Genomic DNA, 144,179 nt, shown 5'->3' on the forward strand with positions numbered 1-144,179 from the left:
GAAAAAGCACCTCCAGTGCCCCAACAAGGAGCACCCCAACCACTAGAACAACACATACGTTGAGACCACCACAGCCAAGGTGTGGAAGCGACACCCCCACAAAGGGTACAGGGGTCCCCCAACACACAATGGCAAAGCACAGTTGACCAAATGACAAAAATAAACATGTGAGTGTGGGGTCCACCTCCACAGAAACAAACTAATGAGGTAAACTACACTCAACAGCATTTCTCCAGCCACAACCATGAACGCAAATGGCACGGGCACATAATACCTCCCCAAAGTGCTGTGGTGTACCATGTCCTGGCAGCTAGCAGCCCAGGTGGCTTGCACTACCCTGCCACACAAAACACAAACAAAACTGTCTAACCCCACAAGGGGGTTTGCTAGGCCACCCAGTGAGCACAACACACAACACATACACAAGTAACCCCACGTAAGTCCATGCCCTATTCTCACGTCCATATTCTGACAGACCTGTGGAGGCAAAAGTTAAATCAACATGCAAGAACAAACCAAATTTCAACTTCCTTCAACTAACAGAGGCAACATCTTTACCAAAATACACCAGACATGTCCTAGATCCACCACAATCCACAACGTACCAATGGACAACTTATATCCAAACAGGTTTCACTTCACATAACACTGTTGATCAATGTTCACGGTTCCCGCATGGACAGCTCCCTGAAAAATGACATAAAGTCTTGATCTAGCTCGTGGAAAACTGCCATATATTGACTTCTTGGATCACCCAGGTCAGACCCACAACCAAAGCAAAAACCCCAGAGCCCTTCCCAGTGAACAGTCAATTCCTGCTTCCCAGAGATGCATTCCGGATACAGCATAGTGCCATCCACACCATACCCGGAGCAGCTGTCAAGCTGGTACCTGTGACCCCGACCCCAACACACGCTGGGACCAACCTCTATCACTGCCAACTTGACTGGTTCAGGTACCAGCTGTTCACGGAGCTGACTGTGCCCACATGGCTCCCCAAACACAACACCCAGTTCACTATTCTGACAGCACACACACAGCCCTCCTGAAACAACTCCCAGCTATGGCTCGGATAGCATTCCATGCTGGACGCCCACTTTTGCTTTTCAGCAGCATTACAATCAGGACACATATCCTCTTATGAGACTCACTTCAAACCCTTAGAGGCGTGCAACGGCAAACCGTTGTACAGTGTGTGATGCTGTCCATGCCCCTCAATGGCACATCATTCGACATCCTCAGCCATTAGCCACGTCACAACATCCTTTATGATCGACCACTGAAGCCTCAATGCCATCATTCGAGCCCCGGCCTCCAAACTGCAAGGAGCTCTCAAACACTCTCTGAACATTCCAGAGGCATGCATTCTACAAGCATTCCACACCACCCAGGCTCACAACACAGGAACAGGCGAGAAAGCAAGACATAGCATATTACACAGAGAAAACAATGAAACAGCTTTCTTCATGATGCACAGTTATGTTTCTCCTAGGAAAAGATGATGTGTCTGATTTGTAAGGGCCTCTTCTTAGGCATTCATGCTTCCTTGTTTGCATGAAATGTGTTCATAAGCTGCTGAGCCACCTTGAAGACCTTTTATGATCCTTGCTGTGTCACATACGAGGCTGGGCACTGTCCACTTGAAGACCTTTTTCCAACCAAGTAGTGAAAAGGCAGGGTGGTCCTACATTTGCCAAAGTTGCTGCAGCAGAGCTTTTCTATAAAAAATGTTCTGGTCATCATGAATCAATCCATTGTTGCACTCTTATGCTCAAGGCTTGCAGAGAGAAGAAACAACATAAATCTGACCTGTATCTAAAGTAAAGATGATCAGCACAGACAAAACGAAGCTGCAACATTTAAGTGAAGAAGAAACATGTGAAATGTTACCACTTCCTGAAACAAGGATATGGAAGTGATAAAGGAAAACCTGACTATGAACACAACTAAACAGTTACTGCTCCCTCTAGTGTTGAGTAAGGTGTAGTCACCCTCAAGTAATATTTTTAAATATATCGGGCCTCATTACGACCCTGGCGCTAAGGGATTACCGGTACTGGTAAGGGTACCGGTAATCCCTTAGCGCCTGATTACGAGGTCCCTTTGTGGGTTCCCACCTTAACGGCTGGTTTTACCAGCCGTTAAGGAATGGACCCGCAAAGGGACCTTGGTGCTAATTACGGTACCGTAATTTGCGGTACCGTAATTACCGCCTTCCCCATTCCCATTATGCCCTATGGGGCAAAAATGGGAATGGGGAAGGGCCATGGTGAAATGGGGAAGTACCGCCCCGCCAACCTTGGAATGGGGTGGTACTTCCTCATTTCACCATGGCGGACTCGTTACAATACCGGCAGCAACCATGGTGCTAATAGCTCCATGGTTTAGCGCCAGTGTTGTAATGAGGCCCATCATTTCCCTTCATTTCAATCAAATCAAAAGTGTTACAATTCTACCTTTATATGACTAGAGTATATTTAGGGAGATGAGGATTTTCTAGTACAATATAGATGTCATCACAAAGTCCCTCTGTGAGTTTACTTATTAGCTGCCTTTTTACTGCAGAAGATTTTGGGCAGTAATGGGTTAATGACAGCACATTTTTCAACCTTCCCCATTTCCAAAATGTTCTTCATGTGTGTTTGCATCATTTTCAGGTGAGTTTTGCTGCCCGTTCCGGCCTGTTCCACATTTTAAACCGTTCCTTTGACATGTAAATGAAAAGCACACACTTCAAAGGATATATAAGGGAATGGTGCGCACTGCAATAAAAAAAAACTAAGATATTACAGCTTTTAAAACACACGCAGTCATTTTAAAACTAAATATCCACACATCAGCGCTTGTAATCTCACCAGTGCAGCGACCGTCCCCCTTTGACCTAAAGAGGCAGAGCAGGGAAGTCAGCTGACCCGTAGAGAGAGAAAAGATACTGCCAACCACTGGCAGAAGTTGAATAGATTAAACACGTGTTGCCATGTAATGAAAAAATCACACATTAAAGGATATTAAAGGGATAGGAGCACACTGCAATTAAAAAAAGTTGTTACAGCTTTTAAAACACAGGCAGTCACTTTAAAACGAAAATATCCACACATCAGCATTTCCATCTCACCAGATAGGGTGATAGCGATTCGCACCAAAGGGTTTGCTTGGGGTGCAGTGAGTTTTATTAATTTTTTTATGGTTGATGGGCTCTAAGCATATTGCGCAAGCCCACTCTTGTGTAAAAAAAAAAACAAGATGCCCACTGCCATAGTAAAGGGGATGTAGTCCCTTTTCTATTTCCATGGCAGCGTCGGGCGTGAGGAGCACCAGCATCAGAGCACACAGCTCTGGATCAGCAAGGAAGTGGGGATAGAGGAAGGAGTATGGGGAAGTGTGGAGAAAGAGTGTGCATGTATTTGGGGGTGCTGTTTATTGTGAGGATGTGAGGAGGCAACAGGAAGAGGCTCCCGGTTGCATCCCCACAATCAAGATGGCACCACCCAGGGAAGGGCTTTGGGTGGCTGGAAAAAGCGGGCAGTACGCAGTGTATTCTCACCCACCTTTCCAGCCACATGATTGGCTGAGCGCACTTCCCTGGGTTTGAAAATACTTGAAGAGCTCTGAACAGATATGAGTCACAAAATAAGTATCCCACTTGTATACAGGCGCATTATAAATGACATATCATATCCAAGTGCCCCCCCCCCCACGGTGGCAGGTGGGATGCCACAGTAAATCATTTCCATTTCCTGTACTGAATAAAGGGCTCTTTCCACAACCATGTCTGCATTATATGCCCCAGAATGGAAAAGCTCAAACTCAGCATGAGCGTGTCGATTCTAAAATAGGTGTAGACATTTATAAAATGCATTGCCAGTTACAAGCACTCTAGAAACACTAAGAGGGCTTGTTTGCCAGATACTTATACTCACGTCTTGAGTCATCTATTGCACACATGTATAAATAATCAACAATGACGCATACAGAGAAAATTACATCGTGGTCACATTATTAATATAATATGCCCACTGATACAAATCAATGATGACAAGACCTGTTAGGGTGAGTGCATCTGCGTGTGTAAGTGAGATACATTTAAAAGAATGTGTGCATATTGACTGGAATTCCAGTGCTAAATGTCTGGTTGGTACCCCATCCTCCATCCAAGAATGCTTACCCCTCTGTATGGTGGAAGGACAGCCTCTGCAAGATGAGTGATCACATTTTATATAGCGCTGATGCCGGATTCCTTCTGGTTATAAGCAATGTAATAATATGGCCTTATAGACTGATGGGGGAGGGGTCATTGTCGTGGGATAATAGCCCACCACCAAGTTATGGCCGAAGCAAAGGCAAGGTCCATAAGATGGGGAAGGGTAATTATCCAAAGCGATAATGAACCCACCTGCAGCCTATAAGGCTAATAGCACATAGTGGTGGTAACAATTCATGTTTTGGAGTTTTGGTGAAGTAAACGTGTTACTTTAATAGCGAACAAAGTAAATAGACAAACTCAGTAAAGTAAATGTAGTTTCATTTTATACTGTTTAAATAACAAGGTTGTCGTCATAAGTTAAGTATTTTAATCACAAATCTAGTTAAAATGGAGTGGGCTTAACCGGAGCAAGCACTAGGTGTCATGTAAGAATAGACTGTTTATCTACAAGAAAGTGAAAACACATTCCCATGTGTTAGCCTTCACTCTGGTGTGTTAAATAGTATGATGCAGTGAAAGAAAAGGTCCTTGTGATGTTGGAAATACTTTGGAGGGGCAGGGCCACCTCGCCTTGTCCCACTACTTCCCTGTATGTGTTTAATTCTATGATTTCTGCCACAGGAGTCCAATCTGGACCTCTGGAAGTGCAGCTTCATTTTTATTGTTGGTGAACAATACCAATGGACTTCCCCTATGGCACCCATGGGTAGGGGTACACCATGGTACCTACCCTAGTGCTTGTTTTTGGGTGCCTGTGTGTTGCCCACAGAGTATAGGTTAGTTGCAGCTACAGACTGACTTGGCAGTGGCTCTGGGTCTCCCCCATTTTGCGACACCCAGGCTCTGCTGTAGGAATCAATGGATTCCTGAACAAAGGCAAGATGGCCACTGAAAGCCTCATCGCTTCCTGTCTTTCCCTTCCTGTTTCTCAATGTCCTGACAAGCCCTGGCTCTGTCTCCCTTCCCCTGATTGGATGTTGGTTGGAAGGAACATATATGGCTCTGGGGCTGCCCCTTCTACACTGGTATGAGCCATCTGAAAGACTGTTTTTTTTGGGTACACCCTAGGGGTGGGACCTGAATGAATGTAAAGGGGAGTCAATTCACATTGTGTGTTGTGGGTGTCTGGTTTTGGTTGTGTGTCACAATGCCTGTGGTTTGCCTGAGCCGGCCTTGTCTGAAACTGGAGAGAATGCAGTGTGTGCTCTGAACGTCTGGGAGTTGCCCCCAATACACATCCACTGTTTTGAGTGTCTGGTTTCGGTGAATGGCCTGAATGCTTGGAAGCCTGATTGGGTCCTGCATGATGATATGAAATGATATGATAGTTTATTTATATAGCGCCTATACACAATGGGCCTCATTACATGTTGTGCGGTAAGGGATTAATGTTACCGGTAAGGGAATACCGGTAACGTTAAATCCCCATGCCAATTACGACCCGGATTACCGCTATTAGCAGCACCGCTAAATACGGTGCCACTAATAGCGGTCAGTTCGCGTGCGCGCGACCCTACATCCCGTAAATAGCGCCATGCCGCTAATAGCCCACCATCACAAGCCATGCGGACATGCTAATAGCATCATGGTAAAGCCCCAAAAAACCCTTACCGGCATGGCGCTAATACCGGCATTGCGAACCACCCGTTAAAAGAACAGAGCAGTGTTCCCACCTGCCACAGGTGAACACAATCAGCACAGATGGAGGCAATGGAGACTGTGGCAGCACAAAAGGAGAACACCACACCCCTTCCCACACCAGGATGGTTCCAATACTAGCAGCATTACATGGGCTGGAGGACATGATTGCAGTGCAGCAGCAGCAACAACAACATGCAGCACAGAGGAGACGCAGGAGGAGGATGAGGAGGGCAAGACAGGCGCAGAAAGCACCACCAAGGCACCTAGTCATACGACAGAGGCAGCCACCAATCCCCAGGATCAGAGCCAGTCCATTTAACCTAACTCCTGAGCAGATACACACCCTGTACAGTCTGGACCGGGATACCATCACCAGCATTGTGGACATGAAACATGACGACATAGTGAGCCTCATAGACATCAGAACTGCCATCCCCCCTCTACTGAAGGTGGTGACTGTGCTCCACTTCCTGGCCACAGGCAACTACCAGCATACAGTGGGGCAGATGCATGGCATCTCACAACCAGTATTCTCACGCACGCTGAGCCAGGTACTGGATGCCCTCCTGAAGCATGCACGTGAACACATATTCCTGCCCGGACTGCCCAGGAGATTGCAAACACCAAAGTTGGCTTCTATTCACTGGCAGGCATCCCAAGTTGCATCGGGGCCATCGACTGCACCCATGTGGAATTGGTGGTCCCACATCACAATGAAGTAGTCTACCGAAATAGGAAGCAATTCCACTCCATCAATGTCCAAATGGTATGTGACGCTAACAAGATAATCACACATTGTTGTGCCCGATTTCCCGGATCAACCCATGATTCCATGGTCCTGCAGAACTCAACCATACCACGCTACATGGAGCGACAAGCTGGACAACGTTCGTGGCTACTCAGTGAGTAGCCGGCCAAGCACATGGCAGTGTGATTTGGGGGGTGAGAGATACATACTCCAACTGGGTTTGTTTAGGGGGGGGGAGATACGTACTCCAAATGGGTGTTGACTGTCGTCCGTAGGAGAAATGGACATACAGATGTACCCCAATGTCCATCAGTGAAGGCCGCAATGTACTTGACAATAACCCACATGCAATGATAAGCTGCACAACATAGAGAACAATCCATGTCAACGAATGCTACACATCCATCCACATCCACATTGCACACCATGCCACACCACATAATACACAAATCAGCAACATGGCTGCAAGATGGTAATACAGAATTAGCGCAGCACAACATCAATACAGAAATGTGCCCTTGAATGCATGCAAAGGGATCACCCCTAGCCATAGCATTGAACCACACACCTATAGCACCGGTGAAGTGATTCTACACAGCATTGCAACATCGATGTCGGAATGCCACCACACTAGCAGTGTGGTATCAAATTTGCCTGGGCCTAGGGACACCTAAGACCTGGCCTCACCCAGGACATGTCAATTGGTGTTGGAGCCATGATTTGGGCATGTCCACTTGCAGGGTCAACTCACCTTTGCACATTGCAGTCACACAGATTGTCTGCATGCATGCTGCTAGTGGTGGATATTAATCACAATGCAAAGTCGATTTGTCTGATATGTACAGGCCACTCCAGAGGTGATCAGTAACAGGTCCCCATTCTTCCCCCCATAAACGTGATGCCGGCTATCCCCTGAAGAGGTGGATCCTTACCCCTGTACGGAACCCACAGAACCGGCACGAAGAGGACTACAATCGTGCACATAACCATACCCGCGTTGTGATAGAGCAGACATTTGGCCTTTTGAAGACACGGTTTAGGTGCATTAGCAGGTCTGGTGGCGTTCTCCTGTACGGCCATGAGAAGGTGGCCAAGATCACCATGGCATGTGTCATGCTGCACAATATGTGTATCAGACGGAATGTGCCACTGCCCCCTGACGTTAAAATACAAGCACCCGATGAGGATGATGATGGTGATGAGGACGGACGTGACGGGGATGCAGTTCATGCAAGAGGCGATGGCCAGGAGGGACGTGATGTGAGACAGCATCTGATCAACCAAATATTCTGAGTAACATGATTTCACTCTGTAGGATGGATATGGGTAGTAATGCACTGGTGTCTGTGTTGAAGCGCACAATGGACCCTGTCATCAATAAAGTACACATACACAATGAAGACGTCCAAGCCTGTATTTTGAGTAATCACCAGTGTATTAAGGAATATTAAGATGTAAAAGTGCATGTCCCCAACTATTCCACCACCCTTCACCCCTCCCCCCACAACAGTCCTGAAACACCCCTCCCCCCTCGCCCCACAACAGTCCCGAAACACCCTTCCCCCTTCCCCCACAACAGTCCCGAAACACCCTTCCTCCCTCCCCCCACAACAGTCCTGAAACACCCTTTACCCCCTCCCCCGACAACAACCCCTTATGTGTCTTGCACAATGTTGTTGTCCTGCTGCACACATGGAAGGTTGACCCTGCAGTCCCTATTCCCCATTGCCACCACCAGCATTAGGGGGTTGGGTTGACGTCTGCCTCGTGGTGCGCGTGGAGCGGCGGAGGGGGCTTGTCTGCCTCGAACTAGCAGATGATGAGGTGGCTGTCTGTCCCTGTGGTGGTGGTGGTGGGAACTGGTGGTCCATCACGTCCGCTATACGCGTGAGGACCTGCCTGAGTTGGCCAATCTCCACGCACAGCCTGTTGGTACAGGCTTCAATCGCCTCCCTCGAGTGCCTGGCAGTCTCTGTTATCTCTCCCCTGAGACGGGCAGCCTCTTCCACATGCTGCCCAACCAGCACAGTAATGTCCTCCTGGCGCTGCCTGATGCTGGCCAGGTCAAGGGCACTGTGGCGTGCTCGTGGTGTGGCTGCTGCGCCTTCCTCTGCATCCAGGACATCTGGTGAAGCCACTGGTGGGCTACTCCACCCTCCCGTGTTGTCCTGGCCAGACTGGCCATGGACACTGGACCCTGGTGTTTGCTGTGGAGTTGCCTCTGGGGTTCCTGGGGGGGTTGGGGTGTGCATTTCCATGGAGAACTCTATCGGGTCCTCCACATCTGAGAGCGGCGCTGTGGCTGCCGCCTCACCTGTGGAACTTGTGGCAGCGGAGGGTGGGCCCTCCGTGGCTGGAATCTATGGTGGGGGTTTACATCTGAAGGTGTGGCAGTTGTTGCTGGTGTGGACTGCGGTTTGGTAGCAGTGGCGCTCCGATGATGTTTGGCACTCTGCATGGGAACACTTCCCCCTTTGCCCCTTGATGTAGTGGGGGTGTCCCCTGTGTCCTGTGGCCTGGGTTTTTTCTTGGCAGGGGGTGCCTGAGTGGCAGTGCCATGTTCTTCATTGTCTGTATGTGAGCCTGTGGGGGACAAAGAGGGGGATGGCATTGGTGATGGTTCAATGTACTTCATGCAGAATACGTTAATCATGCTGTTGTGTGCATTGGGACTTCATTGGTAGGGATGCAGGTGATGGGTCTGTTGAGTGGGTCATCCATGTATGGTTCTGTGTGGCACTTGTCTGTGGTGATGCGTGCATTTGTGTGTGTTTGGGTTTGACACTGAGATGGCCAGGGTTGTATGCATGTATGGACGTTGGCGCATCCATGAGGTGAATCTGGGCTCACATTTGGGGGCGACCTCAACATTCACAGTGCATAGTTTCATGTGTACACTCACCTCCATCTGATGTAGTGGCCACACCATGCTCCATGCTCCCGACTCCGTCGATTTATTCAATACCAATCGTGTTGGCGCAGGTCTCCACCCACTTCTTCAATTTGATTGGCGATTCGGCTCCACCTCCTGTGGACATGGCCATGTTGCGGTTCGCAGACAGTATGCTGCGGACCCGGAGGCGGAGATCGTCCCACCGCTTTCTGCACTCCCGGACAGTGCGGGTGGTGGTGCCCACCGCACTCACTTTCAGAGCAACCTCTGCCCAGATACCCTTCTTCTGGATCAGGGTCTCCCGCCGCATGTCGTTGGCAAATACCACGTCGGCATTCGCTGCAAGGGTCTCAGTGAGCATTGTTAGCTCCTCGTTGGTGAACTTCTCCTTGCGCTGACGGTCGGTTGCTTTTTTTATGGCCTTAGGCATGGCGAGGGAATCCTTGTGGCTTTGGAATGGCACAGTTCTCGAAACAGGTCCAGGGGGCAGAGGATGGCAATGGATTGTGTTTTTAAAGATGGCCGCCGTGCTCTTTCCCGTTCCTGTGCGATGACCGCTAATTGCGATGGCCGATATTAGCGGTGACTGCTGTTTGCATGTAGCGGGAGGTCGGAAGTGCTATCAGCGCTTTCATCGGTGCCGGTAAGGGTCTTTTTGGGGTCTTTAGCGGCATGGTGGTAGGGTCATTACCAGCATGGCGCTATGCTCGTGTCCGCGTACTCGTAATGGTATGCTATTAGCGGCCTCTTGCCAAGGCGGACAAGTTAATAGGCCATGCCGGTAAATGTCGATTTTTACCGCACAATGTGTAATGAGGCCCAATGTGTTTCAAAGTGCTTATGTGCCCCTGTGTGCCCTAGTGTGTGATTGGATGACTGAGTGTAGCTCAGTCTGAGTGAATGGTGGGGGGGTTTGTGTATATCAGCGGACCCCTCACTTACCTCTGTGTCAGAAGCTTGGAATTCTCCTGTGATAGAAGTCTGGAGTTTCAGGGAGGCTTATCCTGAATGTAGCTGGAGGAAGAAGTTCTGCTGCTGTGACACTTCACAAGATCCAAAGGCTGCTGTGCTGATTCAAGGACTGATCAAGAAATGGCCTGGACAGGCAACCTCTTCCCGTAGCTACGAGGGCACCTCGTGCAACTGCTGTTCTTCACCCAAAGTGTCCTGGAAGCCTGTCCTGAGTGCCTGCTGTCCTGCAGAGGTATGTTTGTGGGTCCAGAAGAAGAGTAACTGGACATCTTGAGCCCAATAAGTCCACCAGCATCGTTCAGTGTCTGGAGGATGTCCGTGACCAGAAGAAAGCCAGACTGCTGTGTATCGTCCAGAAGAGGGGGTACCCTGTCATTGAGCTGCTCGATGCCCAGTGCTTGCCATGTTCCAAACAACTGCAGATATCTTTAAATAACACTGCAACCACAGCATCTGTCCACTTTTACATGGCTGAGGAAGTCCAGTGTCGCTGCCTGCAGAGAAGTGCTCACCGGTGGGTTTCCAAGCCATTCCGAATTGAAGGACAAGTCCTGAGGGTCCAAACTTGGTGGTGGCCCAGAGAGAAGTCCAGTGTTTGAGTCCTAGTTGCCAGAAGCCATCCTGTCTTCTGTGCTGCAGCTGCAGCACCTAAGAAACGAATGGCGCCCAACTGTAAAATACCGAAACCTGATACCTACATCTGCCACTTCACTCGTCGCCCAAAGGCCATAAATGAAAAACAAAGGACTGATCCTCACCTCCCAAGCCTTGTTGAGGTCCACAGTGAGTTTCAGCTTAATGGGACATCCACAGCCGGCGCAGCAACTCAACCAAGGAGACTCCAGCAACAGACCTTGACTGCTACATTTCCAACACTACTTGGTTGCCTTCTCCTGCTTAACAGCAAAGACCCAGTGATGACTTCTTCTAGTGGGGTCCATCCTCAAAGGGCATTGTCTAGTAAAGCTGAGCGACTCCATCACTTCGACTTCCAAGGCACCCAAGCTACTAGGAAGAGGAGCTTCCTCCCCGAGAGTCCATCCAAGGGTCCCAGATTCATCTTGTTGCATCCAAGGTACTTTGGGGTGGTGGGATCTGTAGAAACAAAAGCAGACAACATATGAACACATAAAGACTGGTCATTAACACAAAAGCAAATTATAACTTACATTTTATTGCAGGTTGGCTAGGTGGGGAGATCTCCACAAAGAATTGCATTTTTACTCTGAAAAGTATTCTGCCAGTGTTCTAAAGTATTACCTGCATTTCTACATTCATGACAGTGGGGTTAAACAGTGTTCAGTAACTGTAATCCGTTTTAATAACTGTTACCAGTTGGTGCATTGTTGTTGGATTAAGTATAACTGTGGTACCACATAGAACTGTATATATTGTGTTAACTATTTGAGGAGAATTCCATAGTACAAAGTGAATCTTATTTATTTGTATATATCCACCTACTTTTTATCTTTTGATCAAATAACTGTAACAGCACATAACATAGTGTGTGGAAATTCCCTTGTGGGATATTGGGGATTCACTTTACCTGAGAACGAGCCTGCATCACCTGCCTTGAGTCTCAGATTTGGCTGCTCGCCCAGTGTTACCAATTGAGAGCCTTGGGTGGGGTGCCTCTGTGTCTCTAATACAATCATCTGTAATGGTACAGATACTCCCCTCCAGTCTTTACACTGGTGGCAGAGTGGGATCACTGTTTTAGGACTCATTTTTTGAACTTGATACTTACAAAATATCTACACTAGAAAGGTGTTGTGGTATATACTAAATGACATCACTAAAAACAATGGAACCTGTTGCTAATGGTAAACTAACCAGAATGAGCTTAGAAGCTCTACAGAGTGCTTCTGAGGAGAGAGATTTAGATTTTTAGGCTATGTCTGGGGTAGAGCCGATAGTGCCCGTGTGGATTACCAGGCAGATTCTGATAGTCTTGATAGGGTAGGCGGGGGAGATTCTAGTAGGACCTTACTTCCGAGATTACAAAAGATTGTACCAATGGGTTTGCCACCTCTCCTGTCACTTCTATAAAAAAAATGATGGGTGGATTGATGGTTACAAGGTGAAAGCTTTTGTTGATTTGTCTCACCTCTTGTTTTTTTAACACGAGCTGGCTGACAAATGGGTCTCCGACAGGGTGTCCTCTAAGGATTCTAGTGGGAGGGATAAGGACAATGACAAAGGGACTTCTCAGAAACCTGATGAGTCCAAAAAGCAGCCACAATTGAGTAAACCTAAACATCCCTCTTCTAAGATCCATACATCTAGTGGGGATAAGTACCATGGGGTAGGAGTAAGAGTAGTGGTCCTCCTGCTGTAAAGCAGACTCCTAGTGGTCCTAGCTCCGTTCCTCGCATCCCTGGTATTTGTTTGGTGTGTGGGGCCCATGACCACAGGAAGGGTGACCCCACATGTTAAAGTAAGGCACTTGGAGTCCAGGCTGTCAGCCTGACCTACCCTTGCTCTATACCTGAGGTGGAGGCCAGGGTCCTCACCTCCTTCTCCAGAGTGAGTTGATAGTCTCAGACAGGGGAACCAATTATATGTATAGCTATATGCAGGCAATATGGAAGGAACGTGGGGTGATCTGCAAGTTCTCTACAAATTACCACCGGCAGACCAATGGTCTGGTTGAGAGATTTAATAAAACTCTCAAAGGCATGCTGGGTGCTTTGAAAGAGCCCCTGAGGAATAAACGGGACCGCCTACTGCCATGCCTGCTGTTTTCTTAAAGAGAGATGCCTCAGCAGAGTGTTGGATTCAGCCCCTTGGAGCTCCTCTTTAGATCTCCAGTTAGGGGGCCCCTTGCTTTACTTACAGAAGGCTTGGAAGCCAGATCTGCAGGTCCGACTAAGCATGTGGGGAACATTGTGTTAGGCCTCAGGAGGAGGATGGCACAGATGAAAGGCCAGGCATCAGCAAATCCCAAGGCCCGAAAGGAGTGAATAAGTGCAGGCATGACCTCAAAGACTCACAGGCAAACTGCACTCCGGGCCAGGAGATCCTTGTTATGGAGTCACCAAAGCCCAGACCTTTGGCAGACAAGTAGACTGAACCCTACAGGATAATCTCCAAGATGGGCTAAGTCAACTACCTGCTTGACATGGGTACCCCTGGGGTAGCACTGCAGGTCTTCCATATCAACAGGCTCAAACTCTACCACCACAGAGAGGAAGTTTCATGTCTCCTGCTAGCTTCAGGGCAAGAGGAGGATGAAAGTGAGCCCCTTCCTGACTTGCTGTATAGCAACCCCCAGCATGGCTCAGTGGAGGGAGTTAATATGTCTCCCGATGTGACACCAAAGCAGTAGAGGGCCTGCAGGGCATTTCTCAGGCAGTATCCCCTCTGTTTTCCATGACACCAGGCCTCACCCCATGGTGCAGGCATGATATAGACAGTGGTGACAGTGTACCTGTTAAGAGCAGATGCTACAGGATTTCAGACACTGTAAAGAACAACATCCAGGCAGAGGTCACCAACATGTTGGACTTGGGTGTCATCGAACACTCAATCAGTCCATGGTCCAGCCCTATGGTCCTTTTTCTCAAGGCCTGTTCCCAGGCAGGTACCAAAGATTGGAGGTTCTGTGGGGACTACCAAGGAGTCAATGCAGTCACCAAGACTGATGCTCACCCTTTGTCCGGGTTGATGAGCTTGTGTACAAGATAGGTGCTGCCAAGTTTGTGAGCACCTTTGACCTCACATCAGGCTATTGGCACATAGTTCTGACTTACTAGGCCAAGGAGAAGACTGCTTTCTCCATGGCTGAGGGGCTCTACTAGTTTAGGATCACGCCTTTTGAGTTGAGGAATGCTCCTGCCACATTCCAAAGGTTGGTCAATCATTCACTCAGTGGACTGGATGCCTTCTGTGTGGCCAACCTGGACAGCCTTGCAGCCTACATTACCACCTGGTAAGAGCATTTGACCCATTTGGACAAGCTGTTTCAGGCCATGAAAAGGCCAACCTCAGAAGCGGAAGGGATGTGTCTTGTTGAAACAAACCCGTGCCTGTCTGCTTCTGAAGACAGAATGTTACAAATGCAGTCAATACCAGTAGTTATTGACTGCACTTGAAACATTCAGATTGGCTGAGAAGAGATCAATAACAAGTTCCATGTGCTAATAGTTGTTATTATTGCCAGATTTAATGGTACTCGATTTAGCAAAATAAGAAGGAGGAAGGGCTGGGTTAAGCATGTTCCTGTAAGTTGCTGCCATGTTCCTTTAAGTTGCAGAGACATGGCAGCACTTAACTCATTGAACCATCTTACCAACTTACAAACGGCAACCATCAGAAGTTAGTGATGGTCTGTTATTTTCCAAAACATCCCTCATAGGGAGTTCTGGGGAGATGTGGAGTCTATAGTGGTTGTAAGCACAATCTCTTTGCTTCCTGGACCCATGCAGAAAGCCACTGATTCAATAGAGATAGGAGTGTATGGCCCACAGCCATCCAGTAATGACTGTGCGGCATTCGGGCAGTGTGTGTTCTCTGCAGAGAGGTTTTTATGGGTGGCAAAAGGGACACATGCCCCAGGCCCCACCTCTGGAGGGGCCTCCACCTTTCTGCCTGATACAAGTAAGTCAGTACCCTTAAAAAGAGATGTCAGGGCACCCCTCTGCAAGAAAGAACACAGCATGATAACCTGTTCTGTGGGAATATACCCACTCAGAGTCCGCAGTCACATGTTTTAGCTCACTATACCTTTCCCAAAGAAGCAATATCCATTTGCATATCAGTTTTTGTCCCGCCCACTTGAGCAGTCCAGCACCGAAAAAAAATGCTATGGCAATCCTCCTTTGAAGAGACCCTCCAGTTTATAGCGATTTTGCGATCCCGCAAAATGCAGCGAAAAACGGACGATTTTGCAAAAAAACAACACAAAAATGTCTGTTTTTGAACAAATGTACAAAAACTCAAGGGGCCAAGGGGTTCAACTCTTATTTTCTGGACTCAAGAAATGAAAGGAGCAAGCACATTTCATCACTTGAGCAAAAAAAAATGAGCAGTCCCATCCACAAAGGGCATCTGAATGGACGCTTCTTATTTAGCCCATTCAGATTTCCTTTTTCACCCCTTTGCGCAAATCAGGGGGGTGTTTCTGTGCATTTAAAAGTGCATCCCAAATTGACAAGCAAGATGCACTTTTAAATGTGCAGAAATTGTAGACCACTTTATGTGCCCACTTTAAATATGTGCACAGGAGGGTCCCACTGCTTTACAGGGTCTTTACTGACCCTACTGACGTATGCAAAACTTAAAAAAAAAAACATTTTTAAGTGTGACAGCTGCTGTCTCACTTGCATTTCTGTTCCCCAAATGGGATAGGAATGTGTTTTTTTGGGTTGCATTTTAGAGTGGCAGGACCCTTAAGGGCCAGTCATGGTGAAATGCAGGGGGAGCCTGTAGAACATTGTCTGGAGAGCGTTTCCAACACAAACGTATTCAAGATGGCTGGCCAGTGCATCATTTGCGCTACAGTTCTGCCCCGTGGAAATGCACAGGTCACCTTTGAAATTAAGGTGGCCTGCTCATTTCCAAAAATGGCTTATTTAAAAACAGCACATCTTCTGCTCTATTTTTAGATGCCCCATTTTTTTAGGACAAAATCTACAGTTTTCTTCAAAAATTGAAAAATGGTCACAATATGTGAGAGAAAGGAGTGAGAGGGGAGTGATGGGTGAGCTGTGGCATGGTAGGCAAGAAAGCAAAGGGAGATCAGAAGGAGAGTGGTAGGTCAGAGGGGGAAGCAGTGGGCAAGAGAGCAGAGCGGATGCTTTGGGGCAGTGGGCCAGAAATCAGAGAGAGCGGAGATACAGAAAGTGGAAGGAACGTGGGCTCAGGGGTAGTAGTGGGCTGCATATTGGGAGAAAGGATGAGGGAGGAGTGTGATAGAATGAGAGAAAGGATGAAAGATGCAGGAGTAGCATGCAAGAATGAGGACTGTATACTGCGGGTGGAATTGGGGAGCGTACGGTGGGAGTTGGGAGTATGATTTGGAGTTTGGCAGGGACTAGAGAGCACAAATTGTGACTTGGCAGTGTGACAGATCATGTGAGTATGTGTATGACTGAGCGTGAGATTCAAAAATACAAGTTGAGATGGAGAATTGGTAAGACGTGAGGTGTGTTGGGTGATAGAGGTGTGTGGGTGTTTGCGGGATTGGGGAACAAAGAAGGGTAATATTTTCAGCATTACAACAGATAATGATTAATAACGTTAATAATATTAAATCGGCATGCACATTAAACCCAAAAAAAATAGACAAAACAAACACTGTTTTGCCAAGCTAGAGACATCTAGAACTCTTCCTACTTGATATAAAAGATACATATATTGACACCCTGGCTCTCTTGCAGCCATGCACACAGCCTCTTTCCTGCATTTTACCAATCTTGCACCCTCCAGTCAATAAAAATTGTGCTGCAAAAATGCTGCCATAAACAAAGTCCTGGAGGGTCTGTTTGAACAAGAGTACCAACAGCAGCCCCAGACACATGTTTCAGCCTAGATAACCCTAGTAACATAGGGTGACCAAGCCCAAGTTCCTTTTACATACAAAAAGAGGCCAGGGCACCCCTCTGCAAGAAAGAACACGCCATGATAACCTGTTCAGTCGGAATGTACCCAATAAGTGTCTGCAGCCTCATGTCATACCTCACTATACCTTTCACAAAGGAGGAATAAACATTTGCATATCAATCTTTGTCCCGTCCACTTGAGACGTCCAATACCGCTTGCATAGCACAAAAACCAGGAGCTCAGTCAATATTGATTGTCAGTGCTTTAATTCCCATTGCAATTTACAGCTCAGTGTAATATCAACTCACCACAAGACGCAGGACTGAAAACAAGCTCTTTAGTTCTATTTCATCTACTTTGCTGATTCCCTTTAACTTCAAAAATGGGACGGCAGAACGCTGACAATCACCAAAATTCACTGCCTCCTGCCTCACAGCCGATCAGCCAAATAGCAGGACACTAGGCAAAGACACTTGCCCAAAGCATGCGTGCACAAGGCGCGTGGCTCGCAGCTTTTGGAGTCGAGCAGGTAAGTGGGCGAGACTTGACTTTCTCAGTAGAAAGCAATGTTAATTGCAGCCAACAGCGGATCACAGCCAAAAAGCAGGACACTTGGCAAAGAAACTTGCCAAAAGTGTGTGAATCTGGGCATGTGTCTGTGCTTAATGATTTTCAAATTTGGGCATTTTTCTGTGCTTAATGATTTTCGAATTTGGGCATTTTTCTGTACTTAATGATTTTTTTGTTTGGGTATTTTACAGTGCTTTGGGTGTCAGTGACTGCTTTGTAACTAAAACCCTGGCACCCTTTTTACCTGCTGCCAGCAGCATACATCTGTTTATTTCCTGCTTCTTTTGAAATTCCAATTCTTGTACCTCTAACTCTGCTACCTCACTGGGATCTTGTTTATAGTATTGATTTCTTCTGTTCCTGTTTTGGCTGCTTCTGATGGCCTTCTGACGAGTTCTGTCATGCACTGTGCAGCTCTATTTCCTCCCCCTTCCCTGTTCACCTTTTTCTGATCCCCCCCACCCGACCCAATGGTGCTGTACATTTCTCCTATCTAATCTAACTGCTTCTCCAACACCTATCCTCCCTCTCTCTCGAAGCCTGGATGGAAGAAATTTAAGAAACCTTTCCTGGTCTCCATCCCTGATCTGCCCATAGCTGACACCTCCCTCAGTGCTTCCTCCAGGCAAACTATCACTGACATTCTCTTTGTTGTTCCTTCTCCTGACCTATGGACATATGGTTTTGGTTCACTCACCTTTCTCGTCCTCACCTATTAATGGTGGTACCAGATGGGATGTGTTCGTGGTACACTACACTTCTCATCATCCAGGTGCATCATCAATGTCTATTATATTGGCACTATCATGGCCCAGGGCTCTCAGCCCATTCTCCTCCTTCTTGACAGGCGTTTACCGTCTCTTTTCAACCTCCTTCCTTCTCCTGCCACCCCTCTGCCTTCCACCCCCTTTCTTCTTCCCCCTCCGTGGGTAATACCCCATTCCTGTACCCCTTCTTTGGAAAACCTTTAAAAGAGGAAACCAGCTTCACTTATCTACCCTCAACTCCTCGGACATCTGTCTCCCCCTTGAAGAACTTGACCTTGACGTCCTTGCTCTTACCAAGATTTGGTTCAAGGCCAGCTCTATCACTGCTTTTGACACTCTTCCCCCAAAGGCTACAAGATTCTCATGTCCAATCCCAGGCCCACCCGGTCTGGGGGCGGAGTTGCCCTGATTTTCCATGAGTGTGTTCCAGTCACCATCATTCCCGCCCAATCCTACTCCTCCTTTGAAAGCCTTGTCTGTAGGCTGTCTGTTTCTCCTAAACTCTACCTCACTCTTGACACTATCTACAGACGCCGTGGATCTACCACCCTTTTCCTCTCAGAATGTGCAGACCTCTCCTCCTCTCTCCTGGCCTTTCCCCAAACCTCTCTTCCATCTTGACTCTCCGGATTTGACCACTGTACTCTGCCATGACCTCTGTGACTCTCTTCCACTCACAATTCTTCCCTTCAGTTCAACCCACTCTGTCGGACACACCTTGGATGTGCTCATCTCAACAGACATCCCTCTTTGCAACCCTTTAAATACTTCTCTCTCCTGGTCTGACCACTCTCTCCTCTCCTGCTACCTTGAGCTCCCTGGCCCCCTAACAATGCCTCTGCCCGCACTGCCAGTCTCCTTCTCTGTCATTCGACCGATGAAGCATGTGTCAGTCGCTGCATTTGCCACCATCTTCACCCCTCCTCCCGCCCCCGCCTTTGACTCACCTACTGACTCTGCACTGGCAAACCTCCATCTCTCCATCTCTAACACTCTGGCCATCCTTGCCCCTGTCATGAGGATCTGTGTGAAGCCTGCCTCCAAGTGTAACTCTTGGTATGACTCCGCCTTGGCAGCTCGGAAATGCAAGTGAAAATCTGCATGAGCCGAAATGGCAGGACTCAAGTACACCCTCTGACAAACAGGCCTGCCACCTGCTTCAAAGGCAATATCGTCTTACCATCCACTCCAAGAAGAGGGCTCATGTCCAAGCCTGCATCACTTGGGCCACCAATAACACTGCTGAACTTTTCAAAATCTGCAAGGAACTTGCCAATCGTAATGTAGTCTCCTCCTCTCCTCTTCCCTCCCAGGCCCTCTGCACTGCACTGGCCTCCCACTTCTCCAGCAAAACTCAGGACATCCTGTCCTCACTGTCATCTACTCCCCTCACCACCCTCCCTCTCCTCTTGCCTTTCTTGGCCCCCCTGTACCCCAATACTCTCCTCCTTCTCTCCCATTCTACCATATGAGGTCTCTAGAGTATTCTGCTCTTTGAAAGTCTCCTCCCAACAGGTGCTCCCCTGCTCTTCCAGAACTATCAAGGACAACATATCATCTCTCGCCCCTTAATTTGTAACCATTCCTTTGCCACTGGCTCTTTCCCACAACCCGTCAAAACACTCACTTGTGCACCCTCTCCTAAAAAAGCTGCCTGCTGAACCTTCATGCCCGGCTACCTATCGCCCTATCTCTATGACCTCTTTCTTGGGCAAACTCATGGAGAGGTTGGCCATCCCCTAACTGACCCACCACACCGAATAGGCTGGCTGACTCCACAACTACCAGTCTGGCTTCAGAGCATCAAGAGGCACAGAAACTGCTCTATTGAACACCTGTGAAGACCTGCTCTTGAACCTGGATTCAAACTCTTCCTCTGTTCTTGTCCTGCTCGATCTTTCCTCTGCCTTTGACAAGGTCAATCATACCATCCTCATAAATTGTCTCTGTGATATCCTTGGCATCAAAGACCAGGCACTAGCATAGCTGACCTCCTTCCTTTCAAACCACCCCTCCCAAGTAAAACTGGGCTCTTTCCTCTCCTCCCCTCACTCTCTACCTGTGTTGTCCCTCAGGGCTCGATTCTATTGTCATGGCCCTTCAATATCTACCTTGTCCCTCTGGCCCACTTGATCACATTCTCTCCTCACTTCCAATGTTATGCTGATGACACACAGCTCTCCTTTAAGCTTCCTTTGTCTAACTCCTCTCCTTACTCTTTCATACCTGACTGCTATTTGGGCATGGTGCTCTGCTAACATTCTTTGCCTTAATACCAGTAAGACAGAGAACCTACTCATTGGGACACCTGCTCCCTGTTTCCCTCCCACTCTCTGGCCACCCTCCTTGGGTCCCCTCCCCTCACCCTCTTGTGAAGCTAAAAACCTTGGGGTCATCTTTGACTCCTCTCTCTCCGCACATCACGGACCTTGCCAAGAAGTCTAACTTTCAGATCCACCTCCTCAGAGGTGGTCTCCCTTTCCTTACCTTCCCCCCAGAAACTCAATGTCTCCAGAGCTCTGTCTCTCTCTAAGCTGGACTACCTCAAAAGCCTCTAAGTCAATCTGCCCCTTCCCTCCCTTCGCCCTCTTGAACTAATCCAGAATCGGGTTGCAAGACTTGGCCTCAAGCCCTTGCACCGCATTTCTCCAGCCCTTAAATCTGCCCACTAGCTCCCGGGGAGCACAAGAATCAAATTCAAGACCCTTTGCATCATCCACAAAGCTGTCGGGGGCCTGGGACCTTTCTACATCCAGATTTCTCTCCCTAATTACCTCCCTGCTAGAGTTCTTCAGTACTCTAGTTCCATCTCTCTACAGGTCAGACATTTCTCCAAGCAGAGAGCGGGAGGTAGATCTCTTTCTTCAGCAGGATCCTCCCTCTGGAATGGCCTTCCTGCTCCCCTCAGACTTCAGCCAGATCTTCTCAAGTTCCAGAAACTTCTCAAGACTTTCCCCTTCTCCTCCTCATTCCCTCTTCCGTGCTAATGTCCCCCTGACAACTTGTCTTGGGTATCAGGCAGGTAGTTGGGGCAAGCTGGGTGGAGGCTTGGCAGACCTGGCATAGGCACACAAAGAACCCATAACAAATCCCACCCTTCATTCCTTCCTAGTGTTTGTAGTAACTTCCTGGCTACCACTTCCTGTTGCCAAACAGGAAGTACATGATAACTCATGAGCTCTCTAGTGTTTGGGTGTGGCTGGCTATATAAGCCACACCCAAGATTCTTCCAGTGCTTTGTGTTGCTTACTGTGAGCTGTATCACAATAATAACAGATCATCGGAACTTGCAATGCTTACGCTCAGCAAAAGCTCAGTCTTCTAGGCAGCTCCGTTGGGCCCTATCCTTAATGGAAAATGACTTTTTAATCACCTACCACCCTGGATTTAAGAACGGGAAAGCGGATGGGTTATCCCGCATTGGCACAGGAGAGGAAGTCTACAATGCCCCTAACCTGGTGGAGATCATACACAGCCATAAAATTCTCAGCCTCTGCCCAGAGTATTTTACGGCCCATCTCCATTAAATAATCTGCAGGAAACAATAAAAGAAAAGATGTCTGAAGAAGGCCTACTTGCTTGGGACAGGAAGGGAGATTAGTTCACCATTCAAGACAAACTACCATACTACCTAAAACGCCTCTACGTTCCAACTAAGGATCTGCAACAAGCAATCATATCAGACTACCAGGACTCGCTGTTAGAAGCCCATCTGGGTATAGACAAAACCATGAATAAAGTAAGCAAATCTTATTGGTGGCCAACTTGGCGAGAAGATATTGCCACCTACATAGGCACCTGTGAGATATGTGCACAATACAAAACATCCTAGGAAAAAACCATCCGGCCTCCTTCAGCCAATCACCATTCCGCCAGCGCCCCGGCACACAGTATCAATGGACTTCATCACTGATCTACCCCCTAACTCAGGTTATAATACCATCCTCGTAGTAGTGGACCTCTTCTCCAAAATGGCCCATTTCATAGCTCTAAAGGGTATTCCCTCAGCTCAGACCCACGCGCAGGTTTTTCTAGACCGAATCGTCAAGTTACATGGATTCTCTGCCATAATCGTTTCTGACAGAGGTAGCCAATTTGTATCTCGTTTTTGGAAAAATGTTGTGCCCTGGCAAGAGTAGAAGTCCGTCTGTCTTCTAGTCACCACCCTCAAACGGTTGGACAAACAGAGCGCACGAACCAGACCATGGAACAGTATTTGCGCTGTCCATTACACCAAACAAGCCAAAGCTGGACAGAAATTCTATGGATGGCAGAGTATGCCTACAACAACTCAACACATTCATAAACCCAAGCAACACCCTTCGTTACTATATGTGGTCGAAACCCCAGAACGTCGGTCTACGATCCGCCAGAAAATATTCAAATGCCGCATTAAAGAGTCTACATGCCAGCATCATGAAAGCAGCCAGAGAAGCCAGCAGGAACCTACAGCAAGTCAAAGAAACACAGAAAAGAAACACTGATCGCCTTTGACGAAAAGCCCCAGATTATCAAGTGGAAGACTCGGTCTGGCTGGCAACTAGACACATTGCTTTAAAGGGTCCCAAGAAATTTCAGCCTAGATACATTGGCCCGTATACAATAGAAAAAGTAATTAATCCAGCAGCCATGATACTGGCGTTACCTCAAAATATGCGTATACATCCCGTATTTCACGTGTCACTATTAAAACCAGCACACCCAGGAACCCGAACTCCCACACCTCCCACACCCATACAAGTGGGTGAAGAAGCACCAGAATATGAAGTAAAGAACATATTAGATTCCAAACAAGTCCGAAAGACCCTGTATTATTTGATTGACTAAAAGGGGTACGGACCCCAGGAAAGATCATGGGAACCCAGCACGCACGTGCATGCCCCCCGATTGGTGCGGAAATTCCATCAGGACCATCCTGCGAAACCAAAGCTCTCATACACACCATTGGGAGGGGTCTTGAGGGGGAAGACGGTCATGGGTATCAGGCAGGTAGTTGGGGCAAGCTGGGTGGAGGCTTGGCAGGCCTAGCATAGGCACACAAAGAACCCATAAAAAATCCCTCCCTTCATTCCTTCCTAGTGTTTGTAGTAACTTCCTGGTTACCACTTCCTGTTGCCAAACAGAAAGTGCATGATAACTCATGAGCTCTCTAGTGTTTGGGTGTGGCTGGCTATTTAAGCCACACCCAGGATTCTTCCAGTGCTTCGTGTTGCTTACTGTGAGCTGTATCAGCAACACACTTGCCGTGCTCTGGATTAGCCAGCATCTGCTTACTTCCTCCGGATCATCCTGTTTCTGCTTACCTGCTCTGGATCATCCTGCTTCTGCTTACCTGCTCTAGATCATCCTGCTTCTGCTTACCTGCTCCGGATCATCCTACTCCTGGTTACCCGCTCTGGATCATTCAGCTTTAGCTTACCTGGTTCTTACTCCACGCTGTAGCTATCTCTAGTCAAGAGGGGACTTCTACACCGGCACCTGTAAGAACAAAGAAGAACAGCGTTACCACGCGGACATCAGTAACGCTGTGCATACTCACCGAATCTTCCCGCAATGCTGGAATCCAGGTTAGTTGCACGAGCGCACAAACCCCTGTAAGAAAGAAGAGACATTATTCATTGCGCTCGCTCCAATAACGCGGACACTTATTTCACTGCGCTCTCTCTCTCTACGCGGTGCATACCTACCAAAAGCCGCTGTGCAAACTTACCTTACCACCAAGTCTCCAGTAGCGCTGAACCCGGACTTGAGGAGCTAATACCACATAATTTCTCCTTCAAGGGAAAGGGAGAGACATTACCAGGCGCGCTCGAATTGAAGGCGCTGCACAAACCTACCAGCAGCTAGCTTTGACATGCAGCGCTGCTCACCCACAAAAATACCGGCAAACAAAGAAAATACAGACAATTTTGGACACTCAACATTCTCCGTGCAACGTTCACTTGTGGGAAGGACTTTCTAGCCAGTGAAGAAACTGGCGCCTTGAATTCTCGGCCTCGCTGTGAAGGCGTTTGGCATCTGAACTCAGCCTACAGACATTGGCACCAATCACATGAGTGAATTGCGCCCCTGCAAATGCAGGATGGAGTGCACATTCTACTAAAGATCAAGGTAAGCACAAAGGGGGACATCACAGCACACAGTAAAGAGAAGGGAAGGGTCCAGGGGAATTGGGTGAATTCAGGTCTGAGTGTACACCTTATATTTGACAGGTATTCCTCCGGGAGAAACAGGGGAAGGTGGGTTCAAGGGAGGCTCGCCCATCGCTCCTGCAGAGACACAGGTGAGTGTGACACAACTGGTGCCTGGTCCCTTATGAGCCTTACAGGGGCCATGCTCTCCTCGATGAGTCTCCCCCAGCATCCCTAATCAGCACTTGCTCTCAGGCACCCTTCCCGGAAAAGCCAGAATCTGGTCCACCCCGTCCATCACACTGCTTTCCCTTTCCCCTGTTTTCCCTTGGCACTTGCCCACCGGTGGCTCCCCCTCAGCACTTGCTCAGCCCCCTGGCCCTCCCCTCCTGCACTTCCCCATATTCCCCCTTCCCCATCCAATCCCTGGCCCCTTCCTCCACCCTCAACTGCAAATTTTGTCACTGCACCTGCACAATATGAATGTCACAAGGCCTAGTAAGACCGTAAATGCTGTTTTCTCTTTCCCTATGTTCCCCCCTCTTTTGTCTTGTGGTGCTTGGAAATACGTGTGTGTATAGGCGCCAAACAAATGTCCAATAGATTTTTTTTAAAGTCCCTTCCCAGCAGATTGATTGGAGTCAGACTAGAATACAACAAGGGGGCCAACAACCCTCTGCCCCCTATCTTAATGGGTCATTTATTTGTAAAAGGAACCGATTGCAAATCCCCCGAGAAGCTCTGCATTTCCATAACCTCACCTGATAAAGGAAATCCTCCCCCACTAATACATGATTTAGTCATACCTGTATCTACCATGAAAATGAATGGTTTATTTCCTATCTGCATTCCCACCAAGGGTTCCTCTTCTTGGTCGGCGGTGACCGATAGGACTGGACACACTAAGGCTCTCTGTTGGCTTTCCTAGTCTGGATACGTGTTCGTCCCAGGAAAATCGAATGGGTTTTCTCTGACCACGGTGGCCCCCTGATACTGTGTCACCTTACTACTTGTAACACAGTATTATTGTTCGGAATGTGGGGGCCCTGTTGTTGTCCTTGGTGTACAGCATACAGCGGCACATTACTGCAACCAGGGCTGGTAACTGTGAAAAGGCTGGTGAGGGAGCAGGTGGGGCTGCAGGCATTGGTGCACCATAACGGGCTGCCAGAGGTAACTGTCCATAGTGCTGAGGGTATGACACCGGACCTCACTGAGGGTAGGGATACATCTGTTGTTGGGGGTATGCATACTTTTGTCTGATCCTACATTCTTGTGAAAAATAGCCCATTCACCCACACGTCCAACATTGATCTGCTCCTCCTCCCTCCCTGTGGTACCATCCCTAAAAAACCTCCTTACTCTCCCTGAACACCTGAAAATCCCCCTCTTCCCCACTGAAACCCCCCTGTAAACTCTCTTTGGTATTGAGGCTTATACTAACGAGCCAAATTGTTTTCTTCTCCCCACGCAGATGCTGCATGCACGTCAGCCTGAATTGGCCTAAAGTCAGACGACCCTTCTGTCTGCACCATTGATGCAGCCCCTTCCAATGCGACCTTAGCTAACTTTTCTTTTTTTGAACCAGTTTTGCTTTGTCTGCTTGGGCTCGCTGCAGTTTTCTTCTCCTTTTCTTTCAACCGTTTACAGTGGTGAATAATAATACACTGAATTTCCACCCAGCCCCTCACCTCAGTTCCCACTATCTTGTCAAGCGTCTTCTGTACCTTTTTCCGAAGGCCTCTTTTGACCACAAAACAGAAAATCTGAATTGCTCGACCCCATGAATCTAACGTTTCTGCCCACCACATTTCTTGTATGCGCAATGTGTATTGGGCAGGATCCTCATCTTCACGCATTTTCCTTTGCATAATCAACTGGATGTCAGGCGTATGCGGCCCATACTTGGGACCTAATGTCATTGAAATGTGCTCTGTCATGGCTATCATCACCCGACTTCACCGCCGGATACCCTCCTTTAGCTCATATGTCGTTAACCTGATCTACCAGTATCGACACAAACATTTCAAATCCCATATGGCCAAAGTGGTGCCAGCTGTGTGTTTATTAAATGCATATATCCACTTGTCCGCTCCAGCTGTAAGGGAAGGGAGTGCCTTTATAAGATTATTTTTATCCATAGGTGCCCATGGTATGTATTGCGCTCTCCCCAGTCCCTTATGAAACATCAGAAACCGCATTCCCACCATCTTCCCAACTTTCTTCTTTCCCATCACTGATCTCTTAGCCACTGCCATCCGGAACTTATTCCTTAACCTAGGTCCCCATAAATGTTCTACTCATTGAGAAATCACGGGTGGCTGCTCGTCCCCTTCCAATTCATCTAACATGTTCCACTCCTCTTCTCCTCTGTGTGTATAGTCATATTCTTCTTCTGACCTTGCTGTGCCATAAACATACTCCCCTCTCGCCACCACTGGTCTTTTCTTTCGTTCTCTATATATGCACATCGTTGATAGACATGCTGTCTATCCAAAACATAATATCTCCTGCCCTCCATTTATCAGCTATACAAGAGCTGTAGTGTCCTCTTTTTATTGGCTGTGTGGGTGAGGACAGGTTAAGACAATATCCACAAAAGGCCCACAATGCAGCTTCCTTCCTTCACGTTTTGAGTTCATTAACAGGCTCACCCTGACACTATTGCCACTGCCTAACCCACAGCAATTCGGGTAGACCACCATGGATTTTTCAAAAAATATACATATTTTATTATTTATAAAACACAATTCAATTAATACATCAATCATTAAAAAACGAATATATTCATGATTTTACCCAATTTTAAACACAATGTATCTAAAATACACACATGAACTGACAATATCTTCCACTAGTGTGTCAACGTGACCAAAGAGAAACAAACGGTTGTTGGTATCTCTTTTGTCACCATACAAAACAGTAATTTGATTATATCTGTTTTAAAGCTATACATTAGACACTCCCCTCTTCCTATTAGGAGAGAAAAGACAGTGTGCCAACGCTATATGTGTTTCTAGCACCAATTTTAACTGATCGATGTGCAATCAAGTCAATGTTAATCACATCCCTTATTGGTGCTATCTTCAGGGCACTTGTAATTCTTATCACGTAGTGTTGTTCAACATGTAGTATCACAGGGACCTGTTGTCTTTCAACCAATCTACAAATTAAAAACAATTAAAACCTCATTAGTACCATGTGGGCTCTATTTTTCGTGTCAGATTTTTGTGAGTGCCCCATTACACTTTCACTCTCATTATTTTAAACGGAAAGAATATAATTTTTCACAACTTCAGGGATACTATTCCAATGATTTTTACCAATTTATTGGGACATTTGCAACCTAATCCCGCTCTTCTTTTCATTTCGTTTTAATCAATACAATCAATTGAACTCTCAAAATCATTGTCTTTATTCCTTCACAGGGAAAAAGAAGGACTAGTGAAGAAAGGATAATATCCCTATCTCCCCCAGTAGAAGCAAACGGGTAATTACATTGCTTTCAATATAGACAACAAAACGCAGTTAATCAAATGGTGAAATCCATACTTATCTATGAACGAATGGACGTTGATTTGTTTGAAACAGAGAGCCCAAGTAGATAACATGGGGCAATGGAACATGTGTGAAAAACGCTATTCCCTGATGACAGGGAGGTGTTTTTCGTCAAAAAGAGATTTATCAAACGATGGGGTAATGTGAAAAATAGAGACAATGATTTTGAGAGTTCAATTGATTGTATTGATTAAAACGAAATGAAAAGAAGAGCGGGATTAAGTTGCATATGTCCCAATAAATTGGTAAAAATCAGTGGAATAGTATCCCTGAAGTTGTGAAAAAGGATATTCTTTCCGTTTAAAATAATGAGAGTGAAAATGTAATGAGGCACTCACAAAAATATGACACGAAAAATAGAGCCCACATGGTACTAATGAGGTTTTAATTGTTTTTAATTTGTATATTGGTTGAAAGACAACAGGTCCCTGTGATACTACATGTTGAACAACACTATGTGATAAGAATTACAAGTGCCCTGAAGGCAGCACCAATAAGGGATGTGATTAACATTGACTTGATTGCACATCGATCAGTTAAAATTGGTGATAGAAACACATATATAGCGTTGGCACACTGTCTTTTCTCTCCTAATAGGAAGAGGAGAGGGTCTAATTTATAGCTTTAAAACAGATATAATCAAATTACTGTTTTGTATGATGACAAAAGAGATACCAACAACCGTTTGTTTCTCTTAGGTCACATTGACACACTAGTAGAAGATATTGTCAGTTCATGTGTGTATTTTAGATACATTGTGTTTAAAATTGGGTAAAATCATGAATATATTCGCTTTTTAATGATTGATGTATTAATTGAATTGTGTTTTATAAATAATAAAATATGTATGTTTTTTGAAAAATCCATGGTGGTCTACCCAAATTGATGTGGGTTAGGCAGTGGCAATAGTGTCAGGGTGAGCCCGTTAATGAACTCAAAACGTGAAGGAAGGAAGCTGTATTGTGGGCCTTTTGTGCATACTGCCCTCCACTCATCCACCCCTACAGACATCCGCTGTCCATCCGTCCTTTCTGGTTTTAATCGTGTGAACTCGCCCTCCACCTTCCTTAGTGCATTTACCAACCCTTTCTTTGGTTTTGTATCATCTCCCTCTGATCTTTTACCCCTCACAGCCACTGACGCTGTGGTGTTGGGGAGATTCTGATAATGAGCCGACGTGGGTGGTGGGGGAGCCATGGCAGGCCAAGAAACATACATAGGATTTGTGTAACCTGACAAAGCACATGTACGCTAACACTCCCTAATGGAGGGCACCAGTCTGCTTCAATGGGGACCACAGGGGAGCTCGGGATGGTAGCCACAGCAGTAATTTTACTACACAGAGTAACCACTTCACATATTGCATTAAGAGAATCTGTAGACCCATTGTCCACATTTTCCACCATTTTCCATAGTTTTAATACTTCCTTTCTATTTTTTAGTTGTCTTCCTTTGTATTTAGCTGTCAAGAATGTATACATTTGACTTAGTATCTCTCTATTATTTGTCCCCTGCTCCAGCCATGGATTGAACATCCTCCCCTTTATTTCCGTCCACCATTCCTTGTGATATTTGAGAATGTTGGCTTGATACAAAGGAAGGGCTTTACACACGTAATCCAACTGGGTTATTGGCTGCATAGCGCCACTCCTCCCCAAAGTTTTACTATATTATCACCACCCTTGTCCCGCCCTGACAAACCTCACCCCTCCTGATGCCCCCTTCTTATGTCCCACACTTGCCCCCTTCTATCCACATACAGTCTTCTCACACACTTCCTATATCACACCACAGTCGGCCTTAACTCAGCCACCATTAACCACACCACATAAATCTCCAACACTAAGATCACAAAATAATTCAACTTTTTGTTTCAACACTCTCGCTATATCTGGTGAGGAGATCCCAGGCCAACAAGGGTCTTTAACACAACTACTTATCATTCCCACACCCCCCCTTTATACTGGACGGAGAGATCCTAGAACTCACTAAATATACGGAGCCTCTATCCATATCCTTTTTTCTTCCATTGCACAGCAATGTCTTCTCACCTATTACCTCAGGAAAGGGTGCCATTACTCCACAATCCGGAATATAAAACACATTAAAAATATATACAATACCACATGGTCTTTTAACTTGTCAATCCACTCTCTTCTCAGCACACACATATACCCACTCTCCTTCATGCCTCTCAACACCCATACTCATCCGTCATACCTTACTTATTTTTCTCTGAAGATGTTGCACTTACATCTGCATGTTCACCCAAAGTCCACCGTCATGGGGTCCCATCAACGGCCTGCACAATGGGGAGACAGCGCCCCGCTCCAAAGAACAGACAGGAATTCTGATTACTTGGCTCCTGTAAACCTCTCAAAGATTGTGCAGAAGAGGGACAACTGCCCGGGGCCCTTCCGAATATGCAGCCAGGAATCCTCTGACTTTGCGGGCGTCACTGGGATCACATCGGGGTCACCAAAAATGTAGAGCAACTCCCCGGCGATCAGACCGAGAAAATACAACCCATTAGGGAAAAAGGCTAGGTGCACCCTTTTTCAAGAAAGACAAGAGCATTCAGTTTGTATACAAAAGGTAAAATTGACAGGGTATTATGAATTATCTTCCATAGAGCTCTCTGCTGTCCCTTTTACATGATTCGGGTTATAAGCACAAAAATCGTCACTCATGACGCATTCTATATACAGTTTTAATCCCCCACCCTCATTGGCTACCACCAATATGCATACTAATGATTACATATAATCCATTTTCCAATTGTTTCCTCTGTCTTCTCTCCTATCTTCACCACATGTGGGTAGCATCCACATCCATTTTAGGATACTGCAAAGCAATTGGTTAAATTCATCTGGCACCACCCTACCTTCGATCCTAACAACGTGATGTGCACCTGGTTATCAACATGAACTCAGCGGGCAACTTTGAGGTCAGCCTGGTTCTTAAGAACAAAGCAGCCCTTTTCTCATCGCAGACACGTCAGAGCCCCCATCATGCCCTCCACCGTATGGACATCAATTTGAGCTCTTCCTAGCACAAATCTAATAGATCATGTTGCTCTCCGCTTTTCCCCTTTATCAGTTCCCCTCCCCAAGGATAAACCTAGTGTCCCACTAATCAATCCATTTGCGATCGATTTAGCACCCTTTTCCCTGCACATCTGGTAGTTCAAATAGAATTACAGTTCTTCTCGGGGGGCGCTAGTGTCCTAAATCTTGGTTCATGTTTTGGCATCCCATGACCTCTGCCTCAGATCCCAGGAATATGACCTTGGTACTGGGCCGCAGCCCTTCATACATTGAGCTGCACACATTCCTACCTAATTCATTCAAAGGCCTAACTTGTGTGGGCATATGTGCATGCTCCTTGCCGCACCTGGAATTCGGAATGTGATGGTCAAGCAAGCGATGAGGGCTCATTGATCTGTGTCTTCAAAGCACGGCCTGTGAGCATTCATGCCTACTATTAAACGCAGCACTAACTATTATGTATGTATATATATAATGTATCCTACATGATTCTATTGTGTAGCTACTAGTTAGTTCCCCCTATGTAATTTCCCACTCCCACCAATTATTCCCAACCATGAAGCCACCCCCCCGTTCCCCTACATGGTCCTCTACTTATTCTCCATGTTTCGGTATATTTTTCGCAATCTGAATCGTCTAGGAAGGGCTGCGATCTGGACATGCATCCCAACAAAGAGTATACAAAGTGAACTAAATTAGTCTTAGGGACTGAAATATTTAGACCTGGAAATGTTGGCAGGTTCTGCGTTTTGAGATTACATGGGGTGCCCAAGATAGCAGACTAAGTGGTTTAAACTAGGATTGATCCCCCGGTCTGTAATTTTGACACATACTTTCCCAATTTTTTTCACAAACCAAGGATCAATTATGTTTGACTTTCAAGAAATAAAATAACACCCTGTTTTGTAGACCTGACTTGGAAAACACACAATATCACATTATAAACCAACACAGCAATATTAAGAAAAACATCCAAAAACATATTATGCTAAGGGAGCATGATTATAGTTTTACTGTTATTTTATCAAAAAAAGGTCATTCCAAGTCTATTGTATGGAATTGATTTTTTCTTGCCCCAAAATATTAATTGGCCTAAACTCGAATCACGCTTTTGGAAACAGCTACTTAATACTCCTGTATCTTTGCCATTACCATTAATTAGGCACAAATTAGGTTTGTTGTCACTTGGAAGTACAAATCAAATGGAGAATGGCTGCTTTATTAAGGAAATGCATTCTAGGTTTATCCTCATGTAATATACTAGGAATTATGGCTAAACATCTTTTGGCACGGGATCAGAGTTTCACTAAATTGTGTTGTGATTACACACTGCATGCTTTAGCTGATGCATCAATTTCTTTGGATTTGCTGCTGACCAATCCCGAACGTGCTAAAGTCAAATTATACCAGAATGATTGGATAGAGAACCGTAAATCGTGCTTAAAATATAAAGATTTCAAGTCCAATCCATTCATACATAAGCGATTTCAAACAATGGCGGATTATCTCACTAAATGTCCTGTGCCTCGCTTGCGTAACCAATATCTCAGGTTCAGGCTAAGTTTATGGCCAACTATGGAGATTTTGGTGAGAAGAAAACTAATACCAAAAGAGCAAATTTATTGTCGGTTTTGTGAAAATAAGGACACAAAGGAAACGTTAGGGCACTGTTTAACCGTTTTTCCTAAGTTATTTAGTCTTACGAAAATTCATTTTAAGAAAGAATGGGCATTGTTGTATGGCAACATGGAAACAAGTGTGTTATGGAAACATCTTTTTAATAATCCTTAACTAGCAGTTCGTATAGCGATTGTACATTTCCTGATTGCCATTTTTCCTGATAAGATTGAAAGTTAAAAGTAATTTTATTTTATATAATTATTTATTAATTTGTTTGTATGTGTATTGTTATGCTTGATTTAATGATTTGATGAGATGAAATGAAATATTTTGTAAACATTTGAAAAGATGATTTATTATCCAAAACAAATAAAAATAAAAAATATAGTTTTACTATCTCCATCAAAACATGGAAGTCTACAAGTACCAGAATTCTGATTCATGTGGGCTTAAACAATCTCATCATAGTTTTACTACCATATTTTAATTACAGCTAACAAAAGAAACTCTGTGATAAGTTCACGTTTGTTTCAGGAATGTTCATCGTGATATTAATAACAACATTTGAAATTGTAGAATAAAGCAGGCTCTTTTTTATGTCAAACAAGAAGAAATGAAAATAAGCGCTCAAAACACCTCTGACATTTGGTCGGATCTCTCCTTTCTAAGGCCTTTTTGTTTGAATGGCCTACATGAAAATAAAGAGCAGACAATGGGCCAAAGAATGTCACTATAATCAGAGAAGGCAAAACCTTTCACCAAAGACAGCACAATACTATAAAAAAAAAGAGATAAGATGATCCGTCCTGGATCACAGTGTCATCCGGTGGCAAAGCCGTAACATGAGCCTCGACACTGTGGTTCCACTGTCTCCATTTTGGCACCTAATCACCTCTCCTGCTATATTGCTTGTTTGGGGGACAGAACTGTAAACTTGCACTGTGCAGATGCTATGTACGGTTTCATATGGAGGGCTTTCTGGTTCTGTGTTGTTACAGCAGAGTTGGTGGAAATGTACATGACAATACCCTCTTCAGTGCCTCAGGTGCAATCCTGCCAGTCTTTATTGATGTCACATAGCTCGCCAGTTACCCTAAAGCAGTGGTATTCAAACGTGTGTATGCGGTACCCACCCTTGAGTGAATTTAGTGGTGCTGCCCCCATCACCCCACAATGTATAACTGCTTACATTTTCTATCAAAGGTAGACTGTGTTGCCTTTTTAAAGAGCCTTGTGCCCCCTCTGGGCATCCTTCGCCCCCTCCTGCCCCCAGGGAACAGAACACCACAGTTTGAAGATCACAGGCCTAAAGAGAATTGTGGTGAAACAATGTACATAGGAGGAGCCTAAGGTATGTTTACTTTTTATTTTTTTATTTAAAGCGTACTTAGCACCGGTGTGTTATCTATGCGGGCGCTAATGGCAATATGACGCTTGAGGCAGGCTGACAGAGCCAGTAACGGCACCAGGGCCCTTGTTGAGGGACCCTTACTTCCCTCGGCACCTTATTGTGGCCAGACGGCCATTACTGGCAGTCACAGCCTGCCCCCTAAGGTCATATAGCCTAAGTTGCCCTCTCTTTCTCCGTCTCCATTCCTGCACTCCCTCCTTCTTTCTCCCTCATTTTGCTTTACTATACTCCCTCCTCATCCTTCTCAATTCCTAAATTAATCCTCCTCAACGCCTTCTCACTTTCAATTCAGTATCCCTCTCTTTCACTCTAGCATTCCCTCCGTCTTTTTCCCTCCTTTTATTATACTGTATGCTGCCTCGTCCTGCTCAGTTACTAAGTTTCCGACCTCAAACCCTCCTCACCTTCCGTTCAGTTTCCCTCTCTTGTCTCTCTGCATTCCCACAGCCCCTGCTTCTTTCTCTCTCCATTTACTTCTGCCTCCTTCTCTTTCTTTATTCCTGAATCCGTCCAGCCCCTCCCCACGTTCCATTCTGTCTCTCTCTCTCTCACTCTGTTCCTTCACTGCATCCTTCTTTCGCTCACCTCATCCTCAATTCCTAACAAGCTCCCTCTGTGCAGCCCCTCCTCCCTATCCTTTCCATCTCCCCCATTCCAGAGCTCTCTCCTTTCTCCCCTTTTTTCCACCCTGTGCATGGCTCCTTTTCTCCCCCCACACCCTCGTGGACGTCAGGGGTGGGCTCAGGCTGTTGCCAGTCCCATGTGTACGATCCTCAGCGGGCTCAACCCATATCTGACCCAGCTAGAATGTTTAGATTGCTACTGGCTGTATCTAACGCGAAGCACTGGAAGTCAACTCTGCACATCAACACCAGACCATGGCAAAATGGCTGCCTGACCAGGGCCGGGATGCAATAGTGTGATCCCCTCGCGCACTCAGTGTCACTGGGGATCATAGTTCATCCTGAGACCATGAACTGTGCTCTCTACATATGACATTGTACTCGGCCTACATGTCCAATATATGCTATTAAAGGCACCAGAGTGCCCGAGTGTTTCAAACCTTTTCTCTCCCCCTGTTGCTCCTTGCTGAGGTGGAGCGTGCAGGTAGCCATTCCGCCTGTGTAATATGGCCTTGCTTTTACTTCCCAGTGCAGCCCTGCCCATCCGCTGGAAAATCCGGCAGAGGAATCTCAGATGGCCTGCAGCAGCCCCTGGGGAGGGTCGTCCGATAGTTTGCTTTGTACTAACACTATTGTTACTGGAACAAGGAACCGCGACGCATGCGAATTGCGCGGGTATAAGTATGGGCTGCGGTGCTCCACACGGCACTCTCTGCTCCTGCCTCTTACTACCCGACACTCAGCTCTGCAGACCCGCAACATGCTGAGACTCCTGATCCTCGGGGCGCTGGCGGCCATGACACTCTCTCACGATAAGAATGACTCTGGTGAGTGGCCAAATGCTGGCACACGCGTGAGTGTCCGTTTAGCAGGCCAAGGTAAGCAGCTTTCATTTTGGGCAGTGGAACAAACTGCCAGTGGTGGGCAGTATGAAAGTTCCCGTTAATGGGCAGCTGGAAGTGGTGGGTCTCAGAAATGTTGCCAGGTTTGGAAAAGATCTGGGGCTACGCTAATGTCGGGACTCGGGGCTAGGTAGCCTTTTGGTTGTAACTCATGCAAAAGACCCAGAGCTATAGCCCCCCCTACGCCCCGCCATTCACCCCTAGAGCCGCCTCTGGTGGGCAGGCAGTTTTCCAACATGAGCCATTCCAATCTGTTGGTGCTTATCCAGTCCTGGTTTCTTCTTTGCAATCTGGGACTTGTGTTCTGAGTTTTATAATGGCAAAAGCAAACATATATGTTCTAGAATTCGAAGAGAAAAACAGGACTGGATAAGCACATAAAGATTGGAATGGACCATGTTGGCAACTATCGAGAGAGGTGTGAGGAGCAGTGCCTATCGCCAGTGTAAGAAGCTGGCAACAGTGATGAGCAGTGTCAGGGGTTTGCACCTGTGAGCAGTGTAAGAAGCTGGCAACAGTGATGCGCAGTGTCAGGAGTTTGCACCGGTGAGCAGTGTAAGAGGCTGGCAACAGTGATGATCAATGGCAGGAGTTTGTACCTGTGGGCAGTGTAAGAAGCTGGTGACAGTGATGTGCAGTGTCAGGAGTTTGCACCTGTGAGCAGTGTAAGAGGCTGGCGATAGTGATGAGCAGTGGCAGTAGTTTGCCCCCGTGAACAGTGTAAGAAGCTGGCAACAGTGATGCACAGGGTCAGGAGTTTTCACCTGTGAGCAGTGTAAGAGGCTGGCGACAGTGATGCACAGTGTCAGGAGTTTGCACCTGTTAGCAGTGTAAGAGGCTGGCGACAGTGATGCACAGTGTCAGGAGTTTGCACCTGTTAGCAGTGTAAGAGGCTGGCGACCGTGATGAGCAGTGTCAGGAGTTTGCACCTTTGAGCAGTGTAAGAGGCTGGCAACAGTGTTTAGCAGTGGCAGGAGTTTGCACCTGTGGCCAGTGTAAGAAGCTGGTGACAGTGATGCTGTGCAGTGTCAGGAGTTTTGCACCTGTGAGCAGTGTAAGAGGCTGGTGATAGTGGTGAGCAGTGGCAGTAGTTTGCACCTGTGAGCAGTGTAAGAAGCTTGCAACAGTGATGTGCAGTGTCAGGAGTTTGCACCTGTAGGCAGTGTAAGAAGCTGGCAACAGTGATGCGCAGTGTCAGGAGTTTGCACCTGTAAGCAGTATAAGAGGCTGGCAACAGTGATGAGCAGTGGCAGGAGTTTGCACCTGTGAGCAGTGTAGGAGGCTGGCAACAGTGATGATCAGTGGCAGGAGTTTGCACCTGTGGGCAGTGTAAGAAGCTGGTGACAGTGATGTGCAGTGTCAGGAGTTTGCACCTGTGAGCAGTGTAAGAGGCTGGCGATAGTGATGAGCAGTGGCAGTAGTTTGCCCCCGTGAACAGTGTAAGAAGCTGGCAACAGTGATGCACAGGGTCATGAGTTTGCACCTGTGAGCAGTGTAAGAAGCTGGTGACAGTGATATGCAGTGTCAGGAGTTTGCACCTGTGATCAGTGTAAGAAGCTGGCGACAGTGATGCACAGTGTCAGGAGTTTGCACCTGTGAGCAGTGTAAGAGGCTGGCAACCGTGATGAGCAGTGTCAGGAGTTTGCACCTTTGAGCAGTGTAAGAGGCTGGCAACAGTGTTGCACAGTGTCAGGAGTTTGCACCTGTGAGCAGTGTAAGAGGCTGGCAACCGTGATGAGCAGTGTCAGGAGTTTGCACCTTTGAGCAGTGTAAGAGGCTGGCAACAGTGTTGCACAGTGGCAGGAGTTTGCACCTGTGAGCAGTGTAAGAGGCTAGTGATAGTGGTGAGCAGTGGCAGTAGTTTGCACCTGTGAGCAGTGTAAGAAGCTTGCAACAGTGATGCACAGTGTCAGGAGTTGGAACATTGATGCGCAGTGTCAGGAGTTTGCACCTGTGAGCAGTGTAAGAAGCTGGCAACAGTGATGCGCAGTGTCAGGAGTTTGCACCTGTAAGCAGTATAAGAGGCTGGCAACAGTGATGAGCAGTGGCAGGAGTTTGCACTTGTGAGCAGTGTAAGAAGCTGGCAACAGTGATGCACAGTGTCAGGAATTGGCAACAGTGAGCAATGTAAGGGGCTGGCGACAGTGATGAGCAGTGGCAGGAGTTTGCACCTGTGAGCAGTGTAATAAGCTGGCAACAGTGATGCACAGTGTAAAAAGCTGGCAGCAGTGATGCACAGTGTCAGGAGTTTGCACCTGTGAGCAGCGTAAAGCTGACAACAGTGATGTGCAGTGTCAGGAGTTTGCACCTGTGAGCAGTGCAAGAGGCTGGCGACAGTGATGAGCAGTGGCAGGAGTTTGCACCTGTGAGCAGTGTAAGAAGCTGGCGACAGTGATGCGCAGTGTCAGGAGTTTGCACCTGTGAGCAGTGTAAGAGGCTGGCGACAGTGACGCACAGTGTCAGGAGTTTGCACCTGTGAGCAGTGTAAGAGGCTGGCGACAGTGATGCTCAGTGTCAGGAGATGGCACCTGTGAGCAATGTTAGAAGCTGGCAGTAGTGATGCGCAGTGTCAGGAGTTTGCACCTGTAAGCAGTGTAAGAATCTGGCAGTTATGGACGTTGTAGTAGGTAATGTGAGGAAGTGGCAGTAACGAGAAGTGTGGCAACTTGCACGGGTTGGCAGTGGGAGGCGCTCAGATTAGTGGGTAGTGTGAGGAGCTTGTCTTAGTGAGGATCTCTAGCCGTTGGTGCTGCCTGATACTCTCACTAGTGGGAGACAATGTAAGTAGCTCACACGGCGTGGGAATGGGGGCATCGTGAGCAGCTGGCATTGGTGGGAAGTGGGAAAAGCTGGCAGTGGTGAAAGTCTGTGACAAGCTCCTTCTGCTGAGTTTTGTGCAATCGTCATAATAATGGGACGCAATAAAAGGGGTTTGTAGTGAGTGGCGACGTAAGGAACTCATATTGGTGGGCAGTGCAAGATGCAGTGTGAGAAGCTTGCACTTTTAGACAGCACGCGAGGCTGGCAATCATGGGTATTCTGAGAAGTAGGCCCTTTTAGGAGTGTGAGGCGCTGTGAGGCGCTGCACTGCCTGGCCATTTGCGTAGTTGACAGAGTGCTTAGGGGACTCCGTACCCCAGTGCTGTTAATCCTGACTGAGGGCACACGATGAATGCACTCAAGTGACTGGCGATGACTTAGCTCAGGGCAATAGTGCACAACACAGCCCACTCAGTCCCTCCCTCACTCACTCATTCGTCACCTCACTAGCCTACTCATCCATTTACTGGGTCACTCATTTGTCCGTTTCCTTAACTGCTCACTTGCACACTCGTCACCAGAGTCTCTCAACCACTTACACGATCGCTCAGGGCCTGATTTACAAAAGCGTTTGTGAATGGGAAAGTCCCATTAAAAAACGCGGTGCAAATCAGGCCCTTAGTCAAGTATTTAACTGCTCAATCACTTGCTCACTGACTTAATAAAGTGTTCACTTACCAATTCACATGCTCACTCCCCCAGTCATTGCATTCCACTTAGTAAGTAACTCACTCACTCAGAGCTCCCCTCCTTCATGCAAACACTCACATACACCCATTGGCCAGTCACTGAGATACAGACACCCACTCACATACACACTCGGGGAGACCTGGAGTTTGACATTCCTTTGTGGGGTCGGAGATTTACTGAAGGTGGCACAAACCTCAATCCTATTCCAAACAAGGGGTTTACAAGAACACGTGGCACACCATCTGGTAGCGTGGTCTGTGCTCAGGTTGTACCCTGTAGAAGAGGCAGAAGGGGGCTTAGATTTCAGGGGAGAACCAAGAAACAACCACAACTACATGGGATCTTAGTGGGTGTTATAACAATGTATCTTTGAGTTAACTGAAAAATATCAAACACATATTCTTGTTGCCTGTTTTGCTTGATTCTTCTACCCAGCTTCCCCCCTCCCCCCTCCAGCCTACTTCTGCAGGAGTCTGTATGGATACCTTCTGGTTTCACCATCACCGTCTTGTGGCCAATGCTGGATTTTACTTTAATGCACTTCATTGATTCATGGTGCGTCACCCTTTCTCAACTCTCATGCTGGACTTCCTTTGCATCTTGTACTCATGGTGGCCCTGAATCATGCTGTTCCCATCTTCATCTTGTATCCTGGATTGCTACATTATGTGTTACTACTGACTTCTGCAATTGTATTCGGTCTTCCCTCTTGCTTCGCCACTCTTTTTGACTGCTTACTCTATGTTCTCCCCTCCTCTCCCTTCTCCTTTCTCCTCCCCTCCTCCCCTTACTTTCTTCTATGCACTTACTCTATCAGAATTGTCCCTGGACCTAGTATGATAGCAACCTCGTCTGTCTCCTCCCACCTCCCCTTACTGTACCCCCCACCCCCAATTCAGCACTATCTGAAATGTTGTCAGGCCTAGTACAATAGTCGCTTGTTTTATTCCTCCCCTCCCTTTCTGCACCCCTCTCCCTCACCTTTTGTTTTCTCCGGCTCCACTAGAAATGTCGTCAGGCCTAGTACGGTAGTCGCCTGTCTGTTTCCATTTCCTTCCCACTCTCCTCCTCCCCTCCTTATCTATGTCTTAGCTCTTGCACTATCTGAAATGTCGTCAGGCCTAGTACGGTAGTTGCCTGTCTGTTTCCATTTCCTTCCCACTCTCCTCCTCCCCTCCTTATCTATGTCTTAGCTCTTGCACTATCTGAAATGTCGTCAGGCCTAGTACAGTAGTTGCCTGTCTGTTTCCATTTCCTTCCCACGCTCCCACTCCCCTCCTTACCTATGTCTTAGCTCTTGCACTATCTGAAATGTCATCAGGCCGAGTACGATAGTTAATTTCACATCCTTACTGTTCATGGCCTGTAAGAATGTCATTGTATTTTCCCTTGTACCCTTCCCTTGAAGCGCTTTGAAACACATTGTGTATAGGCGCTATATAAATAAACGATCATATCATATCAAAATGATGGATAAAAATGTCAGCAAGGTAAAGTTGCTACTGCCTTTAAAACAATAGCAAACATAGGCTCAGAAGAGCATCTCATAGTTGTATTTTACTCAAACAATAGCTGTTGAGAATATCTTCCCCTGAAGGTTCTAGGCAATAAGTCTCCAATGAGTCAATAGTAAAGCTGGAGACTAAGGATCACCAGGGCAGTCCGGCCTCAGTGGCGGATAAGCCAGAGGGAGTCAGCTTGGTTATGTATCCTGACAAAACACTCACCGTCCAGAGTCTAAGGGCTTCGCAGAGGCTGTCAATGGAAAAGCCAGTGGTTAACCTCCACATGCAGGACGTAGTGATGATTTGGCAACGAATCGATGAGTCCAAAGTAAAGTGTAAACAAGAATTGGCAATCCCAACAGTTTGGGTTTTCGTTTCGGCAATGGGAAAGGCGCATGCTAGGCACTGCCGTAGTGGTATTGACTACCCATTGTTGGTGGCAGGTGCAAAATGGTGTGAGTACCTGGGCATTTAATAGCAGTGCCTGGCAAAAGCTTACATCTTATGCACAAGCCAAAAATGTTGACTTTGCCAATGCTTGTTTTAAACAGGACTTCAGTGAAGGACACGAGGAGTGCTTATAAATGGAGAGGCTGAAGGCAGGCCTGGTAAGTGTTTAGACTCCAATTAAGTCATTAACTTTCATTGAACTGCTTTGAAAAAACACTGGCAGGCACTTTGAATGCAAAACCGGATGGTAGGGCTTGCATAAAACGAGCTCAAAGAGTTCCCATGTGGTGTTTTTTGGGCGGGCAGAAGCTGGAACTGGGTGAGAAAGGCCATAGGGATTATAGCATGGCCATGGGCAGTTAAAGCGTGGGCAGATTGCCAAACAAACAACGCCTACAGACTCTGTACCTCCTCATATGTCATTCCTCCCTATCTGTACTACATTGCAATAGTTTCAGTTTATAGGTGTGGCCAGTGCCGGCCTTAGTGGCAGCAGCGCCTCCGGCAGAAAAAGAAAACTGTGCCTCGCCCCCCCACCGCGCCCCTTGTCAATTGGGCGCGGTGGGGGGTGAATGGTGGCGCCAAATGTTTCTTTTTGTGGTGGAAAAGTGTCATTTTAAAATTAAATGCGCTCACTGGAGCCAGCGCATTTAACAACAATAGGGTGCCGCGGCACCCTATTAAGATGATTATCGCCCCACTCGCGACGTCAGGGCAGGGTGGTAATGATCTCAATAGGGTGCCAGCACCCTATTGTTTCCTAAATGCGCCCGCGTCAAAATGACACTTCTCCAACCACGCCAGCTCAGGGGAGCATTTGAAAAGCTCCCCCGAGCTGGCGCCCTGGGGCTCTATGGGGCCCCGGGCAGTCTCTCGGCCCATCCTGCCCTAAGGCCGGCACTGGCTGTGGCAAGCCCAAACTGAAAATACCAGCACACAACACTGGTTCTTCCTTCCAGCACTCAACACTTACGTTGTTGCCCCCTGGCTCGATCCAATACACTCCCTTCCAGTGCCAATGAGGCTGCCAAGATGACAGCAGTTGCGTTATAAAGCCCCTTAAAAAAGAAACATGTCAAAACTTGTTTAAGTGGCAGGGCACGGACGTTGTGGAACACATGGGATATAGAGCCGTTAAGTTGTCAACGCAGATACGTTTTCCCCTTACTGGTTCTCATCGTATGGTGCCAGCTCTTACCGCTTTGCCAACTTGACGGTGTCCACCCAGTCAAGGACCTTCAGTTTTCCAGACATAGGGTAGCAATAAGCAAACTCAATCCAAATGAAATTAACCATATTTGTGTAAACGAGAACATCATGCTAATTAGATGAACAGGCAGTTCAGAAAAAAAGATTTCATAATATTGTCCCACAACAGCTTGTGGTTAAAAGATGTGGAATTTGTTTTAAATGAACGTGGCCTTACTAAAAAGTTAGAAAATAAACAGGTTTCCCTAATCTTTAAATAATAAAAAATTGTGATATTGAGATTACTCACTTTCTTAGGAACACAGACAGGGCTCGGGCGAACTCCTGCTATAATGCCAGGCTTCTGAGAAGATAACAGCACTGAAGCGAGTCACGGTGCCCAAGCTAGACGCACTGGCCCGGTTATCCCAAACGGGTGCAGTGGCACATGAGGGGTGGAACCAGTGCATCGTTTGTGGGGGTGTTTGCCAGCTCTCAGGCGCGGCACTTATTTCTGAGCCCAGTTTGATTAAGTTGTGGTATTTTGGCAACTTTATTATTTTGTCAGTCAGTAATAGTAACACAACAAGCAACAACAGTGTGCCCTAGGTTGGCAGGTCATGGCTAATTATCCATTTTCATGAACAACAATGAGCTGCAAGGTGACACTGCTGGTCACTCATGCTAGCCATGCCTGCACACTGCTCCACTCAGCATGCGTGACATTGGTGCACATTCTCTACCTTGATGACCAGAGCACTGCCACAGCAGGGTGGGTTGGCAACAATAGGACAGTCAGCAGTGAGCAGCTCCAACACAGGGACAAGGTCAGTGAAAAGGCCAATGTCGAGGAGAGCCTGTCACGAGTGACGATCTATACAAGAAGACCTTAGTGGAGTGTTGGCAGGAAATGTCATCAGTTCAGTCATGATTTGCCTGGATTTGTCCATCACGTCGCCACAGGAGGAAAGCAGGTTTGCTCTTTTGTCTGTGGTTAGATGGTCAATATGTTCCACTTGCCACTGATATAATAAGAGCAAAACGTTGACAATGATGTGTTGAAAGAAACACTTAAACATTTATGTTATTTCAAGCCACAACTAATATGTTATGCCAACCCTGCCAGAGTCAGATCGTTCCTCACATTTAATAAACCGGTGGGAGTTGCAGCTTTAACCCTAAATATGTGGACACTATATGGAGCAGACGTGGGTGGTGTCCACCCCGGTGTGTCACGGGCATGCTAGAAAATATTTGAGCCCTGCCACTTATTTTCTTACGCATTAACCACCGGTTGGGGATCTGCCCAGAACATCACTGTTCTAGGTGTCAATTTTAAATTAAGTTCACACAAAAGGGGTTACTAGAGGCCCACGTGGTTCATGCATCAGTTTATTGAGGTACACTGTGTTGCCCAGGGTCTCCCACCTTTCTTAAGGAAATGCAAACCAGCTCGAATTTGCCCTCACAACACTTTTGTCCAGAACTATGTGGCACTTGAAACTATTTATTAAACATGAGTACATCTGCAGGAACACACCTTAGCCATACGCTTTCACAATTTACCTCTATGCTTTAATTTGTTCCACTAGTGGACATTCATCAAGATTATAATTGAATTCGAACCATTAAGTGCCTCACACATCCTAACCGGATATTAAGGGAACCTGCTATTTTGATTTGAGTTTGAAGACTCTTTACAAGTTGGAAAGAACCATTATATTATCAGTAAATTATAATTTCAGACTAGGGCCTTATTGCAAGTTTCCCAGTTTGGAAAAAAAAGCCAGTAAAATTGCCAGTAATACCGGCACCAGCATTTTTTCCACCCGGGGAAACACACGTTTGCCGGTGGGGACAGTGATCGGCTGGCCTGACCTGCGGGTGGATCAGGCCAGCACCGTCAAATGCATGCCAGAATCACCAGCACTGGGTACTACGGATGCTGGTAATTCTGGCAATCGCATCCCATGGGAATTTAATGCTGCCTGCTCTGCCCATAATATCCCAGTAATACAGGATATCAGGCGGCATAAATGGTAATAACGGTATCTGGTGCCGGCGGAATAAGTACTTTAAAAATAGCGCCCTATTTTTTCACAACCCTTGGTTCAAGAGAGAAACTGGGCACGACATTTTCAAAATTCGTAAAGTTGTGTCCAACTTCCAAAGCTATAAGCATCTTTGAGCCAGCTACTGGAACGCGTCACAGACTAGCTTAATCAGCCACCTGGCAATAGGAATGAACGCCACCAAATTGCGGTTATAACAATTACACAATGTGCCCAAATCCAACCTTAAAGTCCTATCGTCACTGTGCATGCGCCAGTGCCCACTTGATATGCAGATATCTTCGGGTATAAAGTAAACCCCCGTCTTTTTTTATAAAACAGCACCAAAGTAGGTTTGGAAAAAAGCCAGGGAGCAGTGCTCATGATCGCCACTGGTAGGGTGACCAGATTTCCAAAAGGAAAAACCGGGACGACCAACAACATAAAAGAGGGACTACCCCATTGCATCCCACCAATTATCGCCCCTCCCCCAACAAGCCCCCACAACCACCAAAAAATCATATTTCCAGCACTTCTCCTTTCTATAAACTCTATATGATCTCATTTGTGCAGTTTTCTCTGAATCTTGGCATGTTAATTCAAGACAGGCGTTTGCTCTCATTAATATAACATGGCTTGCTACTCGTTTCAAGCCAGTCTCTGTGGCACAGCTTGTAAGTGTTGTGACTTGTACCTGAAAGGTTGGAGGTTAGAGCTGACTTCAAAATTCTGAAAGTTTTGTGGAAGAAAATTACAATTTTAATTACGGTAGCCACCCAAACGGGGTTTCTAAAGGGAAAACCGGGACGTCTGGTCACCCTAGGGCCACTGGTGCGACATGGTGGAAAGCGATTTAAATTAACCCATTGTTCAAAGGAAATTTGACTGGTGCAAAATAACATCTTTATGTCATGCCTAATTCTGACTAGGGATCCGTTTATACCACTTCCTACATCTAGCCAATAACACAGCCATGCCGTAACAATTAAAACAAGGTTTAATCAAGCCGCCTAACAGACGGTTACAGGTTAAAGGGTCGAAATACAAAGGACTGAATGCCATTTTTTCGAGTCAAAAGGACTGGAAAAAGAAATGGTCAAATGCATTTTATTTTTTTTATTTTTTTATAGGGGGTTCTTTAAAAACACATGTTTTAACTATATTAAATAAATAAAAAACGAATCATGAAAAAAATGCATTCGAAAAAATTGTTTTTCGATCCTTTTGACTCGAACTTTTTGTCATTCGATCTTTTGTATTCGATCAAATGACCGGACACCTAACAGACGAAAGAAGAGCCTGAAAAAATACGCGCCCATCACACGATTTGTGTTTTTACTCTGCTTAGCGTTTTGTGACCATGCATTGAACTATCGCAATCAGTTTCTGGGAAGCTCCGCTCAGCCAGCAGAAGGCTGGGGGCAGATGGTGAACCCCTCGCTGCATGTGCCCTCACGGCAGTCTCCCCCATGGTCTCTCCAACCACAGTAGCGCGCAAACCGTCTCTCACTGGCAGTCTGCCACTGCCCATAGACTCTGCGTGCCCCATTCCCAGCAGCAAAACGCTCGCTATAGAGTGGCCCACTCCCAGAGCAGCCATCACCTTGTGTCTCTCATGCTGCCGGAAAGTGAAAAGGGAGAATACAGGGTTTAAAGACAGCTGCCCAAGAAAGGGCGAGCATGAGGAGAGAGTGCCTGCGTCACGTCCCTCGTAAGAGAGGCTTGAGATGGCATGGAAATAGAACCAGCCTGTGCCTTACATCAGCACGTGAGACGTACAACATGGCCGCCACCACCAGAGGAGTGCAAAGACTTCTGATACAGAGCACTTTTGGGCGGGAAAGGCAAGAATGGTTGAGATTAGCCATAGGGATTAGTATAGCTAGGGACAGGGAATGGGAGGGCTCATAGCCAAATAACACGGTATCCCTCCTACATTAAGCTGAGTGTGAATGCAATAGTTTGGGCTTTATAGTGGTCCCAATCAACACCTAATAGCCCAAACTAAAAAGAAAGACAACTCTGGTGTCAATCACAATGCTATAAAGGTCTTGGGCCTCATTACAACTCAGGCGGTAAGGGTTTTACGGCGCCGTAAACAGCGCCGACCCTTACCGCCTGAGTACGAGGTCCCTTAGCGCCATGGCGGATTTAACACCTGCTTTTAGCAGGTGTTAAAATCCATGGCGCTAAGGGACCATGGAGTTAATTACGCCACCGTAATTTACGGTGGCGTAATTAACGCCTTCCCCACTCCCATTATGCCCTATGGGGCAAAAATGGGGAAGGGTAAATGGGGATTGGGGACTTACCGCCCCGCCTAGGTCGGAATGGGGCGGTAAGTCCGCCAACCACCATGGCGTAAACGTAGTTTACGCCATGGTGGTAAAGTCACGGCCCAGGCGGTAACTTACCGCCTGGGTCGTAATGAGGCCCCTTGTCAGTACAAAAATAGTTCCTAACCCAAATTAAGTGCATTGCTGCTTCTAAGTTATAGGAAGTGTTGCAATGCACACGTTTGGCCTCTAGGTGCTCGATAGCATGTGGTTGCTATTGCACGGTTGAGTTTAAAGTAACTTCCTGGGTGAGATAAAATCTCTTTTGACACTGCAAGAACACAGCAGGATCTTGTACATCTTGTTAGGTGGGTGAGTTAAGAGGCCCAGAGAAGACTTCACAGGCTCACCAAGTGTGTAGAGGCTTCTAATGGATGGCTCTTCAAGGGCAGAGGTATAAAAAAGCTCATTTTGTCAATGGCAAGTACACATTTGTCTCAGAAATACAATGGGCCTCATTACGACCCTGGTGTTATGGTGACAACGGTGCCGGTAAGCTTACCAGAACCTTTGTCACCGTACCGTCATACTACGAGTTGTGCTCGCAGGTCTCGCACTGCCCGCCAGGTTCGACCTGGCGGGCAGAGTGGCACCCGCGAGCACAACTCGTGGATGCACCGGCACCGTTATGAACGGTGCTGGTGCATCCGAGCTACCCATTCCCTTTGAGCCCTATGGGGCCGAATGGGGATAGGGAGCCCCTTATTGCCGGCACCCTCGAATGGGCAATTACCGGGTCTGCCGAACTCGGCATGACCCGGTAATTGCCCATTCGCGGGTGTCAGTAAAATCACAGGTTTGGCGGCAGCCGTGCCTTTGTTACAGGCACGGCTACCGCCAAACCCGTAATGAGGCCCAATGGTTCTCATAGGCAAGACAACTTTGGTCAGTAGAAGGAACTCGTTCTGGAGTTCTGAGAATGCAATCATTACGGTCTCCCAAAGACGTGTCCAAATGGTGTGGGATATCCCTGCCTCCAAAGTCAGGGTGATATGGATTCAGCACTTGGAAAAATTGTTCCCCATGGGAGTGTTCTAAACAGGAAGCAATATTTTCCAGGTGAAAAGTGGGCCTCTTCTCCCCAATAGTGGTAAGGGAATCAGATAAGAAATTGATATATATATGTATATACTTTTTCCATGATTCGTTTATTTACCCGATCTAGCATGCCTGAAACGCAAGTGCAGAGTTGCTGAACATAAGTGGCAGACTTCAGGGTCATCCTCTGACAAACTGGCCTGTCGCCTGCTCCAAAGGCAATATCGTTTCTCTATCCACCCCAAGAAGAGGACCCACATCCAAGCCTGCATCTTTGGAGCCTCTAACAACACGACTGAACTTTTCAAAATCTGCAAGGAACTCGGCAATCCTTTCTGCAATCTCCACCGCTCTCCTTCCTTCACAGGCTCTCTGCACCACACTGGTCTCCCATTTCTCATCTAAAACTCTGAATATCCTGTCCTCTCTCTCCTCCAATCCCACCGCGGCTCAGCAGCCTCCCTTGGCTCCCCTTCCTCCACCCACCCGCCTCCCCACTTTTCTCCCTCCTGCCCATAAAACCTGATGAGGTCTCTAAAGCTGTCAGTTCTATGAACGTCTCATCCAAACAGGTGCACCTCTGCTCTTCTAGGACCATTAAGGACAACATACCCTCTCTCGCTCTGGCTCTTGCCGACTTCTGTAACCACTCTTCACCACTGGCTCTTTCCCTCTTTCCCTCAAGCACTCCCTTGTGCACTCCCTCTTAAAAAGCCATCTGGCGACCCCTCCTGCCCGGCTAGCTATCGCCCCATCTCCACTACCCCCTTCCTGGGTAAACTCTTGGAGAAGTTGGGCCTCCCCCAACTGAACAATCACACTGAACTCGCTGGTTGCGTCCATGACCAAAAATCTGGATTCCGGGAATCCGGAGTCACCTAAACTGCTCTCATGAACACCCGTGAAGACATGCTCACAAATCTCGACTCTAACTCTCCTGCTGCTCTCATTCTCCTTGATCTCTCCTCTGCCTTTGACATGGGCAACCATTCTATCCTCATAAAACGGCACCACGATTCCCTCATCATCACGGATAAGGCACTGGATTGGCTGACCTCTTTTCTCACCAACGAGCCTTCCCAGCTGCAACTGGGCCCTTTTTCCTCCACTACCACACTCTCTTCCTGTGGCATCCCCCAGGGCTCTATCCTACGGCTGTGGCTCTTCAATATCTATCTTGCCCCTCTTGCTCACCTGATCTCCTCCTTCTCTCTTTATTTCCAGTGTTATGCTGATGACACTCTGCTTTCCTTCAGTCTTCCCTCTGCTACCTCCTCCTCTTCCTCCTGTCTTATCCCTGATTTTCTGACCATCATACAGGCATGGTGTACAGCTAACAATCTTTGTCTTAATGCCAGTAAGAAGGAGATCCTTCTCATTGGGACACCTGCACATTGATTCCCTCCTTCCCTCTGGCCGCCCTCCTTGGGGCTCCTTTCCTCACTATCCTGTGAGGCCAAAAACCTCTTGGTCATCTTTGACCCTACTCTCTACTTCACCCCTCACATCTTGGACCTTGCCAAGAAGGCCCACTTCCAGCTTCACCTACTCAGAGGCCTTCTTCCTTTCCTCACCTTTCCGCAAAAGCTCAATGTCTCCAGAGCTTGGGTTCTCTCTGGGCTGGACTACTGCAACAGCCTCTTCCTCAATCTCCCCCTTTCCTCTGTACACCCCCTCCAGCTAATCAAGAATAAGGCTGCAAGTCTTATCCTTGGCCTCAAGCCCATGGACCATATTTCTCGAGCCCTAAAATCTCTCCACTGGCTCCAGGTGGCCGTGAGGATCAAATTCAAGACCCTCTGTATCATCCACAAGGCCATCTGGGGGCTGGGACCATGCCATCTCCAACTTCTCCTCCCTAAATACTGCTATAGCCCTCCGCTCCTCTAACTCCAACTCTCTGCTTGTCAAACGCTTCTCCAAGCAGAGCACGGGGTTAGGTCTCCCTCTTCTGCTGGTGCCTCTCTTTGGAACAGCCTTTCTGCTCCTCTCAGACTTGAGCCGGACCTCCTTAAAAATTCTCAAAAGCCACCCTTTCTCTGCCTCTTTCCCTCTCCCCCTACCGTGCTAATCACCCAACTGCCGCTGAGACTGGCGGCCTCGTCTTCAAGATTCTCACAGGTTATCAGGCCCTCTATCAAGTTGACACCAGCACCACCCCCCCTCAGCACTGCCCTTGCGGGCCCTCTGCCTGGCAGCTATGCATCCTTCCCATGGGAATCTACACCCTAGAGCTTAGCCACTCCCTTGACTCCCCTTGACTCCCCTTGGCACTTCCCTCACGGGCGCCCACCAGCACTTGTCCTACCCCGCTCCCCCTCACCCCCAACCCTCATTTCTCTATCTCCTGCACTTCTCTTCACTGCACTTGCACGTCCGAATGCCACAAGGCCTAGTAGAACCACGATTGCATTACTGTTTTCACCACTGTTATTTTCTCCCTTGGTTCCCTCTCCACTTTGCCTTGTGGCGCTTTGAAAATTAACAAGGGGGGTCCTGGGAGTCGCTCTGCCGGACGTGGACCCTTTGCTCACTATTCTTAGGGAGCCACAGCTCCACCCTAATGATGAGGTCCAACCAGACCGAAACATGTGTCTGGGGTTGCTGTTGGTACTCTTGTTCAGAGTAAAATTGCTTAGCATTTCGGTGCTGGACTGCCCCAGGGCAGGACAAAGACTGATATGTTTTGGATATTTCTCCTCCGTGAAAGATAGTGAGCTAAAGAATCTGGGTAGGTCTCCACGGGGGTGTTGGGGCACGGTTGGAGCCTCCATTGACTTCACTCCTCAGAATCGCCTTCCCCTCCAGATAGTGGTTGGACCTACGGCTCGGGAGATGAGTGTTGCCCCTGAGTGAATAGGAGAGGCAATGAAAATGGAGTGGAGATATTGTGACTTCCCCCAACCCTTTTGTGCCAAAATACGGTGTTCAAGCACTTTCCCATATAAGCTCACATGTAGTTTTGTAATGTTGAGCTATCCGTCCTGCTTATCCTAGCAGGGGCGCGTAGAACGGACCAAGTTGCTTCACTTGTCCGTGGGAGTGTTGATCCAGACCAGCTGTAACCAATTCACTTTGAAGGTAAGTCTTTTGTTATAACTATTGTTTGATTAGACTGTCTGTATTTCGTCTAATAATTATTCTTGCAATGTCTCATTCCATTTCCATAGGTACGGAGAAGTAAATCGGGACCGAAGAGAGTCTGGAAGACCTTAGAGGCTGATGGAGTTTCAACAGTGACAGGTAAGTTGGTCTTTATAAGGGAACTCTAGTCTTTTGTATGATGTGGCCGTGCGTTCGATATGCATATGAGTTCTAACTGTTGTGTTCTTATTTCCTCGTAGGTGCAGGCCGACTATGAAGAATGGCGTCAGGATTCTCGATGAAGATTCGCAGTTGCAGGATGAAGACTCCGACTTTGACCGTGATGGAATGCCGGTGAGAAAGAAGACTTTGAATCCGACCATGATGGAATGCAGGTAAGAGTAAGAGTCCGACTCCGGCCGCGATGAGTTGCAGGTAAGAAGCGCTCTCAGCGATGTAGCGGCTGCCAGAAAGTAAGATATGCGCCCAGTGATGTAGCGGCTGGCAGCAGGTAAAATGTGCGCCCAGTGATGTAGCGGCTGGCTGCAGGTAAGATGCGCGCCCAGTGATGTAGCGGCTGGCAGCAGGTAAGATGCGCGCCCAGCGTTGTAGCGGCTGGCAACAGGTAAGGAGCGCCCTCAGCGATGGAGTAGTTGGGGTGGAAGGCGCACGCAGCGACATAGCGGTAGACTGCATGTAAGGAGCGCTCTCAGGAATATCTTCAGGATGGGGCTGCAGGAATCCAGTGATGTGCAGTTAAGCACAGCGGAGAGCGTTACGCTGCTGAAAGCAGAATAATGCGAAGTGAAGGCACGTGGATGGGCTGGCCTTATATAGGATGGCTCAGGCCCCTCCCTTTAGCCCTGCCTACTGGCTCCACCTTGTCCTTCTTTGAGACTGTAGCACCTGCCTTCCAGTTCTGCTCTATGGCCACGCCCGGCCCAGCTGAACACGCCCTTGTCATAGAGGTTGCAGAGCACACTTTTACATGAGCCTGGCACCATAGGCGCCAGGAATGGGTCCAATGGGACCCTGAGGATGAGGAAGGACTGGCCCCTTGACTAGTGGCCATGACAAGAATCTGGGTAAGGCTCTCGTAACCAGGACTCATGTCTGGCAGAGGGACTCCCAGGACCTCCCTTGTTAATTTGTGGTGCTTTGAAACACTATTCTGTTGTATAGGCACCTTACAAATGCTCAATAAATAAATTAAATAAATACATTTACAACTTTTCACGATACACATTTTTTTGATACACTCTTAAAAATACATGTTATAATCAACACAAATAAAATGATATAGAATCAACCTTTCACAAAATATAATAAGTACAAAAGAAACTGAATACAAGGCAAGAAAGGAAAAAGGTACACAAGGAAAGAGGTGAGTCACTCCCTACTATACTTGATGTTCCAAAACAAATTAAGCTAAAAGTCATGAACCTTCTCAAATATGTTCCGACTTGACGTCCTTTTACCTTTCGACCTTTTATGTAATTGAGTTGATATTCTCTCCACATCAGAGCATCGCCCCCGAAACATCCTTTAGGGATTAGTAATTCCTTTCTCTCACGAGCAACCATCTAGATACGAATTTCGGTGTAGTCGCCTAGACGTCCTATCCTGTTTCACTCGCAACTGTTACCAGCTTAAAGACCGCATATAGGAACATTATCAACGCAAATACCAGAGCAAATTCCTCCCCATATTACAATCTCACCCACCACTGCGCTGCTGACAATGATTTATTATCAGCTACTAATTAACTGGTAAGCCCTGGGCAAGATAAAACAGTATGTTTAATAGTCTCAATCACAATACTTTTTAGACAATATCTGCATCCCTTGATCCTCAGGTCTTCTTTCTCCACCGTAGTTATTACCTCAGTGGATGGATACAAATTCAAGCGGAAGCAGAGAAATTGGGTTTGATGGTAACAACTAGGGAACTTGCGCAGGTATTTCTGTATCACAATATAAGCTGTTACCTCATGATTTGTCAAGGCAAACAGTTTATATAATTTTCTTTCATCTTGGGTCTTAATTCAATCCCTACACCATATCTTCGTTTTATCAGCGTCTGGATTAGATATCATACATTCTACTGCGTATCAAAAAGTTTCAATGTTGTCTCACAATTTTCTCTCCACTTCTTATAGACCCACTCTCTCTCAATACCTTAAACAAGTCAAAATGAATAGTTGTCTCTTTCATCACACAATTTCAAAATAAGCTCACTGTGTTCCAAAGGGTAATCACATACGTCGATATTAACCCTAATTCACACCTGATGTCCTGTATTGGTACTCCCTTTGGGAGTGAGAATACTTTCTTCTAGAAAATTGATTCCAATACTGCCCAAGTTTGCCAAGATAAGCTGAATGGCGTTTCTGCTCCCTAGGTTAGTATAGGAATCACCTTCTGTTTATAGAAGTTCAACGTTGGAATAATCGTGAACTTCTCATATGTTTTGTTTAGAAACATTCCTTCCAATGCCAAGTTTTTAGCCTTTGCTCTTAACTTCTTTAATCGTGGGGCATCATTTAGGTTCGAATTTAAGCAGACACCTAGGTACCGTACTGATTCTACTACAAATATGTGTTCACTACCCAAGGTCCACTTAAGGGCAATCTTGTTTTTATCTTCCAAGGGTTGCAGACACATAATTCTTGATTTCCTTGCATTAATTTCCAGCCCCTTCTGGGCAACATAAACCTGTAGGCAATTCAGTTGATGCTGTAGGCCGATCAGCGTCTGGTCAATCAAGACCAGACTGTCCACATACAATATCGTATTCTATGCCTCCATCAGTTTGCTCCTCCCTTCTTCCGCATCTTGCTGCATTGTTGAATCTTTTTTCTCTTCTACTGTTGCCTCCCTCTTGAAGCATGCCCCCATTCCCCCTATTCTCAAAAATCCCACTCTTGATCCTTCTCTCGCTTCTAATTTCTGGCAAATTTCACTGGCCCTTAAACTGACAAAATGTCTCTTGCCTGATTTATTAGGATGTTGTGTCCTTCCTCTGCCTAGTGTCTAACTAGCAACAGACTGGGCCTCATTCCGAGTAGGGCGGTAAGGGTTAACGGTCACCGGTAACGAGACCAGTGCCGTTAAACCCTTACTGCCCTACTACGAGTTCCTTTTGCGAGTCCTTCCTTAATGCCTGCTTTTAGCAGGCGTTAAGGACGGGACCCGCAAAGGGACTTTAGAGCAAATAACGGTACCGTAATTTACGGTACCGTTATTAGCGCCTTCCCCATTCCTATTGAGCCCTATGGGGGCTCAAATGGGAATGGGGAAGGGCCCTGGTGAATGGAGAATTACCGGTCCCTCCAACCTTGGAATGGACCGGTAATTACTCCATTCACCAGAGCGGAATCAGAATGAGTTTGGAGGCAGCAATGCCGCAAATAGCGGCGTGGTTACCTCCAAACTCGGAATGAGGCCCAATGACTCTGGAGGACAACATGGTGTAAATCTACTAACCTACCAGACATGCACTTCATTATAAAATGTTTTTCTTAGTTAGCATGGAGGACGATAGTGTGCCTGGTATGAGGATCAAAGTAGTGAGGTGAAACACTGGACATTCAAACAAGTACATACCTAAAGGTCAGTTAGGATGATGCAAGGAATCCTCATAGGTCGGGGACCTAGATTTCCATACACTCCAAAATAATGTTCTTACTGCTTCACACGAGGTCGAAACATGTCTGGGGAGGCTTGTGGTCTCGTGTAGAAGGGATGTGACCACGCATTTCGGGATGAACTGCCCCTTTTGCGGTGGAACCAAGCCTGATTTGCATATGGTCTTTCGCCTTTTGGAATGGGTTGGCAGGCTGAAGAACGATGGTCTGGAGGGTTGCCCAGAGCAATGCCAGAGGTTTAAGATTAATTCTAAGCCGTCCAGCCATCACCTCTCCTGTTATGGCTTCACACCCTACAGTGCCAATTTGCTTAATCTGTGATGAATCATTTTAGGATATCAGGACAACACATTTTTAAAAAACAAAATAAATTCTCATTATGTTTTATTTAGGACACCTGTAGTACACTCCTAGTCTGCATGTTGAAATCGAAATGTCAAGTGGGTGGAAAAAAAGGGAAATTATTCTGCCACACCTAGTAGCTCATACTACTCCTCAATGGAGCGATTGAAGTTCATATTGTAAATGGCTCTTGAACTCCAGCCACTTGCACTTGATGGTAAACTTCAAGATGACGACAGAACCTTCTGCTATAAAAGAAGTTGGCATCCTTACATAGAATCCCAGGCAATTAAAGCAATCCAAGTAGGTATACATTTATGGAATTGAGCACAATGCACACCAGGTGCCCATGTAAAGGTATTTAAAATGCCATATTATAAAGCCTCTTTATACTTGCTTCTATTGGACTGAATGCTAGAAATGTCCCTGGCATTGCCTTAGAGGCCTCCCAAGTAGGTACTGTGCACGGGCCAGAGACATGGTTCAGAAGCATATCTTAATTATAGGACTTCACCTCTGCCATTACATGGTTCGTTTTAAGGATATCCAAATTGAGCTTTCACTTACTAAAAGGTGACAGTCTTAGAGTTGCAAGTGGCCCAAAGGAGAGCACCATCAAAGAAGGCACATTTTTCTCTCTACCTACCTGCCTCGCAGTGTTTTATACCTTATTAGCAAATAAATAGTCAATTTTAGCATAATGCATCTGGAGGAAGGAGTAAAAAGAAACAATTATGCAAGAAATGAGACAACTTCTACTGACAAATGCGTCTTCTAGAACAGGCCAAGGACCTTGCTTTTGGGATTGGAAAGTTGTGGAAAGTTGTGTCCTTTTCAGTGAATTTCAAGGTTTTTTTATACCATAGTTTGTTTTAGGTCTCTAGTCATGGCCTTCGGCCGTATCCACTGTACATGTTTCCCCCAATATGTTTCAAATGTACACCACTCACTTCAGACCTGGGAATGCCAAGTGTACGAATCGTGTGAGAGTGACAAGGACTCGTAATACAACACAACCTGACGGCGGTTACAGAGCAAGGCTCCTGGGTAGGCTGGTCAGTCTGCTGGATGGCCCAGAGACACTTCCGAAGGCTTACGTGCAGGAGATGGTGAAGATGCCGAGAATAGTTGTTCCCACTATTCCAAGGGTCTAAGTACCAGTACAGGCCTTCTCGTTCGATCAGAGGTAGAAAGGGTTTCACACAGCGGCAGCAGTGCAGAGGAGCAGTCCTTCAGCGGGTCACCAGCGATTCCTCGTTTCAGCCTTGTGGTTGCAGAACTCGGGAGATCGACATGGTAGTGGCGTTTCCAGCCCCTTCTTATCCACAGTTCCCTTCGAGCCAAAACGGAGGGGACCCAATGGGAGATCCGCTCATAAAACACTCACACCATCTGTGGACCTCATCATGGACCACGGGGGTCCCAAGCATTCACACCACCCTAGACTCTCTGGCGCCCAGGATGTGTATTGGGACCAGACATCCCAGCCCCCATCCTGGAGGCACACACCAGGCCTTTAGAAGCCCGCGAAAGCATCTGTGTTTCGCGGGAAAGTACATGCCCAAATAAGGAAGGCCCCGGGTCGGCTCGACCTGGGGGAGGTGAAGGGGGCAAGACGGTCAGCGGACAGGACAAAGAGCCTCGTGGTCTGGCCATTTTGGGAGCCAGGCCACCATTTTGGGCTAAGCGCGAGAAACGCGCTTAAAACGCCAAAAGGAGCTCAAAAACACAAGAAACGATCGCTGCCACCAATCCTGTCCGTGATTCACTTGCACCGTTCATTTACAATCCAAAGAGAGTATCTAGGGCCTGTAGAAGACTAGAGACCCAAGAGAGCAGTAACTTAGCTTACAGTGCCCTCTTGTGCCATGTTGCACGAAAGCTGCAACATGATAAAGAAACTACGGAAAACAGCGTTTCCTGGTACTGACTGTCTTAAGGGCATGTCAGTTTCCCCGTAAGAATGGAGCGAAAGCCCAGAGGAGTGCGGCACAAGGCTGCACTTCTCTGGCAAAGTCTAGATCATGGTGAAAACAACAGCAAAAAGTTTAGGGGTTGCCACATGGAAGGAAAATTAGCCACAATTAAGAAATCTTTCCTAACACTCGCCCCTCCCAGACTATGGACAGGAGGAACTAATCCACCCCTGGATGAGTCTCGTGTTCAGGTCGGTTAAACATTCTGGACAACCCATCAGCATTGCTATGTTGGACACCTGGCCTATGCTCAATAGTGAAGTCGAAGCCTTGTAGACTTATGGACCACCTAAACAACTTTGGATTCTCTCCCTTCATGTTCATTAGCCACTTTAAGTGCTTATGGTCAGTTTGCACAGTGAAGTGGGTCCCATAGAGGTAGGGCCGCAGCTTCCGTAGGGCCCACACAACAGAGAAACATTCTTTCTCCACTGTGGACCATCTGAGCTCTCTGGCCTTAAGCTGGTGACTAACAAAACCAATAGGGTGTTCCTTACCCTTCTCATCTACTTGCGATAGTACAGCTCCTATCCCAGTGTCAGAGGCGTCCGTCTGCACAATAAAAGGTCTTTGATAATCAGGGGCCCTGAGGACAGGGGCCTGGCACAAGGAGTCTTTTAAGCCATTGAAGGCCTTCTCACACTCGTCGGTCCAAGTTACCTTCTTGGGTTTCTTCGGAGTGGTGAGGGCAGTCAGAGGGGCAGCTATGGTGCCATAGTCTGCCACGAAGTTGCAGTAATACCCCGTGAGTCCTAAGAAGGCTCTCACTTGGGTCTGTGTAGTGGGGGTAGGCCAGTCTTGTACTGTTTGTACTTTACTGGGAAGAGGCTGTATCCTCCCTCCACCTACTTCATGTCCAAGGTAAACCACTGAGCCTTGTCCAATCTGGCATTTACTAGCCTTTATGGTCAAGCGTGCTTTCTGAAGAGCCTGGAGCACAATCCCGAGGTGTTTCACATGGTCTTCCCAGGTGGCACTGAAAACTGCTATATCGTCCAGATATGCAAGGCAGAATTCGTCCAACCCATTCAACACATGATTCACAAGCCTCTGGAAAGTGGCAGGTGCATTTTTCAACCCGAACGGCATTACTCTGAATTGGTAAAGGCCGTCTGGAGTAGAAAACGCTGTCTCCTCCTTGGCATGTTCGCCAATAGCCCGCAATGAGGTCAAACGTGCTGAGCTACTTGGAGGCACCCAAAGTATCCACCAGCTCATCTGTTCGAGGCAAGGGGTGTGCATCTGTCTTGGTGACAGCATTCAGAGCCCTATAATCCACGCAGAACCTCAATTCAGAAGTGCCTGCCTTTGGAACCAAAACCACACGGCTGGACCAAGGACTACTAGAGGGTTCAATCACCCCAAGGTCTAACATCTTGTTGACCTCAGTCTTAATGTAAGACCGTACTTTGTCTGACATCCTGTATCCCCTATTTTTAGTAGGTACACTGTCTATGTTATGTTTGCATCAAGGTGTCAAACCAGGCGACTGTGAAAACAGTGGGGAAAACTGCCTAAGCAAACTTTTTACCTCAGCCTGCTGATTAGAAGGGCCACTCGGACACCCTCAAAGGAGCTATCTGAAGGACCGCTTTGGAACAGGTCGGGGAGAGGTTCAGACTCCTCTTCCTCAACATCTGAAGCCAGTAGCAGTGCTGCGATTTCGACTCTTGGGACGAAAGCCTTCAGCCTATTTACGTGGAACACTTTTGGAGCCTGTCCAGGCCTTCCAAGGTCCACTAAATAGTTAACCTCACCCAGGTGCTCCACCACTGTGTAAGGGCCTGACCATTTGTCCTGTAAATCTCGAGGCCTTATGGGATTCATGATCAGGACTTGCTGACCCGGTGTAAAGTTGATGAGGGAAGCTTTCTGGTCGTACCAATGTTTCACCAGCGCTTGTCCTGCCTTCAATTTATCACTAGCCAAGCCCATCAGGAGTACCATCCGTTTTCTGAGTCCCAGCACATGATCTACTACGTTGGTAGTAACAGGAGGAGTGGGCATCTCCCATCCCTCTTTGACTATGGCTAAGGGTCCCCGTACAGGATGACCGAACAGAAGTTCGAAGGGGCTGAAGCCAACACCCTCCTGTGGTACCTCTCGGTAGGCAAACAGTAAGCATGGTAAAAGAAGATCCCATTTTCTTCTCTGAGGTTCTTCCAGAGCCCCAATCATGCTCTTTAACGTTCTCTTGAAACGTTCCACCAGACCATTGGTCTGGGGGTGGTATGCAGAAGAGAACTTGTAGGTGACCCCACATTCTTTCCACATAGCCTGCATATACTTCGACATAAAGTTGCTGCCTTGAACCGACACAACTTCTTTAGAGAAGCCAACCCTAGTAAATATGCCAAGTAACGCTTTTGCAACTGACTTGGCAGTTACAGTTTTCAATGGGATGGCCTCAGGATATCTGGTTGCATGGTCGACCAGCACCAGGATAAACCTATTGTCTGAGGATGTTTACGGGTCAAGGGGACCAACAATGTCGATCCCTACCCTTTCGAATGGTACTCCCACAACTGGGAGGGGCACCAATGGAGCTTGGAGTGTCGAGCCAACCTTACCAGATAACTGGCAGGAGGCACAACTCCTGCAGTGACTTTCTACTTGCACCCCCATCTTGGGCCAGTAGAAGTGCATGGATAACCTTTGCTTGGTCCTCTTAATACCAAGGTGACCAGCAAGGGGCACCTCGGAGCGCCAACTGCAGGAGGAAGGGTCTTACAGCAAGGGGAACCACCAACCTCCTATGGTCTCCTTCGGTAGACACTGTGGGCTCACTATACAGGAGTCCACCTTCCCAATAAATCCGATGCGTCCCAGGAGGTTCACCCTCAAGCTGGGAGCAGCCCTGTCTCCTTAGGCCTTCCAGAGATGGGCACTCACGTTGGCCTTTACTGAATTCTTCCCTGTCAGGACCACCTTCTACTAACAAGTCTTTTAGTTCCGGATGGTCGTTGGGGTCAAATACTTCAGGCATCGCCACCTCCTCGTCAGGCCCGGGCGATTGACCAACTTCCTCCACCGCAGTGGTAGGCGAGTTCGGGGGAATGCTCTCTTTCCCTCGTCTTGACTTGCTTACTCCTTTCGCCTTGGGTTTCCCCTTCGGCTGAGGCGGCGTATTGGTCTTGGCCAATGCTGCCCGTGTTTGAGACCGTGTGCAGGGTCTGTCGGCAGTGTCTCCCACGAGCCCTAAAGCTCTGAGATCATTGCCTAACAAGACCTTTCCTGGGACGTTTCCCTGAATGCTCACTGGAATCCTGACTGCTGTACCATTTAAAGTAAGATTTACAGGTATTACTGGGAACATGCGAGGTGGGCCGTCAGCCAACTTAGTTGGCATCAGAGTAGCTCTGGCAACTTCCTCTGAGTCTACCTAGGTAGAATCCACTACAGTTCGACTGCACCCACTATCCCTAAGAGCTGGAGTATCCACTCCATTGATCAGCACACTGTCTTTAAAGTAGTGCTTGGTATTATCTGGAATCCTAGCATAAGCCTCTGCGACTTTAGGCTCCCAGGAACCCAGGGAAACTAAAACTACCTCAGCTTCTATCCCGCTGGGGAAGGAGTCTGAGGAGAAGGATGCTCCTGTAATCTCTTCCTCGTAGGAGGAGAAGGCCAGATTGGCGGAGTGGACCCCCAAAGGTTTAAGCTTACACCGGGGATCCCCCTTCACGTGGTCAGTTGCTCCACAAGCAAAACAAGATCCATTGGGTCTGTTCACATAGGGAGGTTTACTGTAACCAGAGTTCTGTATCAGAGGCTGACCTCCACTACCCTGTGAGTTCTCTTGTGTCTTACCCTTATTTCTCTTTTTGTGGCCCTTTTGAGAAGAAGATTTATCAGATTCTCCACCCTCCTTATCTTTGGACTTTTTCCCTTCCTCCTGCTTACCAGGATGAGTTTTGACCTTATGGGACACTCGATGTGGCACCCATAAATCTGCGGCAGTGGCCAGCTTCTTAGGATCTATCTCCTTCTAATTGGCCAAATGCTGCTTAAGCTCTGGGGAAGAAGATGCAAAAATATGTTCCAGCATGACAAGACTTATCATGCCTTCAAAGGTAGAAACCTTATAACTTTCGACCCAGCCAGTCAAGTTTTTTAAGAATTCGGTTACATAAGATACCCAAGTACCACCTTCTTTTTTCTTATACTCTCGGAATCGTTTTAAATATTGGGCAGGAGTATTTCCAAACTTTAAAATTAGAGTTTGCTTTAACATTGCGAAATCCGCTCGCTCAGCCTTCGACATTTCCATAATGGCAATACAGCCAGAATGGGATAGTCTGCTGAGTTACGAGGAAATCTTATCAGCATTGTCAACTAGTTGAACTTCACATGCATACTGAAACGTATTCAGCCAGTCCATAATGTCATTCTTTTCCTCATACACACTGAGCAGATCTTTTGGAAACTGTGGATGAGAGGAGGCCCCAGACCCATGTCCAGGACCCTTGGATCCATTTGCAACCTGAAGCTTGGCCAGTTCCAACTTGTGATCCCTGTCTTTCTGTTTTTCAGCCTGTTCGATTCTTAGTTTGGTTATGTTGAACTCAAGCTCCTTCTGCCTAAACCGCAGCTCTTGCTTCTTGAATTCAAGCATGGCCTCCCCATCGACACTGGCCGAGGAAACATTAGACATCTCATCCTCCCTTTCCTCGTGGTCGCGGTGGATCAGTGCAGCGGCAGAACCGTCGGTTCTACCAGTGAGAGCAGCCCCACCTCCTTCCGCACTGTCCTCAGAAGTTATAGCATCAAGCTGCGCTTCTTGCCACGCCATGATTCTTTGGATCATATCCAATTTGGTACCTTGAGAGGAGACACCTCTCTCCGCACACATCTTTTTCAATGTTTCGGATTTAGAAGCATTTAAAGTTAACAAGGTATTTGTTTCCATACTGTTAGATAGGACTATGGCCTTTTTAAAGTTATACTACGACAATTCACTACGTGTCCTGGTAGGAATAACTTGAAATGCCTTCGCTCGTGTGCAACACTGGGTACCTTCAGTCGTATCCCACTGCTGTACACCACTTTGTTAAAACAGATTTCTGAACTCTGTCCTGGAGGCGCAGAGGTTCAGAAGGCTAGCCTAGTTTCTTGGAACAGGGTAACCTCTGGACAAGCCAGATCAATCAGGGTAGCGATCGTGGCGGTCAAGACTAGGTCTTAAGAGGGGTGAGGGTGACTGAAAGCCCGCAATGAGCACACAAAGCAAGGACACTTACAAATTACTCCAAGCAGGTGTTATATTAAAAATATATACACATTTATTACAAGGCCTTTGTAACATTGACCGTAGCGAGAAATCACAATAAAACTCCAGTAAACCAACACATACCAAACCAATACAATATATATACAAATACAAACGAGTCTAACGAGTTAGACGCACGAAATGCGTAGACCACCTACATGGGGAGGAAAACAGGCAGTGCGAATAATAATTAGACCCAGTCCGTCTTCAGAGGCACCTAACTAAAAGGAAGTCCGAGCCCTACGAAGAGTGGAGCCTTGTGCTCAAAAGTACCTCCACACGCCGGTGCCAACGGGCAAAAAGGGGAGTCTCTTCGAGGGAATCAGGCAGTTTAGTTCGGTGAACAAATGAAGATGAACAGAGCTCCGCGACTCAAGCGCAGCCTCCACTGTGGGCAGAAGCAGAGCGCGAGTACGGAAAGGCGTGCTGTTAGACACAGCGGGGAAAAGCTATGGGCTCCTGCAGGAGGGCGACCAGGCCCTAGCGATGCTACTCACCGGTCCCCGATGCCAGCAGACCCAGGCTTCTCCGCGTCAGTTTCAGTGCTGGCGGGTTCAGATAGGAGCAGGGTACGTCTCGGCGTCGTGTAGATTCCGCAGCAGCAGAAGTTGAGTTGAGGACGTCCCAAACGCAGTGAACCCGCACAGTTTGTTACCACAGCAGGGCAACGGAGCGGCCGTGTGTATTTCAGCCAAATGTACACCACTCACTTCAGACCTGGGAATGCCAAGTGTACGAATCGTGTGAGAGTGACAAGGACTTGTAATACAACACAACCTGACGGCGGTTACAGAGCAAGGCTCCTGGGTATGCTGGTCAGTCTGCTGGATGGCCCAGAGACACTTCAGAAGGCTTACGTGCAGGAGATGGTGAAGTTGCCTAGTTCCCACTATTCCAAGGGTCGAAGTACCAGTACAGGCCTTCTCGTTCGATCAGAGGTAGAAAGGGTTTCACAAAGCGACAGCAGTACAGGGGAGCAGTCCTTCAGCGGGTCACCAGCGATTCCTCGGTTCAGCTTCATGGTTGCAGGATACTTGGCTCCGGTATTCCTTTGTTCGTGAGAACTCAGGAGATCGATATGGTAGTGGCGTTTCCAGCCCCCTCTTATACACGGTTCCCTTCGCGCCAAAACGGAGGGGACCCAATGGGAGTTCCGCTCATAAAACACTCACACCATCTGTGGACCTCATCACGGACCACGGGGGTCCCAGGCATTCACACCACCCTAGACTCTCTGGCGCCCAGGATGTGTATTGGGACCAGACATCCCAGCCCCCATCCTGGAGGCACACACAGGCCTGTAGAAGCCTGCGAAAGCATCTGTGTTTCGTGGGAAAGTACATGCCCAAATAAAGAAGGCCCCGGGTCGACTCGACCTGGGGGAGGTGAAGGGGGCAAGACGGTCAGCGGACAGGACAAAGAGCCTCATGGTCTGGCCATTTGGGAGCCAGGCCACCATTTTGGGCTAAGCGCGAGAAACGCGCTTAAAACGCCAAAAGAAGCGTGGATGCCGGTTACAAAGAAGAAATGCGGTGAGTAAGCGCGGTATGCGGCGTCTCTAGATGTTTCCACGCTAACCTGGAGTGTCTTTTCCCTCTTGCAGATGGATGAGAAGTTCCGAAGACAGAGTTCCCCCAGAGCGGCTGGGATTCAGGTAAATGTTTGAAGCTTGTACAGTCTTTAAAAATAAGCGAAGATTTGCTGAATGCTTACTAATGCCTTTTTTCTGTTCTTTTCCCTTTTCCTTAGGAAGCGGCATGCCGGGATGGGAATGACACTGCCGAAGATGCCTGCAGAACAGAAGAAGCGATGAATGATGGGCAGAAGTGCTGCAAGGTAAGGCTGTTCCTAACAGTGTTCTTGTTCTTGCAGGAGCTGACCGCAGAAGAAAGATGCAGGCCTACTGGAGACCGATCCGAACACGGTGAGTGTCACGCTGCAGGTGCAGAAAACACAAAGCATGTTTCTCAGCCTGGGCGTGGCTTAAATAGTCTCTGGGTATCCCAGGTGTCTCTGGGCTGAACCACACCCAAAAGACTAGACTGCACATGCAGTTCTGGGAACCGAAATATGTGGGGGCATCCATCTTGTCCCCATCAATGCACTACAAGTCCAATCCCCAATGTTATCCTATGGGAGTGAGTGAGTCTGTTGCCACAAGCGCCAAGTCTGACTCCAAGTCTGTCTTTGGAGGGATGGAGAGGCCCTTGAGGGCCATGTAGGTGATTGTGGCCTGGCTCCAGTCTGACATCTTGGAGGGCTGGGGACATGAGGGGCAGGAATCATGACACCTGCTTCCCATGCCCTCAGCAAGTGCCCCCTCCTCTCGGAATGCTCCACCCCTCAGGTCCTCTAACCCTCCCAAGCCCTCTCCCATCCCGCCAATACTCATAATTTTGTGTTATACACTTTCATTTGCATTTTCTTTTATAACTGCGGACATCCCTCTGAATAGCCACAGTTATGAGAAAACATTTGAGCTCAGAACTTCCCGAGACCCCCCAACTCCCAATTTCTCATGGTGTCCTATTTCCACCTTCCCACCTCTAGCCTGAGGCTATTTCATCCCTTTTCCCTGCCCAAAAGAGCATTATTTCCACTTGTTTTCTGGTAGCCGCGGTTATTCCTGTAAAAACCGCAATATCTCTCGCTTTGTATAAAAGAAAAACTGTGTTTTTCATTTTTAAAAAGTCTCTCTTTTTCAAAGCACCATGAGAAATATAGCTATCATTTTGGGAGAAGGAGGCCCACACATCTCTGTCAAATATTTTAAAAATGAATAAATGCAATAACCCCAGACCAGTCCCAGAAATTGAGTCAACGCTTCCTGCTCAAGATTTGTCATACCTGGTCCAATTCCGTCCAGTTATGCACTGCGCAGATGATTAGACTTTTTCTGTATGCGAACATTAATGGGGACTAGGCTGAAACTGCGTTTTTAACTTTCTTAATAACTTTTTCATTGTTTAACAAATATTTCCCAAAATATCCAGTCACAGGGCAGTGATGGAGTTGGATGGTGGGGGAAATGAGGGGCCGGTGGGGGAGGGTGGAACAAACGTACTGTTTGCAAAATTTCAGATAAATCCGTCATGAGAGTCGAAAGTTATTAGCAATTAATTTTTTGGCTTTCCTATGTATCTTGATACTCAACTTAACCGTAGTGCAGAGACCACAATACGATAATATATATAACAATAGGAAGAGCAAATACATCTCGTAATGAACCGGAAGGAGACTAGCAGTAATGAAGATCCTACCAGGTGCATGCCCAATTATGGGCACATGGAAAATTCGCTAGCTCCACAGGAATAGGGAGTGCTGAATAACTGGGGTAAACAAGAACCCATTGAATATACAATAATTGGGTGAAAATGCATTTGAAAACCCTTGAAAAAGATCATCTGGATCAGAACACGTGTTGGCTTTTTTTGTTTTACGCAAAACTACTATAGCACAATTAAATATGACACAAGGAACGTGTTTCTCTGAATGACTACACCTGACCACCTGTGCTTATAACCACCTGTGTATTAGCGCTGTATAAATGTCCCCCACTCCTCACCTTTAACTGTCCCCCCTCCCTAGCTGGTCAAAACTCTAACACTTCATGCACTTGCACTAGGAGAAATGCCTCAGGCCTAGTATGATAGTTTTGCTGTTTAGATTATTCGGAAACTTCAAGGCCTAAGAATGAGTTACTGTATTCCCTTGTTCCCTTCCCACCTTGAAACGATTTGAAGCACTCCACATGTGCATAAGCGTTGTATAAATAAACAATTACAATTACAACAGACCATTATATCTGAGATCAAATGGTACTTGAGTGCATATAGGCAAAAAATAACTTTAACCATTGCCGTCTGTGGCACTGAGAATGACCACTTTCTGTGCTAATGCTGCTGTCCTATTCACCAGGAGTAACTGTAACCTAGTGGAGAGAGAATAGTATTTGTATGCTCAATTCTATATATTTCACGCATTTACCAAGCATTTCAAGAAAATCACCCATGAACCTGTATCCTCCATCGCTTTAGTTTCCCCCAAACCACCCGATTTAGAACTAATTTTGAGCAGGATACTCATGCGTTGTTCATACATGATGACAGAATTGGTAAACCCAAAAAACACACGACCTACTGAGCTTAACTACCATTCTCTTCTTGATTAAGGGAACTACCCTAGACTTGGCCTCCTCTACCAACTCCAGAATGTGTACCCGGGGACCTGAAGTATTTAACAATCTATCTATCCTAGCAAGATTGCCATAGCCTATCCTGGGAAACAGCGCGCCCATATTTAGAAAAACATGTAAACACCTGAGGCTCAACAAAAGGGTTGGAGTCATCCCAGCCAGGGAGGGAAGGCCTACAGCATACATTTTGCAATGCAGAAAACATCTGTTTGATCTCTACCACCTGAGAGGGACACCACTCCCTGGAAGTAGGACGTGTAATGCAATCTGGGAGAAAAATGTGCTTCCCCAAAGTGTCCTTGAGACCAGAAGGGCCCAGAGTCCCCTGCCTCCTCCATATCCAGAAAGAGAGGAGCGCCTAGCTGTGGGTATCAAGAGCCACCAGGAGTTTTGCACTCCTAGCCGGATTCTGAACCTCCTCCAGGGCCAAAGGTCCATGAGCACCATGAACAGCTATGTCATGGATTTGTCCAGGCACCATCCCTTCCCTGGGGTTACCAGGCCATGGAACCCTAACACGACAGTCATTGGCCCGTTCAGGCTGGTACCTTTTCGCAGGGGACTTTTACACATGGAACTTTGTTCCCACATCAGCGCATACGGGCAGTATAGCTCAGTGGCATTCACGCTTAGAAACCTCTTCGGTATTAAGCGCGTTATAAAAAAACAATTGTAATAATAATAATAATAATAATAATAATAATCATTTTCAGACCCTAATTCCTGATCCTTTGAAACTATGATGCTGGGATTATTTGAGGTCAATTGAAGCATGACCGTGGACTAAATGGATTGAGGAGGAAAAGTGAACTTGGAATCCAGAGCTTTATCAACAGAGGTAAGGCATCTAGTGACATGCAGTGGCACTTGTGACATGTCACATTAGGCTCCTGGACTCTAGTGACATGCAGTGACACTTTGTGACATGTCACATTAGGCTACTGGCATGTAGTGACATGCAGTGGCACGTGTCACATGCCACGTTCGGCTCCTACCCCTACTGTCCTAGACCTGCCTTATGGGTCTGACCATAAAGGAAACACTGTCCCTTACCCCCAGGCGCTTCCCTGCTGACACCCAGATAAGGCACAGAAAGAATGCTTAGCCGTTTTCAAGGTGAGCAGTAAGAAAAGGAGAAGGATCGGTATGTGCTGAAACTGTCCTAGTGCTGCAGGGACCAGTATTGGGAAGTATGGCTGACATATTATAGGGAGGATTACGGATACTGTATGTTTTGATTCAATTCTTACTGGGATTTAAAGGAAGCCTCTCTGCCATGCCACAGAATTTGGTTTGACTGTGTCCATTTTGGTTACCTGAGCAACTGTCCTGATACAGCCCTTGTTGGGGGGCACATGGCTCGAGACGGGCACCAAACCAGTGCTATGATACTTATTATAAGTATCAGCATTTCTGGTGCAGGTACAATGGGCCTCATTACAAGTTTGCAGGTATTCTGGTAGAAAATCTGTCAGAATACCTGCAAGTGCAATTACTGCTACCAGCACTGGTCTGCCGGTATTACCGGCAGATTACAAGTACTGGTATACACAGTAAATCCCCATTCCATGGAGTGCCATACGACTCCATGGGGGGATTTTGCCGGTAATAGAGGCAGTTTTTTGCCGGTAGGTGTCAGATTTACATTCAGCTCTTAGCTGGAGCTAAATCCTTAGCCCCTAGCAGCAAAGGTGCAGTGGCTGGTCTGGTAAAAGTGACGGTAAACGTTATTAGCGGCACATTTACTGTGTACCGGCCAACTCGTAACGAGGCCGAATATTGTTTTGTCATAGAGTAGGTGTTCCTACCGTCAATGTTTTTACAGTGCAGTTTATGAACCACAGAAGGAGCACAAGCTGAGTAGCTCGTCATGGGATTTGGTGCTGTGATCTGCCAGGTGAGCCCAGAGCTTTGCATCAAGTGCTCGATGCATTAAGCTATCTTCCTAACTATTGCGGTGCTTAAACGTAGCAACATGCAGCTCAACGCACAATGGGGGTCATTCCGAGTTGGGTGGTAAGGGAAAAATGATGCCGGTAAAGGACTACCGGCATCGTTTCCCGTTACGGCCCATTCTGACCCACCAGACCGTTATTTACGGCGTCGTAAAGTACGATGCCGTAAATAGCGGTTTAGTGGCGCGCGCCCGACACGCCATGCCGTAATTAGCGGCATGGCGTAAACCGGAGCTGATCCCAAGTAAAGTGGACATGGAAAAAACGGCCTCCACAAGACCGCAAAGTACCTTACCGCCATGGAGTAAATACAGGCATCGCCGAGAAGGTGTTAAGGACCCTGAGCAGTGTTTCCAAGAGGAACAGGTGCACTCAATCAGCACAGGTGGAGGCAATGGAGTCTGGCACAGCACAAAAGGAGCACACCCACACACCACACCCCCTCCCACACGAAGATGATACCAATTGTAGCAGCATTCCTGGAGCTGGAGGCCCTGCTTGCAAGGCAGCAACTACAACAACAACAACTACAACAACCACAACCCCCACCACAGAGGATACACAGGAGGAGAAGGAGGGTGAGACAGGCCCAGCATGCCCTACCGGTGCAGCCACCATTACCACGCCGGCAGCCCCCAATCCCCCGCATCAGAGCCACACCCTTCAACCTCACACCAGAGCAGATCCACACCCTGTACCGGCTTGATTGGGACACCATTACCAGCATAGTGGACATGATATATGATGATATAGTGAGCCGCATAGAAATCCGCACTGCCATCCCCCCTCTACTGAAGGTAGTGTCTGTGCTCCACTTCCTTGCCACAGGCAGCTACCAGCATACAGTGGGGCACATGCATGGCATTTCACAGCCCATATTTTCACGAATACTCAAACAAGTTCTGGATGCCCTCCTCACCCACACAAGGGAATACATATCTCTACCCCGTACTCCCCAGGAGATATATGACACCAAAGCTGCCTTCCATGCACTGGCAGGCATGCCAAATTGCATAGGTGCCATCGACTGCACCCACGTGGAATTAGTGGTCCCGCATGCCATGGAGGTGCCGTATCGCAACCGCAAGCAATACCACTCCATCAACGTCCAGATGGTGTGTAATGCCAGTAAATCCATCACACATTGCAATGCCCGATACCCCGGATCAACTCATGTCTCCTTGGTCCTGCGGAACTCAACACTACCACGCTACATGGAGCGACATGCCGGACGACGTGCCTGGCTGCTTGGTGAGTAACCTGAATGGGCCATGCCAGTGCATTGGGGCTGTGAGTAGGTCGCCTGCATACTCCACCTGGGTGGGAAAAGGGGGGGTGCATACTCCACCGGGTGGGAAAGGGGGGGGGATGCATACTCCACCTGGGTGGGAAAGGGGGGGATGCATACTCCACCTGGGTGGGAAAGGGGGGGGATGCATACTCATCCCAGTAGTCATCTGCGGCCATGTAAGACTAGTACAATTCTCCACCATGAATGCACACACAATTACCTCCTTTCCACTTCCATGCAGGTGATGCTGGCTACCCTCTAAAGCCGTGGCTCATGACCCCGGTCCGCAACCCACAAAACGGGCACGAGGGGCACTACAATAGATCCCATACCCGTACACGGGTGTTGATAGAGCAGACCTTCGGCCTGTTGAAGGCACGATTTCGTTGCCTCAGCCGGTCTGGTGGGGCACTCATCTACAGCCACGAGAAGGTGTCCAAGATCACCATGGCATGTGTAATGCTACACAACATGTGCATCCGTCGGAACGTGCCACTGCCCCCTGACGTGGAACTGCTAACACCAGATGATGATGAGGGGGAGGAGGAAGGAATGGCAGGACAGCTGCACGGTGCCGATGCACAGGAAGGACGTTCAGTGCGGCAATCATTGATTGGACAATATTTCTGACTCACAAGTCAGCTGAGGGTGTGAGGGTGAGAGGACATTGGGCACTGGGTGTGGGGATACATGTACACCATGCAATGTGCGACATTAAAAGACACAAGCAAAATGAGCAATGTCCACTCTGTTTTTTGGGAATGAACAACCAGTGTATTCAACATTTATGTAGGAACGTGTACAACAAAACCACCACCCTCACCCCCCTCCCCCTCCCCCCCAACTCCCACACACACCCTCACCCCCCTCCCCCTCCCCCCCAACTCCCACACACACCCTCACCCCCCCTCCCCCCAACTCCCACACACACCCTCACCCCCCTCCCCCTCCCCCGCAACAACCCCACAATAGTCCCATCAGTGCAACATAGGCCACATGTGTGTGGCAGTATGGTCATTGTGTACTTCCAGAGCCAGGGGTATCCATGTTCTGGCGGCGGAGTGTGCGCATTGACCGGCGGACAGGGCTGGTCTGCGTGGAGGAGCACTGTGAGGGTGGGTACTCCCACTGGGGCTGTGGTCTGGGGGGTGCTGCCTCCAGGGCATCAGCGATCCGGCCCAGCACCTCACAGAGCCGGTTTGTGTTGGCAGTGATGACTTCGCCCAGGGCCTGCAGGTCATTGTGGCACTCCGACCTGGATTCACGGTTGTCCCGGATAAATTCCTCAATCAGGCCCGTGAGGCGCTGGGAGTGCAATCCATCCATGGCCGGTGTGGCAGATGTGCTCGGCAGCCGTGGTGTTGAGCCTGCAGCCCTTTCGGGGCTTTCTGCAGGGGAGGTGGATCCAGGACTGGCAGGTGGTGCTCTTTGGCCTGTGAGGCCTGGGGTGTCACTCTCCCCGGAGTCGCTGTGTGCAACTTGACTGTAGGATGGGGTGTCTGGGCTGTGTACAATGTCATAGGGCTCCTCCACGTCGGATACGGGAACTGATGTTGGGCTATCTGGCTCCTCGAGGAGAAACATGGCAGCATTCTCCCCTGCCACACTGGACTCCTCTGAGTCGTGGGGCGTGTCTCCGTCGGCAGTGCAGGCATGGGTAGGGGTGTGGGTGTGGGTTGTGCAGCCGCCATGGGGGTTGCTGGTGCAGGTGGTGTTGCCTGTGCCTTCTTCCTTCCTGCAGGTTTACGCTGTCCCCTGGCTGTGCCCCTGGAGGTACAGGGCTGCGTGGCTTCTTGGCCCTCACTTTCATGGCCGCTGCCTGTGTGGGGGAAGAGAGAGATGGCATGAGCTAGGATTTGGGGGTCAGCATTTCTTCAAGCCTATGGTATAACAATGGGATTGCAGCATTTTGTTGACATTTGGGTGGGGAGTGGGACAGTGATCTGGGCTTGGATGGTAAATGCATGCAGGCGTCTGGGTCACTCATGTTGGTGGAGTACTGTGCTGACTCACATTGACTGCCTCTTTGTGTGCTATGGCCAATATGGGTTGGAGCCTTGCACCTGGCATCAGCCTGGGTCTCACTTGTGACGGCATGATTAGATGGGGGGGGGGGGTTCCCATACGTGATGTGACTGCTTGCCCAGCCCTTGGCGGTGGCGGTGCCTTACATTGGGAATGCATTTACTATCTTCACTCATGACACTCACCTCCATCTGCGGATGACGGGGCACTGCACTCCATCTCGCCGACCCCCTCTATGGCGTCAGTGCCCATCATGTCCGCACACGTTTGCTCCCAGGGCATCATCTTGATGGGAGAAGCTGGGCCTCCTCCTGTCTCCAGGGCCTGTGTTCGGTTGGCCGATAGATGGCCCGCACCCTGAGACGGAGGTCATCCCACCGTTTCCTGCAGTCCCTCGTCGTACGGGGGGTGTTCCCTACGGCGCTCACCCTCTGTGCAACCAAGTCCCAGATCTCCTTCTTCCTGGCAATGGTGGGCCTATGCATGTCACTGCTGAATACTATCTCAGCATTTGCGTGCAGGGTGTCCACCAGGACCTGGAGCTCGTCCTGCGTGAAACGCTCCTTCCTGATGCGGGCGGCACCTTTCTTCAGTGCTTTCGGCATGATACTGGTCAGTGATGGCTTTTTTAAGGGTCAAAATATACCTCCGGGTACTGTATTAAGAGGATGGCAATGGATTGTGTTTTTAAAGATGGCCGCCGCGCTCCTTCCCGTTCCTGTGCGATGACGTAATTTCCGTATCCGTTAATTAGCGGTGACCGTAATTTACGGATACCGTAAATTACGGTCACCGCTAATAACGGACAGCGAAGCTTCGGTGGCGGTGTTGTATTGACCGTCTCGCTTCATGCCGCTAAGGGGTTTTACGGGCCCTTTAGCGGTATGCCGCTAGGGGATTTACCGGCATGGCGGAAAGGTCGTGCCCGCGAAGTCGCAATGGCCTGTAAATTGCGGCATCGTACCAGACCGGACTCGGTCTTTCCGTCATGCCGGTAAAAACCCATACTTACCGCAAAACTCAGAATGAGGCCCAATGGAATATCGCGCATGGTGGTGGTGCTAACTTACCCAGTGGGGCTAATTCCACTTGGCATGTGCATTGAATGTCTTGTAAAAGCGTGCACTAGACCAGTGAAAACATGGCGCTGCACTATTTATTGTCAAAATGGGGCAGTCTCTTGCGCAGTTGAGCACTACAAGTGTAAACAACACAGTACTCTTGGCAAAACATACTTAATTTGCAGCATCCAGCGGAGCTTTTGTAATCTAGCCCAAAGATCGTAGTTACATGATGGTAAAAAGAGAAAGAGCCCGCACAGGCAAGAAGACGGTTAAAGAGAGAACAGCCCTTTAACTAGACAGGGTTGGTTCCAGGCTTTAGGGGTGAGGACATATACAGAGGATATAGGATGAGGGCAGAGGCAGTTCACTGAATCTGCGGTACTAAACCGTGCGACGAAGGGACATCTAAGTAGAGGCAGTCAAAATCTGCTCAACAAATATGACAACCTGTATTTGTTCGAAAAAGGGTACTCTCTGCAGGGAACGCCTGCACGTGTGCAACATACGGTGAACATGTCAATTACTATTTGTCACTATACTGTTAAAGAGCACAAAATAAACTGCACTCGCTATATAATGTTGCTTTCGCCATTCCCAGCATTAGTATGCAAGCCACATAAACCGCCCTGGCTACACACATACTGAGTGCACCCAAGCACTATGTACTTACCTACTCGCTCCACTGACCAGACTACGGTTCCCGAGAGCGTTCATCCCACAGCGCTTTGAGATCATACCAATGGTGTAACAGGCGCTATGCAAATGGCCAATACCATAACATAACATTTGTGAATGCTAAGAAATCATGGGCCTCATTACGACCCTGGCGGTAGCCGTGCTGGTAAAAACAGCATGGCTGCCGCCAGGGTCGTTTATTTTTCCAGCACCTGGCAATGGGGAATTACCGGGGCATTGCAGCCCCGGCAGTCCCGGTAATTCCCCATAGCCAGACACCAGGAAAACGTACTCCCCATTCCCATGTGAGTCTCATAGGACTCAATGGGAATGGCGAGGATGGATGCATCCGTCAAGGTCTGCAAGCGGGTGCCTTTCTATCGGCCAAGTCTGTCGTTGCGGGCGGAATGGCACCCGCTCGCAGAACTCCGAGTATGCCGATACGGTAACCACGGTGCCAGTAGCTTACCAAAACCGTTGTTACCGGACCAGCATACTCATAATGAGGCCCAGTATCCTTCTGTGTGACTAGCCTATACTCGTCTCCTCCAATGCTAGCAGGACTACCTCACTGAGTTCAGCCATTCCACCTTCCTTTATTATTCTGTGGGCCTAGGAAATTCCATAGGCAGAGAAAAAAAAATGTCTGGGTATTTTCTGAAATCTACCGAGAATGTTCTAAATATTTGTCCATTTGGGAACTTGCAGTTTTCTCCAGAAAAAGCAACCCTGCAAATCGAACTGCCTACAGATGTAAAGAGGGGCCGGACTATGGGTGTAATTAGGGGAATGTAGGGAAGCCAGCCCTGAGGATGAGAAGTGAAAGGTATCCAGTGAGAAGCAAGGGCTGGCGAAAGGAGTGCTGCAGGCAGGAGATGAACAAGTGGAGAGATTGCTGAAAAAACTACACAACGATGGTGACCCCTCTCTCTCGTCGTCTGCAATGTTACTTGAGGTTGGGGCAGTTAGGGGACTAATGGAGGTGTGGGGTTTGCTGGCTGTGAAGCTTTCTGATTGTACTCCAGCTTGGCACAGGTTTGTGTTGGTCATGGTTTTGCTTACTGCCAAATAAGCTGTAGGTACGAGCTTCCTCTGCTTGATACCAACTCTCGGGGAATGTGGATCTGCGGCTGGGGCACTATGCCTGCTCTTCATCTTCTTTGGGAAAGGCCATCCTGGCCACTGCACTAACTCTTATGTGAGCCCTGTCTTTTGCCCCCTTGTCCTACAGGTAGTTTATCATTAGAGGAGAATGAGTCTCACTGCCCCGGCCACACGTCCAAATTCTACACTCTGGGCACCATCTCACCATGTGTCAACGGGACCAACGGCACCATTAGCAGCTGTGCCAAAGTAGCAGACTGTGCCAGTTCCCAGAAATGCTGCCAAACAACCTGTGGGTACCAGTGCGTGAACCCCATCCCAGGTAAGGCCTGCTCTTGACTACAGGGAAGGTGCTCTTTACCTTCAGGAGAAATGTAATAAGTCTAATGTTTTACCGCTGACGGTTCCACGGTTTTCCAGAGCCACTATTGGAGGGAGAACCTTCTCAGTGGCTGCCTCTCCGTTCTGGAATTCGTTGCCTCTTTCACTATGGGCGACCAGTGACCTTCTTGCCTTTAGAAAGGCTCTGAAAACGTTTCTATTCAACTAGACTATGTGGCATTCCTACACATGCTACTTTGCTACTTTATACATTTGGTAATTAATAAACAAATAAGGTGGTTCTGTCAGAGCCCTTCCACTGACCCCTTTGCCATACTGAAGGCGTTAACCTGGCTTTTCATAATGACTCAAATAGCTCCACCAATATCTTTTGTGATATAGAAACAATCCCTGGAATAGATTTGGCTGATGTCTAGGCAATGTACCTGCTCTTGTTAGATACTGGCTTCATATGCCCATGGAGGGCCATCATACTTCAGGAACTTGCATGCAATGCACTGATAGTCCCATCATTTGGCAGCTGTAGCTATCATACACAAGGATGTGTCATAAAAGAACAGGTACTCACACTATTTTCAGGTCTTGTTGTCCAAATCCCCACATGCTCACAAGTTTGAATATTGCCACCAAAAGCATGGGCACACACAACTGCCATTTAATAGCCAGGTACTCGCACCAGTCTCAGAGACATGCCTTATGTCCATTGCAGTCAGATCTCACATTATGGTTCTATGTCATGAGCCCGCCCATCAGACGCCACTCCAAAAAAGCCTGCCTTCTACAGGTGGGATTTTACTGGTATTATGGGAAGAGGGGATTCAACCCCAGAGCCCCCATGCCCTACGCCTATGCTCATCCCCTGACCCACCGCGACCTGCGTGGTTGCTCACCCCACCCCATCCCAGCCCAAAGAATAAAGCTGCTACTTTAAAGTGTCTGAAATGAATCCTTGAAGAGTCTGTTCTTATTAAAGCTGAGTTCAAGTTTGCAGAGTGGGTGTGGTCTACTGGCTAACTCCAGATTTTCGAAAGAGAAATCTGAAATCAACCCTTAGTTTCACTTAGTTGATCACAGAAGCTCTTTAGGATCCAGTTTGAAAGTCACTTCATTGAAACAATTAACAAAGAGAACACGGGACTCAGGGCTCAAATGGAGGGTACACGGGGGCCTGCTTCAATTAACTCTCATCAGTATGTACCGCCACCACACAGAATTTAGACAATAGAACAGGGCGCATCCATGGAGCCTTTGACATTTAATTAGGCTGGCCATAGGAGGAGGAAGGTGTTGCCCTTCTCCTCTGGATGTTTTCGTGCACCCCTTGCTGTCACCTGTCAAATGTGACAGAGAGGACTGCGCCTGTAGGCTGTGCCCCACAGAGTACACTGGACTATGTGTTTGTTGTGCAGCAAGCATTAGAAAATGTTTGCGGATTAGTCCCACACATTTTCGGAGGTTGATCTCCCATCATTCCATTTCCTAAAAAATCATCAAAAAAAGCCCAGGCGAGCGCACACTTCCCGTGCGGATGGTCGAATCCCTCACAACAACAACAAAGAAATGGGGGCTTGCAGTAAGCATTTCTTACAATTGAGATTACCCCAGCTAAAGCAAGCACGCGGGTCCCACATGTGAAAATATGGGCATGTGGGAAGTTACATGCGCCCATGCACTGCACTAGCCTTATTTCTATGAATCGACTGGAAATATGGGCGTGTGGGAAGTCGCATGCGCCCATGCATTGCACTAGTCTTAGTTCTATGAATTGACTGGAAATATGGGCATGTGGGAAGTCGCAAGCGCCCATGCATTCCATAAATATGGCGTGTGGAAAGTCGCATGCGCCCATGCATTGCACTAGTCTTAGTTCTCTGAATTGACTGGAAATATGGGCGTGTAGGAAGTCGCATGCGCCCATGCATTGCATAATTATGGCGTGTGGAAAGTCGCATGCGCCCATGCATTGCACAAGTCTTAGTTCTATGAATTGACTGGAAATATGGGCATGTAGGAAGTCGCTTGCGCCCATGCACTGCACTAGCCTTATTTCTATGAATTGATTGGAAAAATGGGCGTGTGGGAAGTCACAAGCGTCCCTGCATTGCACTAGCCTTAGTTATCTGAATTGACTGGAAATATGGGCATGTGGGAAGTCGCATGCGCCCATGCATTGCATAAATATGGCGTGTGGAAAGTCGCATGCGCCCATACACTGCACTAGCCTTAGTTCTATTAATTGACTGGAAATATGGGCGTGTAGGAAGTCGCTTGCGCCCATGCACTGCACTAGCCTTATTTCTATGAATTGATTGGAAATATGAGCGTGTGGGAAGTCACACGCGCCTTTGCATTGCACTAGCCTTAGTTCTATTAATTGACTGGAAATATGGGCGTGTAGGAAGTCGCATGCGCCCATACACTGCACTAGCCTTAGATCTATGAAATGAATGGAAAAATGGGCATGTGGGAAGTCGCAAGCGCCCATGCATTGCATAAATATGGCGTATGGAAAGTCGCATGCGCCCATGCATTGCACTAGTCTTAGTTCTCTGAATTAACTGGAAATATGGGCGTGTAGGAAGTCGCATGCGCCCATGCATTGCACGAGTCTTAGTTCTATGAATTGACTGGAAATATGGGCGTGTAGGAAGTCGCATGCGCCCATGCACTGCACTAGCCTTATTTCTATGAATTGATTGGAAATATGGGCGTGTGGGAAGTCACACGCGCCTTTGCATTGCACTAGCCTTAGTTCTATTAATTGACTGGAAATATGGGCGTGTAGGAAGTTGCATGCGCCCATACACTGCACTAGCCTTAGTTCTATAAAATGACTGGAAAAATGGGTGTGTGGGAAGTCACACGCGTCCGTGCATTGCACTAGCCTTAGTTATCTGAATTGACTGGAAATATGGGCGTGTAGGAGGTCGCAAGCGCCCATACACTGCACTAGCCTTAGTTCTATGAAATGACTGGAAAAATGGGCGTGTGTGAATTCACACGCGTCCGTGCATTGCACTAGCCTTAGTTCTATGAATTGACTGGAAATATGGGCGTGTAGGAAGTCGCATGCGCCCATGCATTGCATAAATATGGCGTGTGGAAAGTCGCATGCGCCCATGCATTGCACGAGTCTTAGTTCTATGAATTGACTGGAAATATGGGCGTGTAGGAAGTCGCTTGCGCCCATGCACTGCACTAGCCTTATTTCTATGAATTGATTGGAAATATGGGCGTGTGGAAAGTCACACGCGCCTTTGCATTGCACTAGCCTTAGTTCTATTAATTGACTGGAAATATGGGCGTGTAGGAAGTCACACGCGTCCATGCATTGCACTAGCCTTAGTTCTATGAATTGAATGTTTTTGGTCTTCTTCTGGCCTGGCTTCAGTTCTCTTCTCCTGGGGGGGGGGCGGGCTCCGAGGTGATGTCCATGAGGGTGTGGGGAGTTTATGCTGAGAGGCACCTCCTGGTACCGACCCTTGGCGGCAATGTAAGAACAGCTGCAACTTTTCATTCAGGCTGGACAGGAGTATGGCCTCGCGGTGCCCACATTACCTTCAGGGAAACTGGGTGATTTCCAGGCCTAGGCGACTAGGGCAGGGGGAGAGTCAGTCACATGTCTAGTATACTGGGCTCCGCTTTTCATTCATTCTTCTGAGGTTTATACAAATAATTACAATAGAGATGGTTTATGATATAATGGTAAATGTCAGAGAATCTAAAAGATTGGTAGGGCTGGGACAGAGTCACGGTTCTATCTTCTGTGTGTGATATCTGACCGAAAAGATAGGACCATGAGCGTATGCACATGTATGAACCTATGCTTCCTGGACTGTGAAGAAGGAAGGCAGCAGCCTCTCATTCATAAGGAAATACGCTCAGGATCATGATATGCCCTTACGTGCAAAGGGAAATCGGGAGATCTCTGCGCCTGCCGCTCACCAGACACAACATAAAACTGTAGATACCAGGAATGTATCTGCCAAGATGTTTCAGCACAGGCATGAGGACAAGACATAAAACTGTAGAACCCAGGAACATATCTGCCAGCATGTTTCAGCACAGGCATGAGTGCACACCATAACACCGTAGAGCCCAGGAATATATCTGCCAGCATGTTTCAGCACAGGCATGAGTGCACACCATAAAACTGTAGAGCCCTGGAATATATCTGCCAGTATGTTTCAGCACAGGCATGAGCACACAACATAAAACTGTAGAACCCAGGAACATATCTGCCAGCATGTTTCAACAAAGGCATGAGTACACGCCATAACAGCGTAGAGCCCAGGAATATATCTGCCAGCATGTTTCAGCACAGGCATGAGTACACACCATAACACCGGAGAGCCCAGGAATATATCTGCCAGCATGTTTCAGCACAGGCATGAGTGCACACCATAACACCGTAGAGCCCAGGAATATATCTGCCAGCATGTTTCAGCACAGGCATGAGTGCACACCATAACACCGTAGAGCCCAGGAATATATCTGCCAGCATGTTTCAGCACAGGCATGAGTGCACACCATAAAACTGTAGAGCCCTGGAATATATCTGCCAGTATGTTTCAGCACAGGCATGAGAACACAACATAGAACTGTAGAACCCAGGAACATATCTGCCAGCATGTTTCAGCACAGGCGTGAGTACACACCATAACACCGTAGAGCTCAGGAATATATCTGCCAGCATGTTTCAGCACAGGCGTGAGTACACACCATAACACCTTAGAGCCCAGGAATATATCTGCCAGCATGTTTCAGCACAGGCATGAGCACACACCATAAGACTGTAGAGCCCTGGAATTTATACTGTAGAGCCCTGGAATATATCTGCCAGCATGTGTCAGCACAGGCATGAGCACACACCGTAAAACCGTAGAGACCTGGAATATATCTGCCAGCATGTGTCAGCACAGGCATGAGCACACACCATGCCTCAGTTCTAACACACCACAACCATGGACCGATCACCACCTTATTCATTTTTACATCCCAACGAAGACAGCCATTAGTCAAATCCTTCCTATGCCAGCTGCTCTAGCCAGATCTAAAAAGCTACTCTCCAAAGAAAGGATGTGCCCACTCTTAGAAGTCTCAGCACTAGCATCACCCACCTCCAACGACCCCAAAGAACTAGTAGCACTCTACGACACCACCATTAAAGAGATCATTGACACCATTGCCCCACTAGAAACAAAAAAAGCAAAAAAACTCTTCCACGCTAACTCATGGTTCAACCAAGAACTACGTGACCTAAAAACACTCAAAAGACAAGCACTCAAAAAATGACAATCGCACCCCTCCACCCCCCTACGCGACTCATACTCAACTATTACCAAGCAATACAAAAGTTCCATAGCCAAAGCCAAAGCTGATGCATACAACACTAGAATCGACAATGCCCAATCACATTCAAAAGAATTATTCGCGATTTTCAATGAACTAGTCACACCGCCAGCCTCCAAACACCAAACAATCAAAGATGAGAACTGGTGTAATGACATCCAAAAAGCTATGCTAGACAAAATTGACTTACTCCAAAAGAAAATCAAAGCCAACCTTGACAATCTACCAAAGTCTCCACACAAAACACAGACTGCCCCCAGCCCCAAGCACTCCCCCCAAAACAAACACAACAACAATTTTCCACCACCTTTCACTTTCAGAAATGTATCTACCTTTGAGGTCCTACGCATCATGAAACAAATCAAACCTTCACTCTGCAAAGGGGACATCTGCCCAGCAAACATAATCAAAGACTGCTCTGAACCCCTAGCCCACTTCATTGCTACCTTCATTAATGCCTCTTTCGCCACCGGCACAGTACCCTCTTCCCTCAAAGAAGCTTGGGTTCGCCCACTACTAAAAAAACCTACGCTAGACCCGGACTCACCCAACAACTACAGACCCATCACAACAGTGCCATTCCTGCTGAAAATCCTCGATAAGGCCGCATACCTACAGATACAAGTTTACCTTGAATCTCACAACATTTTAGGTAAGAGACAGTCTGGTTTCCACCCACGCCATGGCACAGAGTCAGCACTACTCGACCTTAAGAACCAACTCCTAAAAAACATGGATAAAGGCAAATGCGCCATCCTCCTACTCCTTGACCTGTCAGCCGCGTTCGACTTAGTCGACCACAAAACACTAAGTACACATCTCACCAACACGGCCCACTTCTCATCCAATGCCACAGCTTGGATCTCATCCTTCCTGGAAGGCAGAGCTATGAGAGTTTACTCAGACCAAGCGTCTGCCACCCCCTCGCCAATCAACTGTGGAGTTCCACAAGGGTCTTGCACCTCCCCGACTCTCTACAACCTATTCACACTCCCACTATTCAACGACTTAGAAGAATTCGGCATAACGTTCACCAACTATGCCGACGACACTCAAATCCTTCTCCCACTAACTGGTGACTATGAGCAAGACCTGAAAACCCTACAAAATACTTATGCCATCATCCAGGCATGGATGGCAGCCAATGGCCTCTGTCTCAACGGAGACAAGACAGAGATCCTACTAGTAGGCCCTAAAGAAATCCTCAACAAGCTAGACAAGAAATACAGTACTTTCCTCATCGAGAACTCATTAATCTCCGTATCCCCAGCTGTAAAAACTCTGGGGGTATACCTAAACTCCACCCTGTCCATGGACAGACATGTCAGCTACATCTCCTCCTCAGCTGCCCTTACAACCAAGATAATCAATGCAGTAAAGCCCCACCTGTCCACCACAAACCGCCTCAACATCGCCAGAGCGACTATAGGCACGAAACTAGACTACTGCAACGTCCTCCTGCTAGGTACCTCGGCCAAAAACATTAACAGACTCCAGATTGCACAAAACAATGCCCTGAGAGCAGCCCTCAATATACCAAAGAGAGAACACATCTCCCTAGCAAGACAAAATGCCCATTGGCTCCCAGTTAAAGAGCGCATTCAATTCAAGACTCTCACAATCACACATAGATGCATAGCCCAAACCACCCCTAGCTACCTCAATGAACGGATACAACCAGTCCAATCACTCAGATCCAAAAGGGACCTATATGCCAACCAACTTACAATCCCTAACTTCACCAGAGTCAAAGCTGGCGGCTCGAGCTTCGAAGTCCTAGCGCCAAAAGCTTGGAACTCCCTTCCGCCCAAGCTAAGAGCGGAAACATCCCACACAGCCTTCAGAAAAGCCTTGAAAACCACTCTATTTAAGTGAAACCCAGTTTCCAATTGTATCGCATGCAATATTGTCTGTAAATTACTACTGTATCATGGCTATGGTTCCTATGTAACCCTGGAACCACAGCCATTCCTGTAACCGATTCAACATGCCAAGTAAACCTTCTTGTAACAGCGCCACGATGCCCCAGGGCAGCTGCTGCGCTTTAAAAATGCAAATAAATAAATAAATAAATAAATAAGACTGTAGAGCCCTGCAATATATCTGCCAGCATGTGTCAGCACAGGCATGAGCACATACCGTAAAACCATAGAGCCCTGGAATTTATCTGCCAGCATGTTTCAGCACAGGCATGAGCACACACCATAAAACTGTAGAGCCCTGGAATATATCTGCCAGCGTGTGTCAGCACAGGCATGAGCACACACCGTAAAACCGTAGAGCCCTGGAATATATCTGCCAGCATGTTTCAGCACAGGCATGAGCACACACCATAAGACTGTAGAGCCCTGGAATATATCTGCCAGCATGTGTCAGCACAGGCATGAGCACACACCGTAAAACCGTAGAGCCCTGGAATATATCTGCCAGCATGTTTCAGCACAGGCATGAGCACACGCCATAAGACTGTAGAGCCCTGGAATATATCTGCCAGCATGTGTCAGCACAGGCATGAGCACACACCGTAAAACCATAGAGCCCTGGAATTTATCTGCCAGCATGTGTCAGCACAGGCATGAGCACACACCATAAAACTGTAGAGCCCTGGAATATATCTGCCAGCATGTTTCAGCACAGGCATGAGCACACACCATAAAACTGTAGAGCCCTGGAATTTATACTGTAGAGCCCTGGAATATATCTGCCAGCATGTGTCAGCACAGGCATGAGCACACACCGTAAAACCGTAGAGCCCTGGAATATATCTGCCAGCATGTTTCAGCACAGGCATGAGCACACACCACAAGACTGTAGAGCCCTGGAATATATCTGCCAGCATGTTTCAGCACAGGCATGAGCACACACCGTAAAACTGTAGAGCCCTGGAATATATCTTCCAGCGTGCTTCAGCACAGGCATGAGTACACAACATAAAACTGTAGAGGCCTGGAATATATCTGCCAGTATGTTTCAGCACAGTCATGAGCACACACCATAAAACTGTAGAGCTCTGTAATATATCTGCCAGCATGTTTTAGCACAGTCATGAGCACACAACGTAAAACCGTAGAGCCGTGGAACATATCTGCCCGCATGTTTGAGCACAGACATGAGCACACACTGTAAAACTGTAGAGCTCTGTAATATATCTGCCAGAATGTGTCAGCACAAGCATGAGCACACACCGTAAAACTGTAGAGTTCTGTAATATATCTGCCAGCATGTTTTAGCACAGGCATGAGCACACACCGTAAAACCGGAGAGCCGTGGAACATATCTGCCAGCATGTTTCAGCACAGACATGAGCACATACCGTAAAACTGTAGAGCTCTGTAACGTATCTGCCAGCATGTGTCAGCACAGGCATGAGCACACACTGTAAAACTGTAGAGCTCTGTAATATATCTGCCAGTATGTTTTAGCACAGGCATGAGCACACACCATAACACCGTAGAGCCCTGTAATATATCTGCCAGCATGTTTTAGCACAGGCATGAGCACACACCGTAAAACTGTAGAGCTCTGTAATATATCTGCCAGCATGTGTCAGCACAGGCATGAGCACACACCGTAAAACTGTAGAGCTCTGCAATATATCTGCCAGCATATGTCAGCACAGGCATGATCACACACCGTAAAACTGTAGAGCTCTGTAATATATCTGCCAGTATGTTTTAGCACAGGCATGAGCACACACCATAACACCGTAGAGCCCTGTAATATATCTGCCAGCATGTTTCAGCACAGGCATGAGCACACACTATATATCTGTAGAGCCATGTAATATATCTGCCAGCCTGTTTCAGCAAAGGCATGAGTACACAACATAAAACTGTAGAGCCCTGGAATGATATGATATGGCATTTATAACGTGCCTATACACAAGTGTTTCAAGGTGCGAATATATCTGCCAGCATGTTTCAGCACAGGCATGAGTACACACCAAAAAACGGTAGAGCCCTGGAATATATGCAGTCAGAGCCGCAGGCTTTCCTAGCCCTAGTGCCTTATCCTAGTTTCAGTATGAGTCCTTGTCTCTCATCCTTGTCCTTCATCCGAGAAACTTGACCCATGTACTCAACTACAGTCTTAATCAGCAGTCCCAATCTCTCAACCTAGTTCCTTGTCCTGTCCCTTGTCCTAGCCCCTCGCCCTAGTCGTTTGGCCTAGTAGCTCCTCCCTGTCCTGGTCTTTCATCCTGGCTCTAGTCTCTCATCCTAGTTCTAATGTCTCATTCCAAAACTAGTATCTCGCCTTAAGGCTAATCTAGCAGCCTCTTCTCACTTGCAGTCTCTGCCGTAGTCCTAGTCAAAGTCTCTTAGTCTCTCAACAATAGCCTCCCCTCACTCTTGTCTCCAACCCTTCCGTATTGCTTCATCTATCTTTTTGTCTTTTCCACTTCCTTTTGTCTTTCTCTCGCTCTCTCTCCCTCTCATTCTTTTCTTGCTTGCTTTTTCTCACTTTGCTTCCTTCTCAGTGTTGATTGTGGTGTCAGTTGTGCTGGAAATCTTGCAAGAGAAGGTGAAGGAAGACTGAAAGGCTGCAGGTTCTGTCGCTCATTCTCCTCTAGTTCTGCTCAGTTTCGCTGACTGGCTGCCTGGTGTACCTTCAGAGCCCCACAGGTCCCACGCGCCCCTCGCCAGTCTCCTGCACTTGCCCCAGGTGTTGCACTTGCTGCAGCACTACTGCACTTAGGTTACAACCCATGAGAGTGGTATTTCTATGCACTTAACCAATGTTCTGACATCACTGGGCGCACTTGGTACCTATTGCCCCCCCACGCACTTCCTGGTTCTGTGCAACTGCATGATCTGAATGTACCATGCCTAGTAAGATCGTGTCTTGTCTTCCTTATGTCTTCCTCTCACATGCATACTTGTGCTTTGAAACACTTATGTATAAGTGCATAATAAATAAACAATCAATCAATCAATCATGGAGAGTTAATATGCAATGTAATCTATGAGAATGTCACCCTTATGCTGAATGAACCACCGACTAAATTGTCATATGGATCATCATGTGAGGCCCCTAATTGTGATATTTCCATATTTCACAACTGGGGGGCTTCGCTTTGATGGAGGGTTCAAGGTATGCCTGCATCCTACACTCTGCTATTCCGCATGAGTACCTTCACTTGTCCCGGAGGTAAAAGATGAGACATGAATGAGATCAGATGCTTATAGCTAGAAATGGGCCTATGGTCTTAACGTGTTCAAATATTACTAACATGAATTATATCCAAGTCGTATTCGTGGATGATGTCTTCTTTGCATGAGCATGGCTGGTAAACTGGTGCTGGGTCTGGGACCTGGGTACGGTACATTCAAAGAAAGGTTATCCAGCAGTACTTCTCTTTCTACACAGAAACTCCTAGAATGCATGTCTGTATTCTATGTTGGAGCCTCATGGTTCTAAATTATGGCCCTGTAGTAAAAAGATTGTTAAGGGTTACACCATTCTTTTGGACACCGTTTATTTCCCGGGATAATTGTGGCTTGAAGGTATGTTTCAACATTATGGGTTATGTCGTGCTGTATAGAACAGAGATCAAAAGCATGTTAGGGCCCAAGTACAAGCCTGCGTAAACTGCACATGATATAAGTAATTATTCAGCCAGCAGGGGCTCTTACCTCATGAACAAATAGTCATGTGATGATCAGCCTATTAGCTTGCCTGTTCTTCATGCTGGGCTGATTCATCATGAAGCGACACAAGTCCATGCCTTTTTTATTTTATTTATTTATTTTGTCGTTTGTATAGCGCTCCAAACCCGAAGGCATTCAGGCGCTGGATATACAATTCTGTCAACTATTGAAAACGCCAACGTTATTGGCTTTTGCAAAGCTTAATCTCTTTCCGATGCCTCTTCATCCCGCAACTTTTCTGCCCCCTCCCCACTCGCCCATGTGGGACCTTCAAGTCACAGTTTGAATCCTGGCTAGGCTGTCTCAGCATGGCTGTCTCAGCTTTCCATCCGCCCAAGATCAACAGAATGGCTACAATTGAGTCAAATAATGCTTAATGCCCTTATTTCAAGGTACACGAAGCTTCAAGTCTTTGCCAGAGAGGAACAGTAACAAAATAAATTATTATTATTATTATTATTAATATTGTAATTTCAATTATTATTTCAACAGAGGTTGCCTGCACCACCGCGTCAAACTGTGCAGGAGATACCCCGCTATGCTGCAGAAACGTTTGTGCCACCACCTGCATCGCCCCGACTCGTCCGCTTCCACCGGCTGTTGGAAAGAACGGGCGCAAGCACGGCAGGGTAAGATAACTCAGTTAATTGAGTCCAGAAAACAGGCGTGTGTGTGTGTGTGCGCGCAACATGCAGCTCAAAGTTCCGAATCCTGCATGGTCCATCTCACCTTTCATCTTCTAGTGGTTAATACAATTGATTGGGGTAAAAATAATGCCCCTTTCTTACAGCCCATCACAGCTGCAAGCACTTCTATGCAAGCACTATATAAAATAGACTGTATTTCTAGGCACATTGCCTCCTTTTGCAGGTGAGCTTCACAAAAAAGGCAATGGCCACCAATTCTGAGTGTCTTACAGTGATTTCCCTCATGATATCTCCAGGCACTTTGAGGCTCATTTCAAGTTTGCTGGTATTTCTGGCAGCAATACCGCAAGCATGCTTACTGTTACCACTACAAAATCACCTCGCTTCTGGTGTAAACCCTCTAGATCACAATCTGGCATATAGTGTAAAGGTCATGTCCCTTTTAAACCCACGGATCCATATTGAAATATTGTTGCAGAGCAAAATAGTAAAATAAGAAATATTTTTATATTATCAAGTGGTCTAATGAATAGGGTTCTAGCCAGGGAACTGGAGGACAGATCTATGTGATCACTTTGAGAAAAATAAATCGAAAACAAAAATACAGTTTTCCCCCCTCACATTGCCCCACAATTATTTGTGGGTGAGACTCCCCCCACCCCCTCCCGGCAGTCTCCCATAGTCCCCAGCCGACCAGAACATTCAGATCCAGTGACGACATCTACGTAGAACCTAAACCATACACAAGGTGGTTCAGCTTTCTCCTGCGTAGCTGCTTAAGTTTGGATCTCCCTTGCCAGAGAAATACGAACCATGAAGGGCACTACCAGAAACAAAGGAGAAAGAGATGGGACCAACCTAATCAAACAACAGATAGAAGGCTCTAGAATTAAAGGGGAGAGAATGGCGACCAAACAGAAGGACCACAGGGTACAGGGAACTTATGTGCGCAGGGAAGCGGTGCCCCCTCCTCGAGGGAACCGTGGAGGCGATGGTTGCTGCACATCGGGATGTACCAGAGGTTAAAGTGATGTGGACATCCATTAGTCTGAACACGGGGGTGGAGAAGGTACCACCACTAAACAACCCTGTTAACGACCCTCACACCTGCACAGAAAATAGAAGTGGGAATTGAAATGCACCACAATGTACGAAATTGGAAGGGATATGTGCCGCAGGCAGCCAAAACTAAGGGAGTACAATAAAATATCATCACTAACCAACCTCATCCCTCTGCATACACCTCTCAAACTCTGAATTAAACACAACCATACCTCTACAGCACAACAAACGACATGCCCTTCAATACACTGCAACAACAAAACAAACCACACATAGCCTCGCACAACAGCACATGACAGCTACCAACCAAAACTTCACACCTATGCTCAACAAATGCGATAAACTGAATTGAACCTGCCAAAAGCATCACAGCTTTTTTGTCTCGCTCAGTCCTACTAACTTACCCCCCCACACCTTACCCCCTTGCTGTACAGATCTGCCAGAGCACCAAGCGACCATGCAGAAGTGCACAGCATCAAAAAACCTTTAACATACCATAACATATTGTTTATTACCCTATACCCACTCCCCATATATAATTGCAGGGAAACATGTATCTCGAAATTTGGTATTTTCGTCTATGAAATTTTCTGTGGCTCAGTTATTAACTGTTACCCTTGAGGATGTGGGATCAATTTCCAGCGGTGTTGGTCATAGACTGACTACTTACTAACCCATTAATTCAATTAACTGTAGCCTGCTACTGTTTATGTACTCAGGGGCTTTGTGCAGAATTACCAGCAAGAGTACAGAAGCACTGGCTTTTTGATTTTTAGAAATTAATAAAATGATGCAGGTAATTCCATCTCAAAGGTTGATGTTCTTCCCTGTTCTTCCAAAACCATCAAGAACCACATTGACACCCTCGCTCCTGCCCTGGCTGACCTCTGCAACCACTCCTTCGCCACTGGAGCCTTTCTTTCTCCCGTGAAGCACTCTCTTGTACACCCTCTTCTCAAGAAACCCTCAGCCGACCCCTGCTGCACGGCTAACTATCGCCCTATGTCCATCACTCCTTTCCTGGGCAAACTCCCAGAAAAGCTGGCCATCTCCCAGCTTCGTCTTCACACTGAATATGTTGGTTGTCTCCATAACCATCAGTCTGGCTTCAGAGCAGCCAGAAGCATGGAAACTGCTCTCCTGAACATCAGTGAAGACCTGCTCTCTAGCCTTGATTCTAATCTCCCCTCTGTCCTCATCTTACTCAATATCTCTTCTGTCTTTGACACCGTCACCCATGCCATCCTGCTCAATCGTCTCCGTGATAACCTGGGTATCACTGATCAGGCCCTGGCCTGGCTGACCTCGTTCCACTCTGATCAACACTCCCAGGTCCAATTTCGGTCCTTCCTTTCCTCTATCTCATTCTCTACCTGTGGTGTTACCCAGGGATCTAACCTCTCTATCTGGCTGTTCAACCAATACCCGGCACCTCTTGCCCGCCGCATTGTCGCTCTCTATTCCAACTTTCAGTGCTATGCGATTGACACTCAGTTCATTTTCAGGCTCCCCTCTGCCACCTCTTCTCCTTCTCTCATCTCTGACTGTCTGCCTGCTATCCAGGAGTTGGGTGCCGCAAACAATCTCTGTCTTAATGCCAGTAAGACAGGGATTCTCCTCATCAGCACACCTGCACCCTCCTTTCCTGTCACTCTCTGGCCGGCCTCCCTTGGCCCTCTTCCTGCTCCCACCTGTGAGGCTAAGAACCTTGTGTCATCTTCGACTCCACACTCTCCTTTTCTCCTCACATCTCTGACGTCTCTAAGAAGTCAAACTACCAATTGTAACTCCTCAGAGCTATTCTTCTTTTCCTCTCCTTCCCCCAGAATCTCACTGTCTCTAGAACTCTGGTTCTCTCTAGGCCGGACTGCAACAGCCTCTTTCTAAATCTACCTGATTCTACTCTCCGCCCTCTGCAACTCATACAGAACAGGACTGTGAGACTTGTCCTTGGCCTCAAGCCCAGGGATTGGATCTCTCCAGCACTGGAATCTCTGCATTGGCACCCAGTGGCTGCAAGGATCAAGTGCAAGACCCTCTGCATTGTCCACAAGGCCTTCTGGGGCATGGGTCCTCTATGCCTCCAACTCTCTCTTCGTAAATACCTTCCTACTCGAGCGCTTTGCTCCTTCACCTCCAACTCCCTCAGAGTGAGTCGCTTCTCCAAGCAACGAGTTGGTGGTATATCTCTTTCTTCGGCTGGGGCCTCCCTCTGAAACAGCCTCCCTGCCTCTCTGAAACTTGAGGAGAACCATCTCTGGTTCCGGAAGCACCTCAAGATCTTCCTCTTTGCTTCTTGCTTCTCTCTTCCTCTCCCCTGCTGATTTCCTGTCTGATACTGCTCTGCTCACCTGGCTACTCTCTGATTTCAGGCCCAGGCCACTGGCCACCCAGTTGCACACCCACACAGCCTCCTGGCAACCCTTGCATCTGTAACCCTACCGTCCCCGTACCTGCACTTTTGGACACCTGCTGTCTGTGCTTACCCTTGCACCTGCCACCTGCTGGCCACACTTCTTGTTATTGTTTGATCCCATGTACAGCACTGCCCCCTCCCCTTTCCACTGGCGCTTCCCCCCTCCAACTCCCCTGCACTTGCGCAATCTCAAAGTCGCTTGGCCTAGTAAGATCGTTATCTCTGTCCTTCTTATGTACCCCCCTTCCTTGCCTCGTCCCGCCTTGAAATACTTGTGTATAGGCGTGTTACAAATGCCATATATTATCATAACCAGATATCCCTTTCATAAGCTCCTTGCCAAAAGCATAGTGTACACATGTGCCCTACTGAATCAGTAGCGTAGTCTGCAGCACCTGCTCTCCAGAGGACAGATGTGTCTATTTGACAGCTGCAGTGACAGCCAAGTCATTGCAGCACCATAGGAGCTGCCTTTATGATATGAACATCTGTGCCCAAACTATATAACTATGAGAGTTACTATTCTGGTGGCAGTTATACATTTATTTATAAGCCATCCCTGAGTTTAAGGTATGGTGGCTAGTAACTCCAATAATGATTGCCGCCACATCGAATTGATATCACACGTATGAGCCCTGTGAGCTTAGACCAGCTGTGGAAGGGTTATATGTACTCTGACCAGATAGCCTGGCCCTGCCAAGTGACAGGGCAGTAATCAGGATGGCCATGCTTCTTCTTGTGATTGTAAAATCTCTCACCACTTAGGCAGCCTCCCATCAGAAGCTGGCCTGGGAAACAAACATCAGAGGACACACCCAACCCAAAAGGACTAGTCTCATACAAGGGTACTGCATACCAAAAGGGCCTTTGATGCTATTGACAAGGGGTGGGGCGTGCTCAGTGTAGACAGAGGATGCTCAGTACACTGGGAGGAATATTCCACCATTTTGTTTCTCTCTATCTTTATGCTTCTTTCCTATCCCCTCCACTTCCTTTACCACAAAGCAGTCAAGCAAAGACTAGACATTTAAATAGCAGGGACTGGGCCCCTTAAAGCAAGCTTGCTTTAGTCCAATCACTAGTAGATATTTGTCTTTAAAATAAGGGTACTCCCACCCCTTCTTTGATTAATCTTTCGACGTCGACACTTGGAGAGGAATTTGATTGGACCTTGTTTGGAGAGCAGTCCTTTCCAAAGTCGGTTGTGAGGTGAAGACAGGTAGTCCAAGGCCCAGGCAAGCTCTGCTTCTTAACTATTCCCATGGCACATTGAGGGGTGGCTTGCGAGTGGAGCAAGACCTGCCTCTCTGCCAGACACTGGTACCCAGAATCTCACCATGCTGGAGGACCTCTGCAGATGTGTGGCAGCCTCCCCTGTGTTTGGGAGCCCAGGAACAAAGACTGCTCTTTCCCCGGAGACCCTGGTTTGAGGCTCACAGCCCCTGAGCGCCAAGGCAGCCATAATTCCTGCACTTTTGTTGTTGAACTGGAAGCCATAATTCGAGCATGTTTGACCTTGTTCAAACTTACAGTACCCTCCAGATATGCCTTTTGTCCTCGCTGACCTTTGAACCGAAGTAATGCATGTTCAAACAAGTTTACCATCACACCAGCTGAAGCTCTTTGTTTCCTCGGCTCCAACAAAGAAGCATTTCTGTGCCCACCATGCTTGACCTTTCAAAACTACCACCTTTTCATCGCTGATCGAGTCAACAGTTTACCCAACACTGGTGTTCTTACCAAACGATGACCTTTGAACACAGCATCAAAACCAACTTGACTTGTGCATCCAGACATCAGCCCATCCGCCATCAAACTTTGACTGTTGGTCCAAACATGGTGATCTCCACGATCAGCATCATTCAAATCACCATTTGAACCATATCATTCTTCAGTTCAACTAAACTTGACATCTGTTTGCCATCTGGACTATCACAAATGCCACATTTGAGCCCAAATTGAACCGCCAGCACAGCATTAAGACATCTGGTTCGCTGTTGTCGAACCACCAAGACGGAGCAACAGTATTACTGCCTGATAATGCTTGCTTGGTCCATTTCTAGGTCCTAGAGAGAGGCTCAGTCAATGTAATCTCTTCTGCATACTAGAACATATCCTTTCCAAGAACATTGTGGTCTCTATCTACCTGTCTCTCCCTGTCTCATTACCCAGAGTACTGAAACTTGTAATCTTGCATATTTTGTGTTCTTTGTATAGAGGTGAGTTTTTGTAGTGGATTCCATTTAGTTATTATTGCATAATGTGCGTTACCTCAATTATATATATTTTTATAGAACGTTGATTGGGCAATCCTTTACTTTGGACTGTTGTACTTTACTGGTTCGGTTGCTACTATTTCACATTCACAACCCTCTTGAGAGTATAGCCATCCCTCAGCCCACATTACCACAAAAAGGTGAAGTAGGAATTGTGTCAGTTTTACCATTATGCTTGGTTTACTCTTGTTTTGTAGTAATGTGAGGACTGAGTAGATCCTCTTTGAGGGTGAGGCATTCCACCTTACTCTCCCATTTCAAACTTTGCTTTCTTTGCCTCTTGTCCTGTCCTGCCTTACTGACCCCGACCTACCTTTTGCATAATGCCCTCTTCCACTTACCTGCCTGTCTTCCTTAGCAGCTGCAGCTCTGCCTTTAGCTAAGTACCCTGATGGGGCACACTCTTGCAGTTTCTGCTTCCATATTGCTGCTGGTGGTCTTCCACACAGGGTTCCTTGACTGATAGGGATGTCTGACTCTTCTGCTTATGCTGCGAACCGTAGGAGTGTGTGATTATGACAACAAAGAGGCATTGCCATGCAAATCTAGGTAGCGCAATCTGTCAAGCAGCAGATATAAGTAACATTAACCTATTCGGGGCTGTGAGATAAGAGCACAAGGAAACTTTCTGTCAGTGATAAACTGTCTGTCTGCTTATTCTGGCAGGTAGGTGTGCCCTTCATTTACATAATCACACATTTTAATGCCCCTGAGCATGCTCAGAATGCAAGGAATCCCTCTCTGTCATGGAATCCCTATCTCATAGACCATTGGCATTTGCTCCCATCCCGGCATTTTAGCACAGTGGCACCTGAAGGGCAACAGCCTTCTACACACAGGATTCCTGATGGGAAGCATTCGAGGTGCAGGCTTTACACTATCTGCATCATCACAAGAGCTTAAAAAGGAGTGTGACTAGGGCATATCTTTGAGGGATATCCTAAGGAAAGGGCATGGGGAGGGAGTAGAAATCTATGTGATAGAGAAGGATCGGTCAAAGAAGAGATGAGACCACAATGTAGGTCTGTTCACAATGGGTTCTCTTGTAGTTTGAGTATTTTATCACCAGTGACCGGTTTTCCAGATTAACATCCTCCTGAACAATAAAAAGGGAATGTTCTCTCATTATGTATTGTATGGGTGTCTATTGGAACGGTTTATTGGAAGCCACCCTCAACACAGGGAGTCCCTTCCCTCCCCACTCAAGTGGTTATGCAAAAACCTGTTTAACAGATTCTTTTCTTTAGCCCTATATCATGCCCCTTGGATCCCTCTCCCCTGCGCAAACAATGAGCCAAGAACCAAGCCAGTGTATGGGAAATATATTGGTATTTGAATAAATAAGAGTAATAGAAATTAGCACGAAAATGTCAAACACCACTTTAATCCTGGCACAACAAATTCAACTTCTCTCAGCATAAATAAATCACAAAAAGTGAATTTAAAAGAACACAATCACAATTCTTCACTTGCTACAAATTTCACTTCACACAATAATTACACTGATTAATAATTAAGGCAATTATCATGTAATGTTGTGCAGTTTGGATTTTCTTGCAGGCTTAAAAGGCTAGCAGGAGGATTTCAAGATTGGTACAAATACATATAGCAATTTTGATTTTGCCACACTTTTGGTTTAAAATAAACACAGGGTGATTTAGCGGTTTGTTTCAGATCCACCTTGCTTTGGTCTATGTTAGGAAGTCAGACAGAAAAATTGGAATGATTTGGGGGATTTTGGATTTCAGACCCCCCTTACTGAAAGGACTGTGTTGGGGAAGCTGGATAAAAAAGGTTGGACTGATTTCTTCCTTAAAGAAGTCAGATCAGCAGGACAAAAAGGAGTACCCAATTAAATTATAGGTTATAGATTTCAGCGCACACTGGGTAGTGAGCTTTGTTAATTTGAAATTTTAACACAATTCACCCTGCAGTGTTCTGCCAAATGGGGAATTAATTAAAATTAATATCTTTAGCTAAATAGGCTAAAGATCTACACAGTTTTGTCCCCCTCCCAATCCCAACCCACTATAAAGGGAAAGGATTCAAAGCAAGCAGGCCCTCCCACCTTTTCATTTCCCTGGGAACAATTCTACTTATATAGAACACCTCTGTTTAAAGTTCCTGAAAGCCAGCTGCATCTCAGGACACCACTCTAGAAAGATAGGGCGGGGTCTGGTCACTCCACTCTCAAAAATGGCACCCCGCTCTCCACCATAGGACCCAGTCAGCTTTGAGGTCTTCCTAGAGGTAGACCGCTCCAAGATGTACTCTCAGCAATCTCCTTTGGTGGTTTCTTCCAGCTGTCAGATGTTAAGTTTCAGTAGCCCTATCTGATGGTCTGTCTCTTGTCTGCCTGTTCCTGTCTTCTTTGTTTTCCCTTATACAGCAGCAATGACACCATCAATTTTACAATCTTGGTGAAGTACCGTCCAATAATTCCTGCCACTAGGATTGGCCAGTTACCCTTCTCTCTACTCCCAAACCCAGCCTCCAAGTAAGGATTGGTTTAGGGGTCTGGAGCAACATATGGCAATTCCCATTTGTAATCGACCTTTGTTCTTCTTTCAACTTTTTGGCAAAAATGATTTATGTATTACAACTTCAAAATTATACTAGCAACTGCCATAATATACATAGTTTCTGATTCAGCTAATCATGGGGAATTAGATAACCTGACCACCAAGTCTGTACGATATAGCACGGCCATTTGGTACCTTTCTGCCCTTTCCATAAAAAGCACAACAGTTATGAATATGTAAGTTATTAAGCATATACCTAATTACATTTTCCACCCACTCACCAACTCTCACATTTGGAACATGTTCAGATCAGCCCGAAACCTAGTTTAACTGGCCATTACAGTTCCCTGAGTCTCAGATAGATGAATTTAATATCCCCAAAATTGCCTGGAAATTACAAAAAAAAAGGTACAAAATTCAATCAATCCACCTTATGGTTGATGAGAAAAAGGCCTAAATGATAATAGTCCTTTTAAATTAATTGAGAATATTCATGTGAGACAAATGGAGGCCCTCCTGCCTTCCGGCCATTTGTTTTCACTAGGTCGGCCTGTACCCAAAGGTATCAGTGTCCATTATGTTTGGAAGCTTGCTCTTTGAAGTGGCTGTCCCCATTTTGCACATATTAGTCATGCTCCAGCCAAGAAGAACTTTTCTTGGCGTCAATGCTTTCAGAGCCAGCAGGTCTGGAGAACACTGAATTTTGACACCTTTAGCAGGACACTTTATTGCAATTGGTAATTAGATGGGAGATGTGACATCCAGGCTGGGAGTGGGGGATTTCCTTGTGAAGGTTTGCCCACAGCCAGCAAAAGGGTTTGCCTGGGGCTGACATTTTCCATGAAGATAAAGTGGCTCTTCAAATGTCACTGGAGTTTCGTAGGTGAAACATAATATACATTGCTTTTTGTCAACCCGCACATCATGTTTTGTTTTCCTGCCATTTTCCTGTGAGCAGTGATACTTTTTCACTTTTAAAAGTGCTTTTATTTGCACACACATGTGCAAGCCGTTTTTTTTGTCAATGTTTAACAATACTGTTTTTCATGTGACAGGGATCTTTGATTCCTCCTTCATTTGTAAATTAAAATGCTGCTTATCCATTGGTAATGACAGGTACGTCCCTTTCCACATGGCTCTTTAATTTTCCTTGAAAAACAAAAACAAAAGCCAGGCCATTTTTGTTTCAGTGTTTAAAATCTTGCTATTCATGTCAAAGAGATTTCTGTTTGGGGTCTTTAAATGCACCCCACACTCTGTCAAGCTGTATTGTGCCAAATTGCTCAAACAGATTTCAAGGAAATGGCAAAAGTGAACTTCACCAGCCACAGACTCCACAAAATCTGCAGTCCCAAATGTATGACAAGTTAGCTTCTGAAAACACCTGCCACAGTCCTAGCGGCTTTGCTGTACTTTCACAAAACAAGGAAACACACATGTGACCACCAACAGCAACGTTATTTTAAAATATAAACTTCATGATGTATATGACATCAATGTTGAAAAAAAGACAGTGAACAACTAACAGTGTCATAAGGAAAATGTGATAGCATTATAAGTAATATAAAGCATATATACATCAAGAAAAAAATAAATACCCTTTTTTATAAATCAATATAATCCTTAAGACAGAAATACTAAATTGTGTGTGTGTGTGTGTGTTTCTCTATATATTATGCCATTGTGCTAGTGCATGGCATAGGTTAAGATAAATTGTCAATGGAGTTTCAGAACTTTTCTTATAACTCTTGAACATTGCCATGAAACAATCAGAAAAAACTCCACAGTATAATTTCGAGGAGGCCGCGCCTTCATGGAACATTTCAGAATTTTCCATGGGTGTCATCATATTTTAAAAAAATTTGTTTTGACCAGATTTTGACATGGAATTTTCTCATAAGGAGAGAAATATTTTTTCAGCCAAAATATCTCAAAATTGGCCACTTCAATTTTCTATATTTTTGGAGTGAAACATGATCTTATCAGGCATTGGTGCTTGATTTATTTGTAAATCAAGCTGGCCAATTTGGAACTAGTAATGTTTTAAAATGCATTTATACATTAAGCATGTGCAGAATGAATGAGCATCGTTCGTACAAACTCTACTTGTACACATAGATGTACATTTGTATATGTGCGCTACTATACACATGAGACCTCAGAACACAGTTAGCACTGACTTTGATCTCAGTTTTCATATGTTTATAAGATGTATAGGAAATATAAATTACATACATGTACAAAATGTAAAACTCCTATATACCTGTATGCCTGTTAGATGTATTAAAAACTCACATCAAAATTACTGATCACTTTAATGTGAGTTTTTTTTACATAAAGGAGGCGTATAATGCAAGAGCAGAAGGAGAAATGACATGTACACTTGTGAGATGTACATTTTGTACGTATACACTAATATACATCTGAAAGCTCACATCAAAGTCAGGAGTGACTATGAAATTCAGTTTTCAAGAAATGTGCATTGTGTGCATGTATGAACTGTAAAACTCAAATACGCCTATTCTACATATTAAAAACTCACATTAAAGTTGCAGGTCACTTAAATGTGAGCTTTCTACATAAAGTAGGCATAAAATCTTGTGCCCCTTGCACTGCTTCTCATTTCCGCTCTCTTCTTCTCTACGCTTCATTACTCTGGAAGGCTCTTCCTCTGCCTCTTTGCACTACTTACACTCTATCTCAATGTACATCCAACCTCCTATCTCTCCCCCTTTCTGAAGAACCACTTGCATAGCATTCTACGTCATCACATCTCCCTGTTCTTCATCACCCACAGCAGTTATCCCTCACCCCTTCATCGTAAAATGTGGCACTTCCTCCACTATCCTTTTCCTATATCATACTCTACTGTCCTTGTCCCTGGTTCATGATTCTACCTTCACTTGCATCATCCGGTCCTATATCCACATCCTCTAACCCATTGTTAAGGACAGTTGTCCTTAGCTCTGTAAATCAATTTTAAAAGGTTTTTTAAGCATTGGTGTGCCAAAAATGCATTGTTTTTCTTGTAATTTTCATTAAATACATGTAAAATAAATGTTAAAAAAAGAATCCAAGAGTAGAAGGAATGTAAACGTTATATACGAACTGTGCACGTGGGAGATGGGCATTTCGTACATATTCAATACTATACATCTGAAAACTTGCATTAAAGTCTTATTTTGATGCCAATTTTCAGCAGATATAAAGTGTGTACATGTACAAAATGTACAACTCTAATATGCCTTTTATATGTTTAAAAAATGAATGAAAGTGAAACCTGACTTCTATGTGAGTTTTCATACGACTTTATACCATATAAAGCATACACTCACATGCCACACGCGTGCCCACTGAACAACACACACACTTACAATCCCCAAAATATGGCACACATTACACCATACACTCTTATGACACATGCTCTTGTGACACTCTGTTATGACAAACGCACATACAACATAAGCGCATATGACACATGAACATGAATATGTCTTATTAGAATACACTTATACATGTTTTCCTGTGCCTTTCTTCCCATCAACTCCTGTTCTTTCTCCTCTGACCCTAGTAGCTACTATGAACACATATAATCACTGCACTGGCACCACAGAATGTACCCTCATGCATGCTTGCAAAACAAAGTAATTGACCGAAGCAAAGGGAAACCCCATATGTAGGACTAGCACTCACATAGCAGGTCATAATACTCGAGTGAGGTGAGAATCTTTCTCATCTCCATACCCTCCCCTTACATCTTCTCTTCTTCTTTCTCTGCTCCTTCACATGTGTACTTCTACTCTCTTATCCTATTTTTGTGAAGAAGCCTTTCCTCACTCTTTCCTTTTTTAAATATCTTACATTGTCCCCACTTTTTTGTCCTTTAGAATACACTGATAACGACTTTTCTAAGAAAACTAGTAGCTGAGTAGTGGCAGTTTAGCAGTCTTTGGCAGTGACTGCAGCTACTCTTTTCCTGCATCTACAGACTTCAGTCTATCCTCAGTTTCCAGTGTGTGGGGTGGAGACTGCTTAAAAACTCCACTTCCAAGCGGAGCGGCCACGGAGTAGCGGCAGAGTAGCAGTCTTTGCAGTGACTGCAGCTACTCTTTTCCTTCATCTACAGACTTCAGTCTATCTTCAGTTTCCAGTGTGTGGGGTGGAGGCTGCTTAAAAACTCCACTTCCCTGTGAAGCGGCTGCAGAGTAGCGGCAGAGTAGCAGTCTTTGGAAGTCTATGGCTGCTATGGATGCCATGGACTCCACGGATGTTGCTCTGCTCAGCCCCACCGCCCAGGAGAGAGGTCGCCGACTGAGTGCTCGCTTCCCCATGCTGAGGGGAAGAAGAAACCCCTCAGCGGCAGTGGGAAAGCCGACTGCTTACACACCATGTCAGAGGGCACGGAAGATTGCATCGAGCCAGACGGAGGCGTCCTGAGGCCTTCTGGTGCATGTTCTGCAGCTTTCAAGACGTCGGGTCCGGCATCCACCTCAACGCTGCGGCCCCAGCCGCCCTCGCCGCAACCCATTACAGACTCGGCAGCCCCCGCCAAGCACAACATAGCTGTCATGAGGTCGCACAGGGCACAGACGGAATCGGCAACAGCTCCAACAACCTCAAATGCCCACCCGCCCCCCGAAAACTGCCCAAACGGCCCAAGACGTACCTGTTGTAGCGGTCATCTTATCTGCTGCACCAACCGTTGGTGGTTCAGGGCTGTGCCCCTCCCCTGCGACCGCTGACTCTGTGCCACCTGTCGGAGGAGGGACGGTGCAGAGCTGCGGAGGAGTGGGAGGGGCTGGCGTGGCGCTGCAGGCTGCAGAGGGAGAGAGTGTTCCAGGAGGCGCCGGCGAGCCAAAAACAACAAAGTCTCTGAGAACGGGAGCAGAGCAACTTACTGCAAGTGCCTCAACAGCAGAGGAGGACGCTTTCAGACCTAACGATATGCAAATCAAGAAAACACCAGAAAACAGTCTGCCTGTCGAGGCTTTGGATTACATGCAAGAAGGGCACTTACAACATTCCCAACCTTTTGTGGTGAGCATTGAAATGCACCCCATACCACAAAAATGGAAGGCGCCGTCTGCACAATCCAAAGATGCCGCTCAGCTTGGCCTACCCTGGATTAACGCACCAGACCCATATGGGGAATGGGAAGACTCAGAAGACCTGAGCTGTAACTCAGACCACCCACCAACGAGAACAGCCACTCCAACCAAGGGCGAAGGACCTCGCCCCAAGAAAAGCAAAAGGCCCCTAAGGACCAAAACATCACGGGCAGCCCAGTTGTACGTCCCACCCATCTACACAGGTGGGCTGACAAAAAAAGCCGACAAATTCTTTCCTTCTAGAAATAGTAAAAAGCAGCCAGCTAAACGCCCAACCAGGAAAATACTAAAACCCAATGAAACCCCCAAACTTGTGGAAACCAAACTCTCTCTAACCCACACCTTAAAAGACTTCTTTGGGAAACAATGCAAAAGAAAATATGACAAGATTCGCGAAATCAGCGACAGCGAAATGCAGGAAGTCGTGTTTAGCTCGGAGGAGCACGCAGAGCCCCACAACGTAATGATAACAAACCTTAACTCGCCTGCCTCTCTGCACCAAGTCAAACCATTGCAGATGGAAACCCCCCCTGAATCAGAACTGACGGGGGTAAAGTCGAAATATCCAGAGACACCAGACCTGCCACACCACCAAGACACACCAACAACGGGCAACGCATCAACCCAGCAAAAACGCCAGACCTGTGGCGTCACTGCTCCACATGACAAGCAGTTGGCTGTCCACCTCCAACAGGACCATGGGAAGATAAACCCTTTGGAGTCACTCCAGGCCCAACCACAGTGAAGGAGAAACGGTTGAGTCGCCATGATTGCTCGGACTCTGCCCTGGAGCAAGGTCATGGGGCATATCCTATGTCTAACGACCTCCCTAATCAACCCAAAGAAAAGGAAGACTTGGTCCTTGTAAGCAAAATGCCCTCGCGTGCCAGAACAAAAAAGACTCCCTGACATCAATGCATCGACCCCCTTGAGAGCTAGAAGGTATAGCGAACTACCAAAAACACCTTTGAGAGTCATTAGACTCAACGAACTACCAGAATCCACAACAGTTGACTCGCCAAAGAAAAAACAGGATATTTTGACAATAATGTCAGCTGTAACGGTGGCCCTCGCTCCCTTCACAAAACTGTACGGGTCGAAAAACGACACTTTAAAAGACCGTAGCACAATCTCAGCAATGATGCACTCCAAACTCCTCTATTTGGAGGGATACATTGTTGCCATGGAAAAACAATCAGAAAAAGCTCAACCACTTACAGCACGACAGGACACTCCAGAAGACCAGAGGCAAGCAACCCTAACAACTTCCCAAGCGGTAGGGTGGCAGACCTCGTGCAACTGGAATAAACCCAAGGAAGTACCATTCAACATGTTAACCGGTCTTGGGATGAGCGAAAACCCGCTCACCAACACACCCAAAAAACAGTTTAAAGCATCTGAGAAAACTATTAATCCCTCAAGAGAAACCAAAGACCGAGGTAAAAAAAAAAACAGTCAACCGGAAATGAAGCGACCGTCAAACTGCATGTGTGAAGGTAACTGAATCCATGCTGAATAAAGACTTCTCAATCTTCGCAGACTCCAAGGCAACACAAGTCGAAACGTCGAGGAGGGAGAAACAACTGGTCTTCCGCCTACCACCATCGGAAAAGAGGCTGGTTACAAAGTCACATACGAAGCCGGGCCAGCAAGCAAGGCCAGAGGCGAGCCGCAACCTCAGCGACACGGATCCCAAACACACCAAGGAGAGACATCCATCTGTTTGCATCGACCTGGTGGAGCCAACTAGCCCTCTGGACACATCAAAAACGACAGAGGACCTTCTGATGGAGGAATCCTTTCTAAATGTAGGCAAACATCTTGACAATTCTCTGGTGGTTATACCCGATGAGGCCTCGACCCTAGTCAATCATAAATCACAGAGACATGAATCCTTGACAAATATAAATGCCTGTGAGGCAAAAGACCAACTCTCCTTCCCGACATCGGAGGAGCCCTATAAGAAGACAGTCCAAATTGAAAAATGGGGGTCTGACCGTCTGGCGCACAAGGAACTCGTGACTTCATCTGAAAGACTGCATCGGCACTACTATTCAAAAGCACGAAGCTCACTAAACTACAGCCCAGGGAAATTAACAAGAACACTCCACGAAAACGTGACCAACACAGGAGGATCGCAGAGAAACCAATCTCCAAAAGAAAGCAGAAAAACGCAGAGGAGAGCCGAAATCCAAGAAACAGAAAATCGAGGCAGAGGCTCCCCTAAAAACCCAGAGCCCACATAGCGAAGAGCCTAAACCCAGTCTTCAAACTGGACCAAATAAGTGACAGTAGAGAATACGTCATCCTCAACAGAAGAACAGTAATGGAACTGATCCACAGCGTACCGAAACTTAGACAGTGGAATCTAACGATCTAAAAATAGTAGAGCCAAGCCATGAAGGTAGACAGGCAACCACCTACCTGTACACAACCTCCAGAATCTGTAAAACAGAGGCTATGTGACTCCATGGGAAGCCTCTTGAAACTCGGTTACGATCTGAGAGAAATGGATGAATCCAGACACCAACAACTGCAGGATACCCACAGGCAAGGCCAAACCCACTCAAGTCCATCTACAAGAAAAGAAAAGACCAGGCGCTATAGATTACCATCCGACAACAGTCAAAACAAGCGTCACCAATTTGGTCCCGAAGAAGTGTTTACTGAAACTCCTACGGAGAAGGCGAGAAGGTCCCACGGTGACAAAGGTAACAAACTTCAATCTAACCAGGAAGATAGATCAGAAGGAATCCGAAAGCAAAGCAAAGAAAGAAAGCCAGAGGCTGTCTAAGAAATCGTACGAAGACCAACTGGCCAATTGACATCAATAGAAAGAACATTCACACAGACTGTCAACAAAGAATCCGAACAGCCGACTGAAAGGGGAAAACTCCATTCCCTGCAGAACCTATGGACTTGGCTTCTGAAGTCTCTGGCTCCCCAAAGAAAATAGCAACTCAAGATCACCCAGTCATTTGACCCAACAACAAAACGAACTAACACCAATTCAACCACCAGACTAGGCTCATGGAACACACAAGGGTTTTCTCACGGTTCTGGGAGATATGAACTGGGCCTCCTTTGACATCTTGTGCCTCCAGGAGATGTGGCTCACAGAGAATCCCGTCAAGCGATCACAACTTACTAAGCACAACGTGGCCATCCTTCTCGGTGGAAAAAGTCATGCCTAACTCAAACTTGGCAGTAAACCCCAAAGGAAATCATCTATCATTGGGTGTAAACAATATCATCACCCTGATCAACAACTGCGCTCAGCTGGGAACATCAAGCGTGCCTAATCTCCAACCAGACTACTGCTCGTTGCTTAACATCTTTAAAAAAACGAAACTGAACCAAGGTGCAGCTACAAAGAAACCAATCCACAACTACGATCAAATACTAGTTGTCAAAAGATGTCCTTTAAGAAGACCACTAGCTAGCAACAGCTCAGAGGCAAATAGACAAGCTCTATCTGACGGACTGAAGCATTACAAGACCTTGCTAAAATCTTATCGCCTCTCCCTGTACCAAAAGGACTCAGAAGAAATGCTGAGGCCTGTCTGTGGCAAAAACACTCAAAAACTTTGGGCTCTGATCAATGCCACTGACCGAACTACGAGCGACTCGTTAATAAACAGCATTGGAGAAGACACTTGGACAACACACTACAAAAGTCTTTTTTACGATCTACTTGGGATTTTGCCAAGTATGCAGGAACAAGACACGTTGCCCTGAGTGGACCTTGACGACAGACAGGACATCCTGGAAATTCTGAAGAAACTCAAATATGCACGTGCCCCAGGCCCTGATGGGCTGTCGAACATGCATCTGAAACAGCCCCCGAAGAATGGTCTTTGTTCATCATTAAAGTCTTTCAAAGATCTGTAAAAGCCAAGAAATTACCAAACTCCTGGACAACCTCAGTAGTAGTTCCAATCTTTAAAAAAGGAAACAGAGATGACCCCAAGAACTTCCGTCCTATCGCACTTCTGGACGTGATTGGTAAAGTATATGGGTCACTGCTGCTACACCAATTCCTATCATGGTCTAGTAGGGCACCCTGTGACAACCCATTCCAGTCTGGGTTCAAGAAAAACATTGGCACCAACACCAATATACCAACATTGAGCATCCTGAAGAGCAAAACACTGGCAGGAAGCCCTCGAATCTTCATGGCCTTTATTGATCTAAGCCAAGCCTTCGATCAGTAGACATAGCGAGACTGTGGGAGAAATTAAGGAAGTGGAACTGCCCAGCTGAAATACTACAACCGATCACAGCACTCCACAACAACACCAGAATACAAGTCCGCTTAAATCATCAAGGGCTTCTATCAGAAGAAATAATCACAAATCAAGGGATAAAACTAGGCTGCCCGCTGGCCCCGGCTCTCTTTTTGGCTTACATGGGAGATTACAAGGAAACGGAGTCAAGGGTTAGAGCCTTTCCTCCGCAACTTGGTCAGGTCAAAATATCTAGGATCCTATACGCAGACGACATTATTCTCCTTGACCAAACTGCCATTGGACTACAGAGACAGCTGACCAAATTTGCTGAATACATCTAGAAATCAACAAATCAAAAACTAAAATACTATTGATTGGAAAGGGGAGAGGAAAAGCAGACAACTTTGTCTGGCGTCTGGAAGGTGAACGCATTGAGAAGGTCATAGACTTTAAGTACCTGGGCATTATGATAGATAGCTCTCAACACGAAAGTGCCATGCAAAACTACCTGCAAGACAAAACAAAGAGCCTAACGTCTCAGGCTAAAGCCATTGACAAGAAGTTTGGCCGCTTCTCTTTAACACCAGTTATAGACTTCTACAAGGCTATGATTGTTCCATCGTTTGTATACGGAGCGGAAGCCATGCCAGGGCTACCTAAGAAGATCTGGCTCACACTTGAAAGCCACTTCTGGCGGAAAATGTTGAACCTGCCGACCTCAAAGCCCATGGCCCCAATAAGGCGCGAATTGAGCCAGCTGTCATTACAATCGGTGGTTGAAAGAAACTCCATGATGCACTCCTGTTGGAAAACTGCTTGGAGCTGCTGAAAGCAATTAATCACGAGTAGATTGGGGGTCGCTGCACAGTACTAAACCTCTGGTCAGCAGACCAAGAAGCCAAACTAGAAACAATCCAATGTTGTAAACAAGACCTGATTGAGAACCCAAAAAAAGATTCACAAAAAAACAAATTAATCAGACTTGATCAAAACATGCAAACAAGCGGCGACTTACAAGCGGACCTTGCATCTTCCGTACGCGCCCCAAAAACTTCACGTGCTACAACCTTTTGTGGGCAAATACCCAAACAAGAAACTGAGGAACTTCTTTTTAAGAGCTCCCCTTAACCTTCTTCATACCAACGAAATCCTGGCCATTCGTGGCTTGACTATCTCAAACAAATGCAGATTCTGCAAAAACCGTGAGGTCGAAACAACGAGGCATCTTCTTCTATCATGTCCAGGAGTGGAAAACATCAGGCAACCCTACTTGAATCCCATCCTAGCCTCAGCCCACATTTTTGCTGAAGACCTCTGGTGGACAAGGCTAATCGAAGGCCAAAAGACAGCGTGGGTGACGGCTACAGCAAAAATATTGGACCTAATCTTGGCTATGGCCGACAAAGAAAAGTAGGCAAAAGCACATAACTGGAAAGCAAAACGAAAAAATTCTTGTAAAAACCTTGAGGATTTGTATGTAGGTATAAAATGTATTTTTTTTAAAAAACGCCAGAATTCACCCGTAAACTATTTACTGCACGCCCACCCCTCCCACTCCTTCCAAGAACATGCAAGAGAGAGAGAGGTCTAGTCACCAAAAACAACATGGTAATTAGTAAGTGACACTTGTCAGCGTGACATCTAGTATTTCTGGATTCAAAAGTAAAAGATAGTGCGGCTGCTATACGGCAGTCTTCAGCAGTAATAAAACGGTCATCAGAAAACAACTTGTCCTTCTGTCAATGTCCCTTTAAACTCGCCATCTGCAAAATAAGCATGTCTCTACTCATGTATATAGACCCAAGCTAGCTACCCATGTCGCATTCTCTGCACCCTATTGTTTCACATTTAATATTCGGTCCTTCTCTCCATCTCATGGCTAAAAATCATATCGACTCTCAAATCTACCTTTTTCATACTCCATTTTCTATTGATGCCTTCCAAATGACTTCTCTTCTTCTAATCCTAAGAACCACACCCTGCACAAGAGCTTCACTTTCTAATGTTTCCCTTGTCACTTACTGCTAAGCAAGCCATTTTCTTTCTCCTTTTCCCTATTGCCTTTAATATGCCTATGGTTATAAATCAGGGTCATTACTCATGCCGGCACTGAATGTAGCCTCACATGTGCTTCCAAGATCAAAAATGGACTGAGACAAAGGGAACCCCCACACAGAGGACTAACACTCACATAAGAGATCGCAATTGCACTAGTACCACCCACGTCCGACTGAGAACCTTCCACCTCTCCCTCCCCTCCCCTGAGCCCTTGCACCCATTTCCTTTTTGCCTAACTTCGCCCAGGTGTTTCTAACCTTTTACCTTAACTTTTAACATCCTGTTTTTTTCCCACTTATCTTTGAACAGAAGAAGGCATTTTAGAAGTAAAGAAGCGAGTTGTTAAGGACAAAAGACAACATCAAATAAAGCAGAGAAAAGGACAACACTTTGCAAGAAATCAAATAAATGCTGCATATTATCAAGTGTGGTATCAAAATTATAAAAGTGGACATTTCATTACTGAATGAAAAACTTAAAAAGATTAAAGTCCCCATGAAAACCTTCCCTGCCCAATACATCAAATTATATAAATCGTTATCATTTGTCTTGTGTGTTAAGAAATGTGAGTGTTGTGTATTAGAATACATTACTATGGCATCATCCACATTCCTCCGGGAGTAAAAAGCGTTTTCCACAGCATTTCCACCAGCATGAAAATCACCTGCTTGCAGAACTGCTCGAGTACGTGTATACTACAATGGAAAGGCCAGAGAGAAAAATATATATATATATATTTTTCAAAAACAGAAAAAACCTAAACATTTGTAATCAGCTGCATTACCCCTCCATCTTCCTCATCCCAGTAGCCCATTATCCCACCACACTTTTCCTCATTCCATTACCCAGCCTCGCTCTCCCTCATAGCAGTACCCCATCACCCCAGCTCACTCTTCCTTATTCCAGCACATCCTCCATCAACTGCCACCACCTCATACCCCCCTCCTTAGTAATCAACCAAATCAAGTTGCACCAATAATCAAAAAATACACAGGAGCATAGCCAGCAGTCTCCAATTCCACTGACCATGGCCTTCAGAGAAGACCAGTTGCCAAGGCCTTTGCCCGTGTAACTGTACATGTTACACCAACTATTGAAATAGAGCCCTAATAAATAACTAGATCGCACCTAAAAAGACAATAGCCTAAGTCCAGAGGCCCATAGGCTATCCTCGTCCCTTTACACCCCTCCTTTTATTCCACAGATAATTGATCACGCTACCAATCCATGGTGACATCTATGACATCAACTATACCAATAGCATTCATTCCCATTAATAATTCCTGCATTAATGTAGGCAACACTGATTACCGTGATAAAGCAGTGATCACCATTTTCCGCTCTAACAAGAAAATGCGCACACATTTGAACGTCTTCCCCATCCCCCTGACAACACCAGGTGTCCACCTACTATTTCTGAGTCTCCCTCCCTCTCTCACAGGTTCCCATTTTGCCTTCTGGTTTCATGTGACGCACTTTCCATTCCTAGTGTGCTTTTCAAATTAGTGTCGAAATCTCAAGAGATTCCTGCAGGACTCCCCACGTAAAGTGGGCCAAACAGGCTTCCCAGTCCACCCCCCTCTCCCACTGCACATGTACTCCTCCCTCGCCACCATCTCAACACTAAGCACCATCCCTTTCCCACCTGCAAATATAATTTTGAGCACTTTTCTCTTTTTGCTTCCCTCGGAAATACCACAGGAATTACCTGCATTGAGCACAAAAAAGTTGCAACTTTTCATTTCAGAAAAGACTCTGCTGCAATGCCCCAAGGGATATATAAAAGATTTTTGGGGGGACAGGAGGCACCCCTTATCTGTCAAATATTATAAAAACCTCTGAACAGATTTACTCCAAACCAGCAAAAAGCACCTCTGCAACACTTTGTGCCCAACTTGCCTGTTATTTGGTCATATTGTCTATTTGTTTTCACGCTAAGGGTGTTCAATGGAACCACTTTTTCTCTATGAAAAAAAGAATGGGAGTAGGCAGAAAACAGCATTTATTAATCTTCTTAATAACCTTCAAACTGTTTAATGAATGTACACTGAAATTCCCATTTTGGAGGGGCCCGGGACACAGATTTTGTTTGGGGAAAATGTCTTTCAAATCTATCCAGCGAGCCAAATGTGATAAGCAATAGCATTCAGGGAAAAGTCAATGCAAAGAGGTTTTACCTTAACATTAGTGCAGCAACCGCCACCCTATAATATTACTATATACACATTTGTACGACACAACCATGTCTGGATAATTAATATTCAATATCTTTAATTCATATAGTTTACTTAACGGGTTTCGGCATGCTGTCCTTACTATGTGAAAAAACTGGGTGTCTCTCTACATTTCCCGAACAAAGGGGACACATTTAGAACCTGTTGATGCAGTGTCCCTTTCCTCGCAGTGTCCTCTACCAGTGCCCACATTGCCTCCATGCCTAGAATGGCCCAAGGTATTCTAAAATCTTTATATAGCAATCCCAACAGTTCAAAATTAGCACTTAATCCTGAGAAGAATCAATCTTCACCTACTAACACATGCAATATCCATGAAACAGTCTGGGCACTCGTCGTCTTACACATAGATGTTGGCTGCGCTCTTCTCATAGGTCTCCCAGATGCACACTTATCATCCCCAAAATCGGTCCTGCGTACATACGCGTGGCTCATCTCTGGCTGCAAACAGTTGGCCACATGACCCCAAACTCATCTCCCTTCACTATCTTTCTCTCACCAATACACCTTGTTAGTAACCGGCTGCATCATCTGCACGTCCCACATCACTGAGAGACCTTTGTACTTATAGGACAAGCTATACACATCTGGAGAAGCACTTGTATCCAAAAACTAGCTACATTCCAGTCTGCAAAACTGCGAAGTAAACAAGGATGGTCGCATGGAGAGGGCTTACCGAACTATGCTCCCATGATCTAGAAGGTCCTGGCGCTCCAAATCAGTCTTACACCTTCAGAGAAGAATCTACGACTTTGCTCTTCAAACAATATCCCGTGGGACCCATGCAAAATCCCTTTGGATCCTAACCAATGCCGATAAGACTGCAAAAGTTACATTACTTCCAGCGGTTCTGCTGAGAATATATAAACGAACCTTGAATCAATTTGAAGCTCACTCCCCTCATACTGTGCAACTGCATTTCTATTTGTCCATCTTCCCGGGGCTAGTGCAAGCACTAGGCAAACTAAGTCTCTGCCTAGGGTGCTGGCACCAAGGGGTGCCAAAGAGAAGGATTTTCTCTCTGCTTTCAATAATTACAAAAAAGATGTAAGCCAATCCGAGTTAAGTAGCTGCATAATGTCCTCCTGTAATTACGGAGTGCCCTGAAGCAAATGAAAATGCTCACATTTTTAGGAGTCTCTAGTATTGCAATGTTATCAGTGCTATTGCTTACTGACATAGAACAGGACATGGTCTGGCACAAATGAAGGCACAGAGGCCTAGCAGGAAGAAATGTTGATAGAAAAATGTGGTCAGAGCCAGTGCACTCACACCAGGTAAGTCAAGAGTCATGGTAGAGCCCTCTTGGAACTTCTGGCACAGAGTATAGACCAGGCGAGTGCACCTCACAGGTAGGAGGGAGATGGGGTGGCTATAGGGGCTTCATGCAAGTTCAGCCACAAGAAATTATAGGCCTTATCCACATAATCTCAGAACAGGTCAAAGTGCACTGTTATTGTAGTACATTTACTCTGAAACATTTTCATTAGCATGAGCAACCTGATAGCTATAACTTTTTAGGCAATGCTGAGAGGACTGACTCAGAGTATTGACGCCCACAATTGGTTTGTTGCAGCATTTGCTCGCATGTGGAATTCATGCATATTTATTCATGCAACTTTTAAATAATTTCATGAATAAATGGATGCTATATAGGGCACAGATAATGTTTGAAAGTTGAAGTACTTTGAATATGGGTAAATTAACTGTAAGCATTATGTAGCATTTTTCTAAAGCTAACAAAGATGCCAAATTAATTTACAATCTTCTCTGCTAGCTTTCAAGGCAATACTGAACAATACTGGTCAAACTTTGCTGTCTTTGCCAGTATATTCATATCCAGTGCAGATTATAAATCCAATATAAGCGTGGTGGCTGAGGATATGTGCATGCTGATGGTCAATATCAGTACTCAACCTGTAAGAGTTTTATATGGGCCTTCTGATGTTAAAATGCTGGTGAAACATTGAACTTAATGTGAAAAGTACTAAACAAATTTAACAGTTTGGAAGGTCATACAAGCAATTTGATGATGGAAAAAAAGGTGTGACCCTGTTATGCGTTGGGTTATGTTATGTTATAGAATTTATAGAGAGCATTTTTTCACCAATGGCAGCTGGGCACTAATATCAATCCAAGGTAGTGCAGTTGTATAGCTAAAATAAGAGTTTTCAGGGCATGCCTGAACATAAGGCGATTCTCTATAATTCTGACACCACGTGGCAGTGCGTTCCACAGCTTGGCGGTCCCTACCAAAAATGCACCGCCAGTTCTAACCAGTTTGTAGTATGGAATCACCAGAAGATAACCATCATGCGAACAGAGAGCTAAAGTAGGAACCTAAAGCTGGAATTTAACCTGAAGGTATTCAGCTCCCAATCCATGTACGGCGCGATGTATAACACAATGTGATTTAAACTCGATGCATTTTGTCACCGGGAGCCAATGGAGGTTCTGCAGAATAGGTGTAGTAGGCGTGCTGTAAGGGGAGCCAGTAGCCACCCGAGCCGCTAGATTCTGGAGTCGCTGAAGGGGCTGATGAGATACAGATGCTGTACCAAGTACAGAGAGTTACAGTAATCCAGGCGGCTCATTACCAGTGAGGCTGCCACTGGTGCATGAAACCGTCTCATAAGGAAAGGAAAAACTTTCCAAAGTATTTTTAACTGCAGATGTCCTCCCTGGCAGATGGTACCAATCTGGACTTCCATCGAGAGCGAAGAAGACAGCTTCACTCCCAGATCCCTCACAACCGTCACTGAAGAGGGAAAGAGTCCCAGCAAGAGAGGCCAGAAGGAGGGGGTCCACAGGACAACAGCAGATGAGGTCCAGCCATAAGGACCTCCGTCTTGTCCCCATTCAATCTAAGCCAGTTGGAACCCATTCACCGCCCCACGGCCTCCACGCAACTCCTAAACTGAGAGGATGTGTCAGTATGCAGAAGATTCAGCTTGACTAGAATCAGTGTGTCATCTGGATATGAGTAACACCTGAAGCTGTGGGAGTGAAGGAAACCTACCAGAGGTTGCATATATACATTCAAAAGAATAGGGGACAGGGCAGAGCCCTGATGTACACCACAAGAAAGAGAAACAGAAGTCGAGTATAAAGGAAAAAGAGTTTGTGCCCTTTCTGAAAAGAAAGAAGAGAACCATGTCCATACCGGGACGGAGATACTAGAGGCGATCCAGCAGGATGGAGTGGTCAAATGTATCAAATACAGATCTGATAAAATCAGCACTCCCACTCCACCCCGATTGGACAGCTGCACCAGATCGTCCATAGCTGAGGCGAGAACACCCTCAGTCCCACAACCCGGGAGAAAACCAGACTGAAAGGAGATAATGAAACTAGACTCTTCCAGGAACTGGCTGAGCAAAGGAGAGATACGAGACTCAAGAAGTTTCATAGGAAAAGAGAAAAGAGAGATTGGCCAGAAATTTGCAGAAATAGAGGGGTCAAGGGAAGGTTTTTAAGAAGAGCAATCACCAATGCCTGTTTCAACCCTGCAGGAATCAACCCGGTGGTACACGATGCATTCACCGCCTGAATGACCCAAGGAGTGATCTTAGTCATAATTTCTTTCCAGATATCCAAGGGCACTGTCTCCACAGGTGATGCCGATTTAAGTTTAGAAGTCCCCTGTAAGATGTCTTCTTCAGAAAACACAGGGAAGGAAGACCAAGGATGGCCTGAAGTTTCCAAGTTAGGGAAGTCCTCTATGTGCGCAGTGGCAGATATGCTTGCCTGGATGTCAATTATTGTTTGCACAAAATAAAACAAGAGAAAATCCCAGAGAACCTGTGACAGCACCACCATCGATGATGAATTAGAAGTGGATGAAAGTGAGTGTATCAAGGAAAAAAGTTCCTTAGGTTGGTTTAAAGCTACTCTGACCCTCTCAGGGAAAAGGAGCATTTAGCCCCGCAGGTAGCACCATGATAGACTACAGAGGCAGATTGAAATGCCTGTCTATCACTATGCAAATAGTCCACTCACCATTTACGCTCGGCCTGTCTGCCTTTTTAACCGCAGGGCTTTGAGATCTTCCAAAAACCAGGGTTCTGTGGGACATTTACGAATCTTAACCTGATGCATCGAAGCCAGCTCATCTGCAACGTAAGGTAGATTATTGAAGAGGTGTAGATAAATCCATTATCTGGACACTGCCACACTTTCCTGTCAGCCGAGAGACAATGCCATCCTTGCTCACCGAACGCCGGCTATGTTTAAGAATCTCTGTGGAGCTAGATTTTGGATGATCCACACGTGCTTTGATGGTAAATGGCACTGCACAGAGGTCTGACCATATCATTTGGAAGACAGGGTGGACCATCACAAGTGAAGATGCTAAAAACACAAGATCGAGAGTGTTGCCACGTTGATCGGTTGGCTGATGGACCAGATGAATACATCTACAGCCGCTCAAGCTGTAAAAAAAAAACAGGACTGCGAGAGGATCTGGCTGGGGGTTAAAGCTCAGATTAAAATCGCCTGCAATTAACAAGCTGGTAAATGTATGGTGGAGGTCTGAAAATAAATCTCTAAATATAGTTCCAAAGGATCATATCGAGGAGGACGATAAACAACAAATAGATGTAGCACCATTGATGTAGGTAAGGTGCAACAGAGTAACAGAGCTTCCATTTTAATAGAGTGGACTAGTGGCAGAACAAGCAACTTAATGCTGATTGGGTGACAGGGTCATGCGAAAGAGGAGCTCTCCATGTGCATTGGAACAAGAAACCTGCATGGATCTAGAGTTCATGCTGTACCTGTTCTTTGCAAGTGAAAGTTAAACCGTCACTCCTAATGCGGTGCACATTGCCATAGTTCTGCCCATGCTGCACTTGTACTAGTTTAGGTGGAAAACCTACACTGGCGTTGCACATGCTGAACCTGTACCAGTGTGAGGGAAGATGGGACTGATGTTGTTTGTGAGATAAAAGTACCAAACTGAGTGAAGTGTGCATGGAAGCTAGCGAACAGTAGCTCTGCCAATGCTATAGTTCTGTATATTTATAAGGGAAACTTACACTTGGTCTGGCATGCAGTTCCAGTACACGTTTGCATGGAACATGCACTCACCCTGCCATTAGTGAGACTGTTTATGAGGGAGGCTTGTACCGACTATCTACATACTGTATCTTTGAGGGAAGCTTGCCTGGCTCTACCCATTTTGTCCATGTACCCACATGTTAGGGGAACATGTAATAGGCTTGTCAATGCTGCACTGGCCTGCCCACTCTATGCTTGTACTTGTTCATTAGGGATGCTTGCATTGACTTTTCTTGTGAGGCAACTTCTGCAGAACCTTTTGTGAATGAAGTTTGATCTTGTTGTATAAATTATGTATCTGTTTGTGATGGAATGTTGCGCTAGCCATGTTCCTGCTCTATGTATATTTGTTTTTTATGGAAGCTTGTAGCGACCCTACACATGCTCTACCTGCTTGTGGAAAGCATCCAATGGCCCATGCGGATCCTGATGGATTTTGAGCAAAGCTTGTAAAAGTCTGGTCTATGTTGTACTTGTTTGAAAAAGGTGTGTACCTGTTGTGTTTATGAGGGAACCTTGTGCTGGTCCTATGCATATGCAAACTATATGTGCTGTATTTGTGGGGGAACATTGTACCTTTGGAAACTGTGCAGCACTGCGGCGTAGACTGTGGTTTACGAGTGCCTGTGAGGGACTTTGTACCTGTTGCTTCCCATGGTGTACCTGTTTGGTGTGTGATGTTAGCTTGCAATGTTGCTGACCTTGATCTATCTGCCCAGTGTGTGATGGAAAATGTTCAATGCTGCTCCTTATGCAGTTCCTTTTCATTGGGCAAGCGTCACTTGCCGGGACATCCATATGGTACTGTTAATGTTTGTCAGGGAAGTTTCACCTTCTGCTGCAAGTGTTGTCTTTTCTGTGTGTGAATAAAGTTTGCACTGTTTATGCCAGTACTGTACCTGTCTAGCAAGTTAAGGAAGCAGCGTGGCACATACTGTTGAAAAACGGAAATGGTAGGATTTGCTGCAGTACATTTCATCAAAGAATTTGTTGCATTTTTTATAATTGATTTTGCTGCATATATATGTGGGTGTGGGCTTGGGGAAATAATTAATGCAGGGGATTGAAGGGCGAAGTTGTATGGCTCTCCCCCTGCATATATATGTGGCAAAACCAACCTGTCAACAAACATGTTTCGGATGAATTCCCCTTCGAGGAAATGTATTCAAGCAAATCACCCTAAACCATGAAAAACAATTAATGACTTCACAGGGCAAACTGAGCAGTACTAGGAGGAGATTGTTGGGTAGTTAGTGACAAATGGCACATTTTAAAAATTACTGGACCAGAACAAATTGTTAAAACTCCCAACTGCACAGTGAACTAAAGCCCTATTTTAAAAAAACCTGGTGGAAGCAGGGCATCGCCACTCCACCGTGTGGCGGCCAGCCGGGAGACAGTGCCGGTGCCCCATTTTCAATCTGGCCGTAGTGGTAATGTCTGAGGCTATTATTCTCAATTCTACTGATATCATAGATGTTTTGTGATTCTGCCCATGTGTAATATTAATCTTTCCTGATCTTAATCCAGCCTATATAAAATATATATAGTGTGTGTAAGAGAGTGATTTAACTTTACCTTCTTTTGAAAAGGTCTAAAACATGGAGAAACCACAGCTTGTGAGTGTGGCAGGAAAGACATGCTTGTGAGGTGGGGAGAACACATCTGGAATGAGGGGACTGTACAGTCAGGACACACGGGGTTGGTAGTGGGTGTGCAAAATTACCTTTTGCCTAGGGTTTGCAAAAATAATTGCACCAGAACTCCACCTTGCTCCATTACCGTTGAACTATGTGCAGTTCTCTGTTTCTGATTACCTGTCACTGTGCCCTGTCTCTTCTCTACAGGGAAAATAAGAACCACTCAACCCACTTGCAGTCAGAACAGCAGCGAAATCAAGGACAGGTGGGGCCGCCCAGCTGAAAAGAACCTAGAACATATTCTGGAATTGGAATGATCTGGCAACACTTCTAAATGGGACAACTGGCAAAATGGTCCCAATTTCTTATGAATATGCTCTGCCCTCTAACATAATAAAAATTAATTTCCTTCATCAATCATGTTTATCTTATTTCATGTGTTTTCATGGTCGGAGAGTATGCATCGGTTCAGGGTCAAGAGGTGAAGATGGATGAGAGATAAACTACTGCTAGAGTTCCCATAGAGGGCAGGATATCACTGCAATCAGAATCATATTATCCAGCACACAGTCACCACTTATCAGCGGATCACCCTTTATATCACTTCATCACCTTTAGTCGCACTGTACCTAGACAATAAGGTCAATGATAGCCGTACCTGCCCATCTGGCCACATCATTTTGACAGATTAATTGAAGGGGCATTTCACTAAATTGTGGGGTATTTTTAGGGGGAGTTGCGGGGTGAGGGAGTAGTTTAAAAGTAATTCTGAATGTTGTGGGATGATTCAACCCACGTCTTCCTCTGCAATACGGCTTCCCTGTATTCTGATGGTGCCAGAAATATCCAAATGGCTGCAAAACCATTGTGCGCGCCAAAACCTCTGAAAATCGCATTTTGCAACGCCCAAAAAGATGGCTGCCCAATCCGCCACGCATGTTGTCAGTGGTGGAACAGAGATCTCACTCTGAAATATGTCACTGGGCTCCACAAACATGTGAAGATGGAGTATTAAAGGAAAAGCAGTGCTTTGCTGAAGGAAACCCCAAAATATTGCTTTAAATGCTTTTTTCTTGTTGCTGAAAGTGCAGAATGCCGGTACAAAACACCCTCAAACAACCAGAATTCTTGCTGGGTGCTACAATTCACTTAGTGGAAGAAACCGTTGTAAACTTACAATGTTCTGAAAAGCTGAAAGCATCAAAGTATTTCCAAAGCAAAAGTGGCCTATGGAATCTGTCAAAATCTGGATGCAGTACCCTCGGCCGCCTGAATGGCAGCTGTTAGGGGCCTGCAAGATTACAACTTTAAACATGTATAAACTAACATCAAATATTTGCAAGCTAAGAGGCTTGTCATTGGGAGTAACCCATCTTGTAATTGTTTTGATTCCATGGTTTAAAATCTTGAAGAAGTATTTAGCTGTGATTTGATCCCACAAGTTTGTTGTAAGCTAAGGAAAAATGCAACAGAATTAACATTTAAATTTAAGCCTGGCTAAAGCAACCAAACTAGAATAACAGCTTTCCTCACAGAGGCAAGGCCCCCCCCTCCAGCTCCCTCCACCAGGAAATCACACCTAATTGATAATTATAGGATGGAGGAAGAACCTGGTCTGCAGTGAGGAAGGAAACAATGAACAGCTGCAAAGCAGGAAAGGCTAGGTGTGAAGACCGTCGTAAAATTGCCTCTGCCAAGAGAACAGGGAGGAGACTTCTCCTGAACTGAAGGGAGACAAAAAGAGAAGGAGACAAACAGCCATCTGTGGCTGGACATTCACAAAGAACATTTTGTTTAAATATGTATAACTTGCCACTTTAAATTGTCAAAAACACAAAAATAACAGAATTGTAAATCTAATTTTTGGCTGCGTATTTCAAGAGGCGGCAACATCGTGTGACATAATTTGGTGGGAAATGGCAGAAAATGTGATTTTGCACCAAATGTATTTCTGCTAGAAATAGAAACTTTATACATTTATGCCCATGTTATACGCGGACACTTGTAGAAATTTGCTGATAAATGGGACATTGTGTTCCTGATGAAAAGTGTGAAATTCTGGGAAAAGCAGATACAAGAGCCCACAGCTATGGGGTTTGGAGGAGTAGCTGCTGTACAAAATATGTAATCTATATATGTGGTTGTTATAGAGGTTGCATATGTGTAAATATGTATTGTGTCAAAAGTAGATTTTGTATTCAAGAGGCTAGGGGTGGACTCTAAGCCTCATAAACCCACACCATAAAGGTGTGGTGTCCAGAGCTCCTTGACGCTGCCCAAATCCGATGTGCCCAGCAGTCTGTCCTGACCAGAATCCCTGACCAGAATCCTGACGGTTCTGTTTGAAACATATCTAGTGAGTATCTATAGATAGAACTGTGTCACTAGCATATGTACCTTGCTTAGTCCAATCCCCATCTTAAATCCATCTTATCTTGTCTTCAGAACCTGCATTGTTAGAAATATTTTTGAATTGCCTGAACTCTCTATCCAATCCCTCCTATCTTCCTCCTGTACTAGTTTTGTTAAAACTATCTCTGCACTGATCTTTTCTCATCTGAAGAAGGCGGGACCACTGCAGGCAGTCGCCCTGATCAAGTGGCTGTGTTCCTGTATGGTATTTGTTGTCTTCATAGTTATCCTCTAGTGTAAGAAATCCTTTTTGTCATTTTAAAAGCGCATTCCCGTTTTCCCATTCTTGCGTCTATCTCGAAAAAACGACCTCCACTAAAACGTCCATTACTTCCTCAGTTTTTGTACTAGAAACACTATTTCAACTTGTGCTTGTAGCTAACATCCACAACTTTAAATCGCATCTAAAACTGCATCCCAAATCCATACAGTTATCCCGTTAGCGCGATTATCGCTCAGTGAAATGTTTGCAGTGAATTTCATTTTAGGGAAATTCTTACACGTGTAAAACAGTTTATGATTGCTCCCGACCTCAATTTTAAGATTTCAAATTGCTTCCTGGTATTGTTTGCTCGATTTTAAGATTTCAAATTGCTTCCTGGTAGTGTTTGTGTGCAACTGTCCAAAGCAGCTCCCATAAGAATTATAACAATTTCAACAATTTAAACCATATGTAGTGTTTTTGACCAATCAATTTTCAAGATAACTTTAAAAACCATTCAGACAGCTTGACAGTCAATTCTGCTTTCTCTTGTGTTTGCTAGGGGAACGGGGGTTGTTATTTTGTTTGAATTCTGCCATTCCTGAATACTTGCTCTCTCCTTCTATCCCTTTACATTTTCTATTGGGGGGTTGAGGGGTGTGCAGGGGGAACCTTTAACCACAGTGCTATCTGTTCTGAAAACACACACAAAAGTATTATTTCTGTGCTGAATTGTTTTGCTCATTATTACTTCATGTGTATTAAAGAGATTATTCACTGTTACACCACCCCATTGGTGATTATAGTATACCCATTAAAACATAGTGTGATTAAATTGTAAATACATAAATAAATATTTTAACTTTGCAAACCAGCCTGATTCCTGGTTCAGTGTGACAGGGGGGGGGTGAGGTTCCAGGAGAGGGGCGTGATAGGAGTGGTACATCGTTCAGAATAAAAGAACTTTTAGACAAAAATAAATAAGGATTTCAGTTGTGCATTTCACGCTAGGCATTGACTTAGGTGTGTGCCGGATTGAAATCATTTACAATGTGGCGGGTTCATGTGGAGTGGTGGTTGGGTAAAATGAGGCACAGGGCTTGCCTGCCATATCAATGTTGCAAAACAGTAGTGAAATGTCCCCTAAACCAGATGTATGAGATCCATCATATCAACTCATGCATGTATGTAAGAAGGTATGGTTTACATGGAACCAGTTACGTAGCACAGTTTGCTTAAACACAAGTCTTGGATATGTAAAATAGCAGCTGCAATGGTAATATCTCTGTCATAATGCTGTATTGTGCATACAGTTTAACTCTAAAAAATCAGCTGTAATGGCATGCGTGGGAAGAAAACGGCCATCTGCAATGGGACCCATGATTTGTGTTGGAGAAGTTATCCCCAGGGTGAAGGTCTTTGATTACCTGGGGATTAGATTCTCGGAAGCCATTACGGGGAAGGCACACTTAACCAAGCAGTCAGCTAAAATGAGCCAACAAATAGGGGGCATTCTTCACTTCATGTCCCTTTGTGAGGATCAACCGCTTAATGTCGTCTCTAAATATATGTCACACAATCAAAGGTAGTTACATTATATGGGGCTCCATTGTGGGGTTTCCAGAAGGCTGGTGAGTTACAAGTCAAGAAGAATATATTTTTGAGGAGATGATTGGGACTCCCTAACTCTTCAGCGTGCAGTGCTAGTCATAGAGAACTGGGCCTGGAAGTGTGGGAGGATCAGTGGGCTTTGGCCCGCCCTATACTCTGTTGGGTTCGGTTATGGGCATAGGCTCATGCCCCTCTTTGTCACTTCATCATTAGTTCTGTTCTGGAGAGGACTGGGTGGCAAAACATTCTGTGGCTGGACTATATAGCAAAAGCCTTAAGAGAGGCCAATTTAGGTTTTCTTTTTCCTCCAGCAGCTCTCCTATCTAAACCAGAGGCGAGTGGGTATAAACTTCTTCTGGGTGAAGCGTTTGCCAAGCAGAGAATACTTCTGGAGTATGAACATAATCCTGACAAATTGCATGTAGAGATTAGCCGGCCCTTTGTGATTCAACCATATTTAATCTGGGGTGTTCATAAAAAAGACCATTGGTTAATCACTCTGGCAAGGTTAGACTGTCTGCTCTTACGAGGGAACACTGTGAACTGGAAAGGTTATCCGGATTCCACTGCCTGCCCGGTGTATGGATATACTACTGAACATTTGCCACATTTGTTAATATTTTGCCGGGGTACACCAGGATAAGGAGAGCAACATTAATTCCAGTTCTTAGGGAGTCTAAGATTCGCCATTACAGAGAAGCTATTTTATTCCTTTTAAGTGCAGACTCTGTTTTGGCTGCATGGGCATTACTCGCCTATCTGAAAAGAGAGATGCATTTTAGAAAGGGGATACTAAGGATTCAGGGTGAGGAATGCCGTTGATCCCTATGTTGAGTGGTTTTGAACAGTGCATATTGTTTTTAGATAGGTTCTAAATTGTATCATTATGGGAAGTATATATTATGTTTCTTGTGGATGCTCTTAAAGGATGGGTTTTATTCATTGTATGTATTATGTTGGCTTTATGTGTTTTATGGATTTTTGGAATCCGAAATAAACTTTTTTGACTTTGACATACAGTTCTGGAATTCGTATTATTATTGGTATTACTCTGTTTTCATACTGCACAAAATTACCACTTTAGTGAGTAAAAAGTGCCTACCAGTGTCCACGAAATGGCCTATTGCAATCTATCTGACAGTACCGGAGAATGAGATCAATGTTTGATAGAACAAGGACTCCATGCACCGCTATGTTACCGTTTGCCAGGCGAGGAACATATGGTTGACCTCGAAAGATACTGGTGTGCTTTAAAACGAGTCTATCTAAATGCGAAATATGTGAGTTTAAGCCTATTTTGTCCATGGTGGTAACATGCACTGGGAAGCATAGGTAAATCAGAGTCACTGGGGCTCATTGAGGCGATGTGCTTCTTGCCAGATTACGTATCACCATGTCAATGCTCTGCATTCTTTACACTCCTCACAGCTTTTACGATTTGAAGGAAGAAGACTGACTTCGCAGATTGAAATCTCACAAGAATAACAAAAATGTTTCGATGATCCCTTACAGCATATAAACCCCTTCCTCCGCTCCCTCTTTCTATGTTTTTAGACCAATGCGGACCTGGAATGGTAGAGGTTGGGTGAGCTTTTAAGGACTGTGACGAGCCGTGAGATCAAGGGGTAATGAGGATTACCGTAAGTAATTTGGCATTAACTCCATTTTGCCTTCCTCCTCACAATCCTTACAATTTAAAGATTTCACAACATTTATCCCACATTCACTAATTTATAGCATTTAATAAAGGTGTTGTGAGGATGGCCAGTTTGCTGCATTGCAGATGTTGTGAACGGACACGCTTTTTGCTTCCCTCCAGGGGGCTGCCATCTCCCTGGTGCATCTACCTTGCACAATCCTAGGGCGTGGCCTATCCACTATCTCATAGTATATGCTTTGATTCATTGACCAAGGGCTGTTGCGGACAACTTCTTGCCTTTTGCCGTACCGCCAAACCCATCTAATAGGGCATCCGTGCTCTGAAAGGTAGATGCTCTGTCTAGATACATCTTGAGAGCTATACCGACATCTAGAGGGTGGACCTCGCCCTGTGGTGTGGGGACCGTGCCACTGACATTAGTGCAGGTAATACTACCTCTCAGTTAAGATTAATGTGAGAGCAGATTTTAGGAATGAAAGCTGGTCCTGTGCGTAAAAACCACCATGTCCAGCGTCAACCTTAAGGTAGGTTATTTTCTTAAGCGTGAGCCCAGTTCTCCCATATGCCTGTCTGACATGACTGCTTCCAAAGAGAGGGTTTTCCAAGAGGTGAGTATGAAAGCTGCTGTTTCCACAGGCTCAAATAAAGGATGCTGCAGCTGTGGGAGTACAAGTGAAGGATCCAGCTGTGGAGTAGAGGGGGGAAAATAGGCTCCATGTCTGCCAAGGCTGTGTGTGGGTCACTGAAGGCTTTGAAACCATCAAAGATGAAGTCCAAGATCTTCCACACATCGCTATTTGTCAGGGATATAGCCTTGGGTGCATACCATTTACAGAACGAGAACCAATGCCACTGTATGCCTCTAGTTTTGGCAGTTCTCTGAACTTCTGAATCTCTAATACTGTGAACTGAAGACATTGCAATGTTCCGGGAAGGGACATTGCAATGGGGGGAGGGGTCGAGAGGAAATAGAAGGCGGCTATACAAGAAGATCTATGGGTTCTGTGCAACCCATGGACTCAGGAAGAGGAAACCAGAACATCTTGGTTCAATAAGGAGCCATCACGACGATCCATGCTGATTCCTTAAAAGTCTTCCCGGGCACCCTGTGGAGAAACGGGTTAGTAGGAGACGTTTACAGCAACTGCTTATGCCATGGTGCTGAGAGTGCATCCACCATCTGTATTCTGAGCTCCGATGAAGGGCTACACACCAGGAAGGCACAGAATTGTCCTCCGTGGCAGGGAGAGCTATTGAAGGGCACCTCCGCAGCTCTACAATCCAGTCAAAGATCTTCAGACTCACGCAGAACTATACTAACTATGGGGAAACCCCTTTTATCGGGTCTGCAGCTTGTTTCATGTTGCCTGGTAGATATGCCACTTTCATCTCTTGCAAATGGGCCTCCACCAAGGCAAACAACTGGCCTGAAATGCAATTGAGGGACTGGCACATGGATTCCCCCTACCAGTTTACATATGTTTTGGCTTTCTGGTTCTGTTGTCATCAGTTCCATTTCCTTTCCATGTAAAGATGAAAATAAACCAGGGCCCTGAAAGATGACTGTCTACGCTCAGCAATTAGAAGACTTCTGAGACTCCACTCATGACCATAGGGCCTTAGTCGCTTGCTCTTCCAGGGTTGCTCCCCTGTCAAATTGCTGGCATTGGTTGTCAAGAGAAGAGTGGTTTCTGGGTTCAGAGTAATTCCTCTAAATAGGTTCCTGCAGTTTATTCACCATGTCAGCCATGTCCTGATATGTTCTGTGATTGGAAATGACTATTCATTATCCCCTGAGGCCAGTTAGGGATATTCCCACTGATGGCCAGAAGGGGATTCAGATGGTAACGAGTACTTGTAACAGTGAGTCTACATGCTATATTATATCCCTGTAGAGGTTGTTCAATGTTCATTAATCAACGTTTTTTTTAAGAAAATTCTTTTTCGAAAAAGCTAATTGAATTTGTTTTTCTTTTTGGGGGTTTCCTACCTCAACTGACCCTCCCCTATTCTTTTAACACCCTTCACCCCTTATATACTCTTCCTGACAAGCACCCTGTGTTTTTTGGTGAGTTTCTTTGGGAAAATAAATTCAGCAAAAAAAACATTTAAAAAAATGACTGTCGGTAAATGAACATCATACCGTAGAGGCAGCCATGTCATTGCCAATAAAGAGTTGCTCTGTAATAAAGTCGCAATATGATCTTTGAGTGTCCCTTTCCTTGAAAGTAGCAGTGTGGCATTCCCTAGTGAAATCTTACATCAATGAACTGCAGATCACGAAAGGGAATCGGACAGGATTTCTTCCAATTTTATCTCAAAACCATAGCTCTGTAACACTGCGCGGATTCTGGTGGTGTGGTGAAGACACTGCTACCCTGATTGGGCTCAGATCAACCAATCAACTAGGTAAGGAAAGATTGAAATTCCTCCTGCATGTAGCAACTCCACAACAGGGGCCAGAACCTTGGTGAAGTCTCTGGGATCCAATGCCTGACCAAAAGGGGGTTCTTGAAATTGGTATACCACATCCAAGAGTGAAGCCGAGGTACATCTTCTTCTGAAAAGAGTGGTACGATATGAACTTGTTTAGATTCTTCAAACCAAACATCGGCCAGTACTCACACCAAGATTTCTTGATGCCTGAGCCCCTCCCGGCACCTCTACAATTGCCTTCATCTATTGGAGACGTATTGCTGACAATAGGACGAGTTTCTTTAGTCCATTTTTTAGTACCAGAGTCAACACTCTCCTACTTTCTGAGGCTTGTGGACTGCATTGTAATGCATATCCCTTGTGCACCCCTTCCAGAACCCAGGCCTTCTTGGACATCCCTCCATGCATTTGTGAACTGTAGCAGACGTCTCGCTACTGGAAAGTGTGGCATGCACATATAGTCATGCTTTGGGTGGGGGTGGACTGCGGAGGGAGCCCCTTCCCTGCAGCGTCTATGGGTTTAGAGAGTCTCTTCCTGGAAATAATCCCCTTGTGGCCTGTGCCAGAGGTGGCACTGATGTACATCTAAAGAAGGGTTTGGGTGTAATTGTAGGACCTCTGCCCCTTTATGACAAGATTAGGTTTCAGACATTAAAGGATTTCTTCAGAAATTAATCTAACTGTGGTCCGAACAGTTTGGGACCCCGGGAAAGGTAATTTCATAGATCTGCTGCACATCTGTGATGTACTGGACTTGCCTTTCCATAATCTCCAAAAATTCTGTAAATCCCCTCCCTCCTCATGAGCAGTATATAAAGCCAGACAATTCAGCAAAAGGGGTTCAGCTGCATTCCCACATTAAGCTTGATCCCTGATAAAGAGATTATTGTCTGAATATGTCCTCTTCAAGGCTCTATTGGACTTTGTGGCCACAGTGTCAGCCGGGAGTAGGGCTCACCCAGAGTGTAGTTATGCTAGCCAATTAAACCACCCAACTGATCCTTCAGCTTGATATTTCAGGGGTATTTGCTATCAAATTAAACATTGGGGAAAAGACAGCTGCTGTGTGTCCCTCCATTTCTATGTGGCCAGTGGAAAAAAAGATATCCAACGATGAGATGTCCTTAAATTGCCAAAATAGCTTATTCTTGCATGGAGGAGGGGCTAGTGGAAACTCCAGCTTTGGTCTTATGTACTTCCAAGACATCTTTCGGGTCTCCCCTCTTGATGTATTTGCCTGAAAATACCACTTTCTGATCCTCACTGGTTCCATCAGGCGATTTCATGTTCTCTGTTCCCATCTATACTTGAGTCCTCACCGCTCGCCTCTATTGCAGTGCTAACTCCTTGAGTGGCCTCAAGAGGTTCTTCCAACAAGGGCTCGTGAGGCAAATCCAGAGATAATAGCACCGTAGACGCCTTGATGGCCTCTGCTACGGACGCCTTGATGGCCTCTGCTATGGACTAGCTGAATGATCTCCATTTCTGTAATTCGTATAGGAGACTTGGGTTGCCCTTTTCTTATGATGGCGATGATGCCTGGATCACTTGGCCGATGAAGACTTTCATGATTCTAGGGATGGCGAGACATGCTTCCTCTACTAAAATGCCTTTCTGTGCTCCATAGCTCCTTACTAACTACCACACATGCATTAAATGTAGCTACCCCCATTACATATTCAGGCCCTCCATACTGATCAATCATCCCAGTGGCACGAAATGTACTAATACCTTTTTATCAAGACAGGCAGGGGCGCGCATGATCACGGTCGTGTTGAAATGCCTGCCACCGGGTGCTGTCCTACAAGATCACCTGACCTCCATTCATTATTGTGCCCGTAACTACTTTAGGGCCCCCAGAGCTACGGTCTGCATGCCTGCAATGGCGCAGCAACCCCAAGCCCGATTCCATATCCCTCATACCCTTTGTGCCAGCGCAAGCAATGCTGGTTCATGGCATGGGTGCAGTCCGTGGTAAGGGTGTCACAAGGGCGTGGAGCCTGTTTTTTGTCCCATGTGGCATCTGTAACAGTGCAGCTGTATTAAAAAACATATTGGAGGTCATGTTCCTTAAATGCCTAATTTGACGGCGGGGGAGCCATTCAGTTTAGACTTTAAAGTAGGCAGCTCCCAACTGACAAATTATCGTCATTTGAACTCCAGGGTGTAAATGTACAGGGCAAAAGGCAGCGTACACAGGTGTACGCCAACTTTTGCCTTGCACTTTTGTACTGCACAGTGCAAAGTGAGTAAATGCTGGTTGGCATGAATGCTTGCCAGGCAGCGTTTACTTTCAATTGTGTGCACCACTTGCCATGCGCTCATGGCAAGCAGCGGTCACTGTTGAAATTAAATGCTGTCTGACATGCTGGCATGTCTGGCAACATTTTGGGGCCGATTCATGGAATTATTTGCGCTGAAAAACAGAGATTTGTGCTCCATTCTGCCCGCAAATCCCTGTTTAACAAATGGGTATTTGCGGGCAGAATGGAGCACACATCGACGTTTTTCGGCGCAAAAAATCCTTGAATCAACTGTGTCTTTGTCGTCCAATGGAAATATTCCTGCACAACTGCCATGTGAGGTGTCCATGAGGAGACAGAGCACAGGAAGAGAAAGGGGAGAGAGGTGTTAATATCCTGTAAGGGATCATCAAAACAATCTTGTTTTTCTTGTGAGTTTTCTGTCTGGGAAGGCAGTTTGCCTTCAAATCGTAAAAACTGTGACGAGCAAGAGAGAATGGGAAGGGAATAGACAGTGAATAGATGATAATAATGTTTTAAACCAGATCAAACAGAAGGATAAGACTGTCTAATAAAAGAGGTATAAACTGGAAGCAGAATAGAAATTGAAAACACGTTCATCTGTTTTGAAAAGTCACTATAACAGATGTAGTTTCATTGTTGGTGTTATTCTCTGATGCGCGAGTAAATAAATCATGAAGTCCTATGCAGCGATGCCCTCCAGTGGTGAATTTAAATAACTTAGAATTTCAATGCATACCTTCAAATAAACAGCCACAGAGCTCCTAATGGTATTCCCTAACACAAAAACAGGTAACACTGTTTAATGTTCAGGAAATCTGTCTTTTAGACCGAGTTATTGAAATGTTTCGTGTTTGCAATGCAGCGCCATAATATGTTAATGTTAAAGTTATTTGTACCGCACACCGTCACCGACATAATTGGTTACCAGGCGCTCAATATGGATTGCCTACAGCTATCAAGGCAGTTGTGAACAGTGTTGGAAGTGGAAAAAAGGAACCCCTGGTACTCTGGCGGCATCCAAAAGGGAGGGAGTGGCATGGCAGGACAAATGTATTTGTTTGGGGGTGGGACGGCGGGGATGGACAATGCAGAACAGGTAGAGGCTTCCGCTTTGGATCGAAATGTTCAATGGCTCTTTTTGCATTGTGGCCAGACATTGGCTGGAATAATGGCACTTGATTCGTCCCTGACAGAAATATCAAAGTTATATTGTGTGATACAACTGTACACGCAATTTATACAAGATACTATTTAACACACATCTCTTTATAACATGTTTATTAGTGTTAACTGTAATTCATCATTTAGCCTAAAACACAAAATTACAAATATAGTCTTGCAGTGGAACGCTCTCTGGAACTACAAACTGCGTGCATGCTTGGTCGACTACATGTCAGCCTTGTCTGTCAGTTTTCAGTTTTACATTGTCTTCTTGTTTACTCCGTTTATGTGGCTCTTTCTAGACGAGCAGCAACAGTTTTGTAAAAATTGCTAAAGTGATTATACACAAATTAAAAAAATAAAATAAAATATAGTTTAAACATATTTTGATTGGTAATAAAATGTGAACTGTATACATTGCCGGTAGGTAAAAATGTAATTTTCCTACATGAATAGTACAGTACATGAGAAATAACAATTTTAAATAGCAGTATTCTGGCAGTAAATCTGCTGCAATACTGCCCAACTGAATTACCGTTATTGCCACTTGGTCCGCCAGGATTAGCGCTGGATTCTGAGTGCCAGTGGTAATGTAAATCATCATTTTATATCTGTCCTTATGACTCTATGGGGCTTTTTTTGGGCAGAATTACTGTGGTAGTAATTCTGCAGTGTGAATTCTGCCGATTTTTCAGCCGAGAGTTGGAGGATTCACCTCCAGCGCGAGGCTGGAGTTTATTCCTTCACTCCAGAGCCATACTCATAGTATGCCGGAGTTGGAACATCAACGGTAATTCCGTTACCGCCAATTCTTTCCCGCTCTGCCATACTTGTAATGATGCCCATATCTTTTCTCTTAATGAATACTTTTATTTGCAAGTGACAGTAATTGAGCAAAACAGAAATGCAGTACTTTGAGCAAGCCCATACCGATACCTTAAACTTAATACACTTTGTATTTGCCAGGATTCATCTGGCTGCAATCACTTCAATTGAATCCAAACATTGGCAAATACAACAGATTTGGCAGTTGTGTAGACATGGGATAGGCATTTGCCAGGCACTGTCATGCTGTATTACCTGACCATAACATTATGTGATTATCTGTGATTTTCTAGGCATATGAGTGTCTGGCATAGGTCTATCGAATACTATACACAAGCCAAAACTGTTGTCTTTGTCAATGTTTGTTTAGACAGGACCGAATTGCAAGGAAGATATATAATCAAGTGGTTGAAGGCATGCTTGTTTAAAACATTTTTATTAAACCTGTAGCATTTTTGAAGCTGCAAATAAGCCATTAAATCTTAACTCTCAGCGGACTACTTAGAAATAACACTGATGGGCCAAATTCTGATGTTACTGCCTGCTATAGGTAGCTTAAACACATCACAGGAGGAATGTCTATGGGGATCAAAATGACCATGGACAGTCAATGGATTGATAAATAACTTAACCACACCTTCAAATTGTGTGCCCCTCCTCACATGTCCTCTGCTGCCCAGCCTTACCCCAGTGCAATTCTTTCGGCTTATAAGCACCACCTAATCACCAAAACTAAAAATGCCCTGAAATAAAAGTACAGTAGAAGCAAAGCTCTATGCTTAGGTGTCCCTTAAGTTGTCATCCCGCTATTCCTTGGCTGTTCTCCTGTGGTCCTTCGCGCCCTGGGGAGGTGCTCCCCTGGATCACCCCATGTCTGATCCTTCACTTCTTGGTGAGTCACTGTCAAAAACAAACTGAAGTAAAAGACTTCCATTTTCTGTGCGCTGTTTCTGTTCAATGTGCACTTTGAAAGCCTCACATTCCCACTCTTGTATGGTGTGTCAATGCAGTCAAGTTCGCCATTGATTTGAGAAAGATATGGTAATAATATCTGCTTCAAAAAATCACTTTACCTCCCACACTGACTGAAAATACATCACAGCACACAAACTGCACACTGAAAAAAACACAGGTTACACAATGGAGCATACACCTCCTGAAAGCACGTATACGCACTACATTTCCCTAAACACCAAACTAACCCAACACAGACGCACCAACACAACTCCACACACTCCTTAAGATCCACAGACAACCATGAGTGACCATTAAATAATGCTCCAGACAGCTCACAAAATATCTAAAACCTACACTGCATCTACACACATCAACACTATAACAAAGCAATCTTGCCCTGGTCCCTGCTACAGCATTAGTCTCCTACCCGATTGCTTGCAGATCCTGAAGCTCCTAGAAAGAGAAAACAATAGCATGTGTGCTACAAAAGATCTAATAAGCTAGCATAAGATGCTATAGCAAAGAGTTTCACTCTTTCTCCTGTGGAGTATTGCTCGGTGTGGCCCAAGCAACGTCTGCGACTGGCAGCAACAGGGGAGAACATTAATGTTGGCTCTGCCACAGTTATTGTACTAAAGATTCTAGTTTAGCAAACTAACTGGCTGCTGGGACTAAATATTTGCCTGTCAAATCAAATGAACTAGGACTGAGGAATTGTCAGTTCAACAGTAATGACATTTTAGGTGACAGCTTTGCGGTCCACTAACAGACGAGCACGAATGTACACTATTTTCTTCCTACTGATTAAATAAGCACTCCAATTTTGACAGTTAAGTCAGAGAGTGATTAAATAAGTGACCCGGATCACATTCTTTGGCTAAACAGTGAAGAAGGGATTTTACCAATCTGCAAATTTTACAAGATTCCTTCCAAGCTTTACTTGGTGCAAATATTTAAGTTTTGAATTTCAAGGCCTGCAATGATCTCATCTTACTGGACCAGACACAGATCGGCCTCCAGAGGCAGCTCTCTAACCTCCTCGTTTACATGCAGGAAAACAACTTAAGAATAAATAAAGAAAAAACAAAAATTCTGATATTGGCAGCTGGGCACAAAAAAAACATCGACAAATTCACATGGCGTTTGGAGGAGCACGAGATCGAAAGGGTTACGGAATACAAATACTTGGGTGTACCAATTGACAGTTCGAGACTCGAGACCTCTATGCAGGCATCTCTCTTCAACAAAACTAAGAAGCTGGCTTCTCAAGGAAAGGCAATCGACATCAAATTTGGAAAATTTTCCTGCATCCCAGTACTAGAATTTTACAGGAAAAAAGTTGTGCCGTCTATCACCTATGGGGCTGAAGCCATGCCATTGATTCCAGCAAAAACCTGTCAACATCTAGAAGGCCTGTTTTGGAAGTCGGTGTTGGGCTTGCCAAAATCTACATCCACCGCCGCAATTCGCCGCGAGCTGAGCCTCCTGTCTCTAAAGACAACTGTAAATATCAACACACTCAGGCTATACAGGAAATGTATAACGGACGACAGTGATCACATCTACGGTCTCCTCAACAAAGAAATCCACTCTGGTAAGGTGAAGATGCTGACAGACTGGAAAGATTTCAACAAGGCCCAACTGGAATCGGTGGAGTGTTCGGATTTCGATCTCAGCACCAATCCCACGAGAGTCTACCAGAAACTAAAAGATCTAGACTGGATTCAAACTCAAGATACAGCATTTAAGAACAAACTTCTTCATCACCTCCCCCCATGTGTCAACAAACTCAACGAGCCGATGAAATACCTGCAGAAATTCCCCAACAGGGGGGCTCGAAATGCGCTCTTGAGAATAAGACTGAATCTGTTAGAGACCAACGAAATCCGGTACATCAGAGGACTAGTGGACTCAAGCAAATGCCGCCCGTGCGGAGTGGAGACGGAATCAATCAGACACCTGCTGCTGGTCTGCTCAAAAACTGTAACTCTGAGAGCATCCTACTTCAAACACCTAACCGGGGACGACAGAGGGTGGGACGAAGATACCTGGTGGCCAAGACTGATGGGAGGAGACCGCACATCGTGGCTCCTAGCAACCACAAAAATCTTGGAGCACACCATGAAAATGATAACAGCCGGAGGGGCCCACCATGAGGAGTAGCAGTGACTCAGATTCTTTCCTTTTTTTGCAGCAACTTGTTTTTGTAAAGTTCGCTTACGGAACATATACAAATAAATAAAAAAAGAAAAAAAAAAAATATATCATCTTTGATATTGATATTTTATTTATTTATATTGCGCTCGTACACAAGTGTTTGTGTTATAGGGTTTACTTACAAGTTATAGAGTTTACTTACAAAATACACAAATTGCATAGTAAAGCCACATGACAACATGCAAATCCGTACAGCAACATGTTAAGCCAAAAGAATATCATTGTGGCTTTAATTTTCACTCAGTCTTTTGACTTTATTACGGGAGTAGCCAAAAAAGCAAATTAATACAACAATAAACATTCAGAAAAATAAAATGACCGCACATATTTTAAATGAAACGACACATTCAAAGATTAAATCGATGGATCGCAAGTTAACAGATTTACAATTATTCAAATAAAATACATGCATCATGTAACAATGGTAATAGACAACATTCAAACCAGTGCATAATCACATCCTGGCTGAGGCACTATCATTACCTCACCCATTCTGCTTCTCTTTAACCATGCCCAGTGAAAATATTTGGAAACAAAGTGTACAGTTGTCAAGTTACTGGTGTCTTGGGGACGCTGTTGCGCACACTGCCGGGTGGAGCATTGTGTGTGAGCTCTGCAGACAAGCCGAGGTCCGGAGATAAAAGCTTACAAATTATAGCCCAGTTTTCCCCAAATTGGTTGAAGTGATATGTAAAACTGTTGTCCACCTACCCACCAAGTATGGAACAATTTGGTGCGGTGGTTCTCGAGTGATGCTGTGTGTTCTGCACAGCCTCGAGAGGCCTCGTGGCAAGCCCTTAACACCACGTGAATTTGGGAACAGCGACGCCACTTAGTGTTGCAGTGGGTGAATCGCCGGGCCACCCGCCTTCATCTCAGCCCGATAGGCAACTAGGGAGGCCTGGGGGCATAACATCATGGAGCCATCGGCACCAGGAACACGTATTGCTATGAAGAGCATGCGGGCGCTCCGGTAGGACCACCGTAGAGCGCCTACACATGCAGATATGCTTGATAAAGGCCCTGTAATTGAGGTACGCAACCTTCCAATGGACACCCGCACTGAAGGTGAGGGCAACCCATCCCCTCTCCCCGACCCGGGCCCATAACATGCGCTCTCAAACGCACACAGTGCTGGCCGATTCACCGGTCCCAGAGAGCGGACAGCATGGGAGACTTGGGGGCTACTGATGATACAACCCCATATAGAAGCAAGTACTGTTTGGCATTGCTGCGCAGATGGCCCGTTGTGAATAGGTGGCCCTCCTATCCCCCGCACAAACTGAGTGCTCCCATCCAGCTGTTCACGGGCTGTTATTGTGATCCATACCGGGCCCCAGGGCGCACAATCCACAAACGAAGCGCATCGACCTGCCCACTTCGTTAGGCCCCATAAACCTCCTGCATGTCCCACAGAGCTTCAGGAACTGTCTCTCCTAAGACTTTAGAGGCTCTCTAGAGCGACACACTATCACGCCCACACAGACCAGACCTCCACCGCCCTACAAATATCCCGCAAATACGAGGGGAGACAAGGTGGCCAACATTACGCTGCAAAGATTACCCGCAATGACAAATCACAGCAGCTGATGTGTGACGAGACGTTCCCCTGCCCCCCATAACCAAAGTGCCACAACTTCTACAGCAGACCACCCGGGGGCCCAGAGTACCGGCACTGAAGGGACATACTACCAGCCACTGCAGCCCGCCGCACACCGTGGACTACCAAACCCGACCAAACAAACCACACCGTGTGACCACGGCATCATCAGGAGGTAGAGCCCGCATCGGCGCAAGGAAGCACCAGACACAAATCACATGGCGTGACCCTGTATTGAGGATAACGCGGGGAGGCTTGGGGCATAACACAGAGTCTGGGTGTGGCCCGTGATACACTCTGGCTGGAGCTTAGTTGAATTATCATGAGCGGGGAGGGAGCAGAGAGATCGGGACCACAAGGACCCGGGACCTGGGCATATCAAAGCACGACAGACCTCAGAGATTATCATGAGAGCATAGTGGGAGTGCCTGAAGGTTCGCTGAAAGGCCCAATGGAAATAGCGATGGAGGAACTGCTCAGAGACTTGTTGGGTGACCCTGGATAGTCCTCAATGTTTGTAATTGAAAGGGCGCATAGATGCCTTGCACCTCGCTCCAAACCGGACGCCTACCCCAGACCTTTTATAGCCAGGTTGATGAACAATAGAGACAGGGACCTGGTGCTCCAAGCAGCTAGAGACAAACAGGAACTGAAGCTGAGCTCCAGCGTCATCCGGCTCTTCCCAGATTACACGTTGGCAGTCCAACAGGAACGACGTTCATTTACAGGCGTTAAGAAAATGCTCCACGATCGCGGAGTGCCCTATGCAATGCTGTACCCAGCCAGGCTCTGCCTACAGCATAACAAAGCATATTTCTTTACTTTTCCTGAGGAAGCTGCCTCCTTTGTTGAATCCAGCATCCCAATGCCATCCAAGCAGATACTCTGCGTCACCTGCGAGGGCAGCGGTGCCTCATCATTGCCCGGACGAGACGACCAAGCAATTGATTCAATACTACATTTAGCAACAATAGACATAAGGCTACAGTAGCAGAAACCATGACCTATATCTTCTTCCTATACATTTGTTTTCTGCAACATACTGCCATACTACTGAATGCCACTGATCATCATGTGTACTGGAAACGTTCATGTTGGTAACCTTATGGGCAGTCATGTTATACTCCTTGGCCTCGGCTGCCACGGAAGCACCCCCAATGCGGGTGCACCGTTTTGTTGAGTGGAGAGAGGTGTGGGGGCGAGAATGCATAGTTGAAGTTCGAGGGACTATGAGGGAGGGGTGGGGGGGAAGCAAGAATGTATGGGGAGTTAAAGTAAAAAATGCACAGACATACACAAGATGGTCATATGGAAATAGCAAGGGACACTTGATCAGTATGAATCCTACTAAAAAGTGTGCTGAGTATGGCTGAAAAAGACCCAAAAGGATTTAAATTAATAAGTTGGAATGTCAGGGGACTGGGGGTACCAGTGTAAACACGGAAACTAATGGTGTATATTAACAGATCTGGCGCCCAGATCGCATTCCTCCAGGAGACACATCTACTGGGATACCAGGCAGATAAGATAGCACCTGGTTGGGGGAGTAACCGTTTCCACACGTCATACTCAAGCAGAGCATGGGGGGTACTCACGTTAATACATAAAACACTACCATACACACACTTAGCGGCATAGTGTGATCCGGAAGGGCGATATGTGATCGTCAAGGGAAACTGTCTGAGATGGAGGTACTCCTCATTAATCTCTACTGCCCAAACACAGACAAGCCCGACTACTACACCAAGATCTTCCAGAAGTGTGCCAAAAATCCTACTGCTCACATAATCATGGGTGGGGATTTAAATACGATACTAAACACCCAGTTGGATTGCACATCCAACAGCCCCAGAATACTCACCCAAGCTGCACGCACGATACACACGCACATAACCGACCTGGACCTGCGTGATATCTGGCGATTCCTACACAGAGAGAAGAGAGCATACACCTTTTACTCGTCAGTGCACGACATGCACTCTATGATCGCCATTTGCCTGACATCTCACGGAGTCCTAGGATGGGTGTCTGAAGCTATCATATTTCCAAGAACACTGTCGAGCCATTCCCCCGATATTGTTGACCTTACACATTCCCAAAGCCTCCCTATGAAGACCCTCTTGGAGATTTAAGGCAGCGGTTCTAACGGATCACGTGTATAAGACTAACCTGACCCAACAAGCGACTCGATGGCAGGCCTTCAAGGTATATATAAGGGGGGATAACCATGTCGCCCGAGCTGGGAATGCTTAAAGCCATTCGCAGAAAGCTTGGGAGGCGTGAGAAAAACATAGCCCAAATACAGGAACAATACGCCATTAACCCAACAGCCCAGACTAAACTAGATATTAAAACTCAACTAGAGGAGTACAAAGAGGCAGCAGAACGGGACATCCACTATTTTGATAGACCGGCCGCCGCTAGGCAGTATGGAGAGCAAGAGCGCCCGGGTAAACTCCTAGCTAGGATGGTGAGAGGGGAGTGTGGCAATTCCAACATCCCATGTATAACATGCCCAGACGGGGCAGTAGTTACTAATCAGGAGGAAATTGGGAACGTCTTTTATGACTTTTACGCAGCCTGTACTCTCCCCAGAGTGTTGCCACGGAAGAAGAAATAGACAGATACTTAGCTGGGATACCCACCACACTTTTGTCACCCGAGACAAGAGATGCCCTAGAAAATCCCCTGACCCAGTTAGAAATAGCGGAAGTGTTAAATCCCTGCCAAATCGGAAGGCACCAGGGTCTGATTGACTGGGTGCCGAGTTCCATCAAGAATTTGCTACGACCCTGGTGCCTCGACTCCTTGCTGTCTGGACCAAGGCTTTAAAAACTGGTGAATTACCTGAAACAACACGGGAAGCAATCATTACTCTACTGTTAAAACCCAGGAAATGACCTGAGGAGTGTGGCTCCTACAGGCCGCTCTCACTAATAAACACAGATGCAAAGTTATTGCCCACACGATTAAACCCTCAGATGCTTCATTTGGTCCATGAGGATCAGGCTGGCTTTATACTGGGCAGGTCCACAGTGACTGATGTCCGCCGTTGCTATAACATCCTTGCATCGATACCTAAAGACACTCAGTGGGTGGCATTGGCACTGGACATGCAAAAGGCCTTTGACACGGTCTACTTGCCCTTCCTATTCAGGGTACTCAATAACTACAGATTTGGGCCGAAATTTGTAAGATGGGTACCGATACTGTATACGAACCGTACGCCAGAATCTGTGTTGACGGGATCCTTTCAGTGATCCTGGAGTTGGCCGGAGGTACCAGACAGGGCTGCCCGTTATCCCCCCTATTATTTGCACAGGTCATAGAGCCACTTGCAGATTTGCTAAGAGCTCGACATAGCAAGATAGGAATTTCTCTGGCGAACAGGATAGAGATCATTACATTATATGCAGACGACATAATGTTGTATTTAAAAAAAAACTGAAATTACTCTTGGCAGGGTGCTACGATCAGTCAAGGAATTCTGGGAATATTCTGGGATGAAGATGCATGCGACCAAATCTGAGGTCTTTCCCCTCACAGAGGCCACCCATAAACCCACAGAGCTACATGGGCTCTTATGGGCCCCCAAACGTGTGAAATACCTGGGCGTTGAAATAGCGCGCAATACACAAACCGTCCGCACCTCAAACTATGCAGCAATTGCAGACGTGCTATGTGCTAAACTTGAACTCTGGCGGTCCTTGACAATCTAGCTCATGGGTAGGCTCGCCCTGATCAAAATGATCATCTTACCCAAACTATTTTATTTGTTCAGCACTGTCCCTGTATGGCCGGGCAGATAATTCTTTACCAGAATCCAAGGGGCATGTACGGCATTTGTCTGGAATGGTCAGCCTAGAGTGAGCTGGCAAAGACTTACCCAATCTTACCCTCAGGGCGGTCTCTATGTTTCTGATTTTGAATTATATCATCTCACAGCGCAGGCATGTTATACCACATACTGGATAGAGGCAAACCCCCGGGTACCACACTCGACGATCGAAACACATGCACTGGGCCCATTGATGCTTTTACACAGAGCAGCAGAAGCCACAGTAAGAAATGACAATACCATCAACCCGGCATTGGTAAAATGCTCAGCCTGGACCAGAATGGTGTGACACCCCAGATACGAGATCCTGTATCATCAAAACATGCTGCTATAGGAAGCTCACTACCTCCCCCCACGCAGGATAAGATCATCAGCACACATTGGAGAGACAAGTGAATACACCGATTTGGAGATCTATTCATAGATAAACTGTTCATCAGTTGGGAGGAGATCAATAAGACCATTGGGGGCAACCGACTACAGAAGTTACAGTACCTAAAACTGCGCTCGGCCATGGCAGAAGCTACATTCCCTACTGAACCACAGATACACCCGGGGTTGGGGTACATGTTCACTGCCAACGTAACCAGGATATCCATTTCCACATTATATAAAATTGCACAATCCACCAAAGAGGTATTACCCCTAGATGATAAAGGGAAATGTGAAATTGATCTGGGCTACACTATCACTGACCAGCAGTGGCAAAACTGTGAGCACTGACAAGAAATGTCTCATATAACTCACGCTATCGGCTAATACACTACAAGGTATTGCACAGGGCCTACTACACCACATCCAGGATCAGAACCATATACCCTACAGCTGATGGGAAGTGTCCCAGATGTGGGAGTGAGGAGGCTGGCATGCGCCACATGTTGTGGTCGTGCACGCGGCTGTCTAACTACTGGGCAGATGTGTGCAGTGTACTTGATGAAATGTCAGATCAACCCGCTGTGTGGGATCCAGGTATATGCATGTTAGGTACAGTGAGTAAAATTAACCCTAGTTGGCGTAAGTTGGTGAATCTTAGTTTGATACTAGCAAAGCGTACAACATTGATGTGAAGGAAATGTTCAGAACCACCCACGAAAAATGATTGGGAAAGAGACATGACATTGGCCAATGACTGTGAAGAAGTATATGCTGGCCTACTATCCATGCACAGCCGGATAAAGAGACATATAGAGCAGATATAAGAAATATTTGTCCGATAAATGTGTGGAAGAGATGGGGACTCAGAAGCACTGTAATAATGTATGGAAGTGTACCAGCTTGCTGTGAAACAAAATGACGATGGCGTTGATAACATAATGTCAAGTTATGATGTTATGTCTGTGTATGTTAAAATAAAAGTTTTTAAAAAAAAGAAAAGTTACTGGTATATTTACAATACGCTAGGGCATCATTAACATGGTGAATTTCAGCCAGTCTAAAAAGTGGGAGAAAATATTTCACACAGTAATCCTTGAATCCATCACAGAGAAGCAAAACATTGGTAAATGATTATTTGCAAACCGTGCAGGTTAGGCATATGGAAACCCTTGCCCCTTGCCAATTCTGTGTATAAGATGCCACTTTTAGGGTATTGAGACGAAACTCTATATATAGAGGCTGTGCATATCACAGACATATTATGACCATGTAAGGCTCAAACCCAAAGTCAGGTTTATACAATAAATTATGCAAACCTGTACTTAGAGTGGTGCATTCCTCTTCTAACCTGCGACGGGAGGGGGCATCATCTGCACATTTAATCTGCCACTTCGAATCATTAGTCATCAATTAAGATGTTCTCCAATACTGGTATAGATTCAATTTAGATAATTCTGTTTTCACGTATCTGAACCATTGGAGAGACCCCGGCTTGATCTTTGACGGTTGAACGTCGCATTTCATAGGTATACTAGCACTTGGCGGAGAACTTGGTAACATGAGTAGCCTTTTTAAAAATGTCCTTTCATCAATGGCCAGAGATTTCACTCCCACGTGTCCCCAGAGCTCAACCCCATATTTTGACATCCTGAGTGATAAACTCTAAGTCCCAGAATGCAAGATAATGCAAGCCTGAAACATCTATTTAACCCCACTGTACTTTCAATGATTTAAGACACACAATGGAAGAATGTGTGTAATAAACACTCTGATGCATATTGAGATTCTTTGTCACAAACCTCAAGCTCATTGTTATTCATTATGTTGAAAAAATGTGATTGGTGACACAAAGCAACTTTCTTTTTTTGCATGTCGAGGTAGTAGACATTATAGCTATAAACAAATCTTTAAAAAGGGTGCTTTGAGTTGCTCACTTTAACTATCACACATTTGCAAGGTAACTGGTGCTTTACAGGGTCTTTCAGTTGGAAATGTTCCATCATGCATATGAAAGGTTCTGCTGCTGATAGAGGAAATGTTTGTAATGTCGTTAAGGTGCTCTGGCTACAGAGCCACAGACTACCACTGTGCATGTATGTCTAAGGCTGGCCCAGTCTTTGGGAATCATACACATGTATGCTGCCTTTTGCTCTGCACTTTTGCACTCTGCCATGCAAATTACGAATATTTGGCAGCCGTAAGACGTTTACGTTGCAGTGCAAACGTAACGGCTCCCCACAGTCAAATTACTAATTTAACGAACATGAGCCATGTTTGATATGGTTGAGAGAATATTTCATTCGTAAAATATATGCACAAAGATTCGGCGCATTCATTTTAAGCCACACATATGTATTTATTTTATTTGTATGGTGGATATGGGGCACAGATTGCAATTTACGATTCTGCCTCCCCTTCCTTTCCACCATATAGATACACCAGAATTGCTGGCGTAAAAGCTGCGGATTCCCATGGCGCTTATTCGTTTTTCATTGCAGAGTGCAAAAGGAAGGCATAAAGGTGCGTCCACCTCCACGATGCACATCCCTTTTGCATTCTGATGGGAACATTATGAAAATTACGCACAGAGGACCTGTTTGCACCCAAGTGCAAACTAACAAGTTCCCTCTGCATAATGGCCAGGGAACTGGAAAATGAGCTCCACTGTCTCCCTGTGAGGGGCTGTGGCTCACTGCATTTTCCGCCTGATGGTGCCTGGCAAACGAGGTGGCTGAGCCTGGACGGAGGCACCCAGTGAGACAATCTGGGGCTCACGTTCACTCTTTTCTTTCTTCCTCCCCCTTTTTTTCCTTCTCTTCTTAACCATTTCCTTTAGTTGTTCTCTTTAGTTCATTCCGTCCGGCTTTCTACTTTCTAAGTTAACACTTGAGGAGATACCATTACTTCCTTCCACACTTTTCAATCATATAAAAATCACCCCACAACATTTTTTTTTTTTTACTACAAACCAAACAAACATTGAAAAATACAAGAATGTTGCCTGGAAAGGTACATAGGAATGATAGGAATTTGCAAGTTTTGCCTTCAAATAGCAGTACCATAATTTGCTTTGATACTCAGATCATATTGCAGGCATGTCTGTCATCTTGCTATACTACCATGCAAATCACAGCTATGCACACAGTTCCAGGTTTTGCCCTAAAAAAGCATGGACTGTGTGTTGGTCTTTCGGAACGCAGAGGTGTCTGACAGGGCAGTCACGGGGACTTGTGTTCCGCCTCCCACCCTTCCCTTTGCCTTTTTGGTTCCCGTTCTACTGAGCCATGTTTCTTGGTGTATTGGTGCTTTGTTCTGCATCAGAATGGAATAGAGTAGGGCCGGCAGTGCTCCGTAAAGCAGGCGTCTCTGCAAGAGAACACATACGATTACATCCCATCATATAGTGTGACCAGACATCCCGGTTTTCCCAGCACAGGGGAAATCGCCCTCCTTCCCGGGGTCCCAGGATTTTTTTAATTTTAAAAACTCCATCCGGGGTTTGCAAGGTGGGTGGCTGCAGTCTGGGTTTTCGCCAGGACCCGATTTCGAAATCCCGAAATCGGGTCCCTGTGCAATGCTTTTCATGCCCCCATTTCCTCCCCCTTCCCGGTGCTCTCCTCCAATGAGAGAAGTGTACCTGTGAGCACAACCGCTCCGCGCCCCCGTAGAAGTAGGACTACAGTTTCATTTGTATTTATGGTAGTCCAATATCTATGTCTATTGCTAGTCCGCTTTAAAAAAAATGTTATCTGGTCGCCCTAAATCATATGAATAACTTCCCCTGCACCGGCTGTTTTTGCCCAAAGAAACCCCTGCAACACATAGAGACTTTGAAACTGAATTTATTTATTTTGGATATATTTCTGCCCAAGAAGCCTGGCGGCATCTAGGCGCTAGTTACAGAAAGTGCATAGTACATTAGAGAAGTGCAAAAGTACTCATATTGGTTACAAACAGGATAAGTAGTGTATACAAACTAGCTAAAGCCTCACCTCATGTTGCCGGGGGCTACATCAGATGTACACATACAAATAGGTAAGATGCAACATGGCATAGGTGCACAGATTGAGAAAGCCACACTCATGGTGCAGGGGGCTACATCAAAAGAGCATGTACAACCAGGTAAATTGCGACATGGTATAGATGCACAGATTGGGAAAGCCACACCTCGTGGTGCGGGGGTTGGGGGGTCTACATAACATGTACAGATACAAATAGGTAAGATGCATACAGATGCAAGTTAGGGTACATACCTAGTCTGCTTGGGGGCAGCGCAAGTGGAAGGTAGGAGGGAGAGGGAATGCATGAGGAAGGGTAAAAACAAACAAATGATTGCGAGGTCCTAGACATTCGTGAGCATGCGAGATCTGAGCAGAAAGCGAGTGGGTGAGCAGAGGCAAGTAAACTGAATCGATCAAAGGGCAGAGTACAGATATCTGTGAGGAGGAGCAGACACGCAAAGATGTCAATCGGATATCCCGTGCATCCGTCCATTTGGACCCATTACATAGTAACTGCTACCCCCGCCCCCATAAATGTGTAGAATGAGTCTTGCTTTTGTTTTTGGCATAAAAAGGCTGCAGATTTATTTTCCACAATATCATAAAAAACGACACTGCACACATTAGTGTAAATAACTCAGAAGATGCGGCGACTGCTCCGTGTCCAACAACCTGCTTCCCCCTTTCCTCCCCAAAAGTCCAGTATAGGCCCAACTCTCCCAACACTTTGCGCCTGAGCCTGGCCTGCCCATGCAGGTGTTCCTGGGTGGGGAGAGTGCCGTTTCCTTGGGGGAAGCTGATCCCTTGTTCGCCCCAGACGACCCTGCTGCTTAGGTTCCCAAGGGACACTGTTCTGAGAAGAGCGAAGACCCTTCCGACTTTCACCTGGCTCATCAGGAGTCTGTCTCTTGTGCTTGGTCGCCCAAACACTGCCACGCCACAGGTGGGTTACCACCCACTGTGGCTCCCCTTTATCATCTCTCACATTTCCAGGATGTTGGTGCAGAGATTCCAGTAAAAAAGATCCATCCCCATTGGTGACAAGTGCACCCCATCCTTGAGATAATACTCTGGGGATTTCAAGTTAATCAGGCCGTGCCTGATCTGCCCAAATACCCTGCAGAATTTGGCCATTGCACAATTCAACTTCCGCCTGGATCTCTCCACGGCTGTGTGATTATCCACCCCCCACTCCATTCGGGTCTCGGGATTATCTCTGACCAGATATGACCAATATGTCCGGATTTTGCTGTTTCCCCAGCAATTTGCGGACCTGCCCCTGCAGTTGCGCCCATTTCATCCCTGGCACCCCATGCCACCCAATCCTGAACTCGCCAGCCGCCAACTCCTCCTGCTCCGCTGTCCAGCTTGCCCCTGCCCTAGACACAAATGAGTGTCCTATCACCCAGACCGATCTCCTTCTCCTCCGGGCTGGTGCTAATGGGATGGAAGGCAGCATGTCAACTTTACAGTTTTTCCGGTCTGATGTATCTCTTGAAACACCCGGACCTCCATCTCCCAATCTGCTTGATTTCTACTGCCCGTAGGCCTATGGCTGTGGCTGACGTGGCTGCCCCTATCCGAAATGAGTGTGTCCCAAACACTCCCCTCGTCTCCCCAATTCTTCCTCACGCTAGCTCCATAACCCTTCTAAACTGGAAGCGGCTAAGTGCGGACACATCCCGGTGAATGAGCAGTGGAGTCCCCCCTCCCCAGTGGGCAGTCTCCGCCCGAGAAAACCTGACACGGCCCCGACTGTACAGACTATGCTTCCCGCGATAGGTTGGAGAGCCACTGTGCACCCTTTCCCATCCTGATCCGTCAATGGTCTCCTTAAAAACAGGGTCAACCACCCCTCTGAACGGTGTACATCACCCAGTTGTAAGAAACCCGTTCCCTTGGCCCCCTTGTTCTCTGGTACCAATTCGTTCACCCTGAATTCCCCAAAGAAAGCTAATGTGAAAGCCGCTGTGAACAAAGACACTACAAATCCATCACGGCAAACTTTCTCCAGGCATCCTACTAGCTTGTGCAGCTTGACTATGTCTATGGGCCTTCTTTCATCTGTCCTTGGCACGCCCTGCTTGGCCCAGCCCTTCAGGGCCATTACAATGTAGTGTTCCTTAGTGGGGTCACCTTTACTTTCCAGTTTAAAATAATGGGCGATTGCGGCCAGGTGATAGGGCATCCATGACCTGGTCTTCCCCTCGTGCCAGCCCCAGCCCACAAAGGCCCTCACCGGCATTTCCCTCTGCCCTTCCCCCAATACCTCCTTCTGGAAAGCCAAGAACCGTTTCCAGCATGCCTTGTACCTGCTTGCCGTGCCCATTGCTGGTGCCGTGTGGATCAGGGAACTCAGATCGCCCCAATCATGTCCCACCACTGAGTTTCGAACGGGGTCATCACCTTGTCTGCTCCAGTGCAACTCCCTCGGAAACTTTCCCACTGCAAACGAGAGAGAGCATCAGCAGCCGTGTTTTTGACCCCAGGTATATGTCTTGCTCGCACCTCGATGTTGAGTGCCAGCATGCTTTTGTTGGGCTCCCTCAGTAACCGCAACACCCTTGTGTTGCTGGCTGACCCTTGATTTCTGATCTGTACTACTGCCAGGTTATCTGACCAGAGCATCACGTTTCTGTCTTTGAGCTGCTCCCCCAAAGTTTAAACGCTAGAACTATGGGAAAGTATCATGATGTCCCTGGTGATGCCTTGCTAGTGCCACTCCCCTGGCCATGCCATGCCACACCACTTAGTGTCCAAAATTGCCCCAAACCCGAGGGCCCCCTATGAATCTGTAAATAGCTTGAGCCTGTCATTGCTACTCCAGTCCCCTCTCCACAGGAGTACCCCTTTGAATTTGTCCAAGAAATCATCCCACATCCCCAGGTCCTCCCGTACTTCGGCCCCAACCTGACATGCTGCCCTGCATGTTGTAACCCCACAGTTTTGAGTTTGATGCTCCTTGCAAACACTTTACCCGCCGGGATGACTTTCCCTGCAAAGTTGAGGTTACCTGCCAGCGACTGGAGTTCTTTCAGGGTCACCTTATTCTTACCCCTCAAACCTTTTATAGTCTCCTTCAATTTCCTCACCTTGTCTTGCGGGAGCCTGCACTCCCACTTGACTGTGTCAATATCTATCCCTAAGAAAGTCAAGCAGGTTACTGGGCCCACAGTTTTTTCCTTGGCTAGCGGGACCCCCATCACGTTCATCAGCCCCTGGAATGTATTTATGAGGGACCCACATTCCCTGGTCCCTTTTTTGCCAATGAAAAGGAAATCATCTAGGTAATGAACTACAGCCCCTTCTTGACATTCCTGTTTGACTGTAAACTCCAGAAAGGTGCTAAAAGCCTCGAAATATGCACACGAAATTTTGCACCCCATAGGTAAACACTTATCATAGTAGTACTGATCCTGTACCTTGAACCCTAACAAATGTTGAATTTCTTTGTGAATGGACAACAACCGAAATGCTGACTCTATGTCAGCCATCCCCATCAGGGCCCCACTTCCCGCCGCCCTCACAACTTCCATTGCATCCTCAAAAGATTAATAGTGCACTCGACACAGCTCCTCGGCTATGCCATCATTAACAGACTCACCTTCAGGGAAGGGGAGGTGATGGATCAGGCGATACTGCCCCTCCTCTTTCTTAGGGACCAGACCCAAAGGCGAAACTACCAGATTCT

At 46.3% G+C, this 144,179-nt stretch overlaps 1 protein-coding gene across 1 annotated transcript; it reads left to right on the forward strand.

Annotated features, from left to right (window-relative positions):
* The first annotated feature begins 35,411 nt into the window (after positions 1-35,411).
* LOC138521151 (antileukoproteinase-like) lies at positions 35,412-115,343 on the forward strand. Its single transcript, XM_069633729.1, has 4 exons — positions 35,412-35,555; positions 74,462-74,656; positions 86,169-86,305; positions 115,134-115,343. Exons 1-4 carry the CDS (start codon positions 35,489-35,491, stop codon positions 115,140-115,142), a joined length of 408 nt encoding a protein of 135 aa, XP_069489830.1. The 5' UTR covers positions 35,412-35,488; the 3' UTR covers positions 115,143-115,343.
* The last annotated feature ends 28,836 nt before the right edge of the window (positions 115,344-144,179 follow it).

This window comes from Ambystoma mexicanum, chromosome 13 (assembly GCF_040938575.1).
Source record: "Ambystoma mexicanum isolate Mex_15411 chromosome 13, UKY_AmexF1_1, whole genome shotgun sequence".
In the NCBI taxonomy this organism is placed as follows: Eukaryota; Metazoa; Chordata; class Amphibia; order Caudata; family Ambystomatidae; genus Ambystoma; species Ambystoma mexicanum.

Coding starts and splice junctions, on each gene's coding strand:
- LOC138521151 (XM_069633729.1), top strand. CDS start 35,489: ATGCTGAGACTCCTGATCCTCGGGGCGCTGGCGGCCATGACACTCTCT. Junction 35,556..74,461: donor TCACGATAAGAATGACTCTG/GTGAGTGGCCAA, acceptor CTTGTCCTACAG/GTAGTTTATCATTAGAGGAG. Junction 74,657..86,168: donor GTGCGTGAACCCCATCCCAG/GTAAGGCCTGCT, acceptor TTATTTCAACAG/AGGTTGCCTGCACCACCGCG.